The sequence below is a fragment of the Macaca nemestrina genome, chromosome 10, assembly GCF_043159975.1.
Source record: "Macaca nemestrina isolate mMacNem1 chromosome 10, mMacNem.hap1, whole genome shotgun sequence".
NCBI lineage: Eukaryota > Metazoa > Chordata > Mammalia > Primates > Cercopithecidae > Macaca > Macaca nemestrina.
The window spans coordinates 73995559-74139737 of NC_092134.1; positions in this window are offsets into that span (position 1 = coordinate 73995559).

Below are 144179 nucleotides of genomic sequence, written 5' to 3' on the forward strand. Positions count from 1 at the left end.
GCATGGTGGCAGATGCTTTTAATCCCAGCTACTGGGGAGGCTGAGGCAGGAGAATTGCTTTGAAACTGGGAGGTGGAGGTTGCAGGGAGCTGAGATCCTGCCACTGTGCTCCAGCCTGGGCAACAGAGCATGACTCTGTCTGGGGCAGCGGTCGGGGGAAGAAAAACAAAGATCAAAACAATTGATAAACCTTTAGTTTTAGTCAGGCTAACAAAAATAAAAGTGAGAAGTGAGAAAGAGAAGACATTACTGATGTTATGGACATGGAAATGATAATGAAGAACTATTTTTGAAAAACTTTGTTCTCATAAATTCAATGACTTAGATGAAAGAGATCAATTCCTTGAAAGACACAATCTCAAATTTCACACAGGTAGGAATCAATTATCTGTTACAATTGATTCCTACCTTGTATCTGTTAGGTTATATCTGTTAGAGATTTGAATCAATTACTAATAATCTTTCTAAACAGAAACATCTGGCCCAAGTAGTTTCACTGGTGAATTCTACCAAACATTTTAAAAATAAATTATTCCAATTCTCTATAATCTCTTCCAGAAAATAGAAGTGATATCTTCAGTCATTTGTTCATTTTTTGAGCATTATTAAAAAGGTTGGAGCAATCAGTACATGTTGGAACCTCACACATATTTAGTGTATGCATACTTAATTATGCTACTCTAGTGAATCAAAACATCTGTTTAAGAAAAGCAAACAGTACCCTCCAGTGCGCAGGTAGGTAGCAGTTCTAAGTAAGTGACTGTCTAACTCAAACTTGTCACTTTGCCAGTTACTTACAAAATAGTCACCAACTAGTTATTTAAACAACAATTCATCAAGTCAGACATTATTTCCAATACATTTGCCACAAGGAATTTATTCCTTAACCTGCATAAAGCTAAAAGCCTTCTCTTTATTACACTGCATCCTTCACCAGTTAAACTATATTGATTATATATGTCATATCAATGACATTCTATCAATGCAACAATTTCAAATATCATTCTTGGTTTTATAAAGTTATTTCTGAAACTTTATTAGGAGTTTGGATTTTGTAATATATATAAGAAAGACAATATTAACATTTAAGTGGTACTTTACTTAAGTATTCTAATAGTACCCTATATGAGATATGCTAAATGTGCATCCTAGTTCTCATTCTCTAGTGAATGTAAATTTAATGTTAAAATCAAATTGAACAATACTAGACTAAAAGTCAAGCCATGACAAAAATGTTAATTTTTAGATGGCAAAGTAATAGGAGATTACGTTAAAATATTGATTAAAATATAAATTTTGATGGTCAATGTATAAGATAAAAGTATGATAAAAATAAAAAGAAATATATGTGAATTGAAGTTGTGGATTAAATAATGTGTTCTAATTTATCAACCTCTTCATTTCCACTTGATGTACTTACTGGTATAGATACAAAAATTTGTAATACATGAATCTATCTGGTTGTTTTTTAAATTTCTTGAAATGCAGAATATACATGTTATGATTCTCTCAAGAACAACTAAAGTTTTAGGTTAAAAGTTTTTAATAATAATCCTACATACAGAGTTCTGATTAAAGTTGTATTTATCATTCTATTTTACAGACTCTGAAAAGCAAATTTTTCTTACAGATCCCTCAGTTATAAAATATAGCCTTATTACTTTTCTAAAATAGCCAAAATTACTGATTTAATAATTGAAAAAAATGATTTTCCATATGTAACTAAAAGCAAAATCTCTCATTTTTGTCTCATTGTGTCCTTGTTGCCTTTAGGTAAGCATATTTTAGGATGTCGTTTATTTTAAAAGCAGTAGGTAGAAATCTCTGAATGTCCTTGTTGGATATACTAAACAAAAAAGGAGAGAAAACTAAATTACTATTTTAGAAGATCTGTACGGAAAAATAAAAATGTCATATGTAAACCAAGATCCCAGAAAAACCTAGGGATTTAAAAGCTCTTCTAACAGTTTGTAATCATCATAGCAAAAAGTAGGATGTATTTTTCTCTATATATTTCCATTTATAAACCTAAAATACTAACTGTTGATACATAAACTTTAGAGAGTTTCTGAAAAACGTGCTTGATAAAATCAATGAATATTTTATAGAATGTTCCCAACATCCAAGTTGTAATCATACACCTCTTCCCAAATTTTGATACACTAAGCCTAATTTTCTTACATCACCAAGTCAGATGTTCACTTATTTTTAATTTACTAAATTTTGAAATAATTTTTTTCTTTTTTGTTCCTGCAATTATTGTTCATAATGATGATTATTCAGCTAATAGGGTTTTTCTTTAAAAAAATACTCTACATAAAATTAGCTATCACATTTTGAAAATCATTGGCATATGATATGCTACAGAAATGCCAAGAACATTTTATTACATAAAAACTTAACAAATATTGATAGACAGCTATGTAAAGGGCAAGCTTATATGAATTTTTATTTAACTCACCAATTATCATTTTTAAAGGGCAATTCAGTGCCTGAAAAAAGAAGTTAAATTATTCTGGTTTGCAGTTGATTCCTTAATAGTGTTTGTTAAGTAACATCCATACCTCAAGGAGAAAAATGAGGTCGCTTATTTTTCTTTACATGTAAAGAATCTGAGACACATTTGACTCAATTTAAAGGTCAATGAAGAGTGGTGAGTTTTTAAATATTGTTCTGTTAAATAATATAATTAATTGTAATGTAAAATTAAAAATCTAACTTTTTAAATGTCATCAATTTCAGATATATGTTTTTTAGGATTATGTTCATTGACTTGCTAATTTGCTTAAAAACAGTACAATATTCTTCAGAGAACATAAAACTATATTTTCCTTGTGTGTATAGAAAAAAGAATCTCATGTTGGTTTTCTGAGGTCCATCTTCCCTCTCGAAGTTTCTTAACTTTGAGCAAAGCTGAGCAAAGATTCAAGGGCTTTGCTCAAAATCAAGGAATCCTTTATGATGATGACCCACCACACCTAAACTACACAGTTTCTCAGTCTCCATGAAAATTCTTCACAGAGCTCCAAATCACTGATCTCATCTGTCTTGATCCAAGCCTTACAAATAACAATTAAGTAAGCAAGGAGTATACAGATGGTCACCATTGTGTTAGGGCCACTCTTGATGCAGTTAGCCATTGGGGTGGGGTCTTGTGGTAGAAAAAGCTTACTTACTGCCTTTCAGAAGGCTCTGGGAAGGGCAGTCTTTTGAGAGCTGCTCTGGGTGAGGAAAGACTTAAACTATGCTTATTGCATTTCTTTGCAAGGAATGTCACGGAGTAGGACATATTGGATTATTGAACATAGCAACCTTGAATATAATTCTGAGAGTTCCAAGAGCACTCCCTCAGGGAGCTTAAAGCACACAGCATTGCTTGTGGCTGGATAGAAAAGCTTTGTTTAACACTGGGGTTCAGTTTTACAAAATGTGATGATAATTCCCATGTGAGTCTCACACACCATATTCTTGAAATGTTTAAGGACACAGTGCTTTGCTGTTTGCTTCACTATTATCTATTTCTCACCAAGTGAGATCAGATGAGAAAGTGGGGTACATTTGCTGGATTACCTTAAATATACACAAACATATTTCTTTGATTACAAGTGAATACTTTGGTATATGTCAAAATTGCAAGTGTTCCTTAGAATTATGCAAATTTGTATTTCCTAATATTTATCATGTATGTGTTCATTTTACAGAGTGTCTCATTTCATTTATTAATCTCTCTCTGTACATCTATCAATCTAGTTCCTTCTATGTATCTATCATCTCTACACATGTCTACATACATATATCACTTTGTGTGTGTTTGTGTGTGTGTGTATGTGTGTGAGAGAGAGAGTGCAAAAATGTATGTGTTTTTCCTAGACTGATCTGCATATCTAGCATCTATGGCGAGATATTGTTTGTTTGTTTCAGAAAATCCCTGCCAACATGGTCACTCTCGTGGTTGCAGAAGTTGTAATAACCTGGTTAGAACACTCACATTTTCCAATGAAAACCACTGTATTTGTATTCAGTAACCATATAACAATGAGGATGACCAGTCGGTATTTATTATGTCCCTTCAAAGAGAGAACACAGACTTTCAGATGCATCTTAGTTCAGAAGAGCAGTTAACAAGCCCTGCGGGGGGGAAATGCAGCTGGGAATACCTCACCAGATGTGTCAAGGAAAGTTGAATTTGAACTGTAAATCAAAACTTCTTTATTCATCGATTTTATTTGCTTCAGAGATGTTTTATCTTCATTTTTGATCTTCAGTAGACAGGAGCTGCTAATACTGTCTGTAGGACAGAGAAATGGGGTTTGTGCAGAGAAAGAAAGATATTCACTAAGATATTGTGCTCAACTCCCTCCGTAAAAGTTGAAAATGATAAATCCTGTTGGCAGTGTATGTTTCCAAATGGAACTGCTTCATTTTCAATGTGTCACCTACTTCATTCTACCTTTTTTTCCGCCACAAGATGGTAAACACTTAAAATGCCTGAAGGGAATTTATTATGAAAAGATGTCTTTGATTTCAAGTGATTTTCTTACCTTTATTTGGAAAAGCAAGCATATACACATTTTTTTGTCATGTGATTCAGACTCCCTGATGCATACTTCTTTGGAGAATGGAAGAGGTAGTTATTTGGGTTTTAAGAGAGAAAATAAAAATATAATGTTCTTGTATGTGTCTTTGGGGTACAGGACTCAAGTTACAGTTCAGACAACTCAATACATTTATTTCCCCATTTAGCAGCATCTGCACAAAAAAGAATTAGGAGACTACCAGTGAATATTTTAAAATAGTCTGAAATTACCCCAACAACAGCAAATCAAAAAAGAACAACCATTCTTTTTCTTTTCAAATTACACATCTCTCAAGTGGTATTTTGTACATTCTTTTTCTCTCTAAAGCTATCTTTGAGAACAAGAGTTATTTAATAACCGTTTGAGCAAATGCGATCTATTTTTCTCTGGTCACACCAGCCTTCAGGGGGATGGGGGGGTAAGCAGTCACAAAACCAGCATTTTACTAGATTTTCCTTACTTTCTATTAGTGAAAATAGTTTTCTTCAAATTCTACCACACAGTTGACATTTCCCAAGGAATGCCTAATGAATTTTCCATAAACCAACCTTCCAGATTACCATTTTGCCTCCTCTTCTGCCTCAGCTAATTCTGATGGCTGTCGCTCTATTCTTCAGAAAAGAAATTTGAACTGTAAAGCCAAAGCACACAGAAGGCTTTGCTACCAATGTTGGCGGTCATCCAGGGCCTGTCCCAAAGCAGCCTGTCTCTTGTTCCCTGCCTTCTGAATATGACATGCTGATGCTGCTCACTGGTGGTGCTACCAGAAATACTATTGCAGATGGCCACTGAAGGTGCCACCATGGGGACCAGTGCCTGCCAATTTCTACATTTCAACAGTCACTGACAGAAAGCTAGGTCCTGCATAGCTGTCTGTACTTCTGGTACCATTTCTCATGCTTGCCAGTACAATGGCATCACCCCTCCTTGCCTTTATAACTGCTGACACCAACATTTCTGATGCTCCATGCTTTCAATATTTTGTGCAGGTTTTAAAGAAGAGGCATTTTTTAGTTTTCATCTACTCTTTTATTATTGGCCTTTTTGCCCAAGAATCAAGGCATGAATTTGTAAGGGCCAACTGGAGGACAACTTGAGTGACTAATACCAAGTTGTATTCAAATTTGCCTTCTAGCAGGAAACTACTGCTTTTCAAACAGACTGTGCACTTTTACTTTTTCTTCTTGTAGGGTATGTGTTTCATGGTTTTCATCTAAACAAGGCCTTTGAACAGCCAACCTGCAAGAATGCCAGGTATAGCCATGTAGTCCTCAATGCTAAACTGAACACAAAAGAGATTCAAATTGGGACTTTTGATAAACATCACTCAAATAATTGCTACAACAGAACACATGCCACATGGGAGCCCATTGGTGTGAGGGCTAGAGTGATCAACTTTTTTAAAGAGAGTTGAATGTCATAGAGAATTAAAAATAAACATAAACACAAATGCAGTCTTTTTTATTTGAATGAGTAACTAAGGTTTTGTTTGTGATTATCTAATCTTGGAAAATAAAAAGGGGAAAGTAAGCTGTTTGTCAAAAAAAAAAATTGTTTTGATTTTTCTTCCCTTTGAAAAACAGAGCTGAAAGTACCACTAATGTCAGAGTTCCAAAAGGGTGTTTTGGATCAAATATGAACCATGAAAGAAAGGTAAAATTGTACCAATTGCACTGGTCAGTATAATCTAAGCAAAAAACTCTGACTTAATGAAGATAACTATAGGCACATCTATGAACTAGATTTTTTTCTGCCTGGGTCTTAGGAGGAAACAACAGTGGGAAACAAGCCTCCTCCTGTAAGTGAAGTGACAGCCTTCGGGATTAGGGACTAGGAAGCAATTGGATCTGTTCTGATCCATGGAAAACGGTTTGGGTCAGAGCTGGACAATACTGCCCAATCAGAGACCTGGAAACAAAGACTTACATTTGGTCGTCGTGTATGAACAACCCATCTAGCTTTAGATTTAGTGTCCTCTCGCTTCAGGGCAAGAGCTAGCATCAAAACTAAGTCATATTCCAGGAGAAAACATGAACACAATCCTAGCCAAAAGTTACATACATCCTGATAATAAAATTATCTGAAAATTGAATGTGTATATTCCTATGACATGGGTGGGAGAATGAGCAGAAAGGATAGTAAGTATGGTTTCTCTTCCATCTTTGTCTATAAGGCTAAAATAAAGAGATATCATTTGTTTGAGGTACCAGATTCTCTATAAGTTGGAAGAAATTTAAAAAGATTTTCTGTAAAATGTCAAGCTAGTCCAGAATATATATTACAAAACTTTCTCTTGTCAATTCCTCTCCAAATCCTAAAGATGCAATCAAACATCCATACCTAGTAATGATGTTTATAAATAAATATTCAATGAAATAATTTTTAAGGTTCCTTTGCTATAAGAATATTTGTCTACAAATATAAAAAGCATCCACTTGAATTTCCCAAGATAGCCTTTTCAAATGACTCAAATCATCTATTTCATCCCCAGAAGCTCCTGTGTTCTAAAACAAGTAATGCTTTTACTTAAATGTTTGATGTTTCTTGTGGTTAGCATATCAGTTAATGATAATAATTAGTGATGCCTTAGAGTTTTAGTTTATATGTCCTGTTTACATTTTACAGCATGTTAGGGTCTGCTGTAAAGATCCATTTATATAATATATTCCACTTTAGAGAGTTTTATGAGAGATATTTGTGCCATGGTGTTAAGGTCTACTAGCCTACTGACGAGGAGATTAGAATTCTGGCCTCAGATTTGTCTCTGGACACTTGAAATGCACTAGACAAGTCTCTTAACCCAGTGGAGCCTCAGTTTTGCTATATGTAAAATGAGAAGTTGGGTTAGAAAGTTTCTTTTGGTCTGAAATATTTCTCTTTCTTAGATCATAATTTTTATATTAAAATTTAAATTTAGCTTTTACTAGAATTACATTACTACCAATTCTTAATGTCATTTTCTTCTTTTTGCGCCTGGTAAAGAAGTAAATTGATAGTTCTTACATCAAGAAGTGTCCCTAATGGCCTCTTTGTATAAAATGTTAATTAGGCCCACAGTCCTTTCCTGGTTGTGGTTATCTCTTATCCTAAACGATGAAACAGGGTCTCAGGGAGTAATAACCTTCCTCAAACTTATAGTGCCAAGCTGGGATTTGAAAACAGGTCTGCATAACCTGGAAATCCTTGTTTTTTCCTACTAAAACACTAATTTATTAATCACATCTGTGACTTATTTGTGTCCAAATACTGAATCTGAGCGCAATCCTCAATTACATCATTGTTTCTGAGTAAAGCTACTAAAGTTTTATAACTATACACTTCACAACACAACTCCAGGGAAAGCTTTGGCGTGAAAAGCAGCAAGTACTTATTAGAGCAAACATCCTGGGTGATCTGTCAACAATAATGCAAACAGAAAGTCAATGCTGTGCATAGCAATCAAAAACATACATTTTCATAGCTAATTGGCAATCTAAATTAAGAATGGCCTGAAGAAGTGTAATGTGATGAAGTTTTAAAACATCAATCGATGCGTGCTTTCTTTCTTTCATGTGTATTTTGAGCCTGTCTTCCAGCAGTCGGAAGCATCCACAAGGCATTGATGAGAAGGATTGTAAGACAAAAAGAGAAACCATGGATATTCGTGTTTTGACAAATAAATTAAGTTGTTTGTAATCAAAAGGTAAAGTCTTGTAGAGAGTGGAACATGGGGACTATGAGGAAAATCCCTGTTGACTTCTCCTGCCCTGAACAAAACAAATGGCAGTCCGAAACATGGCACCCTTACCCCTTTCAGCTGGAGTGCAAGAGGAAATTGAAATAATAATAATAATAAAGGAGCTGGTGGAAATAATTCTTTAAATTTGTGTACGAAATATTAAGCTCATCCCCAAGTGGTGCATGTGTAAAACCAACTAGAATCAAAACTGCAAAAGCTTTGGGAACAGAACTGTGGTATGGAATAGCACCTAGGTTTCAAATTGGTCTCTTGTAGTACACAGGCCAGCTAGGATGTGCTTTTTGGTTTTTGTTTTGTTTTGTTTTGTTTCGTTTTGTTTTGTTTTGAGACACAGTCTCACTGTGTCAACCCAGGCTGGCGTGCAATGGCACGATCTCGGCTCACTGCAACCTTCGCCTCCTGGGTTCAAGAGATTCTCTTGCCTCAGCCTCCTGAGTAGCTGGGATTACAGGCACATGCCACCACGCCCGGCTAATTTTTGTATATTTAGTACAGATGGGGTTTCACCATGTTCGTCAGGCCATTCTTGGACTCCTGACCTTGTGATCCACCTGCCTAGGTCTCCCAAAGTGCTGGAATTACAGGAGTGAGCCACTGTGCCCTGCCAGCATGTGTATTCTGAACCTAAATACTGCCAGTTCAAATGAAACACTTAAATAGCAACCAGTGGCACAGAGTATAATAATCAAAATATCTAAGATACAATCCAAAATCACTCAGCATATCAAGAACCAGGAAAATCTCCAGTCAAATGAGGAAAGACAAGAGATGGCAATGCCAACAAAACACATATATTTGAATTATCTGTGAAGAACTTCAAAACAGTTATAAAAATACCCCACTAAGAAATCATAAATACCCTTGAAATCAATGAAAACATAGAAAGTCTCATAAAAGATATAGAAGATAAAAAGAAGAAACAAGTGGAGATTTTAGGAGTGAAAATACAATCAACTGAACCTTTAAAAATTCGGTTGATAGGCTCAATAGTCAATATATCCAGAATACATTAAGGATTCTCAAAACTCAAGCATAAAAACACAAACAACCTAATTAAAAAACAGGCAAAAACTTAATCAGAAACTTTACCAAACAGGATATATAGATAGAATAAGTGCATGAAAAGATTTCCAATATCATTAACCATTAATTAGAAGCAACTTAAAACCACAGTTGTACATACACTTATGGCATAACCTAGCAATCCTACACCTAAGTATTTAGCATAGAGAAATAAGAACTTATATTCATGCAAATACTTGTACATGAATACACAAATATTTATAACATCTTTATCTGAAATAGCCAAAAACTGGAAACAACTCATATATCCTTCAACGAGTGAATGGACAAACAAGCCATAGTTCATTTTTTAAATCAAACACTACGAAATAACAAAAAGAAACATACTGTTTGTTAGCCCAACCTGCGCCAATTTGTAAACCCCACTATTTAGCACACCGTGGCCAGCATGGAAAACTCCACCTGGGCCCAGGCTGTGAGAAACATCCTGTTGGGCAGGTCCCAGGCCCAATCACCTGCTTGCAGGAAATTCCTCCCTTAACAGCAGCTAACCACATGCCCCATCCCGTTTTGCAACAATTGCCCCTCTCCTGTACAGATCTGTAACTACCCCAGTCTTTAAGAGGGAGTGGGTTCCAGTGCTGGTGTCCCCCTCCGCAGGTTTCCTTAATAAACCTGTGTTACTCTTGAGCCACTAACTCTCTCTCTCTCTTTTACCTTCGCTCTCCCTGACAAACCTTGCATGATTGATATCTGAACTTGGAATAATTCCAAGGGAATTACACTGAGTAAAAAAGTCAATCACAGGGCGGAGCACGGTGGCTCATGCCTGTAATCCCAGCACTTTGGGAGGCCCAGGCGGGTGGATCATTTGAGGTCAGGAGTTGAAGACCATCCTCATCAACATGGTGAAACCCCGTCTCTATTAAAAATACAAAAATTGGCGGTAATGGTGCACACCTGTAATCCGAGCTACTTGGAAGTTTGAGGTAGGAGATTTGCTTGAGCCTAGGAGGTGGAGGTTGTAGTGAGGTGAGATTGCACCACTGCACTCCAGTCGGGGCGACAAAGCGAGACTCCTTCTCAAAAAAAAAAAAAAAAAGAAAAAAGAAAAAGCCTATCACAAAAGAAAACTTATGGAATAAAGTATATGTTTCATTTATATAAAATTCTCAAAATAACTAAATTGTAGTGATGAAGAACAAATCAATGGTTGCTGGACGTTAGGTTTTCACAGAGAGTGTGACTATAAAAGGATAGCATGAGTGAGTTCACTTAGGGTGAGGAAACATTTCTGATTTTGATTATGGTGGTAGTTACATAAATATGTACATATGATAAAATTTCATACAACTATACACATGCATAGAGTACCCATAAAAAACTGATGAAATATGAATATAGTCTGTAGTTTAATTAATAGTATTTTTGTACTTATACTATTTTTCTGGTTTTGATTATCATGCTATCATTACATAAGAGGTTATCACTAGGGAAATCCACGTGAAAGACAAATGAGAATTCTCCAGCTTTTGCAAATTCTAGCTGAGTTAATTAAAAGTATAATTTTTAAATTTTTTTGTAAAAAAAATCAAATTCTCATATAAATATATAATGAGCATGTGTCCGATAATTATTTATTAATGATTAAAGACAAAACAAATTAAAGAGGCTATGAAAGACAGATGCTTAGGGCCGGTACAATGGCTTGTGCCTATAATCCAAGCACTTTGGGAGGCCTAGGCAGGCGGATCACAAGGTCAGGAGATCAAGACTATCCTGCCCAACATGGTGTAATCCCATCTCTACTAAGAATACAAAAAATTAGCCCGACATGGTTGGTGCAGGCCTATAGTCTCAGCTACTCGGGAGGCTGAGGCAGGGGAATCACTTGAACCCGTATAGCAGAGATTGCAGTGAGCTGAGATCGCGCCCACTACACTCCAGCCTGGCGACAGAGTGAGACTTGGTCTCAAAAAATAAAAATAAAGAAATAAAATAAAAGATGCTTATATAGTCAGCTAAAACAATTGATATGGAAATGAGATATCTAAATTAGGTACACAAATGTTTAAAAGACAATAAATCTAGAACACTTGCCTTCTCCCCCACCCCCACACACATATGTACTTGACAAGAATTATCTGCACCTTTATTGGGCAAAAATCAACTGCAATTTCTTATTTCTCCAAGATGACATCTAATTTTATGGGGCCTAAGCCCTAATCAAAATCCAATAATAAGTCAAGCAAAGTTATAAGTCCCTGAATAACAGATGACTTCTAGGCAGATTTGTCATGTTATTCTCCAATATGACATTTAAAAAACATACAGGCATTTTTTGATCTTATTTCCAAGTTTTGAAAATTGTTTTCTTAATACCTTTGGTTTTTTGCCTTCTGGGGGAGGTATGTTAGTTGGTCTCCATTATTGCCTATCAAAGACTTTCTATAAATTGCTGCCTGTTCTTCAGCCTTGGCTCATTCAAAAAAGGTTGACCACCCTTGCCCCAAAAGTACTGAGTCTCCGTGAAAATTGGCCTTGTGGGTATAGCCGTATCACAAGAGATCAGGACACTCATTAACATCATCCCCCAAACAAAGCTGTGATTTTTGATTATCAAAGGAAGGGGTAACATAAAAGGAAAAGTCCCAACACTAGTACTTGAGTGTATATGGACCATGGGAAAGTTACCAACATTAACCTATCTGGAGAGTCCCAATGACCATACATGAATACAATCTAATGTTTTAAATAATAATAAAAATAGCATTTCTGATCTCATGCTTTGTCATATAAAGTTACTCTACCCAAAATTCAATTGTATTCATAGGAAGAAGGTATTAGAATGCATCACCAACATCAGATTTTAGAGAAACAAAAATAACAATTCTGTAAAAGTAAATTTTCTTTATGGCTGTAGCTTCTAGAATAAGGAACATCAGAGTGATGACACAGGTGAAGGTATGCTGCAAAATCTACTCGACCAGAAGAGAACTCTGGGAGAACACCAGAGCTAATCAATAAAAGGATCTGGCAGCGGGTACTTCAGATATGTTGCATTTCTAATTAAACCAGAGCACGAATATTTCATTTTTTTCAGTTAATTGTACAGTGTTTGATTTCTCTGGAGAAATTCAGGTCTGGTAAACAGTTTTCCTGAATGCTTTCCATGCTGGTTCTAACGTATTGACACTGAAGGAATAATCTAATTATTATGTGATTAATCGTCGACTGCTGTTGGTCTTAGGCTGATTACATTGATGGTTTATGAAGCAGAATCAGTATTTGGCTCAAATGTCTTCTCCTGAACTGGCAACTTCTACCTAGGGATCAGACTACATTGAGAAAATATTTCGAACAGAAGCACATAAGTAATAATTACTCAGTTAATTCCCATTGTCACTCAGAGACATGCAGTTACTAAGCAATGGTAATTACAACTGCAGCATGTGTACTGCTGTTGTCATGTTTAAATTAATGAATATTTTATTGTCAACATGCAAATATAGAAATATCCTGCATTAGTTGTGTAGACAATTGTTTTGTGTTTCAGCAACAGAGACAAAATTTGCTCTCATATGAATTTAATTATAATATGTGATAAAATGAATGATGTTTTATAAATTAGAAAAAGAATTAGAAATTCAAAAATGCTAATTTTTAATAAAGCCAATTAACACACACTAGAATTTAATGCAATCTTTGGCTTTGTCAAATGATTTTTCCATTATTCATTGGTACAGCATTAAAATTCAATATGCGAAGAAAATAAAACATTCAGAAAACACTAATTTCAACAAGAACAGAGAGTGAATTCAGGTTTCCCTTCAGGGGTTACTTTTAAATAGATGCCTGTAACTAGAAAAAATTCTCTTCATCTGCTACTTCTTAGATGCCTGTCTGTCTTTTGTCAATGCTCTCCTCTATTTTATTTGTAATATCTTAGCTGTCTGGGACTCTAAATCCATTCTTTGATTCTTGGTGGTTCATATAATCATAGTGGGGATGGGGACCAATTAAAGAAACAAATTGTCTAACATCGAAACCACAGATTAAGGAATGTTTCTATTGTTATTTAACAAATGACTCTTGATGAATCTTTAAACAGAAAAGAAAATATTGTTGAAGTTTATTCATAGTATGGGGTTGAAAATGAAGAGTTATCTGCTCCTAAATTTGAGGCAGAGATTTTTTTCTACTCTACAAGGTTCAGAGAGATTTTTGTTTGTTTGTTCTTACTTTTGAGGAAGATATTTAAAGTTATGAAATTGGCTAATGTGTGGAATATATAATAGGATCTACTTCAAACTGAAAGAAGTTCCTCACAAAAAGGGTCTAGTACTACATTTTACAAAGTGAGGGGAAATGTGGCACCCCACTATGTTTAAACAAAGTAAAACTTTCATTACATTTTGTTGTTATTAAAATTCACAGCTATAATTTTTATCATTTTCACTCTTCCCATCCTCCCAACACTGGAAATAATTACTATTTGATATTTACCACTACCATACATGTTTTATATTTAAAAGTACATATGCATACACATATATGTAAATGTATTTGTGTTTTTATATTAATAAGTATATGCTATATATGTTCCTCTGCAGCCTGACTTATTTGACCAAACTTAGGTTCAGAAAATTTATGTATACATTGAAACATGTAATTCCAGTTAACTCATTTTCACTGCTGAATAGCATTTTGCCATATAATTCATTTTAGTACTGAAGAATGTTAAGTCATTTCATTGTCTTTCATTAGAAATAATACTGCTATAATTACTCTTGTATAACTATCTTTTATAGCTATGCAAGAGTTTCTGTAAGAGTGTCTTAAAACAGGAGTAGGTTTAGTCCTGGTGGTATACAAAAAGCTCCCAATGGTACACCAATATGGATAATCTTAAGGTATAAAGTTCCATATCATCAGCTTTTATATGAATTCATTTACAATTGTCCTCCTATTTTACAAAAGAATTGACATCTTTAAAACGACTTCTCTTCTGTTCTATAAATCTAGTTATACAGGTTCTCTTCAATAGGTTTCAGTAGAATTTTTTAAAATTCTTCATATATTTTTCCATATATTTTGATATATTTATTTCTAACTCATTAAAAATCCTTTCTTAAGTTATATTTTCAACTATCTTTGCTGACATATAGAAAGGTGATTAATTTCCATATATTGCTAAACTCAAATGCTAATATTTTTTATTTTAAAAACTAATTATACATATTCATAAGGTACATAGTGATGTTTCAATGCATATAATGTATAGTAATCAGACCAGGGTAATTAGCATAACCTTTATCCCAAACACTTGTCATTTCTTTGTGTTGGGAGTGTTCAACATTCGCTCTAGCTATTTGAAACTACATGTCATTGTGAACTATAGTCGTCCTAGTGATATGGAACAGTAGCATTTATTCCTCCAATCTAGCTAGTATTTTTTGTTGTACATTCTCTAGGGATTCCCATGTAGGACAAATAAAACGTCTTCAGATGATAACTTTGTTTTCTACTTCTGAATTTTCAAAGATTTTCTTTTTCTCATCTACTTCAATGGTTAGACCCTCCATTAACATTTTGAAAATGCAAGGTAAAATGTTGATATTTTTCCACTTTATTTTTTGTTTGTTTGGCTTTTGAGGTAACATGTTAAATTTGTAAATATTAATTTAATTTTTTGATGAGTAGGTCTATTCAGTTTTTCTACTTTTTCTTGAGTTTTCTATAATTTTGTATTTTTCTAATGAATATTCATTTTTTCCCTAAGTTTTCAAGTTAATTAGCATAAGGTTATTTGTGATATAACGGGATGTTAAAATGGGACTCCTGTCTCAGCCTTAGCTGAAACCCCAGGACAAATAACACAACCACTAGGAAGTACTCCACTTAGAGCAAGTTACCTCCTATGAAATTGCCAGCATTTTGTTTCATGACAAATTGTTTTGGTGTAAAGAGCAAGAGCTAATAAGGTTCGAAGGAAGCTTGTCTTTGGAGAGACTTGGCAATGTGCTCTTCAGGCCCCTGTTTTTCTGGGTGGGAATGAAGCAATTTCCTTTTCCCTTGTTTTAGTAAGTTGAGTAAAGAGAACTTTAAGAGAGCCATGCAGAAAGGTTCACATGTGTCTCCTGGAGTTGAGAGTATTTAGGGAATGGTGCTTAATTCGCACAGAAACAAAGAGAAGAGGTAATCTGGAGCTGAACATAGCAATGAAAGAGAAGGCCACCTTCATACCAAATGCTCTTCCTCCAAGAGAAGGCCAATTATGCCTCCAAAAAGCTGGAAAAAAAAAAAAAGAGAGAGAGAGAGAGAGAGAAAAGGGCAAGGAGGTGAGAGTTCAGAGAAGGGAGTTGCCCAAGAGTCATCTTAAAAGGGACTCAATCCAAAAGGATCCTCTGAGGAAACAATGTGACCCAGCTAGAAATTCAAGAACTGAGGTAGAGTTATAATTGGCCACACAGCCAGGTTATCCCCCATAAGGAGGATGCCCCCAACAGGGTATCTCTGAAGGAGTCATTAAAGTGCTCCTCAGAGAAAGATCAAATAAGAGTGCATCTACTTTTGGCTTGTTGAACTGTTTGGTTCCCTTATATATTATGGATTGTAGAGCTTTGACAGATGCATAGTTTGCAAATATTTTCTCCCATTCTGTAGGTTGTCTATTTACTCTGTTGTTAGTTTCTTTTGCTGTGCAGAAGCTTTTTAGTTTAATTAGATTCCATTTGTCAATTTGGTCCTGCTTGTAAATTTTTGTTTTTCTTGCAATTGCTTTTGAGGACTTAGTCTTAAATTATTTCCCAAGGTCGATGTCCAGAATGGTGTTTCCTAAGTTTTCTTCTAGGATTCTTACAGTTTGAGGTCTTACATTTAGATCTTTAATCCACCTCGATTTAACTTTTTTGCATGGTGAGAGGTAAGCATCTAGTTTCATTCTTCTGTATATGGAATATGTAGCTATCCTAGCACCATTGATTGAATAGGGAGTCCTCTCCTCATTATTTATTTGGTGACTTTGTTGAAGATCAGATGGCTGTGGGTGTGTGGCTTTATTTCTGGGTTCTCTATTCTGTATTACTGGTCTATTGTATATTTTTGTACCAGTACCATGCTGTTTTGGTTATTGTAGCCTTAAAGTATAATTTGAAGTCAAGTAATGTTATGCTTCTGGCTTTGTTCTCTTTGCTTAGAATTGCTTTGGATATTCAGGCTCTTTTTTGGTTCTATGTGAAATTTAGAATAGTCATTTTCTAATCCTATGAAAGATGATGTTCATAGTTTAATAGGAATATTGTTAAATTTGCATATTGCTTGGGGCAGGATGGCACTTTAATGATATTGATTCTTCTAATCAATGAGCGTGAAATGTTTTTCCATTTGTTTGTGTCATCTGTGATTTCTTTCAGCAGTGTTTTATCATTCTCTTTGTAGAGGTATTTCGCCTCCTTGGTTAGATGTATTCCTAGTTATTTTATTATTTGTGTGCCTATTGTTAATGGGCTTGTGTTCTTAATTTGGCTCTCAATTTGAATGTTTTTGGTATATAGAATTCCTACTGATTTGGTACATTGTTTTTGTATCCCTGAAACATTACTGAAGTCATTTATCAGTTCCAGAAACTGTTTGGTATGCTCTTTTGGGGTTTTTAGGTATAGAATTATATTCTTAGTAAAGAGAGATAGTTTCACTTTTACTTTTCCTACTTGGATGCTTTTTATCTCTATTGCCTATGTGTTCTAGCTAGCACTTCCAGTACTATGTTGAATAGGAGTGGTGTGACTCAGCATCCTTGTCATCCTTGTCTTGTTCCAGTTCTCAAAAAGAATGCTTCCAATTTTTGCCCATTCAGTGTGATGTTGGTTATGGAATTGTCATAGATGGCTTTTCTTGTTTTGAGGTAAGTTCCTTCAATGCCTAGTTTGTTGAGGATTTTTATCATGAAGAGATGTTAAATTTTATCAAAGGCTTTTTCCATGTCTATTGAGATGATCATATGATTTTTGTTTTTAATTCTGATTATGTAAGGAATCACATTTATTAATTTGCATATGCTGAACCAACCTTGCATTCCAAGAGCAAAGCCTACTTGTTTGTGGTGAATGAACTTTTCGATGTGCTGCTGTATTTGGTTTGCTAGTATTTTGCTGAGGATTTTGCATCTATGTTCATCAGGGATATTGACCTGTAGTTTTTTTTTTTGTACTTGCTGGTTTTTTTTTCTGTATCTTTGCCAGGTTTTGGTATGAGGGTCATGCTGGCTTCATAAAATGAGTTAGGAAGGAGTCAAGCAAATAATCCCATTAAAAAGTGGGCAAAAGGCATGAACAGACATTTCTCAAAGGAAGACTTTCAAGCAGCCAGCAAACATGAAAAAAATGCTCAACATCACTAATCATTAGAGAAATGAAAATCAAAACCACAATGAGACACCATCTCACACCAATCAGAATGGCAATTATTAAAAAGCCCAAAAACAACAAATGCTGATGAAGCTGTGGAGAAAAGGGAATGCTTATACACTGTTGGTGGAAATGCAAATTAATTCAGGCACTGTGGAAAGCAGTTTGGCAATTTTCAAAGAACTTAAAATAGAACTACCACTTTGGCTCAGCAATTGCATTACTAGGTATATATCCAAAAAAAAAATAATTCTATCAAAAAGATAACTGCACTTGTATGTTTATCACAGCAAAGACATGAAATCAACCTAGGAATCTATTAATGGTGGATAGGATAAACAAAATGTAGTACATATACACTATGGAACACTATGAAGTCATACAAAGGAACTAAAATTATACCCTTTGCAACAACATGGGTGCAGCTGGAGGTCTTTGTCCTAAGCAAATCAATGTAGAAACAAAAACAAATACTATTTGTTCTCACTTATAAGTGGGAGCTAAACACTGAGTATTTATGGACATAAAGATGGCAATAGTAGATATTGGGAAGTACTTGGTGGGGGAGGGAGGGACCAAAGGTTGAAAAATTAACTATCAGATATTATGCTCACTACTTGAGAGACAAAATCAACCATACCCCAAACCTCAGCATCACACAAGATATTCATGTAACAAACCTGCCCATTTAACCCTCAAATCTAAAATAAAAATTGAAATTATTGAAAAAAAGAGTGCATCTTCCACACCAAGAGGCAAACTATTAGCCATAGAAGCATTTGTCCTTTCCCTTAGTCCCCTTTAATCTTTTTTTTTTTTTTTTTTTTTTTTTTGAGACGGAGTCTTGCTCTGTCGCCCAGGCTGGAGTGCAGTGGCCGGATCTCAGCTCACTGCAAGCTCCGCCTCCCGGGTTCATGCCATTCTCCTGCCTCAGCCTCCCGAGTAGCTGGGACTACAGGCACCCGCCACCTCGCCCAGCTAATTTTTTGTATTTTTTAGTAGAGACGGGGTTTCACCGTGTGAACCAGGATGGTCTCGATCTCCTGTCCCCTTTAATCTTAATGTCTTCTCAGAAGAAATAACACTGTAGCTAGTCAGTTGGGGAAAGGTGGAGCAGGGAAAGAGAAGAATCCAACCATCCTTCCTACCACTACCACTTAATAAAGACTGAATCAGGTTTAACTGGAAGAGGAAGGGAATCTTTTATCAATTCAGAGTGTTGATATTAACCAGGACTGGACTTTTATTACTCAAAATTAAGGACTTTTCATTTTCTAAGACACTAGAAAAATTATGAGCTTTGTTAGAGATTTCTTCCAATGGAAAACAAAATATTTTTACTGTATCTTTGCACAAGAAAGATATAAAAATGGGAAATTCATTTCTGCTTTTATCTAAAGAGGTTCGGTCCATTAAACAGGTATGTTCCCTGGTATCGTTTTTAAAATCTCTACTTGTCTGTGGTTATATTCCACTTTGATATTTATTTGTATTTGTTCCTTTTATCAATTTTTGTCTATTTTGTTAGTTTCAAAGAACATACTTTTGTCCTTCTTGATGCTCTTTATTGTATCTTTATTTCATTATTTTAGATGATTCTTCATTATTGTCATTTTTTGAATTTCTTTAAATTTATTCCATGAATTTTTTCTCCACCTTCTTAAATAGAACATTAAACTCATTGACTTTCAGCTTTTCTTTCTTCTCAACTATAAGCCAGTGACACTGTGAATTTCTGTCTAATGCTTATTCTGTATCTCTCCAAAATCTATTCTCTAGTTTCTGTTAAAATTCTTCTTTGCCTGCCTGGTTATTTGGAAGTTTCTTTCTTTTCTAAATTTATATATATTTTTTCTTTTTGTTATAATATTTGTTATTGATTTCTAAACTAATTACAATGTGCATCCAAATAGCCACATTGTAATTAGCTTGGAAATCAATAACACACATCAGTATGATACTAATTCTTTGAAATTTGTGTTGTTTTATGCCTTGATACATGGTTAATTTGCAGAAATACTCTCTATGTTCTTGAGAAAGTATCTGTTCACTAATTGCTGCATAAGCATTCTATTTTTAATTTTATCATTATTATTAACTATATAATTCAAATCTTTTTTTCTGCATGATACAGCAAATATGAGAGAACTGTAGATAGATTCATTTGTCCACGTAATTCAGTCAATTTTGTTTTATATGTATTTGAGGCCACATTTTATTTGTATACCTAATAATCAACTGATTGTGATGTTCCCAAATAAATGATAAACGTTTGAGGCAATGGAGAGTCCAGTTACCCTCAACTGATCATTACACATTATATACAAGTATAGAAACCTCACGTGTACCCCAAAAATACATGTAACTATTATATATCAATAAAAAGAGTTGTTATAGCTCCCAGGGAACCAAATTTTTTACTACTGAGATTTTAAAGTATCAAGAAATACAAGTATAAAGAGTGTACCCTATGCTTTCTAGATAAGATTGACTCTGCCCAAGGATGGCATGGTACAAGGAATTCTCCAGATATTCAAGAGGTCATAAAGGAGCCCTAACAAATCAAACTAAGAACTCTCTTCCCCAGTCCTTGATCCCTTTATGTGAAAAGGTCCAGAGAGAATTCAGAGTACTCAAAAGAAAACTGTTGTTACCCCCAGCCTCTCAGTTGTAAGATATAAGATCTCAGGATACTTTCATTTCTATTTCCCAAAATTCACAGCTTAGACTTCACTACCTCTACTGAGACTACCAAATCTAATCTCATTGGTTGTATACCTAAGTGTGGAATTCCTGCACCATATGGTAATACTGTTTGACATTTTGGAGAACTGAAGATTGTTTTCCAAAGTGGCTATACCATTTTACATTTCTACCTAGAGGCTTCTAGTATTTTCATTGTGTGACTTTTTTATTATAGCCCTCCTAGGTATGAATAGTATCTCATTGTAGGAGTCAAATGCCTTTAAATATTTATTTTTAAAGGTGTTGTAAGTTCATAAATGTGTCACTTCTATTAGAGAGCCTTTGAATTTGTACCTTAATAACGCGTAAATGAATATACACAGTCATTGTGTGTGTGTACATACAGAGAGAGGAGAGAGAGAGATGCGTAATAATGGTACATTTTCCCAGTTTCCATGTTTCCATGATTATCTTTCATGCAAAAAGCAGTTGGCACATATTTACTTATTCCTCAGGTTGATATACTAAAGTCAAGGTAACGTGTCTTAAGCCCTATGTTTAAAAACTAGTTTTAAAAATCAGGATTTTAAGTACAACCATATGTGCCAGCCCTGCTTATCAGTCATTGGCATATAACTATTCAATAAATATATAAAAAAAGGTATATGGAGCCCAAGAGAGGACAGAATGCCATACATGCCATATGAACAAAACATGATGTTTTCTGCATAGAGAACTAATATTCCACTGCAGTATGACATCTTATTGGTTTTTCACTTGCCAGGTTCTAACTACAATTTATTCTTGAGATGTAGTCATCAAAGTGTCAAGGTGTAAGGAGTATTTCTTTAAAAATTATTTTATATTATATTTACATTGGATGTATTACTTTTATAAATAATTGCTATTAATATTATAAAAACTGGAAATTTGGGGAATGAGAATATACAACAGAGGGATTATGCAGAGGTAAATATGGACCAAAATAAGAAAAAATAAATAAAAACAAAAAAACACCCGGATCTTAAAATATAGGTCGTCAAAATCAAACATAGGTCATCAAAAGGCAAAACCATCTGCAAAAATAATCATATATTGAATGGACAGTGAATTCATGCCCCTAATATAAGGATTTTGCAAATCACTGAAAAGAAGATACGCATCTCATAAAATTAAGATTAAGGGAGTTGGCAAGAATTTCATTAGTACAATATACAAATGGTTAAAAAATGCTTTCAATATTCAAACTCACTTCAAATTAATAAAATGCAAATTAAAGCAGCCACCAAATGAATTTTTAGCTAACAACTGAAAAAAGCTGATCATACAGTTATGGTAAGTGGGTAAAGATGTAGAAATTTTTTTATACTGATGGTTGGAAATAAATTAGCACAATTCCACATGAGTGAATTTCTTTTAAATATGTTATTAAGGAATATTCAAAATTAATAAATTAAATATATAATGTGCAGGATTTATTAAGTACAGAGTAATACATAAAATTAATAAGCATTAAAATTATAGGGACAAAGTTTTTAACTAGCAAGAAAATATTGTTGTCACATAGTTTAAGAAAAACCAAGATAACATTCTGATTCCACTTTGATAAACTATATACCCACTATAGATTTATCAATCAATCCAGGTAAACTAGGCTCTGCTGCAATAACAACTCTAAAATCTTAGTTATTTGGCCTAACTTAAATGTATTACTTGCTCATGCAAAGTCCACTACAGGACTGGGCAGTTCTTTTCAGTGTCTGACCTCTATGCCCTGTCTCAATGTACAAGGCTGACCACCTCAACACCAAGTCTCTTCTCAGAAGGGGAAAATGAGAGCCTAAAAAAATTGTAAGTATTTTACTGTCCCCATCCTAAAGTGACATCTCATTGGCTACAAAAGGGCTGAAAAGTGCAGTCTTTCACGTGGAAAGATAACTAGATATTGCTGTCATTAGTAATGTCTACTGCACATAGTACAATTCCAATTTGATAAATTATATATTTATCTATCTCTGAATGCAGACACACATCTTGAGAAATATATACATATTCTGACTTTTACTAACATTGGGAATGTAAAGTGCTAATAATCAGAACAGTAAAATTATTTGCTTTGTTATCTGTTCCTGAGTGATAATATAACAAAATTTAATTATAATATGACAATATACTCAAGACATTGTCTAGCCAATCCAACAAATTAAGAATGTCATGAGAATGCTTACAGACTTTGATTGGTGGCCTTCTGGGCTCAGCCTTGCTTTGGCAGTGGCAGTAAAGCTATTGTGTGTTGGTACCTATTTAGGCTGAATTGCTTTCTTGGAGAAACCCTGTGGACACCGCTTCCCTTTTCCATGAATTCAAGTTAGCGTGTCAATAAATTCTCAAAGCTTTGTCAATGCAAAGCATCTAAGTTTCTCTCTGCCTCCTGGCATGGCTACTTATTGAGTTGGAATGATGTGTATAGAATTTGCAATTTTCAAAGCTCTTTTAATGCATTACCTCATTTAATCCTCAAAACTTTAGCAGGTAGATCTTATAGCAGATTACTAACTACGATATGAAATTTAATCAGTTTTAGAAGGTGTGATTCGTTCCCCAGGCTAAATATTTTGTCCAATGTCACAATTAGTAGGAGATAGTGTCAGAATTCAAATTAATTTTTACTGCTCATACACCCTCTCCATCATACATCTCATTCTATCCAGAATTCTTTGAGGAGGGTAGTATAAAAATATACTCATTTTATTCCCATAAATGAATTTATTATAAAGAAATAATTTTCAACTGAACCATTACAAGAGTGATTAGCGAGTGGACTACTCCTGACAAAGCCTAGAATTAGGATTCCTGACTCCTTGATCTGCCATTGTTTCACCACCTGACTCTGCCTAAGGGGTTGTATGAGTGGCCCTTAAGAAACCATTCAATTATTGGTGTTCTTTGAGGACATCGCCCTACCTTTTAAAATGGTTTCATAAAACCTGTACTACCAGCAAAGTTTGCAGTCCTCAGTACTGAGGTAAATGCAACACCCTATTCACTTCTTTGACACATTTTTTTAAAATCGAAAATAAATATACAAAGCAGTCAGCTTGGACTTCACACCTAGCCAGGTGTGGATTTAAAAAAACAAAAAATCTATCTCAGGAAAAAGCAAGAAAACATTTTTCTTGCCTTTTTCACAGCAAGGCAAACAGAAATGATCCCCTAAGAAGCAGAACTTGCTTAGAAAAAGATCCCATTTATTTGTAAGTAAATGAAAATGCTTATGTTTGTACATATATTACTTTTGTCCCAGAAAGAATATGAGGAGCCTCCCAATGATATATAATAAAAGGGTACAGCTTAATTTTAGGGGCAAAAGAGAATTAGATAATCTTTGCTATGCATGTACCACAATTTGGTCTAAAATCTTTTTTTTTTTTTTTTTTTTTTTTTTGTGATGGAGTTTCTTTCTGTCACCCAGGCTGGAGTGCAGTGTGGCCACTGCAGCTCACTGCAACTTCTGTCTCTCGGGTTCAAGCAATTCTCCTGCCTCAACCTCCTGAGTAGCTGGGATTACAGGTGCCTGACACAACTCCTGATTAATTTTTTTGTATTTGTAGTAGAGACAGGGTTTTGCCAGGTTGGCCAGGCTCATCTCAAACTCATGACCTCAAGTGATCTGCCCATCTCAGCCTCCCAAAGTGCTAGGATTACAGGCTTGGGCCGCGGAGCCACGTGTTCTAAACTTTTAATTGGAGAGATGGTCATCGAAACTTCTTTCCCCCATGGTCTAGCTTCTTATTCTTTTGTGTTAGGAAAAAAGGGAATCACAGTTTTGGAGACATACAATAAAAATTCTAGTAGAGAATTGAATAAAAATATTGCTCTGCAATGTTAGAATAATATAGCACAGTTGCTGAGGTTAGAAAGGATTAAAATGCTAAGGGTCAGTCACAGCCCTGGACTGTATATGAAATATTTACTCAAGCAACAGCTAGAATCAAAAATATAAAAACAAGTAAAAATATTGAAGTAACTAGGTCATGCAAATGTGCTAATGATAGCCTGTTTCTGTGAGTGAGGTCAACTCCACCAGAAGCTGCATGTTCCAGGAGAGTACCTGTGGTGAGTATTCTAATCCCATACATAGTTGGACAGAGAGTGGGGACAGGGTCCTTTACATTTGACTTGGATAATTCTTCTAATGGCATTTTCTTGCCATGTGTGTTTTTATAAACCACTGAGTTTACAAGTCGCCTAGAACTTGCAGGCATCCTATGTATGTTTTCCTCTGAGTGTCATCATGATGCTCCTCCTTGTAGGATTCAGCTTATAAGAAATGAGGAAGATAGAAAGGAAGGAAATGCCATTAGCAGTTATGGGAGGCCATTGCAGGAATACACCAGGGCAGAAGCAAAAATTTTGAGAATCATCTGCTTTAGAAACCAGATAAGGCTGGAAGCTGCAATTACTGAGGTTTACCAACACTTTCAGGTGAGCTCCTGTATGTCATCAAACTCTAACAGCTTTGTGCCCAAGTCTACCACTAGCTAATTCTCTGTATTAAAATTCTTACTGTTTAGAATATCCAGAATGGCTCATGTTTTCCTGGCCAACCTCTGATACTCCAGCAAATGTGCTTACCAAAATAGCTTCTCAGCAGCTGATGTCAAAGAAAGCCAGATCTGTTACTTCTCAGTATCTATAAAAGAAAACAGAACCAGTTACTCATGAGACATACATCTATTCTCAATGTAAGAGAGCTTTCCTTCAACAACATTCTTCAAATAAAGTTTCATAGTGCTGTTTTATTAAACATCCTTCAACAGAGGGAGGTGGCGGGTTGTAGGAAGGTGAGAGAGATATACAACGCTGTCTATGGCACTCAGCTTCCTATTGATATAGCTTGTTTCAAGAATACATTTTAAATTATCCATCTTAATGGACAGTCTATTCTCCAAGAGATTCTTTGCTTAGCTCAGTTTTAATAAATATCTGTTGGTGCACAGTAACATTATACTGGAGAGCATACTAATCCAGAATATATCATTTTGGGTAACCAGTTAAATACACCTTTATAGACCTTGAAGACAATTCACCTAGATATAATACTGTCTATCTCTGTCTCTACTGAGTAGCATAACAAGACTGAATTTCTGATTAGAAAGTCTCACCTTGGAAGTTATGAAGGTTCCCCTTAGAAAATTGTTTTGCAGCCTCTCTAGCACAAGGATACTTGGGCAATCAGGGCGTATTGATAATTTTTGTTTTGAAATGGAGTCACCTGGGCTGGAGTGCCATGGTGCCATCTTGGATCACTGCAACCTCCTCCTCCTGAGTTCAAGTGATTCTCCTGCCTCAGTCTCCTGAGTAGCTGAGACTATAGGCGCACATCACCACGCCCAGTTCATTTTTGTATTTTTTAGTAAAGGTGGGGTTTCATCATATTGGCCAGTCCGGTCTTGAACTCCTGACCTTGTGATCCTCCTGCCCTGGCCTTCCAAAGTGCTGGGATTATAGGCATGTGCCACCACACCCAGCTGATAAACTTTTTTTTTTTTTTTTTTTTTTTTTTTTGAGACGGAGTCTCACGCTGTTGCCCAGGCTGGAGTGCAGTGGCGCGATCTCGGCTCACTGCAAGCTCCGCCTCCCGGGTTCCCGCCATTCTCCTGCCTCAGCCTCCTGAGTAGCTGGGACTACAGGCGCCCGCCACCGCGCTGGCTAATTTTTTGTATTTTTAGTAGAGACGGGGTTTCACTGTGGTCTCGATCTCCTGACCTTGTGATCCGCCCGCCTCGGCCTCCCAAAGTGCTGGGATTACAGGCTTGAGCCACCGCGCCCCGCCGATAAACTTTTTTAAATGAAAGTTTTAATTTTGTCGAAGGCCTTCTCCGCATCTATTGAGACAATCGTGGTTTTTATCTTGGGTTCTGTTTATGTGATGGATTACGTTTATTGATTTGCGTATGTTGAACTTCCTTGCATCCCAGGGATGAAGCCGACTTCATTGTGGTGGATAAGCTTTTTTTTTTTTTTTTGAGAGGGAGTCTTGCTCTGCCGCCCAGGCTGGGGTGCAGTGGCCGGATCTCAGCTCACTGCAAGCTCCGCCTCCCAGGTTTACGCCATTCTCCTGCCTCAGCCTCCCGAGTAGCTGGGACTACAGGCGCCCGCCACCTCACCCGGCTACTTTTTTGTATTTTTTTTTTTTTTTTTTTTTAGTAGAGACGGGGTTTCACCGTGTTAGCCAGGATGGTCTCGATCTCCTGACCTCGTGATCCGCCCGTCTCGGCCTCCCAAAGTGCTGGGATTACAGGCTTGAGCCACCGCGCCCGGCCGGTGGATAAGCTTTTTGATGTGCTGCTGGATTCGGTTTGCCAGTATTTTATTGAGGATTTTTGCATCAATATTCATCAGGGATATTGGACTAAAATTATCTCTTTTTGTTGTGTCTCTGCCAGGCTTTGGTATCAGGATGATGCTGGCCTCATAAAGTGAGTCAGGGAGGATTCCCTCTTTTTGTATTGATTGGAATAGTCAGACAGAATGGTACCAGTTTCTCCTGCTACTTCTGGTAGAATTTGGCTGTGAATCTGTCTGGTACTGGACTTTTTTTGGTTGGTAGGCTATTCATTATTACTTCAATTTCAGAACCTGTTATTGGTCTATTCAGAGATTCAACTTCTTCCTGGTTTAGTCTTGGGAGGGTGTATGTGTCCAGGAATTTCTTCTAGTTTTTCAAGTTTATTGGCGTAGAGGTGTTTGTAGTATTCTTTGATGGTAGTTTGTATTTCTGTGGGATCGGTGGTGATATTCCCTTTATCATTTTTTTATTGTGTCTATTTGATTCTTCACGGTTTTCTTCTTTATTAGTCTGGCTAGTGGTCTATCTATTTTGTGGATCTCTTCAAAAAACCGGCTCCTGGATTCATTGATTTTTTGAAGGGTTTTTTGTGTCTCTATCTCCTTCAGCTCTGATCTTAGTTATCTCTTGTCTTCTGCTAGCTTTTGAATTTGTTTGCTCTTGCTTCTCTAGTTGTTTTAATTGTGATGTTAGGTTGTCAACATTACATCTCTCCTGCTTTCTCTTGTGGGCATTTAGTGCTATAAATTTTCCTCTACACACCGCTTTAAATGTGTCCCAGAGATTCTGGTACATTGAGGTTTTGTTCTCATTGGTTTCAAAGACCATCTTTATTTCTGCCTTTATTTCATAATTTACCCAGTAGTCATTCAGGAGCAGGTTGTTCAGTTTCCATATAGCTGTGTGGTTTTGAGTGAGTTTATTAATCTTGAGTTCTAATTTGATTTCACTGTGGTCTGAGAGACAGTTTGTTGTGGTTTCTGCTCTTTTACATTTACTGAGGAGTGTTTTGCTTCCAATTATGTGGTCCATTTTAGAATAAATGCAATGCGGTGCTGAGAAGAATGCATATTCTGTTGATTTGGGGTGTAGATTTCTGTAAATGTCTCTTAGGTCTGCTTGGTCCAGAGCTGAGTTCAAGTTCCGGATATCCTTGCTAATCTTCTGTATCATTGATCTGTCTAATATTGACAGTGGGGTGTTAAAGTCTGCCATTATTATTGCGTGGGAGTCTAAGTCTCTTTGTAGGTCTCTAAGGACTTGCTTTATTAATCTGGGTGCTCGTGTATTGGGTGCCTATATATTTAGGATAGTTAGCTCTTCTTGTTGAATTGATCCCTTTACCATTATGTAATGGTCTTCTTTGTCTCTTTTGATCTTTGTTGGTTTAAAGTCTGTTTTATCAGAGACTGGGATTGCAACCCCTGCCTTTTTTTTTTTCTTTTTTTGCTTTCCATTTGCTTGGTAGATCTTCCTTAATCCTTTTATTTTGAGCCTATGTGCATCTTTGCAGGTGAGATGAGTCTCCTGAATACAACACCCTGATGGGTCTTGAAAATTCAACAACCCTTCATGCAAAAAACTCTCAAAAAACTAGATATCGATGCAATGTATCTCAAAATAATAAGAGCTATTTATGACAAACCCACAGCCAATATCATACTAAATGGGCAAAAACTGGAAACATTCCCTTGGAAATCTGGCACAAGACAAGGATGCTCTCTCTCACCATTCCTATTCAACATGGTGTTGGACGTTCTGGCTAGGGCAATCAGGTAAGAGAAAGAAATAAAGAGTATTCAATTAGGAAAAGAGGAAGTCAAATTGTCTCTGTTTGCTGATGACATGATTGTATATTTAGAAAACCCTATTGTCTCAGCCCAATATCTCCTTAAGCTGATAAGCAATTTCAGCAAAGTCTCAGGATACAAAATGAAAGTGCAAATATCACAAGTATTTCTATACACCAATAACAGACAAACGGAGAGCCAAATCATGAGTGAACTCTCACTCACAATTACTACAAAGAGAATCAAATACCTAGGAATCTAACTTACAAGGGATGTGAAGGACCTCTTCAAGCAGAACTACAAACCACTGTTCAACGAAATAAGAGGACACAAACAAATGGAAAAACATTCCATACTCATGGATAGGAAGAATCAATATCGTGAAAATGGCCATACTGCTCAAGGTAATTTATAGATTCAATCTATCCCCATCAAGCTACCACTGACTTTCTTCACAGAATTGGAAAAAAACTACTTTACAATTCATACGGAACCACAACAAAAAAAGAGCGCATTGCCAAGAAAATCCTAAGCCAAAAGAACAAAGCTGGAGGCATCATGCTACTTGACTTCAAACTATACTACAAGGCTATAGTAACCAAAACAGCTTGGTACTGGTACCAAAACAGATATATACAGACTAATGGAACAGAACAGAGGCCTCAGAAATAACACCACACATCTACAACCATCTGATCTTTGAACAACCTGACAAAAACAAGCATTGGGTAAAGGATTCTCTATTTAATAAATGATGCTTGGAAAACTGGCTAGCCATATGTAGAAAGCTGAAACCGGATCCCTTCCTTACACCTTGTACAAAAATTAACTCAAGATGGATTAAAGACTTAAATGTAAGACTTAACATCCTAAAAACCTTAGAAGAAAATCTAGGCAATACCATTCAGGATGTAGGCATGGGCAAAGCCTTCATGACTAAAACACCAAAAGCAATGGCAGGAAAAGCCAAAATAGACAAATGAGATCTAATTAAACTAAAGAACTTCTGCACAGCAAAAGAAACTGTCATCAACATGAACAGGCAACCTATAGAATGGCAGAAAATTCTTGCAATCTATCCATCTGACAAAGGGCTAATATCCAGAGTCTATAAAGAACTTAAACAAATTTACAAGAAAGAAACAACCCCATAAAAAAAAGTGGGCAAAGGATATGAACAGACACTTCTCAAAAGATGACATTTATGCAGCCAGCAGACATATGAAAAAATGCTCATCTCGTCATCACTGGTCATCAAAGAACTGCAAATCAAAGCCACAATGAGATACCGTCTCACACCAGTTGGAATGGAGATCATTAAAATATCAGGAAACAACAGATGCTGGAGACAATGTGAAGAAATTGGAACACTTTTACATTGTTGGTGGGAGTGTAAATTAGTTCAACCATTGTGGAAGACAGTGTGGCGATTCCTCAAGGATCTAGAACTAGAAATACTATTTGACCCAGTGATCCCATTACTGGATATATACCCAAAGAGTTGTAAATCATGCTACTATCAAGGCACATGCACACGTATGTTGATTGTGGCAGTATTCACAATAGCAAATACTTGGAACCAACCCAAATGACCATCAATGATAGACTGAGTTAAGAAAATGTGGGCCGGGCGTGGTGGCTCAAGCCTGTAATCCCAGCACTTTGGGAGGCCGAGACGGGCGGATCACGAGGTCGGGAGATCGAGACCATCCTGGCTAACACGGTGAAACCCCGTCTCTACTAAAAAAATACAAAAAACTAGCCGGGCGAGGTGGTGGGCACCTGTAGTCCCAGCTACTCGGGAGGCTGAGGCAGGAGAATGGCGTGAACCCGGGAGGCGGAGCTTGCAGCTGAGATCCGGCCACTGCACTCCAGCCTGGGCGACAGAGCGAGACTCCGTCTCAAAAAAAAAAAAAAAAAAGAAAATGTGGCACATACACACCATGGAATACTATGCAGCCATTAAAAAAAGAAGAGTTCATGTCCTTTGCAGGAAATTGGGTGAAGCTGGAAACCATCATTCTCAGCAAACTATCACAAGTACAGAAAACCAAATACCGCATGTTCTCACTCATAGGTGGGAACTGAACAATGAGAACACATGGACGTAGGGAGGGGAACATTACATACCAGGGCCTGTCAGGGGGTAGGGGGTAGGGGAGGGATAGCATTAGGAGAAATACCTAATGTAAATGACATGTTGATAGGTGCAGCAAACCAACATGGCACATGTATACCTATGTAACAAACCTGCACGTTGTACACATGTACCCTAAGACTTAAAATATAATAATAAAAAAAGTTGTAATGAATTTACTTATGTGGATTTTCTTTGAAAAATGTAAATGCCCTTAAGGAGGGTGTTTTATTTTACAGTATTTTATATCAAAAATGACTTTATTAACTAAATTCTAAAAGTAGACAGTCTTTGTGGATTGCCTCTATAAATTCCATAAAAAAGAAGGCACCTCTCTAGAAATGAACATTCTCATCTTTCTAATATTTATTGACCAGAAATCATCATTATCTGCAGAAATTCATATTGATGCTACCTAAAGCTTCTAAATACAAAGGGGTCATCATTTCATTTTTTTAAACTAACAATGTAAATGTATTCATTTATCCAAAAAATGCTTGTTGAATACCTACTATGTGTCCAACCTTGTGTTTAGGGGCTAGGATACAGCAATTGCCGACAAAACTACCTGCTCTCATGGTCTGGTAGTAGGAGCTAGAAAATAATCAAAATAGGTAATATGTTAATGGGTAGTGAGTGACAGTAAAAAAAATATGGAGGAAAATGGAATGAGGAGTCACAGGTGTGAGCATTGCAATTTTAAATAGGATTGTTAGGGAAAACCTCAATGATATTATAAGATTTAAGTGAAGAAAGATCAGGAGCAATGCAGATATATGGGAGAACATACCATTCAGAGGAAACAACTGGTGCAATAGTTTGACAATCAACAAGTTCAGTCAATATGGTGCAGCTTATAAAGGGGAAAGTAGGAAGGGAGCAGATCCAAGAAATAACCAGAGGCCAGATTCTGGAGAGGCTCCTAGGCAATTGTCAGGATATTGGAATTTATTCTGAATGATCTGGGTAGCCACTGTAGCACTTAGGGCAGCCAATGATATGATCTGATTCTCATTTTAACTAGATCACTCTGACTGCTAGGTAGAGAAATTAGGAGTTATTATTTCCAGGTGCATCATTTTATATTTATCTCACTGAAATTACTCTCACTTTTTCTTCCAGCATTTATCTGTTTGAGATCCCCTAATGCATTATATCCATTTGAAGGAGAGCTCTATCAACTAGCTTTGTATTTCACATTGTATTCCTTCCTCCAGGTTTATTATAAAGTGTTAAACAATAATACACTCAGCACTTAGAATCTTCCACAATTAACACCTTTACATCCAAGTGCATAATTAAGTGTTGAACATTTAAATTATGATTTTAGGTGATAAAATGAAGATACACTATCATACATTCATGCCCATTTCCAATATAATCTCACATATATAAATCAAATGCACAAAGGAAAAAGGACCAACCAGAAATACCTTAAATGTCCACATGATTATTATTTCTTCCTTTTTTTGACTTTCAGTGTATTTTATTCATATGAAGAAATAACAATTATTAGAAGTCGCAGGAAGTCACCCTCTACACATACACTGTTTTATGTTGAGTTCTCTGAAAGCAAACACTGAAGAGTTTGGGGTGAAAGATACTTGTTAGGGATCAACAGCTATGAAAGGAAAGAGGGGGCAGCAAGATTGGGCACAAGATAAATCAAACTGCAATTCACGTCCCACAACCTCAGCCAACTTGGTAAGAATCCTGGAACAAAAATTGCCGATGATAATTTTTTTCTTTAGAGCAAAATGTCCTGGCCTTTATGTCCTGACCTTGATCAATAACTAACTGAAGGCATGATCTCAAGTGAAACAGTTCTCTGTAGTTGAAGGAGACCTGAGGTGCTGACAGCTGAAATTTTCTGCTGACCAAACTCCTTTCTAAGTGAGTTCTTCCTTGAGGAGTGATTCAAGTGACAGACCTCTTTATTTTGCATATTCACATCCATGTGTCAGAATATGTTGGCATTGTCTCCCTAGCCTCTTGCTCATCCTCCATTCTCTGATGAGAAAAATAATTAAAACTGAGTTAACGGATCCTTCCACAAAATAAATAGAAGAAAACAAGGATTATAATCACTTAGACATCTCTAGGAGGTGTGGGAGGGATGAGAATAGGGATGCTTTCATATGTTGTAATGACCAGTACAGTACGGAAGGAAACATTGAAAGATCAAGGTATTGGGAACAGGGAGTTATTCAGAGTTAGGAGAGTAGGGGTAGTAAGAGTCTTGATGTGTTGGAAACTTAGTGATGGCAGGGTTGTTGAGAGTTACTGCTTTCTTTGTACTTAGATCACCTTAAAGGTTGTCACACAGATTTGTGAATATTATAATTTCTGTTGGACTGTGCTTTAAATGGAACCCTATTCTGGGACTAGACATCACGGGCTGTGAATGTATAAGCATTGCAGAACCAGATAGATGAGAGATAGATCAATGATTATAAGGATAGAAGATAGATATAGATGGATATAAACATCTGTTGAGAAGCACATTTGCTTTACTTTCTGATCTTAAGGAAGTTATTTATATATAATCAAACAGTTGTCAGAATTTCATAATTTTTAAATTTAATAATCATGAGTGTAGAAATCTCTTGAGTTCTATTTTCTGAGAATAAATAAAACCACCAGTCCACCATTGTTATCTTTCTTGGAACCTTCAAATATGGTTAAAAATGTAAGATTTTTTGATATTGTCTCCCTTCAAATAGATTTGTATTATTTTTATAGCTTACTGGAAATTATTTAAAATGTCTCAGCCATTAAAGTGAGATTCACCAACAAAATTTTCTTTATACTGATTAATTTTTAAACAAGTGGCCAGTAGTGTGGGCTACAACTGCTGTACAGTTGAGTAAATAATTATGTAAAAAAAATTATGTACAGCCATAAAAATGTGATTGAATCGACAGTTGGGAAATACTGGGTAAAAAATTTCCTTGTGGAGATGACAAAAATAAATTAATGATAGAAGAGGAACTGTATATTAGATAACTTCTAGGTCTCTTGATTAATTAATTAATTGATAACTTTCTGTGATTCATACCTTAAACATAGTTTCCAGGTTCAACATTTTAAGTTACTGAAGACTAATGATAAATAAAGTGTTATTTTTATAATTTTTTCTTTGGCATTATTCCAGATAATACTTCTCAGGATGGGTGTTGACAGCTTAGTCATAAGCTTTGTGGTCCCAAAGAAATATGCTCCTCAACTATAGCTTCCAACTATAATTCCTACTGACCATTTCAGAAATTGTAAATAATTCATATGGAAAATGGTTTAGTGCAATCTAAACTCTCTATTGGAAAAAAAGTCCCAATGCCTTGAGACTTTGAGTCAATAGAATCTTTAATGATTTAATTATGGAAAATTTGGAACATATTCAAAGGTAGGGAAAATGGTACAATTAACCACCTGTGACGATGATTCAGTTTCAACAATGAACAACTCATGTCTATTTGTTCTTCCCATACCTCCAGACTGGCTCACTCACATGGATGACAAGCTGGGATGAGGCCAGGGTCCTTTCCCACATAGGGCTTTTAATTGGGCTGATTGAGCATATTCACAGTATGCTGTCTGGCTTCCTCTGCAGCAAATGATGCAGAAGGCCAAAAGGGAAGCTTCAGTGTTTTTCAGGACATAGCCTCGGAAGTCACACATCCTCACTTCTGTTGTTCCAAACGTGATTCAATGTGGCAAGGGGCTGACTACACAAGGGTATGAACACTGGGGAGGAAAGATCACTGACGGACAAATTGATGGCTAGTTAACACAGTGTGTATGTGTTTAAGACAATAACGCTCTTTAAAAAATATAATTACACATATAACTTAGTAAGAATTTAATATCACCAAATATATACATATAGTTCACATTTTCCCATTTTTATATGGTTTATTCAAATCAGAATTAAAATACAGTAATGCATTGCAATTGGTTGAAATGATTGTCTCTTTTAATCTCTCTAATTTTTCCTTTTAAGTTATTTGTTAAAGAAAGAGAAAGATTTATTTTACAGAGTTTCCTACTTTCTTGGTTGTGTTGATTTCATCCTGATAAGAGTGTTTGTTCACTGGAGGCTGGGTAAATGCTTGATTAATTCCTTTTCCAATATTCAGAGATCTTTCCTTAGCATCCTACATAAGTCACCAGTAGAATTTTACAAAATTCTAACACGGGCTCCTGGATTTAGGTATATTTGATGTGTTTCCATCCATTTCAGTTATTTTCTTATTGATGATCCAATTATACCATCTTTGGCCAGTAAAATCCCTTTTAAGTTCATCCTTGAATCTTTTGCAAGTGACTCCAGTTGTCTTGACAATTTTCTTTTCTTCTAGCATAAAAAAATTTTCTGGGTTTATTTTATATATTAGCTGGCCCAGACATAGAAACAAACATGTCTCTACTAATCCCTAGTTTCTTTTTGTGAGCATGGTCAGGAAATATGTATTTTTAAAGACAAATTATGTGTTAATACAGTTATTTGAAATTCAATTTAATATTTATAGTTTTTTATTTATTGAATTTTATATCAAATTTCATTTTGGGGGTGAAAGATCTTAGTTCTAACTACAATAACTATACATTAACTATATTAGCATATTTTTTATTATACATATTTATTATATACACACATATATTTTCAAAGAATACTGCTAATAATAATATGATTATGAAAATAGTATGAGTTTTTTGCAGCTATTTTTATCCTTAGGATCCATCTACAAGTATATACAATCAAATAACTATACACAAGTCACTTGAGATAAATCCTTGGCATACAGTCATATTCGTTTATTTCATGTTACTTTGATTTTTAGGTATTATTTTTATAAATTTGATTTTGTTTTATTATTATAAAACACATGGTTGTAAATGTGTATTCAGAGAAGTTGCCTTCTTCACCTGTTCCCACCTTCCACTTATAGGAATTTTTTTAAGCTTTTCTTTTATCCTTCTATCATTTAAAATACTTGAGAAAAAAGTATATATTTGCATATGTGTTATAGAATGGATAAATCACATTCATGACTTCCTCGTTTTTTGATAAATGGAAGAACATTATACAAAACCCAACACTTTTGTCCACTTTGATTTTTTTTCTTACTCTCTCTTGCAGATCGCCTCATAAGAGCATACGTTTTCTGAGTCATTCCTCTTTACATGTTATCACACTATATAGATAAACCATGGTTTGGTCAACCATTCAATTAATTGACATTTGGGTTGTTCAGTTTTTGTGTAGCATCTTTTTTTATATATTGCATATCTATTTCCTCTCTAATTGTCTAAAATTAATTTGTTTTTCTGTTTATAAAAAATGCCTGGCATAGAGCACATACTCAGTAATTTTTGTTTTAAATAAAAACAATTAAGAAATAAACTCTAAGTAATTACATATTTATTTATAAAAATTTTCTGACACGACATTTCCTTCCAGTTAATTTCTTATTTTCTTTATTCTTTTTTTTTTTCAAAATGAAATTGTGAAATTGTGTTGAAGAGTAATCTGACACCTGCCTTCTTTTCCTTTTTTTTTTTTTTTTTTTTTTTTTTTTTTGAGACGGAGTCTCGCCTGTGGCCCAGGCTGGAGTTCAATGGCGCGATCTCGGCTCACTGCAAGCTCCGCCTCCCGGGTTCACACCATTCTCCTGCCTCAGCCTCCTGAGTAGCTGGGACACTACAGGCAACTGCCACCACGCTCGGCTAATTTTTTGTATTTTTAGTGGAGCAGGGTTTCACCGTGTTAGCCAGGATGGTCTCCATCTCCTGACCTCTTGATCTGCCTGCCTCGGCTTCCCAAAGTGCTGGGATTACAGGTGAGAGCCACCGTGCCCGGCCGCCTTCTTCATTTCTTTACCTTACGTTATGGCTTCTGTCCCTATAAATCTGCTGTAACAGATCTGGCCAAGGGCAAACCTGCTGTTTTGAAAAATCTAATGGATATTTTTAGTGCTTAAGTTTGCTAAGACTTACCTTAGCATTGGACATAATTAATCAGGCTTTTGTTCTTAATTACATTACCACATTCTCCCATTCTTGTCCTTCCTTTGTGGGCTCCTTCTCAGCTTCTTTTGCTAATTTCTTGATTTCCTTATAATACCACAATATTAAATTTTCTCAGAACTATATTTTGCATTCCTGCACTTCTCTGTCTGTATTATGCCCCTCCTGATGTCATTACTTTTCATTAAATTTTACAGCATCTCTATGAGATGACATCCAAATTTACATCTCCTGCCAACCTCTTACATGAATTCCAAACTTACATGTCAAAATTGCCTTTGAAATCTCCATATAGGTGCCCCCAAGGCATCAATACTCAACATGTGCAAAACTGAACATGTAATCTTTAACTTCCTCACATACACAATAGCTGGTCTCCCATCCTCCGTGATAGTTCTTATAACCAGAACATTAATTTTTTAAAAACCAGAAAGCTAGTATTTATACACTAAGTATTGCAGGTATACTCATTTTGTTCCAACATATGCACTTTCTCTTCCCTCTACCATGACGTTCATACAAGTCATCGTCACATCTTATTCATACCACTCAAATAACTTCATTCTTTTTCTACAAAAATTTACTCTTGGCTGGGTGCTGTGGCTCACGCGTGTAATACCAGCACTTTGGGAGACTGAGGCGGGCAGATCACCTGAGGTCAGGAGTTGGAGACCAGTCTGGCCAACATGGCAAAGCCCTGTCTCTACTAAAAGTACAAAAATTAGCTGGATGTGGTGGTGGTCGCCTGTAATTTCAGCTACTCATGAGGCTGAGGCAGGAGAATCACTTTAACCCAGGAGGCGGAGGTTGCAGTGAGCCGAGATTGCACCACTGCACTCTAGCCTGGGTGACAAAAGACTCCATCAAAAATAATAAGAATAAAATAAAATAAAAAGAAAAGAAAATCTACTCTCTAATGAAAGCCAGAGTGATTTTCTTCAAAATGCAAATAAGATCACACTAATAAATCCCCGTTGCACTTTACATAAAAATCCAATTTCCTTATCATTACCTACAAAGTCCTGCATCACCTGGATCTGTCTTGACTCTCCATCTTCATTTCTTACACTTCTTCCCTGAATTCACTCTATTTGAGACTCACTGGTCTACTTTTTCTTCCTTAAATTCACTGAGTTCCTTCCCACCCTTGAGCTTTTGCACACCCTGTTTCCTTTTCTGGACCGCTCCTTCTAACATTTCATGGTCATATTGTGTCCAGAATTGGTTCCTTCCGGTGGGTTCTTGGTATTGCTGACTTCAAGAATGAAGTGTTACAGTTCTTAAAGATGGTGTGTCCAGAGTTTGTTCCTTCAGATGTTCAGGTGTGTCCAGAGTGTCTTCCTTCTGGTGGGTTCGTGGTCTCATCTACTTCAGGAGTGAGTGTTACAGCTCTTAAAGGTGACACATCTGGAGTTGTTGGTTCCTCCTGGTGGGTTCAGTCTGACTGACTTCAGGAATGAAGCCGCAGACCCTCGTGGTGAGTGCTACGTGGTGAGTGAGACCCTCATAGTTAGTGCGGATCCAAAGAGTGAGCAGCAGCAAGATTTATTGTGAAGAGCAAAAGAACAAAGCTACCACAGCGTGGAAGGACACCCCAGCAAGTTGCCACTGCTGGCTTGGGTGGCCAGCTTTTATTCCCTTGTTTGGCCCCACCCACATCCTGCTGAATGATTCATTTTACAGAGCACTAATTGGTCCATTTTACAGAGTGCTGATTGGTGCATTTACAAACCTTTAGCTAGACACAGAGTGCTGATTGGTCCCTTTTTACAGAGTGCTGATTGGTGCATTTACAAACCTTTAGCTAGACACAGAGCACTGATTGGTGTGTTTTTACAGAGTGCTGCTGACTGGTGTGTTTACAAACCATTAGCTAGACACAGAGAGCTGATTGGTGTGTTTACAAACCTTTAGCTAGACAGAAAAGTTCTCCAAGTCCCCACTTAACCCAGGAAGTCCAGCTGGCTTCACCTCTCAATATCAAATATCATTTCTTTAATGAGGCCTTTGCTGAGAACTCATTCTTAAATAGAGTCCTTGTATTACTTTACTTATTCTTTTTCTTGAGAATGCTTAAACACAACCATTGATTTTACAGTTATTAGTTGGTTTGCTTGTCTGGTATTTATCTCCCCCATAAGTATATAGGCACCATGAGGGCCAGGAGAGTTTCTGTTTTGTTCACTACTGTATCCCTAGCAATTAGTACAACCTTATAGGAGCACAATTACTCAGAGCACAATTACTCAACACCTACTAGGTCCCCAATAAATATTTTCTGTACAAACTAATGAAGTCTTTATACCATATAAACATTGAGAAATGACATCTAATCCTTTCATTTTAGGAAGATAAAATGTCTTTCAAATTTTCTCACCTTTTGTAAAAGGTAAACCTAAAATACAAAAAAAAAATTGAGGACGCTGTCATCCAGGACAAGTTATGTCATCCATCATATCCAAATGACCTCAGGAACCACATCACTGGTTCCTTCCCTGCCACTCTGTTCCTGCTAAAATTTGCTCCCCACATCTGGGACTCCTGGGTAATTTGCCATATTTCAAAGGAAAGGAGAAAAGTCAATGCAAAAATGAAGTACAGCTTAGGATGAAGCCTCCAAAGACATTTATGCCCATTAAATTTATTTTCCCTCTAAACCTCTTGAGCTTCTTAACTGAGAGAAAAATTGCTACATACAGACCTTCTAAAGAAAGCATAAGGGGCTTCCTTGAAAATCAAGAAAAGTCAATACTGAAATGGTAGTGAGAAGCAGCATAGAGTCTCCAAAGGGAACTCACGAGTGTATTTCTTTTAATGTCAAAGACACACAGATACACTCAACTGATTTTAATTAAGGTCTCCTCAGGCTCAATAGCAGGTGAACTTTCCTAGCACCACAGATAAGTAATTTGCCAACCAGGATAAGTGTGAAAGATACTACAGCCCTGGGTAGCTATATAATCCTTAGAAGTAATTAGTAAGAGATTATAACCTGGCATTCTGCTCGCAGCAAAACACTCTGTTATCACAGCAGTGACCTTGATAGGTGCTAATTTGACACCTATCGAACAAGTATCTTAATAAGATGAACACATCAGGGAAACAGAAATGCTCTTGTTTTAATGTCATCATCATGTTTCTTATGATGGTGATGATACTTAAGTGCAGCACTCTTTAACACATTTGTTCAATTGACATGCTCCATAATCAGTAAAATTGTAGGAAAGCAGTGCGTTGTTTGAAATTCAACTCTCTCTCTCTTTTTTTTTTTTTTTTTAACCAATATAAAGTCATGTTAGCCAGAGCAATGCTAAGCAAACCACCAGGAAGTTTAATGAGAAGCTGGAGTTTTAAATTTATCTGACATGCCAAATTTTCAAAGACCTTTTAAGAATTTTTATCCATTGCCCCTTACAGCAGTCCTGTAAGGAAGCTCAGCACTTATTAGCATCCTAATTTTGCAGAGGAAGCAAGTGGAGATGCAGAGAGGGTAAATGGGCTGCTCAGGGTCTCTTAGAAAGTCAGTGAGGGATTACAGCCTGAAGGTCTTCTTGCTTTCAAGGCAGCAAGTGGAACTGGCTCCGTGGAGTGCTTTTCCTGAGCGATAGAATGCATAGGCAAGCATCTATGGACATTTAAAATGAATAGGAACTTTTTAGAAAGTAGTCCTCTTAATACAAAAAGCTCTTCAAAAAAAAAAAAAAAAAAAAAAAAAAGTGATTTTCCAGATAGATATAATGGAAGTCACAGGGAATTTTGATGAGAAAATTTATCTTCAAATCTGGAATCTTTCACTTATGCGTGATCTATCTTTGGGCAAAATAACCTCTAGTGACTCAGTTCCTCTTTCCTAAAATTGATGTAGTTACAGAAACTACTGTCACACAGGTCTGTGACAAAACAAAAACCAAAACAAATTATCATTCATTGTAAGGTTAATAAACAATTCCTCTAGTGTCTTTTATATGGCAAGCACTCCAAATGCTAAGGTGTAGAGACCTGGTCTCCCTGCAGAAATGCAGCACTACTGAATGTTTTAGGCTGTCAATTTTACATTTAGGCAACCAAGGGTCCTGTGGAAATGTGGAAATATTTGCCTCATGCCCCCCAGTTAAGGCACATATTTCCTTAGTAAATCAACCTTTAGTTCTAACGTAGGGATTAAAATAATTGTCCCTGAAGGGTATACAGTTCAAGGCAGCTGTGAAGGTAATTCAAAGTTTGTTTAATGCTTTATTTCCTAAGAGAAAGAGACAATGTAAATAACACTAAGCAGGCAGCTCCCAATAGAATATCTTAGAGAAACATGCAGGTGAGTATAAACACTGTAAATAACTAATTAAGCTAGACACCTACCGTCTAGATTCCTATGAATTAATGTGCAGAATCTTGATCCTAGTTGAGTTACGTGTGACCTACAAAACATAAAACATCAACACATTTTTAAAGGAAAGGGATTAAAACCACATAGAAAACCAAAATATAAAAGTATGCCAGAATTTATCTTAAAAATTCTTTTCTAAGCAATTTTAAATAAGCAATTTTTTTAGCAATTAAGGCTTATTGTGCCTCTTTCTGCAACACATATTTCTGAGTTTTCAGAGCATTTTGATTTGTTTTAGTAAAGTAAAATGAATTTATAGAATTAAGTTTATAAACAGGCATCCTATCTTATTTATCTTATTATACATTTTATAACTAAAAAATGTCTACTGACTTTAAAATATTATTTTTATAGGTGCTGTTTAGTTACCAATAGCTACATAATGATGTATCTCAAAATGTAGTGGTTGAAAACCATAAATATTCATTAGCTCATTGTGTCTGTGGTTCAGGGATTCAGGAGCAGATTAGCAGAGTGGCATCTTTTGAAGTTGCAGTTAGGAAGTTATTAGAGGTCTCAGTCATCTGAAGGCGTGATTGAGGCTGTAGAAACTGTGTCCAAGATTACTTACTCATATGGCAGTCGGCGGGAGGCTTCTTCCTCACAAATCAGCCTCTCCATAGCCTACTTGAATGTCATGATAATTTGTCATCTGGCTTCCCCTAGGGCAAGTGATCCAAGAGAGAGAAAGACAGAAGCCACACTGTCTTTTGTGACTTCGTCTCTGAAGTCTCACATGGTCACTTTCTCTTTTTATGTCTATTTATTAGAAACAAAGAAGTAAGTTCACCCCAAACTCTAGAGAATGTGATAAGCTCCATCTCTTGAAAGGAAAAGAAGAAAATAATTTGTGTACATATGTTTAAACCACCATAGTTATCTATTTTAGAGGTGTTTCTAGGATGTGGCTATTAAAGGGAGATGAGCATGTGTCAGTAACATTTAAGTCTCTATGAGGTGCCGTATCAGTTAGTGGGGCTATCCAGTGTAGCGCTCAGAGCCCAAATTCTGGGGCCAGACTTCCCAGGTCACAATCTTGGCTCTAATATGTACTAGCTGTGATCTTGGATAAATTGTTTGGATAGCTTGTGCCTCAGCATTTTGTCTTCAAACGGAAGCTAATGATAGTTCTTACCTTTGGCTTCTTGTGAGTACTACATGAATGGATATTAAAAAGTGCTTAGAATATTGAGCTGCGTTAGAAGCTCAATAAGCTTTAATGATTATTCTGAGCTGACTTTAATTGTAATAGCTCAGCCATACATGAATGACTTTATTTCTATAGTCAGAAATATATTTTTATTTCTTTGTCAAAAATAGAAATTTAGATTGAATCATTGGACAATAAACATATCTTACCTAACACAACACAATTGATTAGCCAGTATTTGAAAAGTCACCATAATGATACTTCATTACTTATATTTCCACAAAGATTTACCTCCTTTTCCCCAATACGGGAGTGCTTCTCTTTGTTTTTCTGTTTCTTTGTTTTTTATTCCCATAGGTAGTTTCATTTTAGTCCCCTAAGAAAAGGTTTAATTTATTTAATATTTATTCATTTCAAATAGTTGAATCAAGTAAAAACAATGCTGTCTGAAATTAGTTTGGTTAATGTGTTTTTCTCTTTCCAAAAACTTATGTCTCGGCTCTACCTGAGTATCCTTGGTTTTTACTCTTTTGACAAGCTTAACCCTTACTATGCTGTGTTTCTTTATAGCTTGATTGCAGTGTGTCAAAACTGCTGGGCTCTAATCATGAACCTCCTTTTAGAGATTCACTTGCTTCCCAGTAGTTGGATACTTACATCCATCCACTAACTGTTACTGTCAGTATCCTGCTGCCTTCTCATGTGAGGAGTTCCCAAGCCCTTTTTACTTCAGCAGCTTAATGAGCACTTTGCGTTGTGAATACTCTTTTCTCTGTGAGTCTAGGGCCATAAATCCTTCCAAGTCTGCCCTCTCTATATTAGAGATAGGACAAAAATACATCCCACCTCTCCCCACCTCACCATTCTTTCTCCTGGCAGATCAAAAAAATTATTTTAGCTCTTCTAAACTAGCTATTACCAATCCTGCATCTCAATGTCTCTCTCTGCTTCCTGTTCAGAAACAAATGTAATTTTTGTAGAAGCAACTTTTGATAGCAGATCTGTCACACACCAAGGTGATCATGTTGGAGAAACTCTTCCAGGACTGCAGAATAGAAAAATGAGTTGGTGTAAATAAACAGGTTAGTTGCAAACTTACCTTCAAGATTTCCTTTTCTCTTTCTTTCTGAGAATATCTGTTTATTTCCTGGTAAGACATAGAAGGATGTTAAATAGCATTTTCTCTTCTAATTTGCAAAGTTTTGGTATTGTTAGGTGTGCTACTCAGTAATTTTAGTTTCCATCCCCATTTCTGACTACCTCACTGGATATGCTTTCACCTTTTAAACACACACACACACACACACACACACACACACACACACCCCTACCTTTCCCCAAGGTGGAATCACACTATACAAAATATTCCTTAAATGATTGCTTCCTGAAATTAATATGTGTTGTTGCATCTATTCAATCATTAACAACATGGAGACAATGCTCTTGAGATTTGCAATTGGACTATCTGGATGCAAATACTGTCTGCTTCACTCAGCACTGGGTGTAATTGGGTAAATTATTTAATCTTATTAACTACTGTCTATCTGTAGAATGGAGATAGCAGAACATCTATGTCATATGATTATTGAGAAAATTAAATGTGATACAGTAAGCACATAACATATTGCCTGGTAATTGGAAATCAATCATTGCATTTCAGCTATTAATTTATAATTCTTATTGCCATATCACTAGTAATAAATATACTTCATTTATTAAAATGACCAAAAATAGTATTTTACTTTATGGAGGTTGAATCTTAATGTGACCAACAACTCCCTATTAATGACTCTTGACAGTGTTTCTAATTTTTTGATATTATAAAATATGATGCTATGATGGACATTCTCGTACAAACATCTTCACACATGCATGGCTATATTTGTGTTTGGAATATTCCCCAAATAATCAATAATCCTATGAAGAATGACTACACAGAAATTAAGAATTTTTCTTCTATAAAAGTGTATTTTCCATTATTCTGCTGAGATGTTTACTGAACAGTAGGGATGTTTATAGCTTTTGTTGCATAAGGCAAAAGGGTTTGTGTTATGGCTTGAATTGTGTCCCTCCAAAAGAGATATTGAAGTTCTAACCCCTGGTATCTGGGAATGTGACCTTATTTAGAAATAGGGTCTTTGCAGATGTAATTAAGATAAGGTCATTAGGAGGGGGCCTAATGCAGTATAATTGCTGTCATTATAAAAAGGAGAAGTTTGGACAAAAACACAGATAGGCACTGAGGGAAGACAGTGTAAAATCACACAGAAAAATAATCAGGTAACAACATAGGCAGAGACTTAATAAGGAATGCATTAACACACCAAGGAGTGTTAAGAATTGCTAGATAATACCAAAATATAGAAGAGGCAAGGAAAGATTCTCCTTTTCTGATTTCAGAGAGAGTATGATCTTGCTGATACCTTGATTATGGACCTCTAGTCTCCAGAACTGTGGGACAGACAATAAATTTCTGTTGTTTTAAGTCACCCAATTTGTGATACTTTCTTATGGCAACCCTAAGAAATCAATATAATTTTCTCCATCTGTGTTGGTAATCAACTTCAATTATTGTTTCATATGAGATGGAGAGAAAAATGGAAAGCTTGAAGCATCTTGTCCCCTGCATAAAAAATCTATTTTACAGAAAAAAATATAATTGCAGAATTATCCGTAAGTTAGTTTATATTGCAGGAAGTGCATAAATAAAACTTGGCATATAACACAAGCACTCAATAAATATTAATTGAAAAGCACAGTTTAGCATACTATAAAAGCCACCCAGACAGAAATCAACTAGTTAAGCTCTATCTATCTATCTATCTATCTTATACACACTCAGGATGGGCAGCATCCTAATTTAGATGGGGTTAAAGCAAACAAAGTTAATGTTGATTATCTATCAATGTTAACAATTAACAAATATCCACTCACTGCAGTAGTCAGAATTAAGATATTCACATCTGTGAACAATACAAGCTAATATTTATTTGCCATCTACTCTGTGTCAGTGGTACATATACACCATAGAATACTACACAGCTATAAAAAGGAACAAAATTACATCCTTTGTGGCAACATGGATGGAGCTGGAGGCCATTATCCTAAGGAAACCAACACAGGAACAGAAAACCAAATACCACATGTTTTCACTTATAAGTGGGAGCTAAACATTGAGTACATATGGACCCAAAGAAGGTAACAGCAGACACTGGGGCTTACTTGAGGATGGAGGTTGGGGAGGAGGGTAAGGATTGAAAAACTACCTATTGGGTACTACATTTATTGCCTGGGTGATAAAATAACCTGCACACCAAGCCCCTATGACATGGAATTTACCTATAACAAACCTTCACATGTACCCCTCCACCTAAAATAAAAGTTACAAAATAAAAAATTGCAAAATGTCCACATTAAAATAAAAATATACAAAAAACTGTAACATTAGGTGTCTTTTTATTTATGATAATGATTGACTTTTTGACATATAATTTTTTCTAATTTTATTCTTACATTGTTTAATTATACACATATGTAAATATAAAGCTATAAAAATGCATACCTTTACCTATAAATCTTAGCTCTATGGTAATGCTTATCTAATCTTCTCATGTAGGATATCAAAATCATAATTTTAAAAATGTATTGAGTCAAAAACATTAATACTATAAAGGAAATAATAAAATGAGAAAAAAATCATAAATCAGATCTTTGAGAAATAGTTAATGTGTTTGAGATAGTGGCTCATTCCTGCAATCCTAGCACTTGAGGTCAAGGCAGGAGGATCACTTGATGCCAGGAGTTCAAGACTGGCCTGGGCAACATAGTGAGACCCTGTTTCTACAATTTTTTTACAGTTAGTCCAGCATAGTGGCATGTGTTCATAGTCATAACTACTTGGGAAGCTGAATCAGAAGAACTGTTGAGCCCAGGAGTTCAAGGTTACAGTAAGATATGATTTTGCTGGACCAAGACTCTGTCTTAAAAGAGAAAAAAAGGTTAATGTTGATTAACTGTTAATGGTATTTAATCATAACTAGTGGAAAATTCTGTGAAATGCTGATCAAATAAATCAAAAAAGAGCTAAACAAATTAAGATATATTCCATGTTCATCGATAGGAAGACTCAATACTGTCTACATGTTAACTCTGCAAATTGATCTGTGAATTCAATGCAATCCCAGTCAAAATCCCAGAAAGTTATTTTATGGATAAGAAAAAACTGATTTTAAAATTTATGTGCAGAGCAAAAAGACCCACATATCATCTGGACCTGTTGCTTAGTGCTTAAAAATTGTTAATTAGTAATTTAACTTATTTAATGGATATAGACCTATTAAGATTATTTTTATGTGAGGTTGGATAGATTGTCTTTTAAGGAATTGGTCTATTTCATCTTTGTTATCATATTTGTGGGTATAGAGTTGTTTGTAATATTCTTTTATTGTCCTTTAATGTACAGGGATTTATAGTGACGGCCCCTCTTTTATCTCTGATATTAGTGATTTGTGCCTTCTGTCTTTTTTTATTAGTCTAACTAGAGGCTTACCAATTTTATTGATCTTTTAAAACAACAAGCTTTCGGTTTTGCTGATTTTCTTGTTTTTATGTGTGTGAAATCTTTGAAGTTTTCTGTATGTGCAATTATGCCATCTGCAAATAGAGATAATTTTACTTCTTCCTTTCAAATTTGGATGCCTTTTATTTCTTTCTTGTCCTATTGTTCTTGCTAGTATGATCAGTACTATGTTGAATGAAATGACCAGACTGGGTATACTTGCCTTGTACCGGATCTTAGTGGAAAGGCTTTCAGTTTTCCCTTATTTATTTTAATGTTAACTGGGTTTTTCATAAATGGCTTACTATATCGAGAAATTTTCCTTCTGCACCTAAACTGTTGAGAGTTTTAATCAAGAAAGTATGGTGAATTTTGTTAAATGCTTTTGCTGTGTCAGTTGAGATGATCACGTGGTTTTTATCTCTTCTTCTGTTAATGTGAAAAATCACTTTTGTTGGTTTGCACAAGTTAAACCAGCTTTGCATGCCAGGAATAAATTCCACTTGAATATGATGTGTAATCCTTTCTATAAGCTATTACTAAATTTTACTGAGGATTCTTGCATCAATGTCCATTATAGATATTGGCCTTAGTGTTCTTGAGGTGTGATTGTTTGACTTAGTTAAGGTGATGTTGACCTCACAAAGTGTGTTTGAAATATTCCCACTAATTCTATTTTTTGGAACAGTTTAAAAAAATATTTATTTTTATTTTTTTCTCCATTTTTTTCTTTATTTTTGGTACTTGAGGAAAGTCAGACTTCAGAAATATTTTTATAATAACCTTTTAAATTTAATTGTGCTGAATTTCTACTGGGTTAGTTTCTTGTTTGTGCACGGTACCTTCATATATCCGATTCTTATGATTTTCAGTTTATATGTCTGGTCAAAGTTTCTGTCACAAAAAGGATATTTATACATTGCAGTTTCTTTAGTAGTATTATTTGTTTTACTTTCTGTGAAACTAGTAATTATTGCTGCAGCAGTGATTATCAAAGTGTTATCTAAGGACTCCTGTTATCTAAGACACCCTTTCTGTGTGTGTCTAAACATCCAAGGACTTTCTACATCAATCATTTCTCATCCTCTGATTTGAGTTCAAAGGACATAGAAGTGAAGGGAATTTACAGAGTAACATGTGCAAAATATTTTACACATTTTAGTCGTATAATCTCTCAACAAATTAAAATCATTTCATGAGTTCCATGCTGCAGAAGAAAACATCTAGCTCTCAGAAGGGTAAGTGAAGTTGTCTACATTTTCACTCCCAGTCATGAGATTCAAAATGAGAGCAATCAGACTCCTTTCCACCTTGCTACAGTGATGCTGTGGGCCAGGATGATTATTCATGACTTAATAGTAAGTAGATACTATTGTAAGCCTAAATAATAGTGGGCTAGAGTGATCAGGGTCAAAAAAAAAAAAGGCCACTTGTTCATTTATTCAATAAATATTTATTAAATTATTATTAATTAGGCACTGTGCTAATAGGTATGGAGAAAGGAGAAGAAATTAAACTAGACTCTTATGACTATTGATTGATATAATAACAGAAAGAAATAAGTGCAGATCAATTTGTACTTGGTTTGGAGGTCCAAAAGAGTCTGGTTATATGACACATATATTTCACTCTTTTGGGGTTTGTGTATGTGCACATACCCATATATGAGTGTCTTTTCTGTTCATTTGTTGTACAGCTAGTGTATTTTGTTACCTAAGGCAAAGTCCAAAACAAGAGAATATGCGTTTTCTAAATAAATTATTATCTGTTTTCCTTGTTCATGGCAGAAAAGTGTTTTTCATCAAATAAGACATTCAGTTACTATCATGCTTTGATTAGTATCTACTTAATAAAAAAACAGCTGATTTTTCTTCTATCCTTGCAAGCTTACACAAGAATAGGGAGCAATTCAAAACATGTGTGGTACCTAAGCATGGCTGAATGGTTTCTGTATGAGAACATGAGAGTTCCAGAGCTTGATGAGAGAAGACTGATTGGATTAGGTGTATACCTTTAAATATTTATTGGTGTTTTTGAGTCATTAAGTGTGATGTAAGACACAGTTTAATTGGCATGTGTTAAAAAGATTAAAAATTCCATATGAATATAAAATTATGTTCAAAATGTAATTTGTTTTTATTAATTCCTTTTTACATGAGAAACTGGTACATATGAAGTGAAGAAAACAGTGAAGTTTCTAATTCAAAACTTCAAAGAAATAAAAATGAATGTGACCACTGAAAAACTTTTAAAATGAAACTTACTCTCCAGAAACTCTAAGTGTTATACCACGCTTTTCTAGTTTTTCACTAAGTCACAGTTAAGGACAGATAGATAAGACTGAAAAAGAATTCACAGGTGTCTGGAAATGTGACTATAAACGGCATGCTACTGGGCTACAATATCTTTGAAATTTTAGGTTTTATCTGAAAAACTAAAAATTTTTCACTTAATATATTATTATTTTACTATTAATATAACATTCTTTATTTTGCAATAAAACTAATGTTTTAACTCTTTAAATAAAATAAACATTTCAGGAAGACGTTTCATGTTTACTGTGCGTTGGACATCTGAATTATAGAAACAAAATAACACTTATCTTGCAGGAAGCTGAGAGATGATTATCCTGTCAATTTGCCAAATATGCCCTCATTTCCAGCCATACAGCAGTATGAAGAAAAGCTTTTCAATAAAACGAGCATAGGTTTAATATTCTAATACTTTCTGTCCATCTGAACTTGCATAAGTTACTTAATCTCTGTGAACATCATGTGTCTCATCTAAAAACTGACTTGTTTAAAGGTTGTAAATAGCATTTGTAAAGTGTTTAATGGAGTCATAAATATAGTAAGTGCTCAATAAATGGTAAATATTGTTTCATTCTTATCATCATTCATAGTAATAGCACCATATCATTCCCTCTTGTTGGCACTGGCCGTCAATACTGAAAAAGAAACAGCCGAGGCTAAATTGCTAAAAATGTTAAGCTTTATTTTCATTGTCATTATTGCCACCATCATTAGGCTATCCATCAATAATTACTGGGCACCTGCTATGTGCCGAATCTTGAGAATAACAAGAGGTAGGACACACAGGCCCTTTCAAAGTGACTTGAACTCAACATACTTACAATTTAATTCAGGATCTTTACCCTAAAACCTGATTTTTCTTCAGAGTTCCTTATCTTTATGAATCACATCACTACACATGCCAGACATCAAGAGTTATCCATGATTCCATCCCATTTCCTCACCCCCTAATATCTAATCTATTAACAAGTCCTGCTGGTTTAACGCCAAATATCTTTTCATGTATGCTAGGTTGAACAGTGTCTTCCAAAAATGTATGTCCACCCAGAACTTGTGAATGTAACCTTAATTGGAAATAGGTACTTTAAAGATGTAATCAAGTTAAGATCATATGGGATTAGGGTAGTCCCTAAACCAATAACTAGATAAGTTAACTAGGTAAGTTATCCTTATAAGAAGAGGAAACTTGAACACAGACACCCAAGGGGAAAGCCATTAGAGACAGCGACAAAGATTGGAAGAATACATCTACAAGCCAAAGACAGCAGGGATTTCAGACAACCACTTGAAACAAAGAAGAGGCAAAGTAGGATTCTCCCCTACAGCCTTCAGAGAGAGCATAACACCATCGACACCTTGATTTCAGACATCAAGTCTCCAGAATTGTGAGAGGATAAAATTCTGTTGTTTTAAGCCACACAATTTTCTGTACTTCATTATGGCAGACCTAGGAAATTAATACACCATCTCTGCCTCACCACTCTATTCCAGGCCATCATCATCCACATGCTACAAAAGCTTTCTGCCTTCACCTGTTGGAACCTGAAACAAAGGTTAAGTACTAATGTTTAATTTTTGAGGCACCACCCCAGGGCATGGAGAGTGAGGACACAGCAAAGGAAGAGAGGGAAAGATTCGAAGTGATGCAAAATCATGCATTATTATGTTGACCACTGCATCATCATGAGCCACAAAACAGATGCAGCTGGTTGTTCAGCCACGTGAGATCTCTCTAGACATACCATGCAAAGGAAATGTGCCAAGATATTGTCCATAGGGAGGAAGAAAGAGACAACATTTGTTTACGGGCTTTCTCCTGTCACCTGTTTCTCAATAATCAAAGTGGCTTCTCAAAGAGTTAACTTCCAAACGTTAGAAAAATATTATCTGACCCCTTTGGTGGCAACTTGAAAAGCTAGATCTCTTATCCTGTGAAATGATACTTTATACAAATCCAGAGTTAGCAGGAAAAACTGGAAACTCAGAACATGAGGTTCATTGAATCGGTAGTTTCAGCAGCAGCCACAGGGGAAAAGTAGGCCTCCCAGGTGAGTGACTGATAGACTCCAGGGAGTAGAATAGCAGGGGGGCCAAGCAGCTGCAGCTGGAGTGACACAAAGAGCTGAATGCACAAAGGGAGGTGCTCAAGAAGTATCAGATACATATCTTGACGATACTTTCTACATTGACTGATAACATCTGTAACTACTCCATTATCAACACCGCAGCCATAATCAATTTTGTGCGATATAGTGTCATTTGCTTAGAATTCATCAAAGACTCTCCAGTGCTGTTGGGATAAGCAGTAATATCTTTAACATGATGTATGCTATTTGGATTCTATTGCTTCAAGCCCCTCTCTCAAGTCCCCTTGCTCTCTGCCCTGCAACCACAGTGTTCTGCTTTCATTTCCCACTACTTTATATCCTGTGTTACATCACAGAGGCTTTGAATATGCTGCTGCCTGTGTCTAGAATGTTCTTTTCTAACCACAGCCTTGCTTTACCTAGTTAAATCCTACCATTTCTTCAGATTCCTTTTCAACATTTCTTTCTTTAGGGAGAACTATTCTCACTTACCTAGCCTCCTAAATTTCCCCCATCATATGCTTTCATAACCATGTACTTCATCTCTGTAGCACCTACTACAGATATATTTTATATATATTCATGTAATCTTTTTTCATGTAATCGGGGAGTCAAAAGTTATATGTTTATTTTTTAGATGGGGACTTGCTCTGTTGCCTAGGCTGGAGTGCAATGGCACAATCTCAGCTCACTGCAACCTCCACCTCCTGGGTTCAAGTGATTCTCCTCCCTCAGCTTCCCAAGTAGCTGGGATTACAGGCATGCACCACCATGCTTGGTTAAGTTTTGTATTCTTAGTAAAGATGGGGTTTCATCACGTTGGCTGGGCTGGTTTCAAACTCCTGGCCTCAGGCAATCCACCCGCCACACCCTCCCAAAGTGCTGGGATTAGAGGTGTAAGCCACTGTGCCCAGCCTGTATTCAATCAATCTTTTATTAACTTCTGTATCCTCCAATCTAACATAAACTCCATAAGGTCAGGAGGTTTTCTTTTTGTGGGGATGTTTATTTGCACCGATATAAACCCAAAATTCAGCACTGTGCCTGACACATGGTGTACCAGACACTCAAAAATACCTGAAAGAATTACTTCAAGAGTTTAAGAACTAGTTTTCCAGGGACAGGATGTTCATAAAAGATAATATGTACAAATTTGACTCAATAGTTAAGTCTTTAAATAAAAAATCAAGGCAAGAAGAGCTACAACAGCTTAGAAGAGAGCATATTCCTAAAGGATAGGGCAACTAGAAGCTGCCAAAGAGGAGCCTAAAGTGAATTCAAGAAACAATGAACTTTAGATAGGAGGGAACAGAGCTTCCTTGATCAAATATGCTAGTGTTGGCTTCCCCCCGGTTCCACCTCCTGCTTTTTGGCCATGAACCATAAACCTGTGATTTTCTTATGAGTGATGTTATCTTAACGTAATATTTTATTCTGGTAATTCTCAACCTACCACTGTGATATGATTTATTTACTTGGCTAGTGTGGAAAAAATTAGGCATTTGTAATAAACATGCCATAAACCCATTGTAAATAATAACTTTATGTACCACTACTATCTCATATCTCACATGATTTCATTTGCATAACACTCTTTATGTTAGTCATATAATTATAGAAATATCAGACAGCAAGGATGCAATTCAGAAGATGCATTACTAAAAGAAACTAGTCCTAGGAGCAGGCTAGTTGGGGAACAGTTTAATACTTTGACAATCATAGTTTTATGTTGTTGCTTTTGCAATTATTAATGTTTTAAGAAGTGATACATTTCAAACAAAATTTGGGAAGAGTTGTTTTTGTTATGATACAATTACGAAATTGTATTTTCGTATTTCAAATGATAATCTACTAGAAAATTAAAATGTAGGATATGTTATAAATAAGGACCTGATCAATCCAGTTGAAATAATGAAATATTCTGTTTATTTTAACATAAACTTGGCTCTCCCATCAATGACTTTCTTTCTAATCTGGTAGTGAGCTAGAAACTTAACCAGTCCCTTTTCTACTTTGCGTGTCTTGAAGACCTTTCTACCAAGATACTATTTTAATGAGTGTCACATGTACCTGCAGCAACTTAAGATGTGGTCTTGACTTTGGGACTGGGTGGCAGCCAAATGCTATAAAAGTGTTGAGGAAACTGTTATCAAAATCCAAGAAAAGAAAACCTGTTAGTGGACTCCAGAAACTATGTGAAGAAACTGATATTGGAGCCTGGAAGTAATGGTTAGCCATGCATGTAGTAGTGGAACAAGCTGTCAAAAGATCAATATGAAGTAGAGTATACAGGTGACCCTTGAGCAAGGCAGTTGACCTGTGTGGGTCCACTTATATGCAGATTTTCTTCCAAGTCTATCACCACTAAGTAAGCAAGACAAATACCTTGTTCTCCTCCTGGCCTACTCAACATGAAGACGACAAGGATGAGGACACTTATGATGATCAACTTCCTCTAAATGAAGAGTAAATACATTCTCTCTTCCTTCTGATTTTCTTAAAAACATTTTCATTTTCAGATTAGTTTATTATAAGAATAGAGTATATAGTACACATAACATAAAAAATATGTGTTAACCAACTGTTTATGTTATCGATAAGACCTTGGTCAACATGCTATTAATAGTTCAGTTTCGGGGAGTCAAAAGTTATATGTGAATTTTTGGAGGGTTGGGTTCCCTAATCTCTGAGTTGTTCAAGGGTAAACTGTATATATAATTGTAAATCTACTAAGAAGGTTTCTGGGGAGAATTATTAAAATGTCAATTGTCTTCTTTTAATGGCATAAAATAAAGTACAGAGTGAGGAAGATGAGCTTAAGAGAAAACTATTAAGTTTTCAAGCAAAATTAGAAGAAATACAGAGAAAACAGGACTGCTGAGTTTGACTATAAGGACTATTTCACATCTCCACTCCTTGACAGAAAAACACTCTCAGAGAAAGAAAAGGTCACAGAGTGAATATCTCATCAAAGACATCAGAGCCTTTGTTAGGACTTCTAAAATATTCAAGGTAGTACCTATTTGACCCTCTCATTTTTGACAGAAGACTTCAAGAACATTAAAGTTATGTGTCTTTAAAAGTATAATTTCAAAATACTTTTAAAGATATCTAGAAAAAAGATACCTTAAAAATAAAATAGTAGTAGATGTGGCTTTTGTCTAATGAAGTGAACTATAATTCATGGAAAACATAACTTTTTTAAGGGAATTGGATCAGTTTGGATGTTTAATAAGGACAGAAACAACTCAAAAGCAAAGAGGGCTTAGGGATCCCTTTTTCTTCTGCTTGTTATTATTATTATTATTATTATTATTATTATTATTACTACTACTACTATTATTTAGAGACAGGGTCTTGCTCTGTCATCCAGGCTGGAGCACAGTGCAAGCTCCCTGCAGCCTCCATCTCCTGGACTCAAGAGATCCTCTTACTTCAGCCTCCCAAGTAACTGGGATTACAGGCTAATTTTTTATTTTTTTGTGGAGAAAGGGTCTCACCATGTTGCCCAGGTGGGTCTTGAACTCCTGACTTTAAGTGATCCACATTCTTTGGCCTCCTAAAGTGCTGGGATCACAGACATGAGCCACCATGCCCAGCTGGAGATCCAACTTTCAATAGACAGGAAACAGGATGAAGAACTTACTCATCCACTTATGAAAAATAAGGTTTTTTGTGGGGAGTGGGGGGCACAGGCAAGAACTATGAAGCACAACAGACTAGCAAATGACTATGAAAGCAGAGCAGGGTCCTGATAAAGGAACATTCCTTGAACTAGTAGTAGGGACAGGAAGCCTAACAAAATATGCCTGATCAAATTTCATAATTGCTATGAACAAATGACTGTTGTATGCCTTCTATTCTTTGAATGAGATTGTCTAATGCAGTTATTGCAGCTGTCTTTTTTCCTGTCTCACAAATATAGGTTGTGTTTTTTGGGGGAGGTGATAGATAATTATTTTAGTTCTAGTTAGTAGGGGAGATGAGACCTTTGAGGCCAGAGGTTATCTGTGGTGTTATGTTTCTATAGTCACTTCCAAGGAATCAGCTTCCCTGTATCCATGTTTTTACATGGTACCCTCCAAAATTGACTCTGTTATTGGCTGCATGATGTGCTTTAGCCTATGCAACATTAGCAGAGGAATTACAAGCATAAAATGAAAAGCATTTGTGAATTAGAACTTGCTATCTCCTGAAACATTTTTACCCACTATGTGGAAAAGCTTGAAGTAACTTCTTCATGTATAAGAGAGTATATGTAGAGGGGTTCCAGTCTTGTTCATCTCAGAAGAAGTCCACTTATTTGTCTCCACTTTGAAGCAGAAGAGCTCTCTTTTGTACCACCATGTCAGTCATTTGTTTGTTATCACTACAGGTACTTCAGTTTGCCATTTCAGAAAGTGGGATTAATCTCCCAGCTATGGCAGCTCCTGTGCAGCCATAGGCAATTCTCTGGAAAAGGGGACAAACATGAGCCATTAGCAGTCAATACTCTCAGCAACTGGGAAGTCTATTCACTGACCTATTAAAACGGATCTGAATAGAGCACCAATCAAATTGACTATCTGTATAAAAATGGGAAGGATATTCAGAAAACAGCGTGTGGAAAGAGTGAGCATGTACAATAGGACATATTTTGTGTTCTGTTGGCATGTTATATGCATGTATATATGTGATAAATATAATATTTAACATACATTATATATAATACAAAATATAAGCATGTCATATGTATAACTCATGCTACATATGTACATGTATATGTTTATATAGCTTATACACAATGAGAAATGATGCTGAAATAAGCAAATATTGTCAATGACTTTGAACAGCAAACTTTAGACTTCAGTCTCTAGGTTTTCTCCTTTATATCAATGTCAAAAATAGTTAAAAATGGATAAAAACATTGATTAGGATAGAGTGCTATACCGTGCCCCCAAGGATCCATTTCCTGTTTGGCTCTGATCCACAATCTAGCTCTCTTGGAAATTATTTGCTTAATAGTTCATGAAATTACTTAGATGGTCCATATTATCCATAGAAGTAACATAAACATGCTTTTTGAAGTAACATTTACTGTTTGTTTTTGTTTTTGTTTTTTCTGCTTCAGTTCACTTTTCTTTTTTTTTTTTTTTTTAAATTATTAGACTTTAAGTTCTAGGGTACATGTGCATAACCTGCAGGTTTGTTACATATGTATACTTGTGCCATGTTGGCGTGCTGCACCCATCAACTCGTCAGCACCCATCAATTTGTCATTTACATCAGGTATAACTCCTAATGCAATCCCTCCCCACTCCCCTAATAGGCCCCGGTGTGTGATGTTCCCCTTCCCGAGTCCAAGTGATCTCATTGTTCAGTTCCCACCTATGAGTGAGAACATGCGGTGTTTGGTTTTCTGTTCTTGCGATAGTTTGCTGAGAATGATGGTTTCCAGCTTCATCCATGTCCCTACAAAGGACACAAACTCATCCTTTTTTATGGCTGCATAGTATTCCATGGTGTATATGTGCCACATTTTCTTAAACCAGTCTGTCACTGATGGACATTTGGGTTGATTCCAAGTCTCTGCTATTGTGAATATTGCCACAATAAACATATGTGTGCCTGTGTCTTTATAGCAGTATGATTCATAATTCTTTGGGTATACACCCAGTAATGGGATGGCTGGGTCATATGGTACATCTAGTTCTAGATCCTTGAGGAATCGCCATATTGTTTTCCATAACGTTTGAACTAGTAACTGGATCCTTTCCTTAATCCTTATACGAAAATTAATTCAAGATGGACTAGAGACTTAAATGTTAGACCTAATACCATAAAAACCCTAGAAGAAAACCTAGGTAATACCATTCAGGACATAGGCATGGGCAAGGACTTCATGTCTAAAACACCAAAAGCAATGGCAACAAAAGCCAAAATTGACAAATGGGATCTAATTAAACTAAAGAGCTTCTGCACAGCAAAAGAAACTACCATCAGAGTGAACAGGCAACCTACAGAATGGGAGAAAATTTTTGCAATCTACTCATCTGACAAAGGGCTAATATCCAGAACCTACAAAGAATTCAAACAAATTTACAAGAAAAAAACAAACAACCCCATCAAAAAGTGGGCAAAGGATATGAACAGACATTTCTCAAAAGAAGACATTCATACAGCCAACAGACACATGAAAAAATGCTCATCATCACTGGCCATCAGAGAAATGCAAATCAAAACCACAATGAGATACCATCTCACACCAGTTAGAACATTTACTGTTATCTTTTAAAAATGTTTTAGAAATTTTTTAAGATACAAAAACCAGAAAATTTCCACTCAGCTGTTTTAAAGAATAAATAAAATATATTAACTCACATGATAAAAAGTCTTGGGGGCAAGCTCCTTTAGGGCTAATGAACTGAGCTTTTGCATAACGTCGTCAAGCTCCTCAGTTCTTGCTCTGCCATGCTCAGTGTGTCCCTGATCTTTCAAAATGACAATAAAGCTACCCAAGACCCAGTCATTATAGTCAGATAACACAGCATTTAACGGGAGAAGAAGTTATTTCCTCCTCTGTTTCACTTTTTATTGCTGGGGAATATCTTTCAAAGAATAACCTCAACAGACCTCCTCGTATTTTATTGACTAGAAATGTATCACCTTTATGTAAAAATATACCACTAATGAGAGAAATAGTACCACTGTGATTAACTTCAACTGATCATGGCTCAGTCTCTTTATTTAGATATGGTTTCAATTCAGACTGAGCATACCTCTGTAAATAAAATCAGGACTTTATTTGGAAGAAAAGAGAGAATGTTGGTTTAAAAGGCAACTGAAAGTACTACTATGACATAAAAATTAAAAATCAAAATCAAAATTCCAAAAACAATAAAAATAAATGAAGCTAGGTTGGTAGATCTTACTACAATTAACACATATTACTTTCTAATAATCATGACATTCTCTTCTAAACTCCCTTGAAGAGTCTTTGTTTGGAACAGAAACAAGTATATTCAAATCGATTAGATTATAAATATAATGAACTAAAATGATATCAGAAAACACACAGTTTTCTGTTTTAGATCCACTCTTCATTACTCATGTACTGTAGAAAGACTCAATCATCACAAATTGTGATATAGGCATTGCCAACATATAGTCCACCTTCTCAAAAATTAAACATTATTATTTTCTGATATCTCAATGAGTAAATTAAGATATATTCTAAACATGTATCATCCAAATTCTCCACCCAGACATTGACAATTTCATGGAATCTACTGGTTCCATGACAGAGATATGGTGAGATTATCTTTGAATAATAATCCAGAGACTGAATCTAAAAATCAATGAAAAGCAAACAGTTTTGTTAGATGCATTTATTAAATTTTCAGTAAGTTCAGTAAGTTAGGTGTGTTAATTAAATTTTCAACATGATATATTCAACTTACAAAGGGTTTGGGGGACATAACCCTATTAAGAATTGAGAAGCATCTGTATTCCTCAATATTGAGGCAAGATCCTTCCTGGCCCTGTATAAATACTAAATATTTTTCCCCTGTGCTTTCAGGTGGTTCTTTCATTGGACACAGGTAGTTTCTTCATATTTATGTGTTAATCAGTACTCAGTTAATAACTTCAGGGAAATCCTCCGCAGTTTTCCAGAGTTTATTGTGTAGCAATCTCCTCTCCAGTACTTTGTATTAGAAACTCCAGCTGACTTGGTGTTACACTGGCACTCAGCTGAGTTGTTTTTATAACTCAGGGAGTCTCTCAGGTTCTACCTGACTTCCTCTGTGAAAACTGTGATCTGTAAACTGTCTTGGGAAATAGCCTGGGAAAATAGTAAGGAAAGAGTAAGAAAATAGTAAGGTTTATTTCACATTTCTCAGAGGCCAGTGACTTACATTTTTTCTGATTTTCAGGATCATGGAAACTGTTGCCTTCATATTTTTTTCCTTTTTTTTTTTTTTGGTTGTTTTGGGTGGTAGGGTATACCTGGTCTCTGTTACTTTATCTTGATTGAAAGCAGAAGTTAGATTAACATATGTTTATGCACAAAGTAATAGCACCCAAATATATGTTGGCAAAAACTCATTAGAAATTTAAAGAGATATTAAACAAAACAAACAGAATTTAAAAATAATTTTTGTTATATAATGAAAATTAAAATGAGACTGCATTGTATTTGATAAAAATAATCAATATAGTAGGCCTGTATATCATACTTAGCTTCCTACAAAGAATATACATTTTTACTCAGTCTTGGATATATGAGTTATAACTTATAAACCATAAAATGGACTTCAATACGTGCCATGAAAAATAAATTACACATATTGCATTATTTAACCACAAGTAATACAAGAGAAATCTATAATCTCAACGAGTAAAACACAATCTCAAAGAAATTAAATATAGAAAATTGCTTGGTAGGCAACTGAATAAAATAAAAAACTAAAATTAAAAATTGAAATTATAGTTGTTTCATGTTAATCATAAAAATATAAGAGGTTTTCAAAAGGTTCATTGGAAAACGTGTATTATGAAAAAACTATGCATGGATTTCAATTTTTTTGACACCAAAATAAACTCATGCTAACTTGTTATAACAGATCTAAATAGGGTGTCGCTTGAGGCACTAAGAAGGGTAAGACATCAGTTTGAAAAGTGTTTCTATCAGAGCAGTATTAATTCTGCTAAAATTAAAGCAAGAACAAACATCAAATTAATGGTAAGGCGTAGGTGAAGAACGGTGAAATCATCGATGCTGTAGAAAAAGTTTACGAGGACAATGTCCCCAAATAAATCAACAATTTAAAATGGATAACTTCTTTTAAGAAGATGTGAGATGATGTTGAAAATGAAGCCTGCAGGGGCAGACCATCTATATCAACTTATGAGAAAAAATCTAACCTGTTACTTTGTGTACTGATTGAAGAGGACCAGTGATTAATGATAGAACAATAGCCAGTACCATAGATATCTCAACTCTGCTTACACAATTCTGACTGAAAAAATTAAAGGTCAGCAAGCTTTCCACTCTATAGATGCTAAAGGCATTGCACTCAAATCAGCTGCAGATAGGAGGAGGACTTTCAACAGAAATTTTAAACAAGTGGGAGGGAGATCCTGAAGTATTCTTTGGAAAAAACATGTAACAGGAGATGAAACATGGCTTTACCAATGTGATTCTGAAGACAAAGCAAAATCAAAGCAAGGGCTACCTAGAAATGGAAGTGGTCCCTCAAAGCAAAAGCAAACTGGTTAAAAGCAGTGGACATGGTGATAGTATGTCAGAATGCTCAGGGCATTTTGTTTGTTGACTTTCTGGAGTGCCAAAGAATAACATCTGCTTACTATGAGAGTGTTTTAAAAACTTAGCAGAAAAATGTCAAGGAAATCTTCAGTGAGTGCTCTGTCATGACAATGCTCCTGCTCATTCTTCGCATCAAATAAGGACAATTCTGTGAAAGTTTGGATGGGAAATCATTATCCATTGTCCTTACAGTGCTGATTTGGCTCCTTCTGCCTTCCTTTTGTCTCCTGATCTTAAAAATTCTGTAAAGGACACCCATTTTCTTCAGATAACAATGTAAAGAAAACTGCATTGACATGGGCAAATTCCTAAGACCCTCAGTTTTTTTAGGGATGGACTAAATCGTTGGTATCATCACTTACAGAAGTATCTTGAACTTTATGAAGGTTATGTTGAGAAATACAGTTAATATTTTAAATTATTTATCATTCAATTCAAATTTCCATGGATTTTTGAACTCTCCTTGTATTTAATATAAAATGTAATAAAATGTGGTAAAAGCTATGGTCAAAGACAAGTATGATGCTCAAAAAGTTTTATTACCAGAAATAAATTTAAAATAATTAACTCAGCCTTTTGCTATTTTCTACCACATTCAATATATTTTTTAAATCATACTTTAAGTTCTCTGATGAATGTGCTGAATGTGCAGGTTTGTTACGTAGGTATACATATGCCATAGTGATTTGCTGTACCCATCAACCCATCATCTAGGTTTTAAGCCCCCCATACATTAAGCGTTTATCCTAATGCTATCCCTCCCCTAGACCCCACTCTCTGACAGGACCTGGTATGTGATGTTTCCTGCCCTGTGTCCATGTGTTCTCATTGTTCAGCTCCCACTTATGAATGAGAACATGCAGTGTTTGGTTTTCTGTTCCTGTGTTAGTTTGCTGAGAATGATGGTTTCCAGCTTCATCCATGTGCCTACAAAGGACATGAATTCATTCTTTTTTATGGCTGCATAGTATTCCATGTTGTATATGTGCCACATTTTCTTAATCCAGTCTATAATTGATGGCCATTTGGGTTGATTCCCAGTCTTTGCTATTGTAAATAGTGCTGCAATAAACATATGTGTGCATGTCTCTTTACACTAAAATGATTTATAATCCTTTGGATATATACCCAGTAATGGGATTGCTGGGTCAAATGGTATTTCTGCTTCTAGATCCTTGAGGAATCACCATACTGTCTTCCACAATGATTGAACTAATTTACACTCCCACCAACAGTGTAAAATTGTTCCTATTTCTCCACAACTTTGCCAGCATCTGTTGTTTTCTGACTTTTTAATGATCGCCATTCTAACTGATGTGAGATGGTATCTCATTGTGGTTTTGATTTGCATTTATCTGATGACCAAGGATGAGCTTTTTTTCATGTTTGTTGGCTACATAAATGTCTTCTTTTGAGAAGTTTCTGTTCATATCCTTCACCCACTTTTTTTATGGGGTTGTTTGCTTTTTTCTTGTAAATTTGTTTAAGTTTCTCCTAGATTCTGGATATTAGACCTCTGTCAGATGGACAGATTGCAAAAATTTTCTCCCATTCTGTAGGTTGCCTGTTCACTCTGATGGTAGTTTCTTTTGCTGTGCAGAAGCTCTTTAGTTTAATTAGATCCCATTTGTCAATTTTGGCTTCTGTTGCCATTGCTTTTGGTGTTTTAGACATGAAGTCCTTGCCCATGCCTATGGCCTGAATGGTGTTGCCTAGGTTTTCTTCTAGGGTTTTTATGGTTTTAGGTCTAACATTTAAGTCTTTAATCCATCTCAAATTAATTTTTGTATAACATGTAAGACAGGGATTCAGTCTCAATTACTACATATGGCTAGCCAGTTTTCCCAGCATCATTTATTAAATAGGGAGTCTGTTCCCAATTTCTTGTTTTCATCAGGTTTGTCAAAGATCAGATGGTTGTAGATGTGTGGTATTATTTCTGAGGGCTCTGTTCTGTTCCATTCCTCTATATCTCTGCTTGGTACCATGCTGTTTTGGTTATTGTAGCCTTGTAGTATAGTTTGAAGTCAAGTAGCGTGATGCCTCCAGCTTTGTTCTTTTGGCTTAGGATTGTCTTGGCAATGTGGGCTCTTTTTTGGTTCCATATGAACTTTAAAGTAGTTTTTTTCCAATTCTGTGAAGAAAGTCATTGGTAGCTTAATGGGGATGGCATTGAATCTATAAATTACCTTGGGCAGTATGGTCATTTTCTCAATATTGATTCTTCCTATTCATGAGCATGGAATGTTCTTCCATTTGTTTGTGTCCTTTTTTTTTTTTTTTTTTTTTTTTTTTGAGAAGTGGTGTGTAGTTCTCCTTGAAGAGGTCCTTCACATCCCTTGTAAGTTGGATTCCTAGATATTTTATTCTCTTTGAAGTAATTGTGAATGGGAATTCACTCATGATTTGGCTCCCTGTTTGTTTGTTATTGGTGTAGAGGAATGCTTGTGATTTTTGCACATTGATTTTGTATCCTGAGACTTTGCTGTAGTTACTTACCAGCTTAAGGAGATTTTGGGCTGAGATGATGGGGTTTTCTAAATATACAATCATGTCTTCTGCAAAGAGGGACAATTTGACTTCCTCTTTTCCTAATTGAATACCCTTTATTTCTTTCTCCTGCCTGATTACCCTGGCAAGAATTTCCAACACTATGTTGAAAAGGACTGGTGGGAGAAAACTTTCTTGTGTCAGTTTTCACAGGGAATACTTCCAGTTGTTGCCCATTTAGTATGATATTGGCTGTGTCATAAGTAGCTTTTATTATTTTGAGATACGTTCCATCAATACCGAATTTATTGAGAGTTTTTAGCATGAAGGGCTGTGGAATTTTGTCAAAGGCCTTTTCTGCATCTATTGAGATAATCATGTGGTTCTTGTCTTTGGTTCTGTTTATATGCTGGATTATGTTTATTGATTTGCATATGTTGAACCAGCCTTGCATCCCAGGGATGAAGCCCACTTGATCATGGTGGATAAGCTTTTTGATGTGCTGCTGGATTCAGTTTGCCAGTATTTTATTGAGGATTTTCGTATTAGTGTTCATCAGGGATATTGGTCAAAAATTCTCTTTTTTTGTTGTGTCTCTGCCAGGCTTTGGTATCAGGATGATGTTGGCCTCATAAAATGAGTTAGGGAGGATTCCCTCTTTTTCTATTGATTGGAATAGTTTCAGAAGGAATGGTACCAGCTCCTCCTTGTACCTCTGGTAGAATTTGGCTGTGAATCTGTCTGGTCCTTGACTTTTTTTGGTTGGTAGGCTATTAATTATTGCCTCAATTTTAGAGCCTGCTATTGGTCTATTCAGGGATTCAACTTCTTCCTGGGTTAGTCTTGGGAGAGTGTGGTGTCCAGGAATTTACCCATTTCTTCTAGGTTTTCTACTTTATTTGTGTAGAGGTGTTTATAGTATTCTCTGATGGTAGTTTGTATTTCTGTGGGGTCGGTGGTGATATCCCCTTTATAATTTTGTATTGCATCTATTTGATTCTTCTCTCTTTTCTTCTTTATCAGTATTGCTAGCGGTCTATCAATTTTGTTGATCTTTTCAAAAAACCAGCTCCTGGATTCATTGATTTTTTGGAGGGTTTTTTGTGTCTCTATCTCCTTCAGTTCTGCTCTGATCTCAGTTATTTCTTGCCTTCTGCTAGCTTTTGAATATGTTTGCTCTTGCTTCTCTAGTTCTTTTAATTGTGATGTTAGGGTGTCAATTTTAGATCTTTCCTGCTTTCTCTTATGGGCATTTAGTGCTCTAAATTTCCCTTTACACATTGCTTTAAATGTGTCCCAGAGATTTTGGTATGTTGTATCTTTGTTCTCATTGGTTTCAAAGAACATCTTTATTTCTGCCTTCATTTCGTTATGTACCCAGTAGTCATTCAGGAGCAGGTTGTTCAGTTTCCATGTAGTTGAGCGGTTTTGATTGAGTTTCTTAGTCCTGAGTTCTGGTTTGGTTGCACTGTGGTCTGAGAGACAGTTTGTTATAATTTATGTTCTTTTACTGGTGGAGAGTTTTGTAGATGTGTATTAGGTCTGCTTGGTGCAGAGCTGAGTTCAATTCCTGGATATCCTTGTCAACTTTCTGTCTCGTTGATCTGTCTAATGTTGACAATGGGGTGTTAAAATCTCCGTTATTATTGTGTGGGAGTCTATGTCTCTTTGTAGGTCTCTAAGGACTTGCTTTATGAATCTGGGTGCTCCTGTATTGGGTGCATATATATTTAGGATAGTTAGCTCTTCTTGTTGAATTGATCCCTTTACCATTACATAATGGTGTTCTTTGTCTCTTCTGATCTTTGTTGGTTTAAAGTCTGTTTTATCAGAGTCTAGGATTGCAACCCCAGTTTTTCCCCCCTCCCCCCATTTGCTTGGTAGATCTTCCTCCATCCCTTTATTTTGAGCCTATGTGTGTCTCTGCGTGTGAGATGGGTCTTCTGAATATAGCACCCTGATGGGTCTTGACTCTTTATCCAGTTTGCCAGTCTGTGTCTTTTAATTTAAGCATTTAGCCCATTTACATTTAAGGTTAATATTGTTATGTGTGAATTTGATCCTGTCATTATGATGTTAGTTGGTTATTTTGCTCATTAGTTGATGCAGTTTCTTCCTAGCTTTGATGGTCTTTACAATTTGACATGTTTTTGCAGTGTCTGGCACCAGTTGTTCCTTTCCATGTGTAGCGCTTCCTTCAGGAGCTTTTGTAAGGCAGGTCTGGTGGTGACAAAATCTCTCAGCATTTGCTTGTCTATAAAGGATTTTATCTCTCCTTCACTTATGAAGCTTATTTTGGTTGGATATGAAATTCTGGGTTGAAAATTCTCTTCTTTAAGAATGTTGAATATTGGTCCCCACTCTTCTGGCTTGTAGAGTTTCTGCCCAGAGATCCACTGTTAGTCTGATGGGCTTCCCTTTGTGGGTAACCCAACCTTTCTACAATAGTTCTAAGTCGGGTAGTATGATGCTTCCACTTCTGTTCTTTTTGCTTAGGGTTGTCTTGTCTATACAGGCTCTATTTTTGGTTCCATATGAAATGTAAAGTAGTTTTCTTTTTCTAATTCTGTGAAGAAAGTCAATGGTAGCTTGATGGGAAGAGCAGTGGATCTATAAGTTACTTTGGGCAGTAAGGCCATATTCACAATATTGATTCTTTCTATTCATAAGCATGGTATGTTTTTCCATTTGTTTGTGTCCTCTCTTAGTTTCTTGAGCAGTGGTTTGTAGTTATCCTTGAAGAAGTCCTTCATGTTCCTTGTAAGTTGGATTCCTAGGTATTTTATTCTCTTTGTAGCAATTGTAAATGAGAGTTAACTCATGATTTAGCCCTCTGTTTGTCTATTATTAGTATATAAGAATGCTTGTGATTTTTGCACATTGATTTTGTATCCTGAGACTTTACTGAAATTGATTATTAGCTTAAGGAGTTTCTAGGCTGAAATTATGGGGTTTTCTAAATATACAATCTTGTCATGTGCAAATAGAGACAATTTGACTTCCTCTGTTCCTATTTGAATATACTTTATTTCTTTCTCTTGCCTGATTGCCCTGGCCAGAACTTCCAATACTATGTTGAATGGGAGTGGTGACAGATGCCTTTCTTGTCTTGTGTCAGTTTTCAAAGTCAATGCTTCCAGTTTGTGCCCATTCAGTATGATATTGGCTGTGGATTTGTCATAAATAGTTCTTATTATTTTGAGATATGTTTCATCAATACCTAGTTTATTGAGTGTTTTCAGAATGAAGGGGTGTTGACTTTTATTGAAGGCCTTTTCTGCATCTATTGAGATGATCATGTGGATATCATCATTGGTTCTTTTTATGTGATGGATTACGTTTATTGATTTGCATATGTTGAACCAGCCTTGCGTCCCAAGGATGCAGCTGACTTCATTGTGGTGAATGAGCCTTTTGATGTGCTGCTGGATTTCGTTTTCCAGTATTTTATTAAGGATTTTTGCGTCAATGTTCATCAGTGATTTTGGCCCGAAATTTTCTTTTTTTGTTGTTTCTCTGCCAGGTTTTGAAATTAGGATGATGCTGGCCTCATAAAATGACTTACAGAGGAGTCCCTCTTTTTCTTTTGTTTGGAATAATTTCAGAAGGAATGGTAAAAGCTTCTGTTTGTACCTCTGGTATAATTTGGCTGTGAATCTGTCTGGTCCTGAGCATTTTTTTGGGGGGGTGGGGTAGGCTATTAATTACTGCCTCAATTTCAGAACTTGTCATTGTTCTATTCAGAGATTTGACTTCTTCATGGTTTAGACTTATGGGGAGGAGGTGTATGTGTCCAGGAATTTATCAGTTTCTTCTAGATTTTCTAATTTACTTGTGTAGAGGTGTTTATAGCATTCTCTGATGGTAGTTTGTATTTCTGTGGGATCAGTGGTGATTTCCCCTTCATCATTTTTTATTATGTCTATTTGATTCTTCTCTCTTTTCTTCTTTATTATTCTGGCTAATGGTCTATCTGTTTTGTTAACTTTTTCAGAAAAACAGCTCCTGGATTCATTGATTTGTTGAAGGGTTTTTCACGTCTCTATCCTTCAGTTCTGCTCTGATCTTAGTCATTTCTTGTCTTGTGCTAGCTTTTGAATTTGTTTGCTCTTGCTTCTCTAGTTGTTTTAATTGTGATGTTAGGGTGTCAATTTTAGATCTTTACTGCTTTCTCCTATGGGCATTTAGTGCTATAAATTTCCCTCTTAACACTGCTTTAGTTGTGTCCTAGAGATTCTGGTACATTGTCTCTTTGTGCTCATTGGTTTCAGTGAACGTTTTTATTTCTGCCTTAATTTGTTATTTACCCAGTGGTCATTCAGGAGCAGGTTTTTCAGTTTCCATGTTGTTCTGTGGCTTTGAGTGAGTTTCTTAATCCTGAGTTCTAATTTGATTACACTGTGTTCTGAGAGACTGTTTGTTATGGTTTCTGTTCTTTTGCATTTGCTGGGGAGTGTTTTGCTTCCAATTATGTGGTCTATTTTAGAATAAGGGTTATTTAGGGCTGAGAAGAATATATGTTCTGTTGATTTTGGGGGGAGAGTTCCATAGATGTCTATTAGGTCCACTTGGTCAAGAGCTGAGTTCAAGTTCTGAATATTTTTGTTAATTTTCTGTCTCATTAATCTGCCTAATATTGGCAGTGGGGTGTTAAAATATCCCAGTATTATTGTGTGGGTGTCTGAGACTCTTTGTAGTTCTCTGAGAACATGATTTATGAATCTGGGGGCTCCTGTATTGGGTGTATATATATTTAAGATAATGAGCTCTTCTTTTTGCATTGATTCTTTTACTATTATGTAATGCTCTTCTCTGTCTTTTTTGATCTTTGTTGGTTTAAAGTTTGTTTTATCAGAGACTAGGATTGCAAACCCTGCCTTTTTTTTTTTCTTTTCTTTCCATTTACTTGGTATATATTCCTCCATCCCTTTGTTTTGAGCCTATGTGTGTCTTGGACATGAGATGCGTCTCCTAAATACAGCACCCTGATGGGTCTTGACTCTTTATCCAATTTGTCAGTTCAAGTCTTTTAATTGGGGCATTTAGCCCATTTACATTTAAGGTTAATATTGTTACATGTGAATTTGATTCCATTATCGTGATGCTACCTGGTTATTTTTCACATTAGTTGATGTAGTTTCTTGATAGTGTCATTTATATTTTGGTGTGTTTTTTCAGGGTCTAATACAAGTTTTTTCTTTCCATATTTAATGCTTCCTTCAGGAGCTCTTATAAGGCAGGCCTTGTGGTGACAAAATCATTCAGCATTTGCTTTTCTGTAAAGGATTTTATTTCTGTTTCATTTATGAAGGTTAGTTTGGCTGGATATAAAATTCTGGGTTGAAAATTCTTTTCTTTGTGAATGTTCAATATTGGCACCCACTGTCTTCTGGCTTGTAGGGTTTTTGCAGAGAGATCTGCTGTTAGTCTTATGAGCTTCCCTTTGTAAGTAACCTGACCTTTCTTTCTGGCTACACTTAACATTTTTTCCTTCATTTCAATTTGGAGAATCTGACAATTATGTGTCTTGCGGGTGCTCTTCTCAAGGAGTATCTTAGTGGTGTTCTCTGCATTTCTTGAATTTGAATGTTGACCTGTCTTGCTAGGTTGGGGAAATTCTACTGGATAATATCTTAAAGTGTGTTTTCCAACTCCATTCCATTCACCTGTCACTTTCAGGTACACCAATCAATTGTGGATTTGGTTTTTCTATGTATTCCCATATTTCTTGGTGGCTTTGTTCATTCCTTTTCACTCTTTTTTCTCTAATCTTGTCTTCACGCTTTATTTCATTAAGTTGATCTTCAATCTCTGATATCATTCTGTTTGATCTATTTGGCTATTGATACTTCTTGTGTATGCTTCATTAAGTTCTTGCGCTGTTTTTTTCAGCGCCATGAGGTCATTTATGTCATTTTCTAAACTGGTTATTCTGGTTAGCAGTTCCTGTAATCTTTTATGAAAGTTCTTAGCTTCCTTGCATTGGGTTAGAACATGCTCCTTTATCTTCTGATAGCTATCGCCATCCAGTTTTGAGAGGAGTCACAAACATTTGCAGGAGAAAACGCATTCTGGTTTACTGAATTTTCAGCATTTTTGCACAGGTTTTTCCTCATTTTCGTGGATTTATCTACCTTAGATGTTTGATGCTGATGACCTTTGGATAGAGTTTTTGTGTGGGCATGCTTTTTGTTGATTTGATGTTATTGCTTTCTGTTTTATCTTATTGCTTTCTGTTTGTTAGTTTTCCTTCTACCATTCAGGATTCCCTTTGGCAAGTCTGCTGGAGTTTGCTCAAGGTTCACTCCAGACCCTGTTTTCCTGGGTATCCCCAGTGGAGTTTACAGAACAGAAGTGATTTCTGACTGTTCCTTCCTCTGTGGGGGGAAATCCACTGCTCTCTTCAGAGCCTGCAAGCAGGAGTGTTTAAGTCTGCTGAAGCTGAACCCACAGCCACCGCTTCCCCCAGGTGCTCTGTCTCAGGGAGTTTTATCTATAAACCCCTGACTGGGTCTGCTGCCTTTCTTTCCGAGATGACGTGTCCAGTGAGGAGGAATGTAGAGAGACCCCTTTATCCTTCTAAAGCCTACTTCTGTCAATTTGTCAAACTCATTCTCCATCCATTTTTTAGAAGAGTCACGAATATTTGGAGGAGAAAATGCATTCTGGTTTACTGAATTTTCAGCATTTTTGCACAGGTTTTTCCTCATCTTTGTGGATTGATATACCTTAGATATTTGATGCTGATGACCTTTGGATGGAGTTTTTGTGCGGGCATCCTTTTCGTTGATTTGATGTTATTGCTTTCTGTTTGTTAATTTTCCTTATACCAGTCAGGATTGCCTTCGGCAAGTCTGCTGGAGTTTGCTGAAGGTCCACTCCAGACCCTGTTTTCCTGGGTATCCCCAGTGGAGTCTGTAGAACAGAAATGATTGCTGCCTGCTCCTTCCTCTGGAAGCTTTACCCCTGAGGGGTACCTGCCTGATGTTAGCTGGAGTTCTCCTGTATGAGGTGTCTTCGACCCCTGCTGGGAGGTGTCTCCAGGTCAGGAAGCATGGGGGTCAGCGACTTACTTCAGGAGGCACCCTGTCCTTTAGCAGAGCTCAAGCTCTGTGGGGGGAAATCCACCACTCTTTTCAGAGCCTGCAGGCAGGAGTATTTAAGTCTGCTGAAGCTGAACCCACAGTCACCCCTTCCCCCAGGTGCTCTGTCTCAGGGAGTTTTATCTGTAAACCCCTGACTGGGTCTACTGCCTTTCTTTCCAAGGTGAGGTGTCCAGTGAGGAGGAATGTAGAGAGGTAGTCTGGCCACAGCTCCTTTGCCATGCTGCAGTGAGTTCCACACAGAGAAAAATTTCCAGTGGCTTCCTTAACACAGTGAAGGAAAAATTGACTACTCAAGCCTCAGTAATGGTGGATGCCCCTCCCACCACCAAGCTTGATCATCCCAAGTTGACTTCAGACTGCTGTGCAGGCAGTGAGAATTTCCAGCCTGTGGTTCGTAGCATGCTGGGCTCCATGGGAGTGGGACTTACTGAGGGAGACCACTTGGTTCCCTGGCTTCAGCCCCCTTTCCAGGGAAGTGAATGGTTATGTCTTGCTTGGGTTCCAGGCACCATTGGGGTACAAAAAAAAAAAAACAAAAAAACCTCTGGAAGCTAACTTACTGTCTGCCCAAACAGCCTCCCAGTTTTGTGCTTGAAACCCAGGACCCTGGTAGTGTAGGCACACGAGGGAATCTCCTGGTGTGCGGGTTGCAAAAACCATGAGAAATACATGGTATCACAATCCCTGATGGCTTTCCTTGGTTGGGGGAGGGAGGTCCCTGGCCCCTTTTACTTTCTGGGTGAGGCAATGCCCCACGCTGCTTCTGCTTGGCGTCTATGGGCTGCACCCACTGTCTAACCAGTCCCAATGAGATGAATTGGGTGCCTCAGTTGGAAATGCAGAAATCACCCACCTTCTGCACTGATCTTGCTGGAGCTGCAGACCAGAACTGTTCCTATTCGGCCATCTTGCCAGATCCCCCTACCACATTCAATATCGATTTAAATGCTGGATATACAAATAGTGTTAATTCTAGTGAATAGAAGACTCGATGCAACAATTTTCAGAAACATTCAAAGCAACGAAAAAAAGTGAAAAAATAAACAGGATTAAAACCATTAATATAAAGATTTGTATATATGAGTATTGTACACAGTTCTATGCTAATAGATAGACATATGTTAATTTCAAGCAAAAATTTTTCTAAGTGTAATTTATAAGTAATATATTTGAGAAGGACTAGAAGACCTAAAAAGATGAGGCAACATAGAAGAACCATCAAAAGCTATCAAGGATTTTTGTTCAATAGATTTAGGGATCTAAGGCCAGGATTTTGTCCAGATGATTTCTTTCCAACTTTCTAAAGAGCACAGATAATAATGTAGAGAAGATAATATTCTTTCTATGTTCTTTAAAACATAGGTACTGGGCATTAGGATAGAGGTGGATATAGTGCTATCTACTGTTGAGTTGAGGAACATCTAAAAACATCTTATTGTGTCTTGTAAAGCTAACATAATCTATTACCAAAATGCAAATATTGTTGCACTCAAAGGAAAGCCAGTGATCACACTCAGTTGTGAAAATACACATGTAAATTCAGATCTCCTAAAAAAGAAGAAAGGTATCAACTCTACATGCATATACATAGATAACCTCATGACAAAGTTTATCTAGGAATGTTGATATTCTCATTTTAGAACACATTTTACTTTAAGATATATTATTATTGAATAATTAACAGCATCATATAATCTCAATTATTACTGAACAACCATTCAATTAAAGTAAAAAACAGATTACTTTAAATAGTTAGAAAATGATATAGATGAATATTTTCTGAACATTATGATGATTATTATAGTATTCATAGTGATCTGAATATTTCCCATTTCTTCTGCCCATTTTGTGATTACCTGTTCCACTCAACATTCTCTGGCACTGCAAATTCTGGGCTATGATCCATCAGTATGAATGTTCTAGAAGATGATGGTAACCCCATATCCACAGCAATGATAGGGCAATGGGACTGCTATCTGGGGCCCGAAATTCTTGGTCACGACCTAACTGGAAGGTCAGGAGATTAAGTTCATGTGGAACTTACAGGAAAATGTCATTTTGAAAGAAAACTTGGAAGAATAAAAAGTAAGAGAAAGAGAAAGTTGATGGAAGAAAAAGGAAAAGAGAAAGCGTGAGGATAGAGCAGAAGTAAAGAAAAGGGTGGATATAAGTAGAATAGGAAAGGAGGACAACAAGAATGAAACAATAGGATGAAGTTACTAATATTTGTATTTTGAATATAAAAGAAACTTGTTCAAGAACAAATAGCTAGTAAACATGGAACTGTGATTTGAACATGCATCCCAAATTCTGGACTCCTAATTCTGAAGGCTACCTCCTTTCCTTTACACCATGCTGCCTCTTTCCTTTGCCTCTGAACTCCATGAACAATCCTTAAAAGCTTAGAGGACCATATGTTAAATGACTTTCATCACAATTTTTCTACTCCAACTTGACCTGAAGATCAGTGAATGTGTTTCCCCATCCTGGACTTGCAGAATATTGTATTTGGTTTCTTTATTTCCTTTACTTTTTACTCATCATCAGAACCCTATTTATATTTTTGTTGAAATTCAACATGTCAAATTGAACACATTGACAGGTTTTACCGTGTCAAAATATTCTTAATCCCACATTTTGGTTTCTGTCTAATTCACAGTTTCTTTGAGTTTTATGCCATTAGTAATTTTTATAATTTCTTCTTGGTTACTGATAAAATCACTGAATAGGAATAGATCAAGAAAAGAGCATTAAAAATCTTCCTTCAAATTGTCCTCAAGTGCTAAGTCAGAGCTGAGTAGTGTATTTTAGTTAGTTGCCAATCCACCAAACTATACAACCAATCCAACAGCATTTCTCTTTATTTTCTACAAGTAAAATAAAAAATCGCTGCCACATATCTTTTTGAAATATAGCCTTATTGTATGCATTATATTTGATTTATCTTTCCATTTAGAACCTAATTCCAAGTTACTTACTTGGCCAAACTGAAAATACATCACAAACCTCGTATGGTCTTGCAGGTGGATTATTTTACTATCTTGCCTAAATATCAACAGAAAATGTTTTCACTGATATATTTTTAAATCATCCCATGTGATATTAACATAAGCTTAGTTAATTCACAGCATTAGCTCAGCCATCTGTTATATTTACAAAGCCTTAGTAATTTTAGGAATTCCACAGATTGTTTATGCACTCACATACCTCTCTATCATTTTCTTAAAGAACATGAACAAGACTGGAAGGCAGAGGAGCTAGATTTTATTCCTTATTCTGCCAGTAACTACCTTCATGATGATATTATGTAGTTACTAATTCAGGTTATTTTATTCATATATTAAGTGAAAAGAATTTACCGTATTAGCATTTCCCAAAATGTCCATAAAATTTACCTACATGGTTTAATAGATATTGTTGGAAATATAATATCTGTGGTAAAATATCTTTGGACCATGCCAATAAATTTATTTACTTTTGGATTGTCACAGCAGAGCCTTAAAATTAAAACAAAATTATCTTTCCAATAAAGAGCTATGATAGTGTTTCCAAAACATATTAAAATTCAGAACACTTCTGTATAGTTTGTCTTGTTGGCTAATGTTCTCTAGAGCATATGCTAGAAAATATAGAAATATACTTGGAGATACAACTTCATTTCTGCTCCATAGGATTCTATCATTACCATACATTCTGCACCTACGCAAGCGAAATACAGAATCTAGAGTTTTCATGGTAAAGGCAAATCCAGAGAAACTGAATAAAAATGGATGGTGTCAATGGATTCAAATAAGGTTAAAATTGAAATTTTGAGACACTTAATTGTGAATGGATTCTGAATGTATTCATGGCAAACGTCTATCCCATCAAATAAAAACAAACTTAATGAATGTCATCAAAAAGTTACTGTGATATATTCTTATTATTGATTTTGTTGTTGTAGGGTTAACAACAACTTCTGGATAGGAAAATAATATAAATTTAAAGTGAGCTTTATGTAGAATAGATAAAACATAAGAATGTAAAAAAAAGTAGATAGAAATATATGGTTAAAAATGAAGAAAGGTTTTAAAACCACACATTGCATCAAAAGACACAAAATTTTATTAGGTAGGAGGAAGAAGTTAAATAGATTTGTCATCCATCATAAGTATGTGAGGTAATGCTTTTGTCAAATGGCTTGATATAGCCATTCCACAGTGTACAAATATATAAAAGCATCATGTTGTATACCATAAACATACAACTTCTACTTCTAAATCAAAAAAGAAAATTATCTCAAAATAAAAAAGTAAGAAATCAGATAACATATAATATTTTAGTTAAATATTCTGACAGATGGCATTGGCCTGGTTGAACAGAATGTTAACATAACGAAGTTCTTAAATATTTTCTTGTTTTTTTCTGTAGATTTATCACTTTCCTCTTAAGTTTCTATCGAATATAGAAGTGTTAAAACGAGAAAAGAGTTGGAAGGTACTTAAAGTGAACACGATTTCTTGGAAGGCATAATGTATTTGTTAAACTGTAATATATGTTTGCCCTCAAAGTGTTAGTCTAAGGAAGCTCTTGTATCTGTCGTCTCTGTGCACATTTAGCCTCAGGAAAATATGAACCTAGCTGTTCTTCATTGTATATTTTTGGAAATAAACATCAAGTTCCTTCGAGGTAGTGTTTACACAACTTTGTATTCCTCAGAATTCCTATTTTAGTACCTTTCCAGAGTAAGTGCTCAATAAATATTTGTTGGTGAAACTGCTCTAGAAATGATGCTAGGTGCTAGACATACAAAGATGAATGGTACTGTTTCTTCTCTGAAGGCATTAGTGTTCTAGTAATAAACAATAGGACTTTCTAGGACAGAAAATGCAATGGAAGAGTTATACACAACTCAAGGGACATATACAGGCACAGCACCTATCCCAGACAAAGAGAGACCTCAACTGATCCCTCAAGGATGAACAGTGGTAAAGACTCAGAAACGATACCCCCAATAGAAGCCGCAGAGTGTGCAATGAGCAAGAAACACGAGAGAACAAGGCTGAGAAAAGACATCAAAACGACTGGAGGATGAACGCTTGAAGAGTAAAAGTTAAATCCTAGCCATCCATCCAGCTCTCCAGCTTCCGTTTGTACCCCCATTCTCTGTGCTCAGCTCACACTGTTTTTAGTTCCTCAGATGCTCTATCCTCCCTCCATCTTACTTAAAAGAGAGCATATATTTTCTCCCTGGTTGAAATTTTTTCTCATTTTGTACTTAAAACCAATACTCAACCTTGAAATCTTAACTCAAATATCACCTCCTTGGAGAGGGAGGCCTTTCCAAACCCCTAGAATATGTGATATATTTTTTTATGTGGATGCATCCTCTGTGTTCCCTCCCTAGCACTCATCACTTTTTGTATTATATATGTATACATGTAATTTTGAAACTAATGTCTGCATCCAATGCTAGACCATATGTTCCATGAAACCATAGACTCTGTCTATTTTATTTAACATTTACCTCCATAACCTAGCAAACTACTTTTCATATACAAAGTACTCTATAAATATTTCTTGATTGGATGCATAAGTGATGAAGGCAAAGAGAGATTAGAGAAATTAGCAAGGGTCCAGAGAGATCAGACATCACAGGCAATACTAAGATTTTATGATTTATCCTTTATTTCAACTTTATTCTAAAGTACCTAGGAAGAAATTGAAATTTAAATAGGGAAGGTCATTTTATCAAGATTTCTCTGAGTGTTAAAATTAATCAAAGTGGGATATGTCTGTAGGTAAAGAATTGAATTAAAGGTTACAACATTAACTCACACAACAAATTATAGTGACCTGAACAAGGAATTAGCTACCTAGATAGAAGGAAGTGTGAGATTTGAAACATCTTAAAGAGATCAGAAAATTGAGACTTAGTAACTGCTTGGAGTTGGATGTGAAGAAAGAGAAGAATGTGTCAGAGTTGATTCTTAGATTTCTAGTTTGGGTAAATGTGTCGCTAGTGTTGCCGACTACTAAGACAATGAAATAGGAGTGGGACTAATATTTAGTATTTAAAACGTTTAGTCATAAGAGATTTCCATAAGGAATTCCCATTGAATGTATAGATTGAATCTGAGATTCTGAGAGCAAAAAGGACAATTAGGCAATGAACTTTTTAAAAAATTGTGGTAAAATACCCATAACCTAGATTTTACCATCTTAATCATTTACTGTCTTAATCAACCATCAACACCATCCATCTCCAGAACGTTTTCATCTTTACAAACAAAAATTCTGTAACCACTAAATAATAACTGCCCATTTATCTTCCCTCCTCATCCTCCAGTAACCATTATTTTACTTCTCTCTCTATGAATTTGACCACGCTAAGTACCTTATATAATTGGAATCATACAATGTTTGTCCTTTTGAGATAGGCTTATCCTCAAGGTTTATTCATATTGTAGAATGTTTAAAAATTTATTTTCTTTTTGAGGCTGAATAACCTTCCATTTTATTCACACTTTTTTAATCTATTCATCTGTTGATGAAGGCTTGGGTGGCTTCCAATTTTTGGCTTTTCTGAATAATTCTGCTATGAATATGATTTTATCTGCTTTCAATTCATTTGAGTATATATATCCAGAAGTAGAATTGCTGCATCATATGGTAATTCTATTTTTAATTTTTTGAGGAACTTCCATAGTGTTTTCCATAGTGGCTGCACCATTTTATACTTTCATCAAAAGTGCATAAGGGTTTCAATTTTTCCACATCTTCATCAGTACTTGATATTTTCTGGGTGTTATGATGGTAGCCACCCTAGCTTCAATACAGCATATGAGATGGTGACAAGCTTTTTGATGGTAGGCACAGGGTCTCATTGATAAGAAGTTGTAGTCCCAATATTATGGCTCAGCATAGGAGATGTTTGATATATATTTGTTTAATGAAGAGCAATAGACAGAGATAATTTAGCACATCATACCCCACAGTTTAGGAAGGCCTAGACCACATTCCTAACACGCATTCTTTCAGAATTGATTTAATTCCAATGAAAGAATGCTCATGAGCTTTCAAAACAATCCTAATCTTGAAGATTTGCCATTATTTTTTTTCTTTATTAGGAACTAACCCCATTTCTGAATTGTGCTCCTTCCAGAACTACAAAGAACATATATAATCCCGTTTTTGTATGGAAGTCTTTCCAATATTTAAAAGTAACTGTTTTTTTCCTCTCCCAACACCGTATCTTTTTCTTTACATTACAAATTTTTAGTTCAACTGTTAAACTGTTTCAACAGTTCCTCACACACCTGGTTTCTTGACTCAGTAGTTTCATCTATCACTTGATTGACACATTGACCTTTATTTGATCAGCTCTTTTCGTGAACAACTTAAGAAAACATAAAAGTTCAGGCTGACTCATTTGCCTTGAAATATTGTTACATGTGGGCATACAGAGTTTGGAAGCAAACTGTAAAATGAGCTTCAGGAAAATACACATTTCAAGGGTATTATTCCAGATGTTTCTCATCATCATCATAGTTCTCACACAGGATCCACATGTTTGTGTCTTCTGTTTGCCAGACCACCCCATCAATTATCTGCTATACATCTGCCTCCTCAGAATTGGAGTCTAGTGTCTCCCACTCGTCTGTTGATAACATACCCCCATCATTGTTTCTAGGTTGCCTCTAGGAGGGAATGTTATTTTATTTTATTTTATTTTATTTTATTTTTGCCTTTATTTAATTAATTTATTTATTTGTTTTTTTCATTTTTATACTTTAAGTTCTAGGGTACATGTGCACAACATGCAGGTTTGTTACATATGTATACATGTGCCATGTTGGTGTGCTGCACCCATTAACTTATCATTTACATTAGGTATATCTCCTAATGCTATCCCTCCCCCCGCCCCAACCACAATAGGCCCTGGTGTGTGATGTTCCCCTTCATGTGTCCAAGTGATCTCATTGTTCAATTCCCACCTAAGAGTGAGAACATGTGGTGTTTGGTTTTCTGTTCTTGTGATAGTTTGCTAAGAATGATGGTTTCCAGCTGCATCCATGTCCCTACAAAGGACACAAACTCATCCTTTTTTATGGCTGCATAGTATTCCATGGTGTATATGTGCCACATTTTCTTAATCCATTCTGTCACTGATGGACATTTGGGCTGATTCCAAGTCTTTGCAATCATATATATGTGTGCAATAAACATATGTGTGCAATAAACATATGTGTGCATATGTCTTTATAGCAGCATGATTTATAATCCTTTGGGTATATACCCAGTAATGGAATGCCTTGGTCAAATGGTATTTCTAGTCCTAGATCCTTGAGGAATCGCCACACTGTTTTCCACAATGGTTGAACTAGTTTACAGTCCCACCAACAGTGTAAAAGTGTTCCTATTTCTCCACATCCTCTCCAGCACCAGTTGTTTCCTGACTTTTTAATGATTGCCATTAAAAAGTGTGAGATGTATCTCACAATGTATCTCATTGGTGTGAGATGGTATCAAATTGTGGTTTTGATTTCCATTTCTCTGATGGCGAGTGATGATGAGCATTTTTACATGTGTCTGTTGGCTGTATAAATATCTTCTTTTGAGAAGTGTCTGTTCATATCCTTTGCCCACTTTTTGATGGGATTGCTTGTTTTTTTCTTGTAAATTTGTTTGAGTTCTTTGTAGGTTCTGGATATTAGCCCTTTGTCAGATGAGTAGATTGCAAGAATCTTCTCCCATTCTGTAAGTTATCTGTTCACTTTGATGGAAGTTTCTTTTGCTGTGCAGAAGCTCTTTTGTTTAATTAGATCCCATTTGTCAATTTTGGCTTTTGTTGCCATTGCTTTTGGTGTTTTAGACATGAAGTCCTTGCCCATGCCTATGTCCTGAATGGTATTGCCTAGGTTTTCTTCGAGGGTTTTTATGGTTTTAGGTCTAACATTTAAGTCTCTAATCCACTTTGAATTAATTTTGTATAAGGAGTAAGGAAAGGATCCAGTTTCAGCTTTCTACTTATGGCTAGCCAGTTTTCCCAGCACCATTTATTAAATAGGGAATCCTTTCCCCATTTCTTGTTTTTGACAGGTTTGTCAAAGATCAGATGGCTGTAGATGTGTGGTATTATTTCTGAGCGTGCTGTTCTGTTCCATTGATCTATATCTCTGTTTTGGTACCAGTACCATGCTGTTTTGATTACTGTAGCCTTGTAGTAGAGTTTGAAGTCAGGTAGCGTGATGCCTCCTGCTTTGTTCTTTTGGCTTAGGATTGTCTTGGCAATGGGGGCTCTTTTTGGGTTCCATATGAACTTTAAAGCAGTTTTTTCCAATTCTGTGAAGAAACTCATTGGTAGCTTAATGGGGATGGCATTGAATCTATAAATTACCTTGGGCAGTATGGCCATTTTCAGGATATTGATTCTTCCTATCCATGAGCATGGTATGTTCTTCCATTTGTTTATGTCCTCTTTTATTTCACTGAGCAGTGGTTTGTAGTTCTCCTTGAAGAGGTCCTTCACATCCCTTGTAAGTTGGATTCCTAGGTATTTTATTCTCTTTGAAGCAATTGTGAATGAGACCTCATTCCTGATTTAGCTCTCCATTTGTCTGTTACTGGTGTATAAGAATGCTTGTGATTTCTGCACATTGATTTTGTATCCTGAGACTTTGCTGAAGTTTCTTATCAGCTTAAGGAGATTTTGGGCTGAGATGATGGGGTTTTCTAAATAAACAATCACGTCATCTGCAAAGAAGGACAATGTGACTTCCTCTTTTCCTAATTGAATACCCTTTATTTCTTTCTTTTGCCTGATTGCCCTAGCCAGAACTTCCAACACTATGTTGTATAGGAGTGGTGAGAGAGGACATCCCTGTCTTGTGACAGTTTTCACACGGAATTATTCCAGTTTTTGTGCATTCAGTATGTTATTGGCTGTGGGTCTGTCATAAACAGCTCTTATTATTTTGAGATATGTTACATCAATACCGAATTTATTGAGAGTTTTTAGCATGAAGGGCTGTGGAATTTTGTCAAAGGCCTTTTCTGCATCTATTGAGATAATCATGTGGTTCTTGTCTTTGGTTCTGTTTATATGCTGGATTATGTTTATTGATTTGCATATGTTGAACCAGCCTTGCATCCCGGGGATGAAGCCCACTCGATCATGGTGGATAAGCTTTTTGATGTGCTACTGGATTCAGTTTGCCAGTATTTTAGTGAGGATTTTTGCATTGATGTTCATCAGGGATATTGGTCTAAAATTCTCTTTTGTGTGTGTGTGTGTCTCTGCCAGGCTTTGGTATCAGGATGATGTTGGCCTCAGAAAATGAGTTACGGAGGATTCCCTCTTTTTCTATTGATTGGAATAGTTTCAGAAGGAATGGTACCAGCTCCTCCTTGTACCTCTGGTAGAATTTGGCTATGAATCCGTCTAGTCCTGGACTTTTTTTGGTTGGTAGGCTATTAATTATTGCCTCAATTTCAGAGCCTGCTATTGGTCTATTCAGGGATTCAACTTCTTCCTGGTTGAGTCTTGGGAGAGTGTATGTGTCCAGGAATTTATCCATTTCTTCTAGGTTTTCTACTTTATTTGTGTAAAGGTGTTTATAGTATTCTCTGATGGTAGTTTGTATTTCTGTGGGGTCGGTGGTGATATCCCCTTTATCATTTTTATTGCATCTATTTGATTCTTCTCTCTTTTCTTCTCTATCAATCTTGCTAGTGGTCTATCAATTTTGTTGATCTTTTCAATAAAAACAGCTCCTGGATTCATCAATTTTTTGAAGGGTTTTTTGTGTCTCTATCTCCTTCGGTTCTGCTCTGATCTTAGTTATTTCTTGCCTTCTGCTAGCTTTTGAATGTGTTTGCTCTTGCTTCTCTAGTTCTTTTGATTGTGATGTTAGGGTGTCAATTTTAGATCTTTTCTGCTTTCTCTTGTGGGCATTTAGTGCTATAAATTTCCCTCTACACACGGCTTTAAATGTGTCCCAGAGATTCTGGTATGTTGTATCTTTGTTCTCATTGGTTTCAAAGAACATCTTTATTTCTGCCTTCATTTCATTATATACTCAGTAATCATTCAGGAGCAGGTTTTTCAGTTTCCATGTAGTTGAGCGGTTTTGATTGAGTTTCTTAATCCTGAATTCTAGTTTGATTGCACTGTGGTCTGAGAGACAGTTTGTTATAATTTTTATTATTTTACATTTGCTGAGGAGTACTTTACTTCCAACTATGTGATCAATTTTGGAATATGTGCGATGTGGTGCTGAGAAGAATGTTTATTCTGTTTATTTGTGGTGGAGTGTTCTGTAGATGTCTATTAGGTCTGCTTGGTGCAGAGTTGAGTTCAATTCCTGGATATCCTTGTTAACTTTCTGTCTCGTTGATCTGCCTAATGTTGACAGTGGAGTGTTAAAGTCTCCCATTATTATTGTGTGGGAGTCTAAGTCTCTTTGTAAGTCTCTAAGGACTTGCTTTATGAATCTGGGTGCTCCAGCATTGGGTGCATATGTATTTAGGATAGTTAACTCTTGTTGTTGAATTGATTCCTTTACCATTATATAATGGCCTTCTTTGTCTCTTTTGATCTTTGTTGGTTTAAAGTCTGTTTTATCAGAGACTAGGATTGCAACTCCTGCCTTTTTTTGTTTTCCATTTGCTTGGTAGATCTTCCTCCAACCCTTTATTTTGAGCCTATGTGTGTCTCTGTATGTGAGATGGGTCTCCTGAATACAGCAAACTAATGGATCTTGACTCTTCATCCAATTTGTCAGTCTGTGTCTTTTAATTGGACCATTTAGTCCATTTACATTTAAGGTTAATATTGTTATGTGTGAACTTCATCCTGTCATTATGATATTAGCTGGTTATTTTGCTCATTAGTTGATGCAGTTTCTTCCTAGCATTGATGGTCTTTATATTTTGGCATGTTTTTGCAATGACTGGTACCAGTTGTTCCTTTGGGAATTTTAATCTAAACCATGGTTTTTCTCATTTCTTTTAGTGACTCAGTATGAAAAGTTTACATAAGCTTCACACTGAGAAGTAATGACACAGTACTCACAAAACTACAGATAAAATATAGACATAACTACTCAAGGCAACAAGGTATTCAAATACATTTTGTTGTAGAAATTTTTCCAACAATAAATACTTTCTTTGAGTGAATATAACTATCTAATTAAGACTAAAGTAAGTTAAGAAATAATAAAAGTGTATTAAAGGGTTTTCTTAAGCATCCCTCACAGTTAAAGTTTTATTATTGCTTCTGATCTAGTGTCAGTAATTTTTCCAATAGCTATGTTTTTGCTTCATGAAATGTGATGAAGAGAATATTTAATAAATAAGTTAGAAAATGTTTTTTCTCCTGGATAATAAAAATTAGGAATATTCTACACCTGTATTCAATTGTCACATTATGTTGTCGAGGAATGGGAATCCACTCAATATTAAAACCTTGCTCTAAGAGAATGCAACCTTGTTAAACACTTAAATTGTTAGAGTTTACTCAATTTAGCAAGAAAATAGATAGATGGAGATAGGTGGATATGCAGATGGTCTACTTTATGTCTGACTCAGTCATATCCTGTGGCTACAAAAATGCATAAAGCTCTGTCCTGTGTTTAAGGAGGCTGTAACCTTGTGGCGTTTTGGAAGTAATTTGCACACATTACTCTAAGTAAGGTTTGCGTAGGACTTTATGACAGAGATAGGGGATGCTCAAAGAGTCTAAAACAACATTAATCACTAATGAGAAATATTTAGCATTACCTTGAGAATGAGTAAAAGACAGTAAAACAAAGAATGTGGGCAAAGACTGAGCATAAGCAAATGCAGTAAAGCAGTTCCATATCACTAGAACATACAACTCAGTAACAGATTTGGTCAGAATTGAAACAAGGAAAAACAGGAAGGAACTATTAGGTCATGGAGAATCTTGAATGAGGCCTTGGAACTTGTACTTTAGCCTGTGGAGACTGTTGCTTCCATAGTCCCAGTAAGAAGTGATGAGCATCTACAACTGGGATGGAGAGAAGGAACAGATATTGGACATATTAAAAAGACAAAAAGAATCATTGATTGACTATGATGGTTAATAATAATTATTTCCATTGACTGAACATTTGCTGTGTGTCAAGTACTTTTCTTTACAAGTATTATCTCATTTGATCCCAAAGTATTATATTTTTATTTTGAGCAAAATATAGATGGTATCTGAAAATGTAAAAATTGTCTACGTAAATTTTATTTTATTTCTTATTTATTTACTTTTGTACATTAATAAGTTCTTTAGTGGTGATTTCTGGGATTTTGATGCATCCATCACACAAACAGTGTACACTGTACCCAATGCATAGTCTTTTATCCCTCTCTCCATCCCACCCCTTCTCCTGATTCCCCAAAGTCCATTGTATCATTCTTATGCCTTTGTGTACTCATAGCTTAGCTCCCACTTATGAGTGAGAACATATGATGCTTGGTTTTCCATTCCTGATTTACTTCACTTAGAAGAATGGTCTTCAATTCCATCCAGATTGATGTGAATGTCATTATTTTGTTACATTTTATGACTAAGTAGTATTCCATGGTTGCTATAAACATTCATGTTCTAGTAGCTTTTTTGTATAATGACTTATTTTCCTCTCGGAAATAAGTCCCCTGGCCTGGGACTGCTGGATAAAATAGTAAATCTACTTTTAGTTCTTTAAGGAATCTCCACACTGTTTTCCATAGTGCTTGTACTAGTTTACATTCCCACCAACAGCATAAAAGCCTCACTTAAATTTTAAAAGAAAAGATGTATTAGTTTTCTATTGCTGCTATCGCCAATTAACCACACATTTATTGTCTTAAATCAACACATATTAAATTATCTTACATTTGTTGAGATCAGAAATCTGAAATGAGTCTTACCGGGATAAAGTCAAGGTATCAGCAGGGCTGCATTCTTTCTGGAGGTTCTAAAGTTCGGTTGCTTGACTTTTCCAGCTTCTAGAGGCAATCAACATTCATTGGCTGTGACCTGCTTCCATCTTCAGACCCAGCAATGGTTAGTTGATTCTTACATCATATCACTCTCACATTGAATTCTGTGACTCTTTTCCACTTTTGAAGACTCTTACAATTACATTGGATCTACCTGGATCATCCAGTATGATCTCTCTATTATAACATCAGCTGATTAGCAACCTTAATTCTATCTACTACCTTAATTTCCCCCGCTATGTAATACAAAATATTCCCAAATTCTGTGAATTAGGACATGAACACAGTTGGAGGCCTTTATTGTGCCTACTACAGATGTCTGTAATAACCTAATTGATGGTAATAACCAAGCCAACAAAAATTATTTTCAGCTCTTATTAACAAAAATATATTAACTACAAAAAGTCTTCTTACCTTCAAGTATGAGAATATGTTGGAACATTTACAGAGAATGCTGTCCAGGAAACACAGCCACTTCAAAAATTGTTGTTTTGCTCCTCTGAAATAGCTCCAGAAATAGCTGAATTATCAGAAACTACCTCATTAAGGATCATTCTCCTTACTTTTATCTCCTTTGTGAGGGGAAATTTTTCAAGATTGTATAACGAGAGTATTGCATGGATGTTATTGTCCAAGTCTGAAAAACAGCTGCTTCTCAGAAGATCCAACACCCCATTTATTTTTAAATAAGTTTACAGTATAGCTTAGTCATGACAGCTACAGTGAATTTGTCTCCTAATCCAGTCTGACATAGAAACTTCTTTGCATGATCATATTCCTCCTTCTTATTTGCTTCCTATTTATTATTGATTAATATACTCAGTGCATTATGCAGCATTTGGATTTCATACTGTTCTTTCACAGTATTCAAGTAAGAGAGCTTGTGCAGTTACAAATTTAAGGGACTGAGTTTAATGATTTTGAGCAAATAAAAAAGGACGCTGGGTAGTGAGGGAACAAATCCATCGTTAGAGACAGTCAATAATTCACATGAAGAAAGCAAAGGATTTGAAATATGTGAGGATAGAAAGTGAATCTATCTCAACTTCACCAAATAGTTGAATGCATGACTCTAAGATCAAAGAGTGTGTTACAAGAGGGGGATGAGGCTAAAAGTCTAGAAGGAGCACATCAGAATCACAGTGGGGTTACTGCGCGACTCATTTCACTGTTATCCTCAAGAAGCTGACATTTATACCAGGACTGTTATGGTATTGAAGAGGTAGATACAGATGAGATAACCATGTGACACACAGGATCTAAATACACAGCCAGATAAAACAAATATGTGGTAATGTATCTACAAAATTGCATATAAAATATTAAGCAGAAGAAATGACCACATGCACATGCATATTAATGTCTTATGATATCCCTACTCTTTATCTGAAAGAGCATGTCTTTATGGAAATAACTTAATAACTTGCACGATAATATCTACCTCTCAAAGTCAATTATTGAGATATACTTTAAATAACAGATGCATTTTTCCCATTACAAACTTTCTCTCAAGTTGAAAGAGAAGCATTATATAATATCTATTTTAAGCTTGAATTCATCTTTAATAATTCAATAATTATTTATTAATCATCTTTGTATGTGTGGCTACAATTCCAAAGATCCCAAATAAACAATTATCTAGTGGGTTTTAATAACCTGCAGGATTCTTATAAATTTCCAATAAAGGAATTTAATTAACTAAGGCTATCAATTAGATTTATTGTTTTCTTAAATAAAATTCTAACCTCATTGCCTAGAATCACTCTACTCTAAAAAAGTTTGCCATCAACATTTTAATAAGAAAAATAATTTGAGTTTCTGAATTGTTCTCAGAAAGTTTTTATGCTTCAATTCTATCATCCATCTATGTTTTTCCAAAGTGTGAGCCAGGGATGGCAGGTAGTCGTGAAGTTCTCCAATGTGCTGCTCAGCAAGCTTTTTTGTGTATTAATGATGAAATCATCCCAATGGCTAAACTTTGATCTTTGGTATAGATTCATATTTGTTTTCTGCTATAGTTTGAATGCATCCTCCAAATTTCACATGTTGGAAACTTAATCTACAAATTTATATGTTCAAGACATTTGGAGGTGGGGTCCTTAGGCGGTAATAGAAATTAGATAAGGTCATCACGATGGGGATATCAAGATGGAACTGGTGGCTCTGTAAGAAGAAGAGAGATAGAAGTTGGTATGCTCTTTCCTTCTTGTCATGCAATGCCTTCTGCTTTGTTATGACATGGCAGGAAAGCCCTCATCAGATGCCACAGTCATGTTCTTGAACTTCCCAGACTTCAGAACTGCAAAAACTGAACATATTTTCTTTATAAATTACCCTGTCTCAGACATTTGGTTATAGTAACAGAAAATGGACTTCTTATATACTTCATTGGCATCTTATTAAACTACAATGAGTCTCTTCACCCATTTGTAAGAAAAAGGTAGAGGATGAGGGGCTCAGAGCCAGGTTTGTAACTCAGGGCTGCCATCTCCCACCTATAGATCAAGCTATGTTTTTCTGTGAGCATGTTTTAAAATGAAGCTGAGTGGTAGGTGCTAAGGGTGGATGACACCTTTTATGATGATTGTAAATATTAAAGGATTAAAGGAATGCCAAAGTCTCCATAAAATAAACAAAAACCAAACTGCATGCTGTTATTGCTATCATTTTTTTTTTTTTTTTTTTTTTTTTTTTTTTTTTGAGACGGAGTCTCGCTCTGTCGCCCAGGCTGGAGTGCAGTGGCCGGATCTCAGCTCACTGCAAGCTCCGCCCCCCGGGTTCACGCCATTCTCCTGCCTCAGCCTCCCGAGTAGCTGGGACTACAGGCGCCCGTCACCTCGCCCAGCTAGCTTTTTGTATTTTTAGTAGAGACGGGGTTTCACCATGTTAGCCAGGATGGTCTCGATCTCCTGACCTTGTGATCCGCCCGTCTCGAACTCCCAAAGTGCTGGGATTACAGGCTTGAGCCACCGCGCCCGGCCTTGCTATCATTTTTTAAGAGGTTTTTTTTTTAATTCAGTGACAAATGTGTGAGGATATCAAGTAATTAATAAGCATTTTGACAAACATTTTGAACTCAATATACTAAAAAATTTAAAACTTTTAAAGTTTAAACAGCTGATTGTTCCATTCAGAATTAAGATTTTGCATACAATATAAGGTAGGAGATTCTGAGCTTTTGTAATCTTTTTTTAATCTCTCTTGCATTCTTTTTTTTTTTTTTTTTTTAAGACAGAGTTTTTCTCTATTGCACAGACTAGAGTGCAGTGGCGTAATCTAGGCTCAATGAAACCTCTGCATCCCAAATTCAAGTGATTCCCATGCCTCAGGTCTCCAGAGTATCTGGGATTACAGGCATGCACCACCATGCCCAGCTAATTTTTGTATTATTTAGTAGAGATGGGGTTTCAGTATGTTGGCCAGGCAGGTGTTGTATTTCAATAACTTACTCTTCTTTAATGTACAGGACACTGTTTGGTTATGTACATTTCTCAAGACAAATATCTGGACTATTATAATTCTAGCAAAGTAATTTGGGAATTATTTCTGATGATTATTTCTTCTTTCTTGATACCCATGTAAAAATTGTTACAAAGGTAAGCTTTGTCATGGAAACTGGGGCAAAAAAATCACCAGATTTTAACATTTTATAAACTATGTAAGTTGGAAATATTTGCTAAATTTAAAAAATCTACTTTGCTTAGCAATGTTCATAATGTTTTTCTTCTAACGTGCAGTCTCATTGATGCAGTTTCAATTGCATATTTTCCTATGCTTTTCTAGTTAGTCTTCTTTATCTAGAAATTTAGAAAATCCAAATGTGTATGCTAAAACCCTAGTTAAATAACTACTTAAGTTTAACTATTTAAATTTAACAATTAGACATTTAAATTCAAAATTTGATATTTTATTATTGGTGCATAATGCAATTTCCATAAGCGACTCAGGTTTCAGAACTTAGAATGTGCTATAATACCAAGTGAAAGGGCCCTCATGCGTTCAGTCATTTAATTAATAAATATTTTTGAGTATCCATTACATGCCAGAGGTAGATATAATCTATGCCCTCATGGAATTGAGAGCTAGAGGCACAGAAGATTTTACACACACACACACATACACACACACACATACACAATACATAAACACACACACATATATATACATATATATGTATACACATATGTATATGTACAGAAATTCAAATGGACTAATATATGTTTATACATTGAGGACAGAGTAATAAAGCAAGAAATGTGATAGAGAACAATGACGGGGTGGGGAGATACAGAGACAAAGAGTCAGGGAATATCTATCTGAGAAGGCCATATTGAGTTTGAAATAAAAAGATTAGAAGACAGCCAGTCATTCTAGAGGTAGAAGATTCCAAGATGGAAATACAATGTGTGAAGCTTCTAAGACAGAGAAATTCTTGGCAGAAAGGTTGTGACTGAATGGAGCATAATGAGTAAAAGAGAGATTAGAAAAAAATAATTTGGAGAAGAAAGAGGGTACCCCAATAAGAAATTAACATCTAATTCTATGAAAACCAGAGATGTAAAAGAGGGTATAATAGTCTGTTCTTACACTGCTATAAAGAACTACTTGAGACTGAATAATTTAAAAGGAAAAGATATTTAATTGACTCACAGTTCTGCAGGCTTAACAGGAAGCATGACTGGAGGCATAAGGAAAATTACAATCATGGTGTAAGGTAAAGGGGAAGAAACACATCTTATCATGGCAGAGCAGGAGAGAGAGAGAGAGCAGAGGGGGAAGTGCCACACACTTTCAAACAACCAGGTATCATGAGAACTCACTCACTATTAGGAGAACAGCAAGGGGGAAGTCTGCCCCCATGATTCAATCACTTCCCATCAGCCTGTTCCCCCAACATGTAGGGATTACAATTTGAGATAAGATTTGGGTATGGACACAGAGCCAAACCATATCATTCCACCTCTGGCCCCTTCAAACTCTGTCATTTTCACAGTTCACAATACAATCATTCCTACTCAACTGTACCCCAAAGTCTTAACTCATTCCAGCATTAATCCAAAAGTCCAAGTCCGAAGTCTCATCTGTGATAAGACAAGTTCCTTCCACCTATGAGCTTGTGAAATCAAAAGCAAGTTAGTTAGTTCCAATATACAATGGAGGTACAGGCATTGGATAAATGCTCCTATTCTAAATGGGAGAAATTGGCCAAAACAAAGAGGCTACAGGCCCCATGTAACTCCAAAACCCAGCAGGGAAGCCATTAAATCTCAAAGCTCTAAAATAATCTCCTTGACTCCATGTCTTACATCCAGGGCATGCTGATACAAGGGGTGGACTCCCAAGGCCTTGGGCAGCTTGACGCCCTATGTCTCTGCGGGATACAGCCCACATGGCTGCATTCACAGGCTGGTGTTGAGTTCTAGAGGCTTTTTCAGGTGCACAGTGGAAGCTGTGGGTTGATCTACCATTCTTGGGTCTGGAGGATGATGACCCTCTTCTCCACAGCTCTACTAGGCAGTGCCATAGTGGAGACTGTGTGTGGGCTCCTACCCCCACTTCCCCCATACTGTCCTAGTAGAGGCTCTCCATGAAGGCTCTGCCCCTGCAGCAGACTTCTGTGTGGACATTCAGGCATTTCCAAACATCCTCTGAAATCTAGGCAGAGGTTCCCAAAGCTCAAATCTTGCCTTCTGTGCACCCACAGGCCTAACACCACATGGAGGCTGTGAAGACTTGGTGCTTGCACCTTCTGAAGCCATGGCCCAAGCTGTACTTTGGCTTCTTTTTATTACCGCTGGAGCTGCAGCAGCTGGGATGCAGGGCACTATGTTCCAAGGCTGCATAGAGCAGCAAGGACCTGGGCCTAGACCAAAAAACCATATTTCCCTCCTAGGCCTCCAGGCCTGTGATGGGGGAGGGGCTGTTGCAATGATCTCTGAAATGTCCTGGAAACCTTTTCCTCTATTGTCTTGGGTATTAACATTTGGCTTCTCTTTACTTGGGCAAATTTTTGCAGCCAGCTTGAATTTCTCTTCAGAAAATGGGTTTTTCTTTTATACCAAATTGTCAGTCTTCAAATTTTCTAAACTTTTATGCTCTGCTTCTCTTTTACATATAAGTTCCAATTTCAGACCATTTCTTGGCTCACACATATGAAAGTATGCTTTTAGAAACAGCCAGGTCACTTCTTCAATGCTTTGCTGCTTAAAAATTTCTCCCACCAGATACCCTAAATCATCTCTGTGAAGTTCAAGATTCCACAGATCTCTAGGGCAGAGACAAAATGCTATCAGTCTCTTTGGCAAAGCATAACAAGAGTGACTTTCACTCCTTTTCCCAATAAGTTCCTCATCTCTGTTTGAGAACACCTCTACCTGGATTTCATTGTCTGTATCACTATCAGCATTTTGGTTAAAACCATTCAACAAGTCTCTAGGAAGTTCCAAATTTTTCCACATCTTCCTTTCTTTTTCTGAATCCTCCAAACTGTTCCAATCTCTGGCTGTTGCCCAGTTCCAAAGTCACTTCCATATTTTCAGGTATCTTTATATCACTACCCCACTCCTGGTACCAATTTTCTTTATTAATCTGTTCCCATTCTTCTGTAAAGAACTACCTGAGACTAGGTAATTTATAAAGAAAGTAGGTTTAATTTACTCACAGTTCTGCAGGCTTATCAAGAAGTATGACTGGGAGGCCTCAGGAAACTTACAATATGGCAGAAGGCAAAGGGGAAACAAGCACATCTTACCATGCAAAGGAGGAGAGAGAGAGAGAGTAAAGGGGGAAGTGCCACACATTTTCAAACAACCTGATCTCATGAGAACTCACTCACTATCACAAGAATAGCAAGGGAGAAGTCGGCCTCCATAATTAAATCACTTCCCACCAGGCCCCTCTCCTGACAAGTGGGATTACAATTTCAGATGAAATTTGTGTGGGGACACAGAGCCAAATCTTATCAGAAGGAGGTACATAGTTGTATCCACCAAGTGTGTTCCCCATCACATTGCAGGGCACTTTAGGTTTCTCTCATTTATTCTTCAAAATAATCTTTTGGGAAACTTGTTATTTCTCTAAATTTATAGATGAGAAAAATGAGATTTACTTGCTGTACACTTAACAAATGAAATTGCTAAGATTCAGACCTGCATGTACTTGCGTGCAAATGAATGATTCAGTTTTACTGAAGCCCACTACCTATCAGTGGATATAAATATTGATCTGGGCCATAAAATGTAACCCTATCACCACCACTATCTCAGAGCATTGGGGTAGTATTTTGTTTTGATTATGACTATTTATGATACTTCATTATATTTTGTTATAAATATGTGTGTGCATCTCACTAATTTATAAGTTTACTGAATTCACAGATTCCAACTTACTCATTTCTACATTAGTCACAACTAGATTTGGTTCTTGAAAACATTTGGTAATCAACAAATATTAATTAAATGGATGGATGGATTAACCAATGAATAAATGAAAAGTATGATGTTCTCTAGGTAATTAGCATCATGCTAATTAACAAAAGTTTCTCATAATGTCATTTTCTTTAAAGGAGTAAATGCTCTTTGGGGACCTTATTTGAAGTACCTTGATACCATGTTATAATATGCCTGTGTCTTTATACTATTTACAAAGGCAGATTATCATATGAGGTATTGCTTCTTAAAGATTAGTGTATGTAAGAGGCAAATTATTTGCAGTTCTTATTTTTCTTTGTTTGGTACAGTGCTAAGATAATTTTGTAAAACTACCTTTTCCATACCTTAACTTAATATCAAAAACTTTCCGTCATAGTTTTAAATAGTTGTAAAGGGCACAACCTCTGAAATATTGTAAATCTGAGCATTTTAGAAAAATCTGTTTAGTCATTATTTTACTATAATAAATGGAATATAAATATCATGCTGATTCGATATGTAATATTATGTACTTAAAGGGATACATAAAAAAAATTCAATAGCTGGAGAATTAATACCATTCTATTTTCTCTTTAAAATAATATTTTAATTATATTTTCACCAGAGAATTCAATCCTAATTTATATATCTAATGATCAACAGGTTTAATGATCATGTTATAGTTATAGATATAAGCATTATATATTTAACCATATATTAAATATATAAAGTATATAATTATTAAATATGTAAGTTAAAATTAGTTTTTAAAAACAACCTCTGACCTTAACATTCTGTGTCTTAATTTTTCTTCCAGATTGAGTGATCATTAGGATTATTAGTATATGTTTTATCACAAGATTACAAGCACATTTTAAACTTTGATAACAATAATTTAGCATAAAGTAAAATTTTATTGAAAATTTATTTATTAAGGAAATGAATGATTCTTTCTCTGAGCTAGATCCTGTATCCGATGAAGAATATTACTTGTGATCATAATGAGACAGGCTTTAACACCAATCTATTCCTATTTAAAAAAATTAACCACTGAGAAACTTGTTCACATAAATAATTAGATGGGATTTGAAGAAAATTTTGTAATAACAATATAACACGACTCTGAATTCTTTTGGAGTTATATGCCAAAAATTTCCCATCATCAAAGATTATATTTAATGATCTATAAGTTGACAACTCAATTGAGTTCTCTTATAATTAGATTGAAAGAAAATAATTAGAAACCACTGTACTTGCAGAAGGATTTATTTTCTAGTCATTATTGACATTTACCTTCTCAAAATCTACATCAATGGTTTTAATTCTCTTTTTGGCACTGTGGAGGATTTCACATGCTGGAGACAATGCACAATTGTCAGATTCACAACGGGTGAGGTCAGGCTTTTCTTTTGTGAAATAGAAGAAGCCACAGTACTGGAAGAGATGTGATCAACAACAATAACAGAACAGGAAGACCTAAGTACATTCTCAGGCAGATCACTTTTATAAATGGCACTTGTGTTTTTTGGGAAATTTACTCTCTTAGAACTCTCTGAGCCCCCACACTTCCTTGGAAAAAATATTCGTGTGTCCCTAGAGATACGTATACCTTGTTTGTAAAGCTGATATCCTAGGATAGTTACCAAAAAATTAAGATGTTGCCTCACTCCTGTAATCCCAGCACTTTGGGAGGCTGAGACAGGAGAATCCCTTGAGTTCTGGAGTTTGAGATCAGCCTGGGTAACTCAGGGAGACCCCATCTTTACATAAAATTTAAAAATTAGATATGGTTGTCCTTGCCTGTGGTCCCAGCTACTCAGGAGACTGAGATGAGAGGATCCCTTAAACCAGGGAGGTTGAGGCTGCAGTGAGCACTGATTATGCCATTGTACTCCAGCCTGGGTGACAGAGGAAGACTCTGTCTCAAAAAAAAAAAAAAAAAAGAAAGAAAGAAAGAAAGAAACAAACAAACAAACAAAAATCTGAAACTTAACTTCAGAGATTGTAACTCCATAGATCTATTATGGAACCAGGAATCTCCTCTTTTTTTTCAAACAAATTTGCTCTAGATTATTCTGAGGAAAGTTATTCATAAGCTGCTTTCTGGAAAACATTTGAATAAAGAAAGGAAATGTTTACATAATAATGACAGCTAACAGTTATTGATTACTTGCTTGGTTCCAAAAACTATTATATTGAAAGTATTTATTCATGACATCCTCATAACACTCTATAATGTGGGCATTATTATTATTTCCATTTTACTTTTGGGGAAATTGAGTTACTGAGGAGTTTAATCACTTGTGTAAGATCATACAGAATAGAGAAATCAGAGGGAACATGAGAAAACATGATTGGAGAAGAGTCAAGTCTTGGATAGCCTGAAATTTCAGGCTGAGAAATAAAGATGTTGTTGAGAAGGCCATGGGAATCTATGGAACTATTTAATAAATCACATGCTCAATTTATAACTCTATAATTATAAATTAGGTCTTGGGTAGGGCTTAAAATTCTGTATTTCTAACAAGTTCTCAGGTAATTTTAATATTGTTGGTTCATGGATCATGGTTTAAGTGGCAAGGAACCAGGACTGTGTGGTTCAATATGGCAAACACTAACCACATGTGGTTTTTAAATTTAAATTTAAAATAATTAAGATTAAATAAAATTAAAATTTTGTTTTTTAGTTACAGGCGCCACATATCAAGAGCACAATAGCTATAGCAGAGATATATAGAGTATTTCCACCACTGAAGAAAGTAATAGCAGACAGTGTTGCGTTAGAAGAATATTGAAATAGTTTAGGGAAAAAAAACATTGAAGCATTGATCAAAGGGAACAGCAATGGGAACAAATATTAATAGAAGATAAACAGACTTAAGACTGTTGTTTATGGGAGAAAGTAAGGAAGCAATGCTGACTCCCAGGTTTTTGAACTACATAGAAAAAATAGGAAACAACATAGAAGGAGCAAGTTAGGAGCTAATGAATTCTGTCTGAAATATATTGAATATCAGTGCCTGCAAAACATCCAGATTTACATGTACATTGGAGTTCATTGTTTGGTATACACTTAGGAGACAGAGTTTCTTGAGTTTAAAATGTATTAATTTGAGCATTGTCATTTAATTACTAACTATTACTTTGAGGATTCACGGACTTATTAAGAAGCCATTATGATAAAATATTTGGGTCTTCCTTTGCTGCCAGGGTAGTGGAGGGCAGGGAATGAACACATTACAAAATTTTTGTATTGAGGTAAGGTTCACATAAGATACAATTAACCATTGTATAGTGTTTAGTTCAGTGGCATTTAGTGAATTCACCATGTTTTGCAATCACCACCACTCTCTAATTTCATAACTTTTATATCACACAAGAACACCTTATACTCATCAAGTAATCACTCTCACTTCCCCCTCTTCATAGCACCTGGTGACCACTATACTGCTTTCTATCTTTATGGACTTGCTTACTTTACATATTTCATATAAATGAAATCTTAAAGTATTTCACTTTCATTGAACATGTTTTTGAGGTTCATCCCAGTTGTAGCATGTATCAGTAATTATTCTCTTTTTTTCTTTATTTCTTCCAAAAAAAAATGTGATACATGTGCAGAATGTGCAGGTTTGTTACATAGGTGGTGTGCCATCGTGGTTTGCTGAACCTCACTTCCCACTTCCTAACAGGCCCTGCTGTGTGTTTCCCTTTCTGTGTCCACGTGGTCTCACGTTCAACTCACACTCAGGAGTGAGAACATGTGGTGTTTGGTTTTCTGTTCCTGTGTTAGTTGGCTGAGGATGATGGCTGCCAGCTTCATCCATGTGCCTACAAAGGACATAATCTCATTTCTTTTTATGGCTGCATAGTATTTGATGGTGTATATCTACCACATTTTCTTTCTTCAGCCTATCATTCATGGGCATTAGGGTTGGTTCAGTGTCTTTGCTATTGTAAATAGTGCTGCAACAAACATAAATGTGCATGTGTCTTTATAGTAGAATGATTTATATTCCTCTGAGTATATTCCTCTGGGTCAAATGGTATTTCTGGTTCTAGATCCTTAAGGAATCACCACTCTGTCTTCCACAATAGTTGAACTAACTTACATTCCCACCAGCAGTGTAAAGGTGTTTCTATTTCTCCAAAGCCTCTCCAAAGCCTCTCCAACATCTATTGCTTCCTGACTTTTTAATAATGGCCATTCTGACTGGCATTAGATGGTGTCTCATTGTGGTTTTGATTTGCATTTCTCTGCTGATCAGTGATGTTGAGCTTTCTTTCATAAGTTTGTTGGTTGAGTATTTGTCTTCTTTTGAGAAGTGTCTGTTCATATCCTTTACCTCTCCAGCACCCCCCGCCCCTTTTCTTTTCTTTCTTTTTTTTTTTTGAAAGGGAGCTTCACTCTTGTTGCCCAGGCTGGAGTGCAATGGTTCAATCTCAGCTGATGGAAAACTCCGCCTCTTGGGTTCAAGTGATTCTCCTTCCTCAGCCTCCCTAGTAGCTGGGATTACAGGCATGCACCACCATACCCTGCTAATTTTGTATTTTTAGTAGAGACGGGGTTTCTCCATGTTGGTCAGGTTGGTCCTTTACCCACTTTTTGATGGGTTGTTTGTTTTATTATTGTAAATATGTTTAAGTTCATTCTAAATTCTGGATATTAGACCTTTGTCAGATTGCAAAACTTTGCTCCCTTTCTGTAGGTTGCCCGTTCACTCTGATGCTATTTTCTTTTGCTATGCAGAAGCTCTTTAGTTTAATTAGATTCCATTTGTCAACTGTGGCTTTCGTTGCAATTGCTTTTGGCCTTTTTGTCATGAAATCTTTGTCTATGCCTGTGTCCTAAATGGTATTGCCTAGGTTTTCATCTAGGGTTTTTATGGTTTTGGGTTTTACATTTAAGCCTTTAATCCATATTGAGTTAATTTTTGTATAAGGCATAAGGAAGGGGTCCAGTTTCAGTTTTCAACATATGGCTTGCCAGTTTTCCCAGCACCATTTGCTGAATGGGAGATCCTTTTCCCATTGCTTATTTTTGTTAGGATTGTTGAAGATCAGATGGTTGTAGATGAGTGGTGTCATTTCTGAGGATTTTTTTCTGCTCCATTCATCTATACATCTGTTTTGGTACGAGTACCATGCTGTTTCAGTTACTGTACCCTTGTAGTATATTTTGAAGTCAGGTTGCACGGTGCCTCCTGCCTTGTTCTTTCTGTGTAGGATTGTCTTAGCTACATGGGGTCTTCTTTAATTTCAAATGAAATTTAAAAGTTTTTTCTAATTCTGTGAAGAGTGTCAATGGTAGTTTGATGGGAATAGCATTGAATCTATAAATTACTTTGGCAATATGGCCATTTTCACAATATTGATTCTTCCTATCCATGAGAATGGAATGTTTTCCCATTTGTTTCTGCCATCTCTTATTTTCTTGAACAGTGGTTTGTAGTTCTCCTTGAAGAGGTCCTTCACATCTTCTGTTAGTTGTATTCCTAGGTATTTTATTCTCTTTGTAGCAACTGTGAATGGGAGTTCATTTATGATTGGGCTCTCTGCTTGCCTACTGTTGGTGTAAAGGAATGCTTGTGATTTTTGCACATTTATTTTGTGTCCTGAGATTTTGCTGAAGTTGCTTATCAGTTCAAGAAAGTTTTGGGCTGAGATGGTGGGGTTTTCTAAATATAAAATCATGTCATCTGCAAACAGAGACAACTTGACTTCCTCTTTTCCTATTTGAATACTTTTTATTTCTTTCTCTTGCCTGATTGCCTTGGCCAGAACTTTCAATATTACATTGCATAGGAGTGGTAAGAGGGAGCATCCTTGTCTTGCACAGGTGTTCAAAGGGAGTGCTTCCAGGTTTTCCCCATTCGATGTGATATTGACTGTGGGTTTGTCATAAATAGCTCTTATTATTTTGAGATATGTTCTTCTTTTTTGAGGCAGAGTCTCGCTCTGTCACCCAGGCTGGAGTGCAGTGATACCATCTTGGCTCACTGCAACCTCCGCCTCCCAGGTTCAAGTGTTTCTCCTACCTCAGCCTCCCAAGTAGCTGGGATTACAGGCATCCACCACAATGCCTGGCTCATTTTTTTGTGTTTTTAGTAGAGACGGGGTTTCACCATGTTGGCCAGTCTGGTCTCAAACTCCTGACATCAGGTGATCTGTCCACCTCAGCCTCCCAAAGTGCTGGGATTGCAGAAATGAGTCACTGCACCTGGCCTATTTTGAGATATGTTCTATACCCAGTTTATTGAGAGTTTTTAACATGAAGGGATGTTGAATTTTATCAAAGGCCTTTTCTGCATCTATTGAGATAATCGTGTGGTTTTTTTCTTTGGTTCTGTTTATGTGATGGATTACATCTATTGATTTGTATATGTTGAGCTAGCCTTGCATCTCCAGGATGAAACCGACTTGATCATTGTAGATAAGTTTTTTGATGTGCTGTTAGATCCAGTTTGCTAGTATTTTATTGAGGATTGCATGGATGTTCATCCAGGATATTGGCCTGAAGTTTTCTTGTTTTGTTGTGTCTCTTGCCAGTTTTGGTATTAGAATGATGCTGGTCTCATAAAATGAGTCAGGGAGGAGTTCCTCCTTTTCAATTGTTTGGAATAGTTTCAGAAGGATGCTACCAGCTCCTCTTTGTATTTCTGGTAGAATTCGGCTGTGAATCTGTCTGGTCCTGGGCTTCTTTTAATTGGTAGGCTATTAATTACTGTCTCAATTTCAGAGCTTTTTATTGGTTTATTCAGGAATTCAACTTCTTTCTGGTTTAATCTTTGTACGGTGTATGCATCCAATAATTTATCCATTTCTTGTAGATTTTCTAGCTTATTTGCATAGAGTTATTTATAGTATTCTCTGATGGTAGTTTGTGTCTGTGGCGTCAGTGGTGATATCCCCCCTTTTTTTATTGTGTTTATTTGATTCTTCTCTTTCTTCTTTATTTGTCTAGCTATTTTGTTAATTTTTTCAAAAAACCAGCTCCTGGATTTATTGGTTTTTTTGGAGAATTTTATGTGTCTCGATCTCCTTCAATTCTTCTCTGATCTTAGTTTTTTCTTGTCTTCTGCTAACTTTTAAATTTGTTTGTTCTTGCCTTTCTAGCTATTTTAATTGTGATGTTAGGGTGTCAATTTCAGATCTTTCTGTTTTTTGTTTTTTGTTTTTTTTTTTTTTCCACTATGTAGGCACTTAGTGCTATAAATTTCCTTCTTAATACTGCTTTAGCTGTGTCCCAGAGATTCTGGTATGTTGTCTCTTTGTTCTCAATGGTTTCAAAGAACTTCTTGATTTCTGTCTTAATTTCATTATTTAACCAAGGGTCATTGAAAACCAGGTTGTTCAATTTCCATGAAATTGCGTCATTTTGAGTGAGTTTGTTAATCTCGAGTTCTAATTTTATTGCACTGTGACCTGAGAGACTGTTACAATTTCAGTTCTTTTGCATTTGCTGAGAAGTGTTTTACTTCCAATTATGTGGTTGATTTTAGAATAGGTGCCATATGGCACTGAGAAGAATGTATATTCTGTTGATCTTGGGTAGAGAGCTCTGTAGACATCTACTAGGTCCACTTGATCCAGAACTGGGTTCAAGTTCTGAATATCCTTATTGATTTTCTATCTCATTGATATGTCTAATACTGATAGTGGTGTGTTAAAGTCTCCCAGTATTATTGTATGGGAGTCTAAGTCTCTTTGTAGGTCTCTAAGAACTTGTTTTATGAATCTCGGTGCCCCAATATTGGGTGTATATGTTTTCAGAATAGCTAGCTCTTCTAGTTTAATTTTTCCCTTTACCATTATATAATGCCCTTCTTCGTCTTTTTTTTAAATCTTTGTTGGTTTAAAGTCTGTTTTGTCAGAGACTAGGATGGCAATCCCTCCCTTTTTTTTTTTTCTTTCCATTTGCTTGGTAAATTTTCCTCCATCCCTTTATTTTATTTTGAGCCTGTGTGTCTCTGCACATGAGATGGGTCTACTGAATACAGAACACCAACAGGTCTTGAATCCTTATCCAATTTGCCAGTCTGTGTCTTTTAATTGGGGCATTTAGTCCATTTACATTTAAGGTAAGTATTGTTATACGTGAATTTGATCCTGCCTTCATGATGTTATTTGGTTATTTTGCACACTAGTTGATGCAGTTTCTTCATAGTGTCATTGGTCTTTAATTGTGGTGTGTTTTTGCAGTGGCTGGTACTGATTTTTCCTTTTCATAGTTAGTTCTTCTTTCAGGAACTCTTGTAGGGCAGGTCTGGTGGTAATGAAATCCCTCAGCATCTGCTTGTCTGGAAAGGACTTTATTTCTCCTTTGCTTATGAAGCTCAGTTTGCCTGGATATGAAATTCTAGGCTGAAAATTCTTTTCTTCAAGAATGTTGAATATTGGCCCCCAACCTCTTCTGGCTTGTAGAGTTTCAGCTGAGAGGTCTGCTATTCATCTGATGGACTTCCCTTTGTAGGGGACCTGGCCTTTCTCTCTGGCTTCTCTGAACAGTTTTTCCTTCATTTTGACCTTGGAGAATCAGGTGACTATGTGTCTTGGTTCAATCTTCTTGTGGAATATCTTAATGGTGTTCTCTGTATTTCCTGAATTTGCTTATTGGCCTGACTGCATGTCTTATTTCAGTAAGGTGGTCTTCAAACTCTGATATTCTTTCTTCTGCTTCATCTATTTGGATGTTGATACTTGTTTATGCTTCACAAAGTTCTCATGCTGTGTTTTTCAGCTCCAACAGGTCATTTTGTTCCTTTCTAAACTGGCTATTCTAGTTAGCAATTCCTCTAACCTTTTATCAAGATTCTTATTTTCTTCACATTGGGTTAAAACATACTCCTTTAGCTCATTGTAGTTTTTATTACCCATCTTCTGAAGCCTACTGACAGAAGTATCTGTCAATTCATCCATTTGATCCTCTGTCTAGTTTTGTGCCCTTGATGGAGAGATGTTGTGATCATTTGAAAGAGAGAAGGCACTCTGGCCTTTGGGTTTTCAGCATTTTTTCACTGATTTTTTTCTCATATTGATGAGCTTGTCTAGTTTCAGTCTTTGAGGATGGAGTTTTTGTGTGGGCCATTTTATTCTTGTTGTTGTTGATGCTGTTGTTGTCACTTCCTGCTTGTTTTTCTTTCAATAGTCAGGTCTCTCTTCTGCAAGGCTGTTGCAGTTTTCTGGGGGTTCACTTCAGGTCCTATTCATCTGATTTGCTCCCATGCCTGGAGATGTCACTCAAAGAACCTGGAGAGCAGCAAAGTTGGGTTCCTGCTCCTTCTTCTGGGATCTCTGACCTGGACAGGCACCAATCTATTGCGGGATTCAGGAGGACGAAAGAGACCTCGGGTTGAAACAGGATAATCTTTATTGACTGCACTCGGGCCCAACTCACGTCTAAAACACTGAGCCTGGAACAAAGACAGCACTTGACTTTTATACATACTTCACAAAAGCAAGGGGGCTAGGTTGAAGCAAGCTTACGGTGGAATGAAAGTAGGGATACAGAGGCAGGACAAAGACAGGACTGCACATGACTGTTGCCAAGCATCCCAGATGTTCATTATCTAGGTTTGCCTGGGCATGGGCTTATCCTATAACCTTTACTATAGTGCCCAGGCAGCTGTAGTTCAGGCCTACTCAGACCTTTCATGACCTTCATTGTACATCTTAGATAAAACAGAATACTTGAAGTCACTAGTTACAGAGAACAAGAATCTATAAACTCATTCCATAAAACAGAAAAATTTCTTTTTCTTTTCCCTATGTTGAGGGAGTGCTGGGAGTCTCCAGAGTACATTAGACAATATTATCAAGACTTTTCCTGAGTCTGGGCCGTGCCTATTGCTGCCTCTAGGACAAGTCAGCCTAATATAGGAAAACTTAATTTTTTCTTTTCAATTTTTTTTTTTAATTTCCCACCTCAAACCTGATCCCAGTAGAATCGTTCCTATATTGGGCACCAGGCAACCCCTGTTGGAGGGTCTCACCAAGTTGGGTGGCATGGGGAACAAGACCCATTTAATGAAGCACTTTGTCCCTTGGCAGAGAGGGTGTGTTTTGTTGGGGGGAAACCCACTCATCTGGGTTGCCCAGATTCCTCAGAACTACCAGGAGGAGAGGCTAAGTCTGCTGGCCCACAGAGACTGTGGCCACCCCTCCCCCTAGGGACTCAGGCCCAGGGAGATCTGAATTCTGTCCCTGAGCCTCTGGCTGGAGTTATTAGAGATCCTGCAGGGAAGCCTCACCCACTGCAGAAGGATGGGTCAGGTTTAGATTTGAAGAGGCATTCTGGTCATATACTGCCACAGCCAGTGTGGTGTTGGGCTGTGGGGAGAGTCTTGGGACCAAGCCGTCCAGCCTCCCTGGCTCCAGCAGGGGAAAAGCACAGCTCGGAACTATAGAAATGGGTGCCACTCTTACCCCGCCCAGGGAGCTTAGCATGTTAGGCAGTTGCAAGTCGCAGTGCTTGCTGCTGCCCCTCCCTCAAAAAGTTCAAAAGGCTTAGAAAGTAGGCAGCTGCAGCTGCTGGTTGCCCCTTCCTCTAAGGAGTTCAGTAGGCTTAACAGATTCCAGTTGAGAGATTGTAAGAATCTGCGCCTTCTGGGACGCTAGGCCCCAGTGGCATGAGTTTGTGAGTGGGGTCTTCCAATCTGTGGGTTTCACAGTTCCATGGAAAAAACAGTTTCCCTGGCTGGGTAGCATACTCACTCACTGCCTCTCTTGGCTGGAGAGGAGGGGTTCTCCTTCCCCATGTGGCTCTCCAGTGGACTGCTGCACCATACTGCTTTTGCATCTCTCCAACAGGTCACACCAGTCTTCTAGTCAATTTTGATGAGAGAACCTCGATAGCTTGGTTGCCAGTGAAGGATTCACATGCTTATTATGTTTTTTTAATGGGCACCTCTGAACACCAGTGCTTCTAGTTCATCTTTTTGGCCCTACTACCTCAATTCATTATTTTTAAGGGATAAATAATACTTCATTATATGTCTATACCACAATTTGTTTTTGCATTAAAGCTCTAAGGATTCACAGGTCTTCCCCTTTCAAAGATGATTCATTAACTCCCCAACAGTCAACGCAGGGGCTTTCAAGGGCTCATTATTCACAGATTATGGATCCAAGCATAACTGTGACCGTAGGTAAGTTCAGATAGTGTAACTATAGCAGGACAAGCCACAGACAAAACCCCTCAGACACCGAGTTAAAGAAGGAAGGGCTTTATTTGACTGGGAGCATCAGCAAGACTCACATTTCAAAAAACCGAGCTCCCTGAGTGAGCAATTCCTGTCCCTCTTAAGGGCTTACAACTCTAAGGGTGTGTGCGTGAGAGGGTAGTGATCGATTGAGCAAGCAGGGGGTACGTGACTGGGGGCTGCATGCACCGGTAGTTAGAATGGAACAAAACAGAATAGGGATTTTCACAGTGCTTTTCCATACAATGTCTGTAATCTATAGATAACATAACCCATTAGATCAGGGGTTGATCTTTAACTACAAGGCCCAGGGTGTGGCACTGGGCTGTCTTCCTGCAGATTTTATTTCTGCCTTTTAATTTGTACTTCTTTTTTTTTCTTGGAGGCAGAAATTGGGCATAAGACAACATGAGGGGTGGTCTACTCCCTTATTCCAATGACAGTGAAAGAAGAGGTCAAGGGCAGAATGCTGGAGAACACTATTATATGAGACAGTGGAAGAGAAGAGAAGCGTAAATAGATACTAAGAGGATTGTTTAGAGAGAATAAGATAGTCAATGCAGGACTTAAAAAAAGGAATAAAATGAACCATAGTGTCACATGCTAGAGTGGTAAAGAAAGAAAAAAGTACAAAATTTTACACTGAAGTAGCAAAAAAAGAGATTGTTATTGAAAATTATTTCATTGGAGTCATAAAGATAGAGGCTATATGGAAAAAGATAGAAGCTAGACTGCAGTAGTTTGAGGGATAAATGGAGGCAAGAAGAAAATGTGGAGAGTGGAGAAAACTTTTTCAAGAGACAACTGTGAAGCAGAAAGAGGCTTGTTGCTTTGTTGCTGAAGGAAACTGATGATGTAAAAGCATTTTTGAAGACATTATCATAGAGCATTTTTGTATTTTTAAGAAAAAATATATGAAGAGATTAATGATAAGGAGGAAAAAGCTGATGAATAAACAACTCAAGAAAATAGAAAGGCAGAAACTTCAGGGATCAGCAGAGGAAATAGCCATAAATGGAAGGAGATATCTTCGTTCCACTGAAATTGGAAGGGGAAATAGCTAAGAACTGAAAGACTGACATACTTACTGAAGAGGATAATAAGCATGAGGCTGAGGGCATTTCCACCCAACAGACTCAAATGTCTTTTTACAATAAAAAATGTATGCAGATATAAGGAGGGCTGGGGGGAAAAAGCAGACAACATGAGTTCTTGTAGGAAATGGAATATGGAAGGACTGTGGATTTGTTACAGGGTTGTCAGGCAGTATAGATAAGACAGACAATAACAGAAAATACAAAACTGTAGTCACGCCAATTACATAGTTGCAGTAATTTTACTCAGTAAATATCAAAACCTCCATTGCCTAAAGAAGGCCGACAGCTATATTAATCCAGGGTTGTGGTTTTACAAAGAAGGTATGATAGGCAAGAGATGAAAAACTTGGAGAGTAATGATAAAATAATAGTTGAAAAAGGAAATCTTTGGGTCTAGACTAATTACGAAAATTTTTAAAAGGCTGGAAAGGAGAAAAATTGGGGATGAATAAAGGGTGTAATGAGCTAAGAATGTTAAAATATTGAGAGACTAAAGGCATAGAATAAAGTTTAAGATTTTGAGTTAGACTCCTCTTACATATTGTCAGTATCCAAGGTTTGAGTATTTCAGTATTCAAGGTTTCAATATAGAATCCCAAAGTAAAGTAGAAATAAAAACCAATAGAACTGAAAGAGTGCAAGACTCAAAGTGAGGAGGAGTTAGCTACTGAATCTAAGATAAGGATAAGATTTGGATGAAAATAAAAGATATCTGGTGCTAAAGTTTTGCTTAATAGTTGTCGGTAGGTCAGTAGACAACAGTTATTAAAAAGAATAGAAGATGATAGCTCTACATTACATAATCCTCAAGGGATCAGTGATTTCTACAAGAATTTGTAAAATATACCTCATGCATAAAAGGTGGCAGTCAGGTGCTATGATAATGATAAACCAGAGCTATAAGAAACAACAGAATTGAAAAATACGCTTTGAGTCAACCATTTAACAGTTTTGTTGCTTGTTTAGTCTTTACTGGTAACTCCCAAGGACTCAAGGAATAAATATGGATATTTCAGCAGTCTTCAACCAGTGGTAATACTTAACAGAAGGGTATTCATAGAAAACATTGAGGTATTTACAGAAGACTAGAAACATAAAGCATAAATGTGTCCTTTCTGGGAAAATAAAAACAATAATTTTAAAAAGTAGTTTTTCTCCTTTTTTTCATTTTGATAGCACCAGATGTCTTGTTAAGGTGATTTGTGGTAATTAGGTGTGAAAGGTTGGAATAAAATACAGTCTGTCTTATAAATGGACAAGACTGTCATATCATAGAAAAAAGAAATAAAAATTACTAACAGAAATATATTAAAATACTGTATGAACAGAGAGTGGGAGTGGTCATCAAATCTTAATGTAGGGAAGATGAGAATGTTACATGTAGGAGGTATCATTTATGTTGGGTCTCATGCAATGCATTTTCTAGGTTTAGAAAGGGGGAGTAGACCACGTAGGTGATTGTGAATATCATGAGATCAGAAAAGTAGCCTGAAGCCATGTTTTGGAGAACAGTGCATAAATGATGCTTTTACTCATCCCTAGAAAAAATTCTGGGAAGTGAAGGTGGAGATTGAAAGATGTTAACCAAGGAAACGTGGAATAATGAAGTTCATCTTTGAACATGTGAATCTTATCAGTGGTTGTGAAGAATTGGCTTTTGTGGGGAAATTGGAGTGAAAACATGTTAAAAGGTTATTAAAATTGTTCAGACAAGAGCTAATAAAAGCCAAAATAAAGCAGAATCTATGGGATGCAGAAGAGTGTGAGAATTTGGGAGAGATGGGATATCTGGTGTAGATGCTTTGAGTAGGAAAAAGAGTCAAGAATTCCAAATTCTTTAACATGAACAACTAAACAGATCTATGGTGGTGACATTGACCAAGGTAAGATTGTCCAGAGAAGAAATAAATTCCTTTTTTTTTTTTTTTTTTTTTTTTGAGACGGAGTCTCGCCCTGTCACCCAGGCTAGAGTGCAGTGGTCTGATCTGGGCTCACTGCAAGCTCTGCCTCCTGGGTTCACCCCATTATCCTGCCTCAGCCTCCCCAGTAGCTGGAACTACAGGCCCCCGCTACCACGCCCGCCTAGTTTTTTGTATTTCTTAGTAGAGACGGGGTTTCACTGTGTTAGTCAGGATGGTCTCGATCTCCTGACCTTGTGATCCACCCGCCTCGGCCTCTCAAAGTGCTGGAATTACAGGCGTGAGACACCGCGCCCGGCCAGAGAAGAAATAAATTCTTAAGGCCAGAGTACCATATGCTAAATCAACCACATGTATAAAGTAAAACATTATCAACGTAAGAAATTCTCTCTCTCTCTCTCTCTATATATATATATGTGTGTGTGTATATATATATATATATATATATATTTTGCTGCACACTTAAACAATTGATTATTCCACCTGAAATTTAAGATCATATTGCTGATTTGCTGAGAGCTCATGCTTCTGTTTTTCAGTTTTCGAAGACATTATGCTGCAAATGAAGTGAGCCATTCCGTAGCTCACTTTTCACACAACATAAGTCAGAAATTGCACAGTCTGTCAGTGGAGCTCTGGAAAATATGGATGAAAAGAGCTCTTCCTTCTTTTTTCCTCCTCCCTCTTTGTCTGCTTAAGGCATAAAGACTGATCAGACATGTACAGCAGCAACTGCCAAGGTCTTATTCACTGCACTGTGGGGGCGATTGTTGTATATCTCCAACAAAAGCAAAATGGCAGCATTTAAATGAACAGACACATCAGATATCTCCAGCTGGTCTTTAAAAGTAATACATTAATCAGGGGATAAACAAGGTATTGTCACCCTGACAAAATTTTAGAGGACTGCATCAGAGAAATCTTCTGAAATTACTCCTCTTGAATACAAACCAGGGCCTGACATTTTCCAAAAAGAACAACATAGCTCAAAAATCTTTAGCTGTTTCTTTTTTAATCTTTCTAAAGAAAGAAAACTTTCTTGATTAATGACCTGATTCTGTAGAATATTTTAGTATCTGAGCCTCCCTTGAAATAAGTGTGTTAGGTAAGATCTGAAGGCACTTTTTCCTCCAGCAGTGACTTTTATGTTGATGAATTTTTTAGAGCTTCCTTTAAACACATTCCTTTCTTCTATTTTTTAACGATATTTTAGTTTGAGTTCTCCTTACATCATACTTAAGTTATAGTTTGCTAAATCGTTTTTTGACTCCATTCTTTCCTCATTCTTTCCTGCAAAACAGGAACAGATTTAGTTTTATATATGTCACTTGACCATCAAAAATAAGCCTAGAGGACTCTGCCTTCCTCTAGGCTACATTCTCATCCTTTGTTTGGTCTTAGGATTCTCTGAAATTGATTACTACACTGACTCCCAAACTTCATCATCCACTGCCCTCTGCACATGGGCTCTTCTCTAGCTAAGAATCACCGTGCTTTCCTATTCCTACATTTTGAATTCCCACCTGTTTTAAAATTCAGTTCAGTTGCTATCTCTTATCTCTTTGATGATTTCATTCCTATTATTCTCCTGAAATTACTTTTGCCTTTACTGTCATTTATTGCTTATATATTATATTTCAAACATTTTTCCTTTGGGAAAGAAATGTTTCTCCTTTGAACCATTGTTTGTAAATGGAGTTTATAGTGCCAGGTGGAAGAGTAAACACGTTGAGAGTGGGCTTTTTACCTTTTTTTAAAGAAGCCGAGTGTGGGAGATATTCAGGAAAAAGGAGGGCTTAACCAATTAGCTGAAGTTTGTATTTGATCTAGAAAATGAAGGAGAGCTTCAAGAATAGCTCCTTGTGAGCCTGGAGTGTGCAAAGAACTCTTGATATTTATTTTGTTAAATATCTTCATCTCTGTGTCATTGATCTCCCTATCTCTCTGCTCTTCCGTTTCCTAAAGCTGACTCTGAGTCTCCACTGTCACCACCCATGTCCAGTTTACGGTCTCTTACCCACTCTCTGTCCCCTAGCAGAGGCCCCTCTTGACCCAGATACCTCCAGTTGCATTGCTGAACCAGAGATAAATTTAACTTTTCAGAAATTGTTATTGTAAAGAAAAAAGGTGAACCAATCAACAAACGTGAGTCAATCGACAAATGTCTGCCAATCAGAACTTTACAACCCAATTACTGTAATTTGGAAATTCATAAACATTCAATATTCAGCCAAGGATTTGGTCAGAAATGAAGATTCCCAGAGTTCACCTCAGACTTTCTAAATTAGGCCCTTATCTGCACATTAAGGCAAAAAAAAAAAAAAAAAAAGAAAGAAAAAAAAAATCAGAAAAAAACCATAGTTTTCATTATTCATAGATATCATTGTTTCTGTAGGAAATTCTAAAAGAATTTAAAGATCAGTAGTTGGCATTTAATAAGAGAGATTAACAAGATTTATTGATACAAGATCAAAATATAGAGATCAATTTCATTTTTCCATAACAAACCAAAAAAAAAGGAATTTTTAAGTAGATGTCATTTACATTAACATCACGATATTGAAGTATTTTTCACACTTCTGAATGCTAGGAAGTACTAGATTAAGGTACCAGCAAGGCAGATTTCTTTCTGAGGCCTCTTCTCTTGGCTTATGTGTGGTCACATTCTTGCTGTGTGCTTGCTACACCTCTTCTTTGTGGTCTCCAGATGGGCAAACAGAGGGAGAGGGAGAAAGATCTTTCCTTTTTCTTCTTATAAGGTCACCAACCTTACTGGATTAGGACCTTACCTTCATGACTTTATTCAACCTTAATTACCTCCTAAAGGCCTTATCCCCTAATATAGTCACTTAGGGGGTTAAGATTTTAACATGTGAATTGAGGGGATGTAATTCAGTACCTAGTAACTCTTAAAACAGATCTATATGAAAATAAGAGAAATGCCTTATTTCATGAATTGGAAGACTCCATGTGAAATGTAATATGAAATGTAAATTCTCTTCAAATTGATAAATAGATTCTTTTTAATACAAATGAAAATCACAACAAGGTTTTTGTATGCTTCATTGTGGACTTGAAAAACTGATTCTATAATTTATAGAATTATACTTACACATATTTTATATTTATATTATAAATTCTATGACTTATAGGAAAATATAAAGGGTCATGAATAACCTTGACCGTATTGATGAAAAAGAAAATGGATATTTTTCTTCAAATTTCAAGCATAAGTAAAACTATATTAATTAAAGTGTGATATTATATAGGGATAGACAAACAGATTAATGAAATAGAATATACAGCCCAGGAACACACTCAACACTATGGATGCTTGTTATAAAATAGCAGTGATTATGCAGATCAACAGAGAAAAGCAGTGTTTTTCATTAACTGGTGCCAGGAAAATTGTGTAGCTAGCCATAAGGAAAAAAACAGGAAAGAAAAAGGATTCTATCTCACAAAATACACAAAAATGCATTCCAATAGGATTAATGATCTAAATGGGTAAAGGAAATTTATAAAGCTCTTGTTTTATTATGAAGATAAAATAAAATATAACTTCATTATCTTGGTAAGGTGATAATTTCTTGAAACACAGAGCACCAAAAGGACTGGTACATTGAAATGTATTAAAATTAATTCTATGTATAATTTAATTGTATGTCTAATTAAGAAATATTAAATTAAATAATTTCTATTCATCAAAAGTCAAAGAGAGCAGAAAGCCAGTTACAAGGTAGATTTTTGCACAACATAAAATAAACAAAATAAACTAGTATTCAGAATACATACTGAACTCTGTTAAATTGGCAAGGAAAAGACAGACAGCCTAAAATAAAAATAAACAAATATTTGAACAGGCATATCAGAAAAGAGGAAATCCAAAAGGTTAATACAAAACATAAGAAAAGGTGATTAATTGCACGGATGATCAAATAAATAAATCCACAGTATAATACCCTTTTTAACCCAGTAAATTGGCAAACATTGAAAATTCAGACAATAACAACTGTTGGTGAGCACATGGGACAAGAGAAAATATCATGCACTGTGATGGGAGTCTAAATTGGAAAACTCTGATAGAGAAATGTGTATCCTAGGACTCTAAATCTCTATGCCAAGTGTAACCCCTAGAGAAACTAGTGTGCATGTGCATTAAAAGAGGCATAAAAATGTTCACTGGAAGATAAGTTCTAGAAGGAAAAAAAAAACTATAAACAATTTGAATGTCCATCAACAGCAAAAAGAAAGAATTAATCCTGGTAAAACTAAAAAGAGAATTAGAAAAATTATTGCCACCAATGTCAGAGGGTTGGTGTAGGACAGTGTAATGATAGAGAAGATGCGTATAAGAAATTGCTTCTAAGGTCTGATCATGTTATATTTCTTAATTTTGGGTAGTGATTACACAACATTTGCTCTATAATTACGATCTAAATTTACAGATATGTCATACATGGTTTATATACTCTTTTATATATGTAGGATATTGCAGAGCTTTAACAATATTCAGTCACTTTTAGACCCAAGGACAATCTTGATTCAGTAATAAAAATGTTCATTAAGCTTAATCACAAAAGATTTCGTCTGACTTGAGAGTTGCGTTTTTCTTCCCCAGCCCTGTGACTTTTCAGTAAGGGACCTCAACCACTCAATATGGAAAACAGGCATCTGCCCAGCTTCTTGCTGTCTCAGGCCTGCACATCTTCTTTCTCCCACCTGCTGACTCCACCTGATTTTTTTTTTATTTCTCCAGTGCTGGGGCTAAGAGAAAAAAGAGTGGAATCTGATTTTTTATTTCTCCAGTGTTGGGATTAAGAGAAAAAAGAGTGGAGAGGGATAACAAGGTGTTTGTTAACAGACTCTGTTACCATCAGCCTTTTCTTTTCTTTGGGCTTGGAGAATGCTTAAAGCTGATTCATTCCCTCTTGAACTTGGTTCTAGAGAGATCCTACAGTGGGAACACCTGACTTCACTTGCCTCAATGAGCCATTGCCTTTCCTCTGGCTGGACGTTAAAAAACACACACAACTAAAAGGTAATAAAAACAAAATCTTCAGTTCCTATATCCATACGTACAATTCTCCTCTTTTTCTACTGAGATTATGTTGCCTGTAGCAAGAAGCAGTCTTGACTAAGGTTCCCTGTAAAATGATCGAGGCTGGATCTTGCTCACCCAGGGAGCCAATATCTAGATCCCAGAAAAGAAACTTCTCTTTCCCATCACTCCTAGGGCAGCAAGTTTCAGTTTTTTTCTGGAATGAGTAAAACTCAAATGCATGTGCTCTTAGGATCAAATTCAAGTTTTCAATGGAATTCCACTGAAGATTCTCTCACTAGGCTTGGGGTAAGAGAAAAAGGCCCCCTTCTTTCCCACAGAACCATAGAGAAGTAGGGTGAAGAGGGAAAATGTTGCAACATTCTCTCTCTAGTGCCCTTGTAACTGTCTCCAAAAAGATTTTTGTCCCAGTCTCTTCATGCTTGATACTTTTTTATCTATTAGATGGATATTTTGCTAAAAGTCTTGTCAGTGCCATTGTTTGCTTTATCTTTTGGAATGCAAGAATTCTTTCCAACTTCCTATTTTATTCTTCATCTGTTGAAATCTTAGCAGAAAATAAGTCCTATTTTGACAGCTTGTCACAATCACTTTCAACCAATCCACACCATGCCTCTATATATGGATCCTTCACTTTCCGAATCTTTGTGCAGTTCTGCATGTTGATTTTCATTGGTTTCTCTTTTACTAGCCCTTAGCAGAGCAAAATAACAAAAAAACCTGAGGTATTTACCATTCATCTTTCTGTTTTCTTTCTTTCATAAGTTTGTCTACATTGCTTGTTTGTTGTGTTTCTTCTCTGAAATTATTTGTCTTTATGGACTGTGCTTATTATCCATTTTCTGCATTTTTGTAGAATGTCAGGAGAGAAAAATTAGCTTTATAAATAATTGAATCAGAAGACTAGGAACTAAGTCTTATCCTGCCCATGGTGCCTAGTAATATTGTGGCTCCAGTAGTTTGGCGAGTGGGAGGGAATTGTGCCCAGTGGCCTTTTCACTTTTTCACTTCCATAATTCGGGGAGCAGGAGGGAGTGGCACCCAGCAACGTTTTTACTCCCGTAGTTTGGTGAGTGGGAGAGAAGGTTACAGCTTTTTTATTCCCACCACCGGCATCTCAGCGAGCCGGCCAGGAGTGTTACAGCTCTTTTGCTCCCGCAGTTCAGTAAACAGGAGGGATGGTTACAGTTCTTTTATTCCCACCACCTGCAGCTTGGCGAGACAGCCAGGAGCATCATAGCTCTTTTGCTCCCACAGTTCGGCAAGCAGGAGTGAGAGTTACAGCTCTTTCATTCCCACCTCCCGCAGTTTGGTAAGTTCCTGGTCCCGAGACCAAGAGAAATAAGGTACACAAACACCAGAGACTGAGTAAGGTAGAGAAGAATTTTATGGAGGGACAGAAGGAAAGCTGTCCCCTGCAAGAGGGATCATGAAAGTGGGTAGCCCTCTGTGAGGCTGAGTTTGGGTTTTTTACGGCCTTAGAATAGGGAAGTGCATGTTGATGGGTCCACAGGTGTTCTTGGAAAAAGCACCATTCGATTGGTTAAAAGGCATCATCCAGAAGAAACCAGTCAAGAGAGAGTGAATAAGACACGTATAGAAGGTCTCGCTTCAGTCGTGGACTCTATCTGGGACTGGCAGCTTAGTTTTCAGGCTTTAAATTGTCCTTGGTTTGAAGGTTGAGTTTTACTGGGGGACCCAGCCCTGTCTGCCTAAGAATTTGTCTGTCTACCTGTCACCATCAGTGAACTGCTTCGTTGAAGGTAATTTTATAAATAAATTAAATTATATATGAAACAAAAATTTATCCCAACCGTTAAGAAGAAACATGCTTCCTGTATTATGTATTGTATACTGTTGAAATGGTATACTCTGCTAAATATTTATATGACAGCTAAGTAATTATCTAAGCAATGAAAGAAAAACTCAATAATTTTTCTTACTTAGGTTTTATGATTTCCAGTGAATGTGTTTCTGTGTGTATTTGATGAGCTCCTAGTGTTATCAGAAATTTTTCATTATGGTGATGCAGCTAGTATACCTTATTGAGACAATTTCTCTCAGTATGCAACTGTCTGTATTAGGAAAGAACTTAAATATTGCATGTCTTCCTTTGCTCTTGTTTAATGTGATTCTTTTATCTTGGCAATTGTGTAAATCCCATTATAATTATTGTGTGCATAGAAGTATAATAACTGCCTATTTAGTTTACCAATTATATATTAAATTGCTACCTTCATTAAATGAGCATGATAGAAAAGAAAGAAGAAAATTTAAAAGCCTGAATAAATTTTTTTCTACCTTGAAAAGAATAAAAATTTGTCACTCAACACAGAGACAAAATTATAATATTTGCTTGAAAACCACCAACTACACTTTTAGATAAGATTATAACTTATTTCGCCACATGAAATAGTTCTCATTGTGTAGGAGTTTTATCTACTAAATTGAATGTAAACCTAAAATAATGTTTTCAAAGTGCAAAATATAAAAAGATACACTCTAAGGTAGGTACAAATTACTTAAAATAAATAAGCATTTTTATTTCACAAGGAACCTCCTTTTTTTTTTTTTTTTTTTTTTTTTTTTTCCTTAATCATCGTATCACAAGACTTCCTATTAGGTAGAGCTTAGTTGTAACATAAACTAGAGACTTGCTAATGATCTTCTAAATATAAAGGGTTAAAATCCATTAGTTTGTATCACCTGCATAAAGAAGAGATAGAACATAAAAGCAAATAAAAACCATATGCAGCCATGTGTATTAGAATTGCAGTTGACTCTATTTCACACCAGGTAATTTTTCTAAACCAATTACATGTAATTTCATCACTCTTGCCAGGAATTGCTTCAGGCATGGGTATGTTGCCCAGTTTTTGTTTTTTTTTTCTAATGAGACATGAAACCTGCTGAGAAGTCTAGAAAAAAATCTCTAGAAAGATGGACAAGAAAAGATAATTTTCCATCTTTTTCTTGTCTGATACATGAGAAGAAGTCATTTTTCTGTCAGCCTAATAGTGAAGACCACCAAGAATGATAGGAGACAGGAGAAGGGAAGGAAAAGGAAATGAGAGTGTTTGATACCATCCTTGAGTGGCTAAATCAACCAACACTGGAATCCATCTGCCTCTTGTTGTTATGTGAGATAATAATTTTCCATATTGCTTAAGCTTATTAGTGTCAGTTTGCGGTTATTCATAGTCAAAAGCATCTTAACCAATATATGAAGGGATATGAGGAATTATTAAGCAAACTAGGAAAGAGAAGACACATGGGAACACAAAAGCTCTTTTCAAGAGTGTGGTCACAGTGGATGATATTGTCAGTAGAAGTTACAAGGTGGTGAATTTAAGCTTAAAATAAAACTTGCTGTCAGAACCATCCGAAATGGCATAACTGCCTTGGAAAGTGGTTATTCACTCTTACCAGAGATTGGCCAACCATGTCTTAATTATGCTGCCAACCACAGACATCAGACTATACAACTTCAAGTCATTTCCAATGCTGGAATTTCTTTATTTCTGTGAATCTGGGAAAAATGATTTTTCAACATGAGTCAAAGTCTAAACTATGTCTATAAGACAATCTTCCTTCTGTCCTATATTTTTAGTTCTCTGAGCATTTGTTGAGTCTTTGCTGAGTTTCCAGAGTATGTTGGTAATTGAGAGAATTAAATTACTATGTGATTTTTATAGTTTAATTCCTCATTGGCACATATTCTCAATTAATGATGAATAAACCACAGCATATAATTGAATGTCAGAATCTGTGATAGAGATAATAAAGGGTTTGGCACAAGAAGTAGACAAATCAATATGGGCAAAAATGGCTGACTTTGAACTTGACTTTAAGAGTGAATAAAAACTTACCAAGTGCTCATCTTGACAACATACGCATAAATATTATATAAATGGTGTCTTTAAAAATAGAACCAAATTGACACAATGTCATTTTGAGTTAGTACCATTCAATTGTTAATATTAAATCTCACTATATGGAGTTATTAAATGAAATGTTAGAGCAAGCTAGGGTTAAGGTTAAGATACAAATTTAATTTTGTCTCTGTCATTTTGAAGAAAGATATATTTTTAACAACAGCGTTAAGGCAATGCCATTAGTCATATAATGAAACTGGGAGCTGCTATAGTTATTTCAAAAGAAACTTTTTCCCAGTTTGTATCATTTAGAAGAAATAAAATTTCTACCAAGGTTCTTCTTCTTCACCGTTTCCACCATTTATTTGTGGTTTATGAAGAAGAATTTTAAGAATTTATTGTCCACTGTAGCCATTTTATAATGTAACATTTATCTACTTAATCCAAACATCCCTACAGGAGGCATAAGGAAAATGGACATCACCAGACTTTTAAACATAACAGCAGCATTAAGTGGTTTTCAGAATTGTTGGAGAGTGTACCAGAATTAACTAGGAGAGTACGGTAGACAGTTCAATAAATTACAATAGCAATGAGAGAGCTACATGGGAAACTCTAGGAGGAGTTGCTGATCTAGCTTCACATCTAATAAATCATATTAATTAAAGAGAGGACTATCCCATTTTTATTGATAAAAGATTTCTGATTTCCCTGGTGCCAGGTACATTAGTCCACTTTTCGTGTGTGGAATCTTTAAGAAGGAAAAGATAAATGGAGAAAGAATAGCACCAAAAGGAAGAAATAAAAAGGTAAGGAACAATCCTAAACACGTATGGTGACTAACAATTCTTATAAATCACCTGATCCAACATGACCTCTTGCTGTTACTAGCAGAAAAATTGCTCTCATTTGCATTTTTTTATTTTCTCTCTTGCAAATAGTGAAGGAAAGATGAGTTCAGGTAAGAGTTCATTATCTCCTCTCACCCTCCCATAGGCTTTGGTGAAAGAAAGCATTTGCAAAATGTGTTCTTCATATGCTATGTTCCTCTCTCCTCCCATGCAGTAGAATCAATTTCAAACCGTTTCATTTTTTAACATAAAATCACATCTCATGAAAATATACCCATTGCCATAAAATCAAAAAGTCTGTATTCCTCTATTGCAGGCTTCTGCTAACTGGCCTCTTTCAAGTCCCCTGCTTCAAGCATAGTGCAAATAGTGTAAAATAAGTATGTTTTATTTTCTTTGAAGCTCAAGCATGTATACTGTATTTGAACTAAGCACAGACAAAGGTTGTCTACTCTCCTTTTTATTAAAGCTTCATTGAGTACAGATTTATTGCTAGATAATCTAATCTTCTAAACTTTCAAGAAAATTGTACAATTTTAAACTTTATTTATTTATTTATTTTTTGAGACAGGATCTCTCTCTGTCACCCAGGCTGGAGTACAGTGGCACTATCTTCGCTCATTGCAGCCTCAACCTCCTAGGTTCTGTGATCCTCCCACCTCAGCCTCCGGAGTAGCTGGAACAACAGGCATGCACCACCACACCCAGTTCATTTTTGTATTTTTTTTGGTAGAGATGGGTTTTCACCATGTTTCCCAGGCTGGTCTTGAACTCCTCACCTCAAGTGCTTGGCCTGCCTTGGCTTCCCAAAGTGCTGGGATTATAGGCGTAAGCCACTGTGCCCAGCCAACGATTATCTTTTAAGCTTTCAAAAAATTATAAACTCACCAAAACTTTTGCCTGCAGTTCAGACACCTTTTTGATAGATTACACTACAATGTTTTCATGATATTTTCTGCATGGAAGTATTTGTTTCAGTGGATATATGACCATGAATTGTTCATTTCCTTATAAAAAAAGAACTCTTTGTGAATTACCTAGGCATAAGTAGCATTAACAAACTTTACACTTGAAGGTGACATATAAGCAGAAAGATTTTACAGAAGAAAAAATACCATCTTATTATTTGGATGGTTCTTCGTTAATATGTAAATGTTGGGAATCCTGGTGTTTTCCATCTTTTCTCCTTTTTGGTCTTAGAGAGATAGAACCTTACGTCATTATCAGATTTTGTTTCTTTTCAAATGTTATCCCAGAATACACTCCTGTTTAAGTGACTCAGGTATAAACATTAGAGTCTTAAAATACTTCTTATGCCCACAACCCCTTATGAATTCCACTTTATTGTTTTTCCCTTCACAGCCAATTTATTTTAAAAGATATATAACTCACAGTCTGTAATTATTTATTTTTTATTTCTCCTCAACCTGATACAATCTGGTTTCTACCTCCACTATACTAGGTCATGAGTGAAGCAATATGGAGGTCATTGGTGACCTAGCTTTGCAACACTTAAACTGATTGACACTCCTTCTTAGAAAATGTCTTCCTTCTTAGTATTACATATATTTCCTGGTTCTCAGTAAAAACCCGTTAATTTCTTTATTCATTTATTCAATAAGTTGAAAAGTTATTGAAGGTCAGGTTCTATTTCCTGCTCTTCTACTACATCTACTGCTTACATGTTATAGCCCTCAATCTATGCTTTTCTCAGTATACACATTTACCTTTGGAGGCTTCATCTAAACCCACTGCTAATGATTCTCAAACTTGCTTCTCCAGGCAAGATTTCATTCTTACTTTTCTCAACTGTGTGCAGAATGTCTTTATGCTGGTGTTCAGAAGACACCATATACTGACTTGTCATTAGTTGTAAAAATAAAAGGTTTAAAATATTTATTCTGTTGTGCCCCTTTTATGTTTTTGAATTATTTTATGAAACCCAATTCAAATAACACAGTAAGTTATAAAACAAAGGTAAAAGTTCTCCTAGTTGGAGAAGAAAAGGTAACATAGTGAGAAATAATAAAACAGAAATTACAAAAATGTAAAATATTTTTGCAATACTTTCACAAAATTAATATTTAACTTTGGGTGAGAACACTTGGACACAGGGTGGGGAACATCACACACTGGGGCCTGTTGTGGGGTGAGGGGAGGGAGGAGGGATAGCATTAGGAGATATACTTAAGTAAATGACGAGTTGATGGGTGCAGCACACCAACATGGCACATGTATACATACATAACAAACCTGCACGTTGTGCACATGTACCCTAGAACTTAAAGTATAATAAAAAAGAAAATAAATAAATAAATAAATAATTTAACTTTGGGGAACTTTCATTTTTTAACCCTGCAAAATAGTGGCCAACTGTGCAGATGAGCATGTGCAAATGTACATGATGTCTTTAAATACCTGTATATTGCACAATAGCATAGTGTTCCAATGGATAGTATCTTAACCGTTTTTTATTGATAGAAGCTCAGATCACTTTTGTTGGTTTCTATTGTTGTATTAATTATTCTTGTATACATAATTTTGGGGTATTTGTGTGAATAAAATTCTAAAATATAATAAATTTTTGTAAGTGAATTTCCTAGATTAAAGGGTATGGATATCCAAAATTTTAATGCATAGCTCTCTATGCCAAAAGTGTTGTGTAGATTCACATTCACACTAAAATCACCTAGGTACTTCTGTTTCTCAACACTCTTGCAAACATTTAGTACTCTAATTTGTTTAATTTTTGCTAAAGCCATAGGTAACAAAAAATGATGTCTCATTTTTAATTGCATCTCTTTAATATTAAAGAAGTTGAGCAACTTACAAAATATTTACTGTTATTTGTATTCCCTCTTCAGAAAACTTATTATAAATATGACATTAATTTTCCTTCGTTATTTTAAGGTATGCTTATATAGAGTTACGAGATTAAAAATCAAAGCATGAACTATATAGATTAAAAGAATACAGTATTATCAAACAGCAAATTCTAAAATTATCTCAGACATGCCAGATTTTGAAACTTGATCAAAATAATTTTAGTATTGTGGAAAGGATTATTAATCTGTATAATTTTTAAAAATACAACTGGAAAATGTTTTGCTAAAGTATTAAGTTGGACCAAAAACATAAAAAGGGTTTCCCAATTGTGAGTCCTCCAATGATATATGAAGAATATTCTGATTGAATAAAAATTGATGCAAAACTAATATTTAAGGTTGGAACTTGAGAAGATGGCAGCACATTCTCCTGGCACACTTTCTGCAGCAGATTTTGACAAAACTGTATTGAATTAAATGGCTTATGTTATAGCCTTAGCAAGAAAAAACTAAAACTATCCCATTATGGCCTACAAAAACAGAGAAGAATTGTGTGCAAAGGGTGAGAAAACAGCAGTTGGTTAATGCACAACAATTAAACATATAGTATTTCATAGGTAATTACCACTTTCTAAAAGGTATTATTCTATCATAGTCCTTTAAAAATAACATAAACACTCAGTTATCCCATATTGGAAATCTCAGTATAGCAGCAAATCATACAAACTTTAATATTTTCTTGGTGTTTTCAATAACTTCTTATATAAACTATTTTTACCATTTACCATAAAGACAAATCAAAGAAAGATGCAAACATTGAATTTTTTTAAATTTATCACTCATAAAGTTTATGCTCTATAATACTTTCTAGATATTGTGCTATACAGATTAAGAATGTTCTACATGGAAATTAGATTATTATTGATTTTGTAGAAATTGCCACAATCATATTGTTTCTCAGGAGACTAGATTTCTGCCTTTTAAAAATGCTTCAAATATTTGAAACAGGATTTAGATTCACATCTCTGACCCTCAATATTTAAGTGTACCTGTGAGGAATCAGGATACAAAATAGTACTTCTCACTGTTTCTTTCTATTCTGACTCTTCTTAACAATAACTAAAGGCTCTATCACTATATTTAGTAGTTTCAGCTCTTACTGTGATGATCTATTGGCCTTTTTTCTTCCTCTGAAACAGAAGAAAAGTGATAAATTGTGTTCTTGGAACTGCACAAATAAATACATTTCAGCCCTAAAATAAGACTGAATGGATAAGGTTTTGGCTCTCAAGTATAGTAAGTCATAGATGCTTTTAGGTAATTTATGCCTTTCCTATTGCCCTTGAAACTATGATGTGCAAAATATATATACAACCTGGGAATGTGTGTGTTTTATTCACTTCCTTCATTCTCAGAGAGAACTACCTTGAGGTGTGAACCTGACAGGAATGTACTGCTGTGCAGGAGAATTGGAGTTACTAAATTGCATTAAGCTCATGATGATTTGGATAATGTAGAGAAATTATATATTCAGGTTAAAGCTAGTCAAATGCTCTACTAAAGCTACACCCATCCACTATGGTGGAAACCATACATTGTTAAACTTCAAAAGCTCTCACATTGTTCAATTTAATGATGAGCTGAAGAAAAAAAATGTGATTTTTCTCACCCAGTCCTTCAGTTCTCCTTTAGGATAGAAGGAACAAATTTATAGGCTGGAAAGAAAGTTAATCAGTACATTATCAAAACAGCAAGACATATGGATAAAAAATGAATACTTCTACCAGTCATCTGGAGGTTTCCTAGTGTCCAGATATTTGATATCATGTTAACTAAATATTTAAATTACTGATTGAAATTTCTCACTCGGAAGTCTCGGTGTCATCTAGATTTTTTCAACAGATCTGTGTTATACCTGGATGTTCCATGGTTTAAAACAAAATAAATTTCATTTTTGAAAAAAATAATATAATATTGTTATGGTTAGATTAAAGGAGGCATGTTAATATTCATCAGATACCAAAGTTATGGTTAATAAAATGAGGCAATTTGACATCTTCATTGTGCAGATTTAGTAGACACAACTCTGTTCATGAATCATTTTTAATAATGGTATTTCTTGAATCATCAAAAATTAAAACTTTATTCGGCATAAATTTTTTTCTTCTTCCTGAGATAATGTAAATTGGGGGGAAAAGAGTGCCTTCTAGCTGATACAGTCTAATGCCAGCTAGCTTGAGGGCAGTTCCTTGTGGCACATTTTGGGTCTGTATTTTATAAGGCTCTTGGCTCTTTTCTCTGCTGTAAAAATGTACCCAGGGACTCCAAGACTCTAATTACTGAACAGAACTCTTCACTAGCTAGTAAAATTAGGTATAGTTTCTCATAATCAGCCATCAAGTCCCACTCAACCATGAAGACAATAATTGATTGTTGTAGAATAAAATAGAAATGAAAAATAAAAGACATATACAAGTTCTAAGTTCTAGCATTTTATGATTTAAAGCTAATAGCACACTAGGACTACTAGTTAAACTAGGAGATTTCCTTTAAGTTCCTAATTTTACCATTACTTTCTTTGTGTTGTATCTTTTCATTGTGGATATTCTTAAGGAAGTCAAGCTAAAGTCAAACATGAAGAAGGTCACGTGACATAAGGTGTAGATGCACAAACCTCCTTAGATAGAAATCACTTGCAAACCCAAATGTGAAATATTGTAGTCTACAGAGACCTTAAGGAAGTCACAGTTGGTAAGAAAAAAAATACAAGGACAAAGACATATGCATATACTTGCTTGTGTATGTGTGCATGTGTGTGTGACAGAGAGAGAAACAGACATGAAAATGAAAAGTATAATTATAGTCAAAGCTTATATACCTTCTAATAAGCAACATATACTTAAATAACTTTATACAGAAAATGAACATGTTGGGAAGTCCCACCTAACAAAAAACTAAGGGCAGGATCTGGCTAACAATCAGCAAGAAAGAGAAGTCCCAATCTGACAGCTTTCAAGAAACTGACTGCCATCAATACCATGTGAGCTCGGACAAAGATTCTTCCCCAGTTGCATCTTCAAATGAGAATCCAGCCCTGGCTAACATCTTGATTGCAGGATTGTGAAAACTCCAAAGCAGAGGACCCAGCTAAGTAATGCCCAGACTCTGGACCCACAGAAACTGTGAGACTATAGTTGTATGTTGTTTTAAGCCGCTAAGTGTATGGTAAGTTGTTAGGTTACAAAAGATTTCTATTACAGATTCCAAACTCTTCAAATGCAGAAGCTATACATATAATGTGTTTTCCCAAGCTCCTAACAGAGTTCTTGATCATAATCTATATTGTCAATATTTTTTCATCAATTTCACGCAAATAAAAGTTTTTTAGTCCTTTCCATGTACACAAGTAGAACTTCAAACCACCATTTAATATTCAACTTTAGAAGCATATTTCTATAAGATGCTTCTAAATATTTGCTGCTTTCAAAGTAAAATAGAAAATGGGCAGATTAGACAAATAATAAAAGCCCCTATGATGGAAAATTTTTCTTCATTCTGAGTTGTTTAGCAGAGGGTTGGTTACTTTTAGTATTTTTATATATAACCATACACTACTTGTTTATGTATTCACTTCCAAGCCAAACAAAATTCCCATTTACTGAGATGCATTTAAAAGATATCTTTTAAAGCCAGTAGTCGGTGAATACAAAGCCTTTTCCTTTGTAGCCTCCAGAACAAAAAATAGCTTTTCTATCCTGTTTCTTTTCTAAATGTATTCATTTCTTCTAATAGTGAGCTGTGGTTTGAAAGAAAAGGGCCTTTATCTTGGCAAATAAAAGAAAGGGAGAAAGTTAGAAGCAATGTATAAAATTGCACCTAACAGAAAGAGAGTTTAGTTATCCAAACAGATTTCAGCAGAGGAAAAAAGAGTGAAAACTAATCAACTCTTACATGGTGTTTGCATTTCAAAAACACCACATGATTTTTCATTTGTAGAGTCACTCAGTACTGAGGAGGCAGTTTCACATATGGACAGTCTTACCAAATGCTTTATTGGTGCAAATTTTATGGGCTGGTCTACCACAAATGTCAACGTAAGATTGACTAGAAAATTGCATACAAGGCCAGCAGGTGTTCAGACCCATGCTTTACATTTGCAGAACCAACTTTGTTTGTCTCAAAAATTATTAATGCAAGAGCCACGTAACGGTTCTGTCTCCAGATTTAGAAACATGGAATGCTATTAGGTGCTATTCTAAGCCTGATATTGCAAGCGAATAATAGTAAAAGGAAAAGGAACACTTCTAGATTTGTGAAGGGGCCACCAGTTGCTGTCCTTAGCAAGGGAGTAAGGATGCTTAGCAGAGTTTTAATAACGAATATAATATGGTAAATGTATTCTTGCTAAACTCCGATGTCATATTTCTAAAGGGAAAAAAATTTTAATTGGTGTCAAGGATTTTAAGAAAGTTTTGTAACTATCAGTGTTTACTTTTAAATATAAAAAAATTGCAGAGCCTAATATCCACATCTAATTACAAGTAAATGTAAAATTTTACCTGACAATATTTATGACACAACATCACACCAAATTTTATTTTAAAATTATGGCCTTTTATGAGATCATTTTGAAATATTCAAAAAAGGTTTGTGTATTGTGCCTAATTTTCTTGACATCTAAAGAGATGCTCTTTTATTTGACAAAAAGCAACTTTTCAATTGTCAATCAAGAGTTTATAAATTGGGCTGAAAATATTTATCTCTCTGGAATTTTAATGATTATAGCAAGGAGAAATGAGATTACATATTAATATTGCAGTTAAAATACAAAAGTTTCAAAAATACTCTAAGGCATTTTCTCTTTTATTCAACTATTTAAAAGGGAAGAATTTAAGCAGTGGAACCATCATCAGTTTAATTAACATAGAAAATGTCTAAGGCAAAGTAAGCAATCTGGGACCTAATAAAAATGCCACAACTGAGTGAAATGAAAAACAGCCCTCAACTTGCTTTGGCATAATCAGGTGTGGATTTTTCCAAGTGTATATTGTGCACAATGAAGCCTTGATTAGAACTGTCTATAATAACTACCAGAACTCTCAAATATCCTCACAGTGGAAAAAGCAAACGAAAGAGTTCCAGGGAGAGTGTGGATGTAAACAAAACTCTAAGGTAATAAGCAAACATGTCTTCAGGTTCAAAAGAAATTGGAAAATAGAGAAAGTATAGTTCTATTGGGGGAGACTTCTGAGCTAAAATTCACATGTCAATACCTTGATTAAACTTATAAATATTATACTTTTTAAAAAAATCAAATTTACTTGCTGAATGGAATTATATACTAACTGGTGATTCCTTTTAGACTGCCTTATCAAAACTTTTCTAAAATTAGCATTGTAAAAGCTATGAAATGGCACTCCATAAGTATTTGTTAACTGACCTGCCATAACTGTATGTAGATGAGGTAGCTATTATCTACAGAATTACCACAGGTTGCTGTGAAGACTTGTGTAATTCCTAATATTTCCACACTCAGCACTTTATTCGTGTAAATAGAATGAGGATTGGTACACACACCTGTTTCACGGGGTTATAATGGTGAATACTTGGATTAGTGTATATAAAGCACTTAGAACTATGCCTGAAACAATGTATGCTCAGTGAATGAGAGACTTTAGAAGTATGGTACAACAGAGGAAGAAGTCATTAAATGAACCTTGGGGAAAACAAAATTCTTCACAAAAAAAAGGTGCATTTGAAATGTGAAGAGGATATTCTCAGCAGGGAAAGAAGGTGAGAAAATTCTAAACAAATTCTTCTCCTGCTCTTCAAATCCTTCAATGGTTTTCCAAAGAGATATATGCGTGTGTGTGTGTGTGTGTGTAGACACACACATCTTTTGCTTCTGCATATATACATGTGTACACACATATCACACAAATATATAAAGGATAAAATGTAAATGCCCTAATTTAACGTAAAAGATCATTCCTGGCTTGTTCAGTTAGATTTGGCAAGCTATGCATGCAAGTCTGTCACTCTTCTCACCTCAGAAGTCATATGATCTTGTTTCCATCCCCAGTGCATGCATTTTTCTCACATTTAGGCACCTGCATGTCTCTCATCATGGGTTCTTCCTCCCACTGCTCTCTCCTTGCTCACTCTTACTCATCATTTCAAATCTGTGGTTCATATAATTGCCTCTAGGAAGACTTAAGGATCTACCTAGATAAAGTTGGATGAGCGTGCTGTATGCTTCCATCAGTCCTGTATTATTTCCTTTTCTACTGATATGTAACAAGTTACTACACACTCAACTACTTAAAATAGCACTCATTTATTATCTCACAGTCCATAGGGCAGAAGTCTGAGCAGGCTTGACTGGGTTCTCCTTTTAGAGACTCACACAGCTAAGTCAAGGTGTGGACTGGTCTGGCGGGGCTCTTGTCTGGAAGTTACAGAGGAGACTCTGCTTCCAAGTTCATTCATGTTGCTGACAGAATTCAGTGCCTGCAGTTTTGTGACTGAAGTCCAATTTCCTTACCGGCTGTCAGGCAGAAGCTTACCCTTAGTGGCCAGGGAACTTCTGCCTGTGGCTTCCTCTGTCTTCGTATCAGCAACTGTAAGTCCATCCCTTCTCAGGCTGTCAAACTCTCTGACTTCCTGCTTTTGCTACAGCCAGAGAAAACTCTGCTTTAAAGGGCCTGTGTAATTAGGTTGGGTTTTCCAGATTATCTCCCTTTTAATTAATCCAAAATTAACTGATTAGAAACCTTAATTAATTATGAAAAAATTCCTTTCACCATATCGTACCCACAGACTCCACTCATACTTAAGGGGAGGAGATTAGGATCACTAGGAGTTATTCTTAGAATTCTGTCTACTACAAACTCTAAAAGCTCCACTGTTGATTACAATTGCTTATTTTTTTCTTACTATATTTAGTGAGCTCTAATTTAGCACTTACTACATAGTAGGCACTGTCTTACCTTTTTAGGAGGCTACTTTTAATATGCCCATTTTTCATATAAGGAAAAATAGATGGCCTATAGAGGTAGAATCATCTGCCCAAGGTCACACTGCACTCTGACTGGTACATTCATTTCAGAACAGCAAATGTTCCTATGATAGGGGAAGTGGGTTTGAAACTCAAGTGAGCTGTCTCTAGATTCTATGCTCTTAATATTATAATGTCCTCTGGGCGCAGCTAGAATGCAAGCTTTATATCAGAATATCTTTCCTGTTTATTGTATTCCTTCTGCTTACTTAAGTAAGTGGCACTTAAGTTTTTTTTTGTTTTTTTTCTTTTTTTTTTTTTTTGAGATGGAGTCTCAATCTGTCACCCAGGCTGGAATGCAGTGGTGTGATCTCAGCTCACTGCAACCTCCGCCTCCTGGGTTCAAGCGGTTCTCCTGCCTCAGCCTCCCGAGTAGCTGGGATTACAGGCACACACCACCACATCTGGCTAATTTTTGCATTTTTAGTAGAGATGGGGTTTCGCCATGTTGGTCAGGCTGGTCTCAAACTCCTAACTTCAGGTGATCCACCTGCCTCAGCCTCCCAAAGTGCTGGGATTATAGGCATGAGCCACCATGCCCAGACAAGTATTTAAAGTATAAATCAATATAAAATAAAACTTTCCTAAGTATTTTTTTCAAGCAATGTTATTGAGCAACCATGGATAATTTTTGTGACATATTGAACAACTATGACTCCATTAATGACCCTCATATGTTTGAAGCTTGATTCTTGACATCGAGGAAATCATGTGTCAACATCTATCTCCTCTTGGAATTTGTCTGGGTGGCCAAACATACAAGTAAACGTCCAAATGCAATATGATGTGGAGAACACTATAATACAATTAAGTTTCATTATCTGATGAATTAAGAGAATATGTGCTGAAAATATGGCTTTTGCTTTCTTATATTTGAATGCTTCAGTTCAGATCACACAAAATACTGATTGGAGAAATGACTTGAATAAAAGTAAAATCCTAAGAGCTGAAACATTAACTAATCAAGAAATTAAATTTGAAGTTCTCTCAGCATCCTATTCTCTTTGTTACACAGTGAAATTAATCATATTCCCAAAGGCAGAAAAGCTAATGTAGGTAAGATCAGCAACTGGGATTTGCCCCAATTGCTACTGTTTATGAATATATTACTTTCCCTAGGTGGAGTCTGAGTGGAAGCACTTCAAGTCACATCAACACCAAAATTAGTCCTCTTGATTAATGTCATGTTTTATAACAAGCATTTGTAAAGCAGTCAGCCTTTGCCACTATAAAATAGGGCATCTGTTAATGTGTGTTTATATCTGCTCATCGATTAAACTTAATTATCTTTCCCTGTGGTTTTCAACCAAGGAAGATTTACATGTAAATGTGTGGCTTTTTTTGAGATTAGTAGAAATTCTACATAAAGAAAAGGAGGAAGGAGCAAATGAAGTTAGCATTTATTAAGCAACTATTATTTGCCAGGTGCTTTTGATGTATTATCCCATTTAAATCTCCCAATAACTGCATGACATTTTAGTGTAATCTCTAGTTTACAAATAGAAGCCTCAAGATTTAGTAAGATTTGGAAAATTATTTAAGATCATGAAGCTGACTTCTAACTCTTTTATACCTTGTATTAACCAACTGTAGACGTCTAAAAGAAAGTGTATGCTAATAGATTTTGGAATACAAAATAAAATGCCCAGTCTGCTGCTTCCTGAGGGTATTTTCATTTTGTTTTTTAAACTTATCTTTGTGACTCAAAAAAATCACTGTATGAATGTAGTTCTCTGGCGGGTACATTCATTTCAGAAAAGCAAGTGTACCTGTGATTTTTGCTTCTAGCATTAGCACCATGTCTCTGACATGTTTCTCTTGTGTTCTAACAATATTCTGATCACCTATTGGCTCCATCTTCACAGCCCTCTATTCATTTGCACATCAGTTCCAACTGTCTGATAAAACTGGAAAAAAACAAATAGCTTGGCTCTAGATCAATTTTTTTCCCCCAGTATTCAGCTGAGGGTCAAACATTAAGTCTCCCATTCTTAAAGGAAATCTCCAAAAATTATAAACATATCAAAGCCATGATACAAATGGTTCAGTAATCATTAAAGAAGCACAATTTCACAACTAAAATGTACCTTGAAAATCAGCAAATTCATCCTTGCAATTCTCAAATAATATGAAAATGATACCTAGGTCACAGACGTGCTTAATAATAGCCCCTTTCCTTCCATTTCCTGTAGTAACCTTGGTGCTGCTCTTCAAATCATCTAAAAAATTTCTACCTCAGCCTTAGAACATGCATGCCTTTTTTTTTCCATAGTACCTTCTTTCCTTTCTCAGACCTGCATCAGGGAAAAAAGAGGAAGAATTAGTCTCATGACTTAACCAATAGAGGAAGAAGTTAAGGGGAAAATCTTGCAAGCAAAGCAAGGACCCATTTCCTAGGTGGGAAAAGGAAAAGATTCAAAATAGTCAAATGTAAATTATTTACAGCAGTTGAAACTCTGAGTAGGGAATTAGTCAGAAATGTGAACAATGAAAGCAGCCAAACAATAAAAATTTTCACAAAATACTTTAACAGCTTCACTGAGACATAATTTACATACTACACAGTTCACCCTTTTAAAGGGTACAATTCAATGTTTTATGGTATATTCACAGACACTCAACAATCACCACAATCTAATTTTCAACAGTTTTCTCACTCCAAAAAGAAAACTAACAGACAGATCACAGAGGATATTTAGGAGTAAAAGTCATTTGTATAATACTATAATGGTAGACACATGCTATTACACATTCATCAAAAATCATAGAATGTACAACACCGAGAGTGAGTCCTAATGTCAACTGTGGGCTTGGGGTGATGATGATATGTCTGTGTAACTTCATCAGTTGTAACAAATGGCATCACTCTGGTGCTGGATGTTGATAGTAGGGAAAGTGGGATGAATGAGGGGCAGGCAGTTTATGAGAACTCTCTGTACCTTCCACTCAATTCTGCTGTGAACCTAAAACTGCACTGGGAAATAGATTCGTCCTTTAGAAGAAGAAAAGAAACCCCATCTCCAGCAGGAATAACTCCCATCCCTCCACTGCCCCAGCTCAAGACTACCATAAGCCTACCTTCTGTCTCTTCAGATTTTGCCTATTCTGGCAATTTTACGTAATTATCTTCACAAGAGAACAATCACACTTATGTAAAAAATAGGAAATTAGGCTGGGTGTAGTGACCCACAGCTGTAACCCCAGCATTTTGGGAGGCCAAGGTGGGAGAATTTCTTTAGTCTAGGAATTGGAGACCAGCTTGGGCAATATAGTGAGATCTCATCTCTACAGAAAAATTAAAAAATTAGCCAATTGTGGTGGCACTTGCCTGTAGTCCTAACTACTGTGGCGGCTGAGGTTGGAGGATCCCTTGAGCCTGCAAGGCAGAGGGTGCAGTGAGCCAAGTTCATACCACTGCACTCCAGCCTGGGTGACAGAGCAAGACCCCCTCTAAATAAATAAATTGTTTACTAAATCGATGGGTGTACTTGTGGGTTGTCCCAGGATAATGCTAGCTTCTCAGCTTAAAGCTTCTCAATACTTTTCCCCACAAGTAAACTAATAAAGAAGAAAAGCCAGTGAAACCACACAAAACTGACTTATTTGGCATAACTTGGACACAGAGAAAGCCACAGTCCTCAAACTACATATAAAGAAAGAAGCTAACCCTATATTCCAGCAAAGATATCTGTGAATTCACTCCATAAGATTGTGGAAATAAGATGGCATCTGAAGGGCCTGGATAGAAAAGAGGGTGATGGAGTCCAGAGCAAATAATATCCAAATATGCAAAGGCCCAATATAGTCACAAACATTCTAAAACAGACCTTGGACCTGGTCTATCTGAGCACTGGCCGTAGAAAAGGTATTTGAAAGTATGTCTGATCTGGAGGACCGAACTCAAAAAGGAAACTCTCCTGGAAAAGAGGGAAGTGAATAGGATCTGGAGGGCACTTTTGAAGACTTGACGATAAAGGAAAAGAAGAAAGTAAGGGGAGAAATTAAAGGCCTCAGAAACAAAAGAGAACAGCAAAATCCAAAGACATGCCATCCCATAAAAAAAAAAAAAAAAAAAAAAAAACCTTTACCCTTGGGTGCATAAATTGTGTGGAAACAAATACAAACAGAAAAAAAAAAAGTCAATTTGTATTAAAAAAATGTTTTTTAATTAAAGTAATTCAGTCGGTGAAAAATCTTCCCTCCTCAAAGGGAAACAACCACAACGCAGAAGAAAAAATAACCGTGCACTTGAACCTGGGCTAAGTATACCTGTATGTGCATTTGCAGATATTAATGAATGCCTAAATCAGAAATTCAAAAATTCAGATTCCAAATAGGAAAAAATTGGAAGATAGATAAAAAAGATTTTGACCAAACTGAAAGAAATTAAAAAAAAAAAATTCTCTCAAGAAGACTAAATTACAAGTGATTCAGTCCCAATCAACTGTAATCAGTTACCAATTACAGGAGCTCAATTCAACTGAAAACTTAAAAGTTTATTAAGAGATATGGAAGAAAGGCTGGAAAACAACCAAAAAACAAAATTAGATAAAGAATGAAGTAAAAAAAAAAAATCAGGAATGTGGTGGAAATTGAAGATATTCAATGAAGATTCAAAAACCACAAAATTGTTAAGAGGTGAACATTAAAATCCCATATTTAAAACAATAGCTGCTGGGAACAGTGACTCACACCTGTCATCCCAGCACTCTGCTAAGCTGAGGTGGGTGGATCACTTAAGTCCAGCTTGTCAAGACATCCAGAGTAACATACTGAGACCCTGTCTCTACAAAAATACAAAAAACTAATCTGCCATAGTCATGCGTGCCTATAGTCACAGCTACTCCGGAGGCTGTGGTGGGAGGATCACTTGAGCTGGGGCAGTCCATCCTGGGCAATACAAACCCTGTCTCCAAAAATTAAAACACATACACGCAAAACCAATTTCCATATTTTGAATAAGAAAAATTGTATTTCTTTCTCAGAAATGTTTATGCCTTTTATTTTTCTTTATTGTCTTACTACACTGTAAAGACTGTCCAGAAAAATGCTAAATAAAACTGATAAAAGCAGATATTTTGCCTTGTTCCCAATGTTAATGGAAAAGCATTTAGTCTTTTACTACTAAGCACGACATTAGCTGTAGCATTTTTGTAGATGCTTTTAATTAGTTTTAAGACATTCCTTTATTCTTGGTGTGTTGAGATTTTTATCACTATGGGTTTGAATAGAGTCATCTGTTTTTTAGAAAGCATCTACTGACATGATCATATATATTTATCCTTTATTCTATTCATATGGTGAATGTACTGGTCGATTTTCCAATGTTAAACCAACCTAGAAATTCTGGAATAAATGACAGTAGTCAAGATGGATTAATTTGTATTAATTAATATATATGAAATATATATACACATATGTTTTAATTAAACACATATACATTAAGTATACTTATATGCACATATGTTTAATTTGATAATATTTAGATAAGGATTACCTTTTTTTAGAAATAATATTTTTTCACGTAAGGCTGTTGTCTAATTTTAGAATCAATATAATTCTAGTTTCATAAAATATGTTGGCAGTGTTCCCCACTCTATGTCTTTTTCGAGGCTTTCATGTAGGGTTGGGATTATTTTGTTCTTACATATTTGTTAGAATTTCCCAGGAAAGCCATCTGGACCTGGATTATCTCTGTGGAGAACTTTCTAATTAGAAACTTAATATTTTTGTTAAGTATAGATTATTCAGATTTTCTTTATACTCTTCTGACGAAGTTGGTCTTTTCTGTCTTTCAGTACTATTAATTGTCATATGTATTGGGATAAAGCTCCTGGATTGTGCCCAATAAATTATCTCTGTATTTGATAATCCATAGCAACTCTACTCTTACTCAAGAGGTACAGTAAAATGTGTAAGGAGAGGCCTAAATCTTTCTTTTCTTCCCTATGAGCCAACAGATGAATGTATGAGTAGGTGTTGTGCATGTGTGCATGTGTGTGTAAAAAATTTGATTCAGAATACAACTTTGTATTGACACCCTGTTGCAGTTTAGCTTCCCCAAGAAGCAGACATTGATACAGACATTAGCACGCAGAACATTAGTTAGGGAGTGCTCTTGAGATCAGCACCTCTGGATGGGAGGGAAAGGAAGCAAGACTGGACAAAAGGATAAACTGACTTGTGATTCAGTCCCAATCAAGTTCACAAATGAGCCCACTGGAAGTTCTAGAGTCAAGATGGCCTTAAAAGTTATTATTTCTTTTCTTATATTCAAATATACATATATTTAGATTTAATATATCTTTAATATAATAGATTTAGTATTTCAAACCAATGGAGGAAACATAAATATTCAGTAGAATGACAAGAACAATTGGCTATCTATATGGAGTTAAAGCTAGATTTCTCCATTATAGAATTCACAAAAGCTAATTTCAAATAAATTATAAGCATAAATACAGAGAAAATTACAACATTGTTATTTTGTAGCTATTGATATTTTAAACTATAATTTCAAGTTGACAGATCGCAAGTGTATATATTTATGGGGTACAATGTAATGTTTTGATGTATGTATACAACATGGAATAATTAACATTAATTCTAATTTATTAAACATGCATCACTTATTTGTATGGAGAGACATTTGGAATTTACTCTCTAAGTTATTGTGAAATGTACATTATTGACTATATTCACTTTGTGCAATAGATCTCAAAATTTATTCCTTTTGTTCGTCGAAACTTTGTGCCCTTTGATCAATAACTTCTCATTTCCAAAACCCATTCCCCTTCTCCCCTCTTGCCTCTGGTAATCATAATTCTACTCTCTACTCTATGAGTTCAACTTTCTTTGATCTCATACATAGGTGAGATCATGTGCTATTTGTCTTTCTGTGCTTGGCTTATTTCACCTAGCATAATGTCTTCTAGATTCATTCATGTTGTTACACATGATAGAATTTTCTTGTTTTTAGAGCTTGAATATGATTCCGTTGTGTATATGTACCACATTTTAAAATCCATTCATCTGTTGATGGACACTTAGGATGATTTCACTATTGACTATTGTGAATAATGTTGTAATGAACATGAGAATGCAGATATCCCTTTGACACGTAGTTTTCAATTCCTTTGGATGTATACCCAGAAGTGGAATTGTGGATCACATGGTAGCTCTATTGTTAGTTTATAGAAAAACCACCATCCATAATGGTTTTGCTAATTTACTTTTGCGTGAACGATGTACAAGAGTTTCTCTGAATCCTAACCAACATGTGTTGTCCTTTATCTTTTTGAGAAAAGCCATTGTCATAGGTATGAGGTGATATCCGATTATGGTTTTAGTTTGCATTTCCTTAATGATTAATGATGTTGAGAGTTTTGTCATGTACTGTTGGCCATTTGTATGTCTTCTTTTAAAAAAATGTTTATTCATGTCTTTTGCCCATTTTTAATCAGATTATTTAATATCTGTTTTGGATATTAACCACCTATCAATAAATGATTTGCAAATATTTTCTCCCATTCTGTGGGTTGTCTATTTTGTTAATTGTTTTCTTCATTGTACAGTAGCTTTTCAGTTTGATGTCATCCCACTTGTCTATTTTTGCTTTTGTTGTCTGTGCTTTCAGGGTCATAGGCAATCAGTTGTTGCCTAGACCATGGAGCTTTCCCCCTGTGTTTTCTTCCAGTAGTTTAATGGCTTCAGGTCTTATATTTAAGCCTTTAATCCACTGTGAGTTGATTTTTGTATGTAGTGTGAAATAAATATTCAATTTCACTCTTCTCCACATGGATAAGTAGTTTTCTGAATATTATTTCAGAAAACTTCTTTATCAAAGAGATTGTCCTTTTCACATTTGTGTATTATTGGCACATTTGTGTATTATTGGCACCTTTGTTACAAATCAATTGACTGTGAATGCATGAGTTTAAGGCTTTCTATCCTTGGCAATGTGTCTGTTTTTATGCCAGTACAATGTTGTTTTTTGATAACAATGTCTTCATAATATGTTTTGAATTCAGGGAATGTAATGCCTCTGATTTTGTTCTTTTCACTCAAGGTTGTTCAGGCTATTCAGGATATTTTGTGGTTCCACATGAATTTAAAGATTTTTGTTCCTAGCTTTGTGAAAAATTACATTTGAAATTTTGATAAGGATTACATCGAATCTGTGGATTGCTTTGGGTAGTATGCACATTCTAACAATATTAATTCAAATGATAGACGTGGGAAATGTTTCCATTTATTTGTGGGGGTTTTTTCAATTTCTGTCAATTTTTTTTTATAGTTTTCAGCATACAGTTCTTTCACCTCCTTGGTTAAATTCACATCTAAGTATTTCGTTTTTTGTTGTTACTATCACAAATGGAATTGTTTTCCTAGTTTTCTTTTTAGATAATTCATTATTAGTATATAGAAATGCCACTAATTTCGTAAGTTGATTTTGTGTCTTGCACTTTTACTGAATTTTTAATTTTAATAGTTTTTGGTGGAGTCTTCCAACAGGTTTTTGATGGAGTGTTTTGAGTTTTCTGTATATAAGATCATGTCATCAGCAAACAGAGACGATTTCACTCTTCCTTTCCTATTAGTATAATTTTTAGGTCTTTTTCTTGCTTAATAGCTCTATCTAGGACTTCCAGTACATAGTTCAAAAGAAGTAGTGAAAGGCCATCCTTTTCCTTATCTTAAAGGAAAAGCTTTCAACTTTTCACCATTGAGTATGCTGTCAGCCATGAGTTTGTCATATATGGCCTTCATTGTATTGAAGTACATTTCCTCTATACCTAACCTATTGAGAGTTCTTACCATAAAACACCTTTTTTTTTTAAATTATTATACTTTAAGTTCTAGGGTACATGTGCATAATGTGCAGGTTTGTTACATATGTATACTTGTGCCATGTTGCTGTGCTGCACCCATCAACTCGTCAGCACCCAACTACTCGTCATTTACATCAGGTATAACTCCCAATGCAATCCCTCCCCCCTTCCCCCTCCCCATAATAGGCCCCGGTGTGTGATGTCCCCCTTCCCGAGTCCAAGTGATCTCATTGTTCAGTTCCCACCTATGAGTGAGAACATGCGGTGTTTGGTTTTCTGTTCTTGTGATAGTTTGCTAAGAACTATGCAGCCATCAAAAAGGATGAGTTTGTGTCCTTTGTAGGGACATGGATGCAGCTGGAAAACACCTTTTTATAGGTGTTGAATTTTGTCAATTGATTTTTCTGCATCTATTGAGACGATCATTCTAATTCTTCATTTTGTTAAAGTGGTGTACCACATTTATTGATTTACATATGCTGAACCATTCTTGAATCCCAGCGACAAATCCCACTCAATCATGGTGAATGATTCGTTTAATGTGTTGTTAAAATTGGTTTGCTATTATTTATTAAGAATTTTTGCTTTTATATTAAGAATTTTTGCATTTATATTCAATGGGGATATTGGCCTGTAATTTTCTTTTCTTGTAGTGTCCTGTCTAGCTTTGGTATCAGGGTAATGGTGACCTTATAAAATGAGTTTGGAACTATTCCCTCTTCTTTAGTTTTTTATAAGAGATTGAGAATAATTGGATTTATTTATTATTTTAATATTTGGTAAAACAGCAGTGAAGCTGTTCAGTCATGGGCTTTTCTTTGATGAGACACTTCTTACTATGGATTCAGTCTCCTTACTTATAATTGATCTGTTCAGATTTTCTATTTCTTCATGACTCAGTCTTTGTAGATTGCATGTGTTTAGGAATTTATCCATTTCTGGTAGGTTATAAAATTTGTTGGCATATCACAGTTGATAGTTATTTCTTATAATGCTTTGTATTTCTGTGACATTAGATGTAATATCACCACTTTCATTTATGATTTTATTTATTTGAGTCTTCTCTCTTTTTCTCCTAGTTGGTCTAGCTAAGGGTACGTCAAATTTATCTTTTCAAAGTAATCAACTCCTAGTTGTGTTGATTTTTTTCTATTGTTTTTCCAGTCTCTTTTTCATTTATTTCTACTTTCTTCGGCTAACTTTAGGCTTAGTTTGTTGTTCTTTCTCTAATTCCTTACATATAATGTTAGATTGTTTATTTGAGATCTTTAGTCCTTTTTTGATCTAGCAGTTTAATGCTATACATTTTCCTCTTAGGGATGTTTATGTTGCGTGTCATAAGTTTTGGCATGTTGTACTTCCAGTTTTGTTTGTCTCAAGGTATCTTTTATTTCCATTTGTATTCTTTGTGATCCATAATTTGTTTAGAAGCATGTAGTTTAATTTCCAAATATTTGTGAATTTTCCAGAATTCTCCTGTTATAGATTTCTAGTTCCATGCCATTGCAATCCAAAAAGATACTAGTTGACAGGGTTTCAATCTTCTGGAAATTGTTAAGACTTGTTTTGTGACCTACCATGTGATACATCTTGTAGAATGCCTCATGTGTGGTTGGGAAAAATGTGTATACTGCTGTTGTTGGATGGAATGTTCTCTATATACCTGTTAGGTCCATTTGTTCTGAAGTGTTGTTCAAATCCAATGTTGCCTTATTGATTTTCTTTCTTTATAGTCTGTCTATTGTTGAAAGTGGGATATTGGAGCCCAGTATTATTATTGTATTATAGTCTCTCTTTCTCCTCAGATTATTTACTAACTTCTTTATGTATTTAGGTAATGTGATGTCAAGAGCATATATATTTACAGTTGTTATGTCCTTTTTATTAACTGACCGCTTTATTATTATTGATGACTGTCTTTGTCTCCTTTTATAATTTTTGGCTTGAACTCTTTTTTGTTTGACATAAATATAGGTACCCCTACATTCTTTTTTTTTCTATTTTTGTAAAATACCTGTTTTCATTTCTTTGCTTTCAATCTATGTCGTTACTAATAAAGTGAGTTTCTTGTAGGCAGGGGCTCTTGTTTTTTTTTTTTTTTATTCATTTAGTCATTTTATGTCTTTGATTGAAGAATTTAATCTGTTTATATTCAAGGTAATTATTGATACATAAGGACTTGCTACTGCCATTTTCAAATTTGTTTTCTGGTTGTTTTGTAGGTCCTTTGTTTCTTTTTTCCTTTCTTTCTGTCTTCCTTTGTGGATTGATGGCTTTCTGTGCTGGCAAACTGAATCCTTTCTTTTTATATTTTGCGCATGATAACCACAAAGCAAATGCCTATAGTAGTTGCAAAAACATACTTTATCATGGGGCTTACATACAATATTTTGTCTTCATAACAGGCTACTCTGAGCTGTTAGTAACTTTAATCACATGAACACTCCTTCTCTACCTCCCAGATTTTATAATTTTGATGTGAAAATTTTCCCTTTTTTTGGTAATTTGTATTATTTAACTATTTGTTGTAGCTGTGGATGTTTTTCATAGTTTAATCTTTAACCTGTCATAGTAGGGATAAAATTCTTCGAAGACCACCTTTACAGTATTAAATAATTTCAGTATGACTATGTATTACGTTTTGAGATTTTACTTTCATATTTGTTTTTAATTAGCAGCCTTGTGTTTCAGCTTAAAGAATTCTCTTTAGCAATTTCAGTAAAGCAGGCCTAGTGTTGATGAACTCCTTTCATTCACCACCTTTTGTTTGTCTGAAAAATTTTTATTTCTACCTAATTCCTGTAGGACAACTTTCCCAGATAAAGTAGTTTCAGCTGGCAAGGTTTTTTTTTCTTCAGCATTTTGGATATAATAATTATCCTGTCTTAGTTGGGGACCTCGTCTCTATATCCCCACATTAACAAACCATCAGATGTTAATTTCTTCAGGAAGGAGATTTGACCTCGGTTGCGGCAACCTTCTTCACTTTCACCTTTTTTATCCTCTTAAAGAGCTGGCACTTAAGAACGGAATTCCAACATCATTCTCTGCTGCTAAAGGAAACAGTTCTTCATATAGACAGTATATCTATGTGTCATCCTCACCATACAGTTACCTTCTTAAATTAATACCATTGACAAATTCAATTCATACTCAAATATTTATCTTATGTTTTATATACATTTAAGTGTGGTTATCAACATGCCCATGTGTGACAAAAGTTTATTAGCTAACTCGATCAACTGAAATTGTAAAAGTGATGCACAGCCAAAAGTTACTAATAGCGTGCAAACCTGGTCGTCTGCTCCCCAGATAAAAGTATAATTGGAGAATATTGGTCTGCCATTAATTTTTAATATACTGCCTAATTTAGGCAGTGTATTAAGGATCCTTGTTGAGTCACAAGGTAATATATCTCCCTGAAACTTGTTAGAGGTTGCTAAATATTATGCAACTGAGGCTAGTAAAGAATTGGTATAAGTCCCTAAAGAACAGTTCTAATAAATGATGTGTTATTTATTCCATTAGCATTATTTGCTCTTCAACTCCCCAGTCCCAATAATTTTAGTATAATCCTTATTTTTTATAAACAACAGATCTAAAATAAAAAGAAAGAGAATTTCTATGGCAAAAATAAGAATCAGCAGACATAGTCAAATAATAATTGCCAGCTGCATTCTGATTAATTTCTCATAATTTCTTTCCCTGTTAAGAAATAGAGAAGAAGGAAGATTGCAAGTGGTTTATTTCCAGCTACAAGTATAATTATGATGCTCCACCAAGTGTCATCAGCATTTAAATGAAGAAGGTCATTTCAGCATAAAGAATAAACTTTCACTCATTTGTCTCCATTCTCAAATGTATTACGAATATGTCTCATCAAAGAATGAGAAAAGAAAATTAATATGTATTTCCCCTTAATTGTAGGGAAGTGCTTTTCACATGGATGGCCTCTCACTGGTGTTGTCTATTCAAATTCTGGAAGCTTTGGGAAGAGAAAGGTGATAATGTCACTGGTCCCTGTGGGGTACATTATTAACACCTCGGCATTCTGGGGATAAGGTGAAGGTACTTTGCTATAGACCAGTTTAGTTTTGTCGAATTTCACCACCAGTTTAATGGTCTCAGCTGAGTCTACTGACAAGGCATATTTTGACAGACTTGTAGATAGTTTTACATACATTTAGCCCATGATACCATAAGTAGAAATAATAGACTATTTAAATATAACTGCTTATATATCAGATACATATCTGAATAATATCACAAACAGTAATATTTCCTTTGGGAATAGGAAAATGGTTGCCCTATAATAGAAAGATTGGGAATCACACGCATTTGGATCTGTTAGGGGTGGGAGTTTTGGGGAGGTATTTATTCCCTACAATTTTTCCTTCTTTGGTTATAAAGTTCATTAGTGTTACACTCTTCATTCCCTTTCTCAATTCTCCCTGGAGAAGGGGAAAGTCTTATACTACACAACTGCTAAATTTGTAAAGAACCAATTTAACATTTTCAGGTTAGCTCTGCCCTTCTTCCTCTTGGGAGTTGGGAGAAAGCTTTCTTGGTCACTCTAACCGACTACGGCAGGAGGGCTGCCAGTCCTGTACTATCTGTAACCATGTGGGTAGTTCTGTCTAACTCTAAGATGAAGGAAGCTCACTTGCTTATATATAAAGGCATGTCTCCAACTTTGCACTGACCAAAAATAAAGTTGATATTTTTAAACTTCATCTGTGTCTCTTTGTTTTATTTTTGAATTTATCCAGAACCTAGCTATGGGACAGCTATGTATTTCCCTCCCTTCCTTAAAGATCCCCAACATTTCTTGCATGGACCAGGAGCTCTGAAAAATAAAACAGATGAGTGAAATCCAAGACCAAATGGACATGTGGTAAGGCTTTGGGAGGGACCACCAAGGTATTTAATGTTAGATTTGGAATTTATTATTTTGGCTAGACATTTTGAACTTCTATTTTTCCTTTCTTTGTCTTATTTTTTGAGATGTATATGAGACTAGCTTTTAAAGGCTATGACATAAAGAAGAGACGTTAAGTCTTTGGGAACATAATATTTTGATGTCATTGGGTCAAATAGGTTATAGCAGCTTTGTCCACATGTAAATGACTGGGTTTTTTAGAGCCCAGGACTTAGGCAAAGGGTGTTGGCCTTGGTTAAGGACTCTGGCCTCAGTCAAATCCTTGGTAGCCTGGGGGACCTAAAAATAGGGACGAAATAGGAAGCTCTCAGCAAGTTGCAAGTTGCAGGTGACCCAGTCATTATACAGAATAAACACAACTTTTTGAAAGTAGTTGTGGCCAAGGCAAAGTTCAGTCGTTACAGGTCTTTTCAGGCCTTGAGGGCATTATTGGACAGAATATTTGCTGATTTAGAGTGACAGGGCGCTGAGTTCTTCTAGTTTTACAGAGGGTACTATTGAAGCTCTGCCTTTAAATTGTTAGTGCCAGGCCTGTTTAGGCTTCCCAAATTATTCTTGCTTTTATGTTTTGAATTATTTTCAAGGCCCAGAAAGGAGAAAACATCAATAGCAGCTTTGGATTTGTGAGGCTTGTCCACAAATTCCCTTTGATTCTAGACTGGTTTTATTTACACTTTTATTATAAAATTATAATTAAAATGAGAAACATTCTCAGGGAAACAAGTTTTGGGTGTCCAAGTATGATTTATATAAAAGGACACAGCAGCAATAGTAGTAGCCCAGGAACGAACACCTGCTCCTAAAAGAAAGACGATGCTATGACAGTGCATACAGTCCATACCCAGTTCTAAAGGTAGTAGAAATCCAGAGGTTTTGAATATACTTCTGAGTGACCAAAAAGGCACTTTAGTTAAGACCTGGTATTTAGTACTCTCAAGAATGCAAATTTCTCAACTTTGTGGGAAAACGGCAGTGGCTCTTTGCCACTCTAAAAGAGAAAGCAAGACACACAGGTGGATCCTCCCTCCCCAAGACAGGCAAATCTGTGGTGCCTAAAATAGCTTCTTGCTGAAAGATCCATCCCAGTGGAATTTAATTGTATAGGTTAAGGATTGTAGACAACTAGCATGGATTTATCTGCATCCTTTTCCCCTTTCCTCAGAGAACACTGAGTCTCTGCTTTGGTCTTTGATAACACTGGCTTCTGGAAAAATAGTTTGCAAGAGATGATTAATATGGGCACTAGAGATTGGTTTGTTTTTTAAATTTGGTAGCCATGGAGCCAATGTTATAATAATCTCTTATTTCTTATTCCTCCTTTGGATTCCTTAAAGTGAGGTGCATCAGAGACTTGATATTACAAATTTTGAAGCCCTAAATGAAGGAACTGCATCTATTTCTGTGATATACATCTCAGAAGGTGGCTGCTGAAAGAAGACCAACTTCACCCAGGCATTCAGAATTGCCCTGACCGGGACTGAGCTGAATGATAAACTTGAGAGGATAGTTTGAGGTCTTAATTACAATTTATAAATTTTAAACTTCTAACATTTAACTCCAAAGGGGAAAATAATTTGATATTGAACTTAAATGTATTTGAACTTCATTTTGGCTTTACTTGAAAAGATATTTTATCTTTGAACTTCAGTTTTGTCCTGGGATTTGTATAATACTTCATAAATCTTTATATTTAGAGCTGGGATATTTTGATGGTCTTGGCATCTTGCTACTAGAGAAATTTAATGCTTTCTTCCTTTTTGTCATTAAATCTCATTGAAAACCCTCTGGCATGCTGTTGAAAAATGTAACTGGACATAATTTGGAAATTTTAAAAAATAGAGAATCAATTTTTAACTTTAGGTTGAGACTGACCTTAAAGTTTATATACATAATGTAATGTACATATCAATTTCTGGGCATTCTAGAGGCAAATTCTACAGTGGTCCAGGAATACCAAGGTAATCCAGTGAATTTGATTCAGGAATTTGGAGAACAACCTCATGAAAATGAGAGTAAAATTATCTCGAAACTTGTGTATCTCCTCCTCTGAAGGCTGAGCATGAGTTTAATGGGTGAAAAGAAAAATTAATCTGGGGAATATAGAGGTGAAAGCTTCTTCCCCATTCCGGATGTTTCCTTCCATGTGTATGCAGAGACATTAAAGTTATCCAGAATCCTCTCTGTGACCTTTCACTCACTCAGCCCTAGAGGAAGCTGACTGGCAAATTGGGGAAGGCTAAGCCTGGTGTGGTCATCCCCTCTCCTCTACTTTAATCGTGAGCATAAGCTACTTTCAGGAGCAAGCTTTCTCCTTAGTTTGCCCTATAGTCTAGACAGAAGGGGAGGAGGGAAAGTGGAGTGTGGAGGGATGAGAGTGAAAGGACTGCCCCAGTCCTGTGCATGCAAATCTGCCCAATGCTGGGATTAAGTATTAGCAAGCACATGTGCTCAAATTTAACTTTTAATAGAAAGATGATCCCTTTTCTTCTATCTGCCACTACTTGATTTATTTCTCAATCTGCTTCAGGGAAAGGGACATGATACTCTTTTTGTTTTTCTTTTGTTGGCAGAGTCTGGCTCTGTCACCCAGGCTGAAATGCAGTGGTGTGGTCTTGGCTCACTGCAACCTCTGCCTCCTGGGTTCAAGCGATTCTCTTGCCTCATCCCTCTGAGTAGCTGGGACTACAGGGGCACATCACTGCGCCCGGCTAATTTTTGTGTTTTTAGTAGAGATGGGGTTTCACCACATCAGGGGGTCTCAAACTCCTGACCACAAGTGATCTGCCTGTCTCGGCTTCTCAAAATGCTGGAATTACAGGCGTGAGCCACCTCCCCTGGCTGGGATATGATACTCTTAAATTGGCTTTTGAAGACTTAAAGACTCCCTCTAGGGCCAGGACTGACCTCTATGACCTCTATGATTGGCTAGTAATGTGATCTGGCCATGTTTCTGAAACTTAGTTTGCTCATTTGTAATGCTAAAACATAAAAAAAAAAGAAAAGAAAGAAAGATTAACCCAGCCGCAGACCGAACTGGTCATTTGCAGGCCTCTGATTTAAAGCAGCAGCCTTGGCTCCCTGGATTCAGCCTCCCTCCTAGGGGAATGTACCGATGGGCCTCCCACCTTGCTGGGAATTCCAGGGCTGGAGTATGCAAAACTCTTAGGTCTCTGTGTGTGCCCAAGTGGCTGCTCTGCTAGGACTCCACACAGCTCTGTGTATCCGGCCAAAGGCCCTGGTAGCATAGGCTTTTAAGGGAATCTCTTGATCCGCTGGTTGCAAAGATCCATGGGAGAAGCGTGGTTTCCTGGGCAGGATGGTACAATCACTCGTCGTTTCCCTTGACTGAGCATGGGAGTTCCTTTGGCTCCGTGCTGCTTCCGCTTGTGCTGTCGCCATACCTTGCTTTTCTTCGTTCTCTATGGTTAGAGCTGTTTGCCTATGTTAGTCCCAAAGCAAGAACCTGGATATTTCAGTTGAAGGTGCGGAATTCACTCTCTGCTTTCATTCCTCCTCATGAGTACCATGGACCGCATCTCTTTCTAAATGGCTATCCTGGCACCTCCTGAGATTATTCTTTAGAATAAGAATGCTCCCAACACCCCTACCATCAAATGCCATTTCTAGGCAGGATGGACTCAACTATTTATTGCAATTTGTATTTTTAAACAAAAAATATAAAATAAAATAGAACAAAACAAAACTGGACTGAACTGAGTTGAGTTGAGTTGGACTAAGCTGAGCTGAGCTGAGCTGGATTGGATTGGATTATAGGTAGATTGTATCACAAGTGGTCCACCTGAACAGATAAGGTAAATGAGGCCACAGGATTACATAACTTGCCTATAGTCACTTACTTTATTAGTTGGAAAAAAATCCTGTTTTACCAAGCCCAGCAATACACTCTTCCCACTATACTGCTTCTGATAATTTGCTTAGTTTTGAAGCAATGTTTTAGTTTGTTTGCTAGTATTTTGTTTTCATGCCTAGACTTTTCATCTTAACTTAGTTTTGTAATTAGATAGAAATCACTGGAAGAAGGAGAAATGTAATATTTAAGAGTTTGTTTGTTTTTTTTTTAACTCATGTAGGAAATCACTTTAGACATTTGTATAGCCACGTTCACCTACTCTGGTTCACCAGTTGGGCATATCATAGTGTGGATAATGAAGAGACTACCCAAGAGATCACAGACCCAGGATTAGCATTCAGCACTTCAAGTGCATATTTTAAATTCTGCATGATGAGAAAATTCAGGCCGGGTACAGTGGCTTACGCCTGTAATCCCAGCACTTTGGGAGGCCAAGGCGGGTGGATCACTTGAGGTCGAGAGTTTGAGACCAGTCTGACCAATATGGAGAAACCCCGTCTCTACTAAAAATACAAAAAAAGTAGGTGGGCGTGGTGGTGCATGCCTGTAATCCCAGCTACTCAGGAGGCTGAGGTAGGAAAATCGCTTGAACCCAGGAGGCAGAGGTTACAGTGAGCTGAGATCGCACCACTGCACTCCAGCCTGGGAAACAAGAATGGAACTCCATCTTAAAAAAAAAAAAAAAAAAAAAAAAAAAAAAAGGAGAGAGAGAAAATTCAAACTTGTGTCAAAGAAGAAGAATATAAAGCACCTACATATGCCCATGACTGTTTTCACCATTACCAACATATGGCCAGTTGTACTCCATCTAAGTTCCTGTCCTAGATTACTTTGCAGCAAATCTTAGACATCAAACCATTTCAATATGTATTTCCAAACATAAGGATTCTTTTTGTAATACAACCACAATATTATGACCAGTCTTCGAATACTAAAAATGACTTTAAATCATCCAATACTCTGTCTCATATATTTTCAAGACTTATTTAGCTGAATCAGAATAAAAATAAGATCTACAGTAATTGGTTATGTCTGTTTTAAATTACTGGTTTTCTTCTCTCTTTCTTCCTTTGAAATTCATTTGTTTAAGAGATCAGATCTTTTGTTATTAATGCCTTGAAATTTGCTGATTT